We start from the raw sequence: 106,312 nt of genomic DNA on the forward strand, positions 1-106,312 counted from the left end.
CATAAGCTTTCAGTTGTTACATTCTCATTTTTATGTCTGATCTGAGCAATGGATCTTGGGACCTAGTTAGTTAAGGTAACATATGGTCAGCCTTGCAGCCCATGCTGGTTGCTGCCACATTTGAAGCCACTTTCTCTGAAGTGAGAACCAACTCATTTCCACCTTGGCAGACTTAGAAGTTTCCTTTCTGTGACCCAATGCTAAGGTGACTGGGGCTCATACAACACCGTCAGTATAAAAGTCACAAGGAAAACACATAATTCAGTTCCTACTAGTCATTTTGGAAAATATGTATACATTTTCTAAAACAAACATATTACATCCCAAGTCTTTTTTTTCTAGTCAGTTACAGTGAGTAATATTCCTGATAAAGCTAAGAAATATATTAAGATAATAGAAATGCTTGTAAGCTATTAAAACTACCTGTACGGGCTTCCCTGGTGGCGCAGTGGTTGAGAATCCGCCTGCCGATGCAGGAGACACGGGTTCGTGCCCTGGTCCGGGAAGATCCCACATGCCGCGGAGCAACTAAGCCCGTGAGCTATGGCCGCTAGGCCTGCGTGTCCGGAGCCTGTGCTCCGCAACGGGAGAGGCCACAACAGTGAGAGGCCCGCATACCGCAAAAAAAAAAACTACCTGTATGAGTTATGTATGGATGACTTATGTCCCTGACATGATATCTTTTCCTTTATTACTGTGAATACTAACCATTTGAGACTACTTTCTAAGAAAGAATAGTGACAGTACAAAGAGAGTAAAACATAATGGCAATTGTTAGTTCTTAGGAACGAAAAAAGAAAAAGCAGTATCATCCCTGAAAGTAAGCAGGAATGCTAGCTTTTCTTCTTACTCAACAGTCAGTCCTTCACACATTCATACCATGAAATATGAAATGAAAATTCACTACATCTCTAGTTTGCCACCCGTGGTTATGGCTAATACACAAACAGACAATAATAACATAAAGATAGAAAGTCTAAATTTCAACGATAGAACTTTTGTAAAGGCTGAATTATAATCACAAAATCACAGTTGTTTTTGTTACATAAAATAGTTTATATGTGGTAGGTTGAGGACACTCGAGAGTTTGGATTAGCTGACTGCAAATAATTTTAAAAATTAAATATTTGTATCTAGCATAAATAAATACATGTTTTATTAATGCCCTGTTGGAGTAAACTAAAAGTTTTAAAACATGGCAAGTGAATCGAAGGGGCAGCAGATAAAAACAAATGTTTAATATTCATGGTAAATATTGGTTTATTTCTCCTAGCTGTTGTAATGGGGACATGATAAGAAGCTGATGTCATCAGATAATGGAGTAACTCCTGAGGGATCTTTCTAAGAAAAGTAGGGTTTGGCAGCTGTTTGTAAATGGAAGCTATATTCCTTCCTTTTCTTTATAGTTTGTTTCAAAGAACTGTCTATTAAGACTTTTTATAAGGGGAAAGAGTTCGTAAGTTCTGTAAGTTTCACTTTCTGAAGAGAAAGTATGCTGATGATGTTATAAGTTCTTTGAGAGGCAAAGTTATGCTAGAACTTTTGCTATCTCCTAGCACAATTCTGAGTTTGTAGTAACAATTCAATAAATATTTACTGAATAGGACTGGATTATTTGTACAAATGTTAGCCAGTGAAATGAATCCAGATCTCTGAACTTTGTACAGAGGATGGGTTTGGATAAACTTGAAGATTTCTTCTAGGACTTTATAAAAGGGTGTTGATTTGGACAATTTTTTTAAACATCTTTATTGGAATATAATTGCTTTACAATGGTGTGTTAGTTTCTGCTTTATAACAAAGTGAATCAGCTATACATATACATATATCTCCTTCCTCTTGCTTCTCCCTCCACCCTCCTTATCCCACCCCTCTAGGTGGTCACAAAGCACTGAGCTGATCTCCCTGTGCTATGCTGCTGCTTCCCACTAGCTATCTATTTTACATTTGGTAGTATATATAAGTCCATGCCACTCTCTCACTTCGTCCCAGCATACCCATCCCCCGCCCTGTGTCCTCAAGTCCATTCTCTACATCTGAGTCTTATTCTTGTCCTGCGCCTAGGTACTTCATAACCATATTTTTTTTAGATTCCATATATATGTGTTAGTATACAGTATTTGTTTTTCTCTTTCTGACTTACTTCACTCTGTATGACAGACTCTAGGTCTATCCACATCACTACAAATAACTCAATTTCATTTCTTTTTATGGCTGAGTAATATTCCACTGTATATATGTACCACATCTTCTTTATCCATTCATCTGTCGATGGACACATAGGTTGCTTCCATGTCCTGCCTATTGTAAATAGAGCTGCAATGAACATTTTGGCACATGACTCTTTTTGAATTATGGTTTTCTCAGGGTGTATGACCAGTAGTGGGATTGCTGGGTCATTTGGTAGTTCTATTTTTAGTTTTCTAAGGAACCTCCATACTGTTGTCCATAGTGGCTGTATCAATTTACATTCCCACCAACAGTGTAAGAGGGTTGCCTTTTCTCTACATCCTCTCCAGCATTTATTGTTTGTAGATTTTTTGATGATGGCCATTCTGACTGGTGTGAGGTGATACCTCATGGTAGTTTGATTTGCATTTCTCTAATGATTAGTAATGTTGAGCATTCTTTCATGTGTTTGTTGGCAATCTGTATATCTTCTTTGGAGAAATATCTACTTATGTCTTCTGCCCATATTTGGACTCAGTTGTTTGTTTTTCTGATATTGAGTTGCATGAGCTGCTTGTAAATTTTGGAGTTTAATTCTTTGTCAGTTGCTTTATTTGCAAATATTTTCTCCCATTCTGAGGGTTGTCTTTTCGTCTCGTTTATGGTTTCCTTTGCTGTGCAAAAGCTTTTAAGTTTCATTAGGTCCCATTTGTTTATTTTTGTTTTTATTTCCATTCTCTAAGAGGTGGGTCAAAAAGGATCTTGCTGTGATTTATATCATAGAGTGTTCTGCCTATGTTTTCCTCTAAGAGTTTTATAGTGTCTGGCCTTACAGTTAGGTCTTTAATCCATTTTGAATTTATTGTTGTGTATGGTGTTAGGGAGTGTTTTAATTTCATTCTTCTTCATGTAGCTGTCCAGTTTTCCCAGCACCACTTATTGAAGAGGATGTCTTTTCTCCATTATATATTCTTGCCTTATTTATCAAGGATAAGGTGACCATATGTGCATGGGTTTATCTCTGGGTTTTCTATCCTGTTCTATTGATCTATATTTCTGTTTTTGTGCCAGTACCACACTGTGGTGATTACTGTAGGTTTGTAGTATAGTTTGAAGTCTGGGAGCCTGATTCCTCCAGCTCCGTTTTTCGTTCTCAAGATTGCTTTGGCTATTCAGGGTGTTTTGTGTTTCCATACAAATTGTGAAGTTTTTTGTTCTAGTTCTGTGAAAAATACCATTGGTAGTTTGATAGGGATTGCATTGAATCTGTAGATTGCTTTGGGTAGTATAGTCATTTTCACAATGTTGTTCTTCCAATCCAAGAACATGGCATATCTCTCCATCTGTATCATCTTTAATTTCTTTCATCAGTACCTTATAGTTTTCTGCCTACAGGTCTTTTGTCTCCTTAGTTTATACCTAGGTATTTTATTCTTTTTGTTGCAATGGCAAATGGGAGTGTTTCCTAATTTCTCTTTCAGATATTTCATCATTAGTATAGACGAATGCAAGAGATTTCTGAGCATTACATTTGTATCCTGCTACTTTACCAAATTCATTGATTAGCTCTAGTAGTTTTCTGGTAGCATCTTTAGGATTCTGTATGTACAGTATCGTGTCATCTGCAAACAGTGACAGCTTTACTTTTTCTTTTCTGATTTGGATTCCTTTTATTTCTTTTTCTTCTCTGATTTCTGTGGCTAAAACTTCCAAAACTATGTTGAATAATAGTGGTGAGAGTGGGCAACCTTGTCTTGTTCCTGATCTTAGTGGAAATGGTTTCAGTTTTTCACCATTGAGAATGATATTGGCTGTGGGTTTGTCATATATGGGCTTTATTATTTTGAGGTAAGTTCTCTCTATGCCTACTTTCTGGAGGGTTTTTATCATAAATCGGTGTTGAATTTTGTGAAAAGCTTTTTCTGCATCTATTGAGATGATCATATGGTTTTTATCCTTCAATTTGTTAATGTGGTGTATCATATTGATTGATTTGCATATATTGAAGAATCTTTGCATTCCTGGGATAAACCCCACTTGATCATGGTGTATGATCCTTATAATGTGCTGTTGGATTCTGTTTGCTAGTATTTTGTTGAGGATTTTTGCATCTATGTTCATCAGTGACATTGGCCTGTAGTTTTCTTTCTTTGTGACTTCTTTGACTGGTTTTGGTATCAGGGTGATGGTGGTTTCGTAGAGTGAGTTTGGGAGTGCTCCTCCGTCTGCTATATTTTGGAAGAGTTTGAGAAGGATAGGTGTTAGCTCTTCTCAAACTGTTTGATAAAATTTGCCTGTGAAGCCATCTGGTCCTGGGCTGTTCTTTGTTGGAAGATTTTTAATCACAGTCTCAATTTCAGTGCTTGTGATTTGTCTGTTTATATTTTCTATTTCTTCCTCGTTCAGTCTCAGAAGGTTGTGCTTTTCTAATAAGTTGTCCATTTCTTCCAGATTGTCCATTTTATTGACATAGAGTTTCTTGTAGTAATCTCTCATGATCCTTTGAATTTCTGCAGGGTCAGTTGTTACTTCTCCTTTTTCATTTCTAATTCTATTGATTTGAGTCTTCTCCCTTTTTTTCTTGATGAGACTAGCTAATGGTTTATCAATTTTGTTAATCTTCTCAAAGAAACAGCTTTTAGTGTTATTGATCTTCGCTATTGTTTCCTTCATTTTTTTTTCATTTATTTCTGATCTGATCTTTATGATTTCTTTCCTTCTGCTAACTTTAGTTTTTTTTTCTTCTTCTTCTTTCTCTAGTTCCTTTAGGTGTAAGGTTGGGTTGTTTATTTGAGATGTTTCTTGTTTGTTGAGGTAGGATTGTATTGCTATAAACTTCCCTCTTAGAACTGCTTCTGCTGCATCCCACAGGTTTGGGGTTGTTGTGTTTTCATTGTCATTTGTTTCTAGGTATTTTTTTATTTCCTTTTTGATTTGTTCAGTGATCTCTTGGTTATTAAGTAGTGTATTGTTTAGCCTTCATGTGTTTGTATTTTTTACAGATTTTTTCCTGTAATTGATATCTACTCTCATAGCGTTGTGGTTGGAAAAGATACTTGATATGATTTCAATTTTCTTACATTTACCAAGGCTTGTTTTGTGACCCAAGATATGATCTATCCTGGAGAATATTCCTTGAGCACTTGAGAAGAAAGTGTATTCTGTTGTTTTTGTATTGACTGTCCTATAAATATCAATTAAGTCCATCTTGCTTAATGTGTCACTTAAAGCTGTGTTTCCTTATTTATTTACATTTTGGATGATCTGTCCATTGGTGAAAATGAGGTGTTAAAGTCCTCTACTATGATTGTGTTACTGTCAATTTCCCCTTTTATGGCTGTTAGCATTTGCCTTATGTACTGAGGTGCTCCTATGTTGTATGCATAAATTTTACAATTGTTATATCTTCTTATTGGACTAATCCCTTGATCGTTATGCAGTGTCCTTCTTTGTCTCTTGTAATAGTCTTTATTTTAAAGTCTATTTTGTATGATATGAGAATTGCTACTCCAGCTTTCTTTTGATTTCCATTTGCATGGAATTTCTTTTTCCATCCCCTCACTTTCAGTCTATGTCTATGTCTTAGGCCAGTCTATGTCTTTTGGTTGGAGCATTTAATCCATTTAAATTTAAGGTAATTATCGATATGTATGTTCCTATTACCATTTTCTTAATTGTTTTGTGTTTGTTATTTTAGGTCTTTTCCTTCTCTTGTGTTTCCTGCCTAGAGAAGTTCCTTTAGCATTTGTGGTAAAGCTGGTTTGGTGGTGCTGAATTCTCTTAGTTTTGCTTATCTGTAAAGGGTTTAATTTCTCCATCAAATCTGAATGAGATCCTTGCTGGGTAGAGTAATCTTTGTTGTAGGGTTTTCCCTTTCATCACTTTAAATATGTCCTGCTGGTCCCTTCTGGTTTGCAGAGTTTCTGCTGAAAGATCAGCTGTTTAACCTTATGAGCATTCCCTCGTATGTTATTTCTTGTTTTTCCCTTGCTGCTTTTAATATTTTTTCTTTGTCGTTAATTTTTGACAGTTTGATTAATATGTGTCTTGGCGTGTTTCTCCTTGGATTTATCCTGTATGGGACTCTCTGTGTTTCCTGGACTTGATTAACTATTTCCTTTCCCATATTAGGGAATTTTTCAACTATAATCTCTTCAAATATTTTCTCATTCCCTTTCTTTTTCTCTTCTTCTTCTGGGACCCCTATAATTCGAATGTTGGTGCATTTAATGTTGTCCCAGAGGTCTCTGAGACTGTTCTCAATTCTTTTCATTCTTTTTTCTTTATTCTGCTCTGCAGTATTTATTTCCACTATTTTATCTTCCAGGTCACTTATCCGTTCTTCTGCCTCAGTTATTCTGCTATTGATTCCTTCTAGAGAATTTCTAATTTCATTTATTGTGTTGTTCATCATTTTTTGTTTGCTCTTTAGTTCTTCTAGGTCCTTGTTAAACATTTCTTGTATTTTTTCCATTCTATTTCCAAGATTTTAGATCATCTCTAGTATCATTACTCTGAATTTTTTTTCAGGTAGACTGCCTATTTTCTCTTCATTTGTTTGGTCTGGTGGGTTTTTACCTTGCTCCTTCATTTGCTGTGTGTTTCTCTGTCTTCTCATTTTGCTTAACTTACTGTGTTTGGGGTCTCCTTTTTGTAGGCTGCAGGTTCATAGTTCCCGTTGTTTTTGGTGTTTGTCCCCAGTGGCTAAGGTTGGTTCAATGGGTTGTGTAGGCTTCCTGGTGGAGGGGACTATTGCCTGTGTTCTGGTGGATGAGGCTGGATCTTGTCTTTCTGATGGGCAGGACTGCATCTGGTGGTGTGTTTGGGGGTGTCTGTGACCTTTTTTTATGATTTTAGGCAGTGTCTTGGCTAATGGGTGGTGTTGCGTTCCTGTCTTGCTAGTTGTTTGGCATAGGGTGTCCAGCACTGTAGCTTGCTGGTCGTTGAGTGGAGCTGGGTCTTAGCATTGAGACGGAGATCTCTGGGAGAGCTTTCGCCTTTGGATATTATGCGGTGCTGGGAGGTCTCTGGTGGAACCATGTCCTGAACTTTGCTCTCCCACCTCAGAGGCAGAAGCCTGACATCTGGCTAGGGCACCAAGACCCTGTCAGCCACACAGCTCAGAAGAAAAGGGAGAAAAGAAAGAAAGAAAGAAAGAAAGAAAGAAAGAAAGAAATAAAATAAAATAAAGTTATTAAACTAAAAATTAAAAAATAATTTTAAAAATTAAAAAAAGAAAAAATAAGAAGAGAGCAACGAAACCAAAAAAACAAATCCACCAATGATAACAAGCACTAAACACTATACTAAAAAAAAACAACAACAAACTAAACCAAAACAAAACAACAACAAAAAACCAGACAGAACCCTAGGACAAATGGTAAAAGCAAAGCTATACAGACAAAATCACACAAAGTAGCATACACATACACACTCACAAAAAGAGAAAAAGGAAAAAAAATATGTATATCATTGCTCCCAAAGTCCACCACCTCAATTTTGGGATGATTCGTTGTCTGTTCAGGTATTCCACAGATGCAGGGTACATCAAGTTGATTGTGGAGATTTAATCCGCTTCTCCTGAGGCTGCTGGGAGAGATTTCCATTTCTCTTCTTTGTTCGCACAGCTCCTGGGGTTCAGCTTTGGATTTGGACCTGCTTATGCCTGTAGGTCGCCTGAGGGCATCTGTTCTTTGTTCAGACAGGATGCAGTTAAAGGAGCAGCTGATTAGGGGGCTCTGGCTCAGTCAGGCCGGGGGGAGGGAGGGGTACGGATGTGGGGTGAGCCTGTGGCGGCAGAGGCCAGCATGACGTTGCAGCAGCCTGAGGCGTACCGTGTGTTCTCCCGGGGAAGTTCTCCCTGGATCACGGGACCCTGGCAGTGGCGGGCTGCACAGGCTCCTGGGAGGGGAGATGTGGAGAGTGACCTGTGCTTGCACAGAGGCTTCTTGGTGGCGGCAGCAGCAGCCTTAGTGTCTCATGCCCATCTCTGGGGGTCTGCGCTGGTAGCCGCGGCTCGCTCCCATCTCTGGAGCTCATTTAGGCAGTGCTCTGAAACCCCTCTCCTCGCGCACTCTGAAACAATGGTCTGTTGCCTCTTAGGCAGCTCCAGTCTTTTTCCCAGACTCCCTCCCGGCTAGCTCTGGCGCACTAGCCCCCTTCAGGCTGTCTTTATGCAGCCAACCCCAGTCCTCTCCCTGGGATAGGAACTCTGAAGCCCGAGCCTCAGTTCCTAGCCCCCGCCCACCCTGGCAGGTGAGCAGACAAGACTCTCGGGCTGGTGAGTGCTGGTCGGCACCGATCCTCCGTGTGGGAATCTCTCCGCTTTGCCCTCTGCACCCCTGTTACTGCGCTCTCCTCCGTGGCTCTGAAGCTTTCCCATGGCCCCCCTCTCCACCCCGTCTCTGCCAGTGAAGGGGCTTCCTAGCGTGTGGAAACCTTTCCTCCTTCACAGCTCCCTCCCAGAGTTGCAGGTCACTAAGTGTCTGTCTTTATTCTTTTGTCTCTGTTTTTTTCTTTTTTCTTTTGCCCTACCCAGGTACGTGGGGAGTTTCTTGCCTTTGGGGAGGTCTGAGGTCTTCTGCCAGCGTTCAGTAGGTGTTCTGTAGGAGCTGTTCCACATGTAGATGCATTTCTGATGTATTTGTGGGGGGAGGAAGGCAATCTCCACGTCTTACTCTTCCGCCATCTTGGAGGTCTCTCTCCATTTATATCTTGTATTTTTTAAAAACATGATCCTTACAATAGCCCTATAAGTCATACATCATTAAGCATGAGTTCAGAGAGGCTACTAGAAAATAGTAGGTTGCACATTCATGTCTTCTGACCCAAATCCACTGTCCCAGTCCCAGGGCTACACTCTGTCCAGCCGTGTTTCCTCCCTGACACTCCTTTCCTGATCACCTTTGAGTGTTCGGGAGATGAAGGACTCCTTGGAGTCGCTGGCAGAGCAGCAACCTCCAACGTGCTGAGTTATTGGCCCCTGTGACTCCAACGTCAAAACCCTGTTGAGGGGAAGAAGAGCCCCCCAGAAGGGCAGTTCTCCACACCGGCCTGCAGAACCCCCAGGACAGGCTGGGCAGAGAGGGGCACCACTGCCAAAACCTGCTTTCTCATTCAAATGCTCACGCTTGCTCCTGGATGGTTCTGTATCCAATCATATGGTGTACAAAGGCAAATGTGGGTACAGGATGTAAGCTGATGGCATGGGATGGAAATGATGTGATCTGGGTTTTCTTAGGGTTCTTCACTGTTGCTAGGAGGTTCCTGCTTCAGTGGTTCTCTCAGGAACTAAGGGCCTGTGCTGAGTTGTGCCACAGAAATTGTTGGCTGAGAGCTGGGTTGTTTCAGCAGTGAATGGGAGAGAAGATGGCAGCACCCATTTTTTTCTCTACCCCGCAGGTCAAACAAAAATCTGATTATTTTCCATTATCTACCCTCCTCTGCTTGGCCGTGTGCTTCAGAGAAGAGTCGCTCCAGGCACAGGGAAGGCATCTTGATTGCTTTAAACGAGTCATGGCTGACCCATAGCCTTGCCAATAATCCATGCATACATCAGTATGTGACAGGGTTCTAGCTAATGAATCATAACAGATAACCAGCTGAAAAACTTCTGGGAGAGGGTTCCTTGATCATAAGGGAGAGCCATAGGTGGGAAGAGTTTCTTCCTTCTCTAGAAGAAGTGATAACTGTACGTAGTGCCTGGATTTGCACAGTTTATCTTGTGAGTATGAGAAGATGTAGCCCAAGGACGTTAGTTGACACACTGTGTATATCAGAAGAGCAAGCTGGAAAAAGAACTGATGTCATTGCTGACTGGATAGATTGCTATTTTTGAACACACTGTTATGTGAAATTATATATCTACTTATATCATTATTGTTGTAGTACTTTGAGTTGAATTTTCTAGTTTGCATAGGATTGTCAGAATTAGCGCATAAAAATGTAGGATGCACAGTTAAATTTGAATTTCAGATAAATAATGAATAACTTTTTAGTATGTGTTTGTCCAATGTTATACTTGTCCCATGTAATATTTGGGACATCTTTATGCTGAAAAATTATTTGTTGTTGATCTGAAATGCAAATCTAAATGGGCATCCTGAATTGTATATTTGCCAACCTTAAGCTTGTAGTGAGTGAAGCCTACGTAATTCAGTGCTGAAAGGCTTTTCTCAGGTCTGACTGAGTATACTCTTTCAGAAGTAAAAGGTGAAAGTAGATTCTTCAGTCATAGTTTGAGTATACATATTTGAAATTCAGCCTCACATGCTCAAGAAGTAATAATAATTGCCTAGAATATTTTTATTCTTGAAGCTTGTCAGTGAATTCCCACCGAGATTTGAAATATTATTGTAATGCAGATTAACAGTGGAATCAGACCTATCTTAGAATCTCACTTTCTTTTCTTACTACCAGTATGGCCCTGGAGAAATCAACTCTCCGAGTCTCAGTATCCAACTGTGTTGTTATGAGGAATTAATAAGACAGTTTATGAGAAGCAGCTATTATGTCAGACAAAATACTTCTCAAAACATATTAGGTCTCTTTCCTGTATTGGTTATGAAGGACCGTTGCAGGTGTACTGTAAGGGTATTATACCAAGAAGCAATAGAAATTCAGTCATCCTACCAAATACCTATGCAGCTCCTTCCCTCTGCACAACTTGAACAGAATGAGTGCAATAAGATGTAGACAAATGAGCTGCCTCGTGGAGTGAAGAACTTGTATTACATTACTGCTTAGCTAGCTGAGTTTTGCTCCTGCCTGTAGGAATGACACACATGAGATTGCTGGTAAATAGTAGCTGCTATTGTTTTCTAAACTGAAAAGAAGAGTTTTGCCTTTTCTCGAAGGACAGGGACCCATCTTATTCTTAGTATCTTCAGCATGTGGCCACACACTCAAAGGTACTGAGTGAAGTATACATGGCCAGAGAACTGGGTTCCTACTTCACGGGCAATGAACAGACCATTCCGCCTTCCTAATGTGTTATTCTACATTCAAACTGTCATGCCCATTTTGGGATTTTTCTATCCTACCTTTGTACACAAAAACGTTATTCTCACAGAGAAAAATGTAGAGCCGACAGAATGACAGCTGTGATGTTGTCTTACTGTGCTTCTATGATCCTAGAGAAGAGAAGACTTGGAGAGGAGGGGCTAGCAGCTGCCTCAAGGAGTTGAAGGGCTGTCATATGGGAGAAGGATTGCTCATGTTGTGGATTCCAAAAGGCAGAAGAACTAGAGTCGAGTGGTACCAGTTATAGGGAGGTATGGTCAGGTTTAAGCTATTAAAACTACCCAGTTCTGCAATGCCTCAAATGTGGTGAGGTCTCCCCTGCTGAGATGTTGATCACAGACTTTGATATACCATTCTTCAGAAATATTAGAACAGTAACTGCAGCTCTGTTTTCTTCTTAACTTCTAACATAGGAATAATCCCAGGTATCAATTCACAGGTGAGGGATTTGAGCCAACTCAACCTGAAGAAACTCCTTTGCTAGTTTTAAGGCATCTGTAAAGTGTTAGTTGCAGTGGTTTTCAAACTTCGCTGCAGATTAGAATTACCCTGCAAACTTTGAAAAATCTGGATGCCCAGGCCACATCTGCAGAGATTCCAGTTTAATTGGCGTGGGTTATAGCCTGAGCATTAGGATTTGTCCAAAACTCCCTAAGTGGTTCTAATATACAGCAATTTTGAGAATCACTGAACTAGTTAGAGAGTATGATTGTGGATTTTAGCTTGGGATCTGATTTAACTAGAGGTGTAAATTAGCAACTTTTAAAACTTCTCTTGGCTCTGTATTCCTCATTTACTAAAAGCGGGCGGGCGTGGTGGTGGGAGATGTACTTCTAAAGCATCTTCCTCTGAAATTTTATTATTCTAGGGCCCTTCAAGGTTTATGAATTAAAAGGTACTTCACTGCTTTCTAGAAATAGAAGAGGATCTCCGTTCAGAGACCTGGGAATGATTTGCACTCTTTCTGGCAGTTTTAATGGCAGTCACAGACTGCCCTCAACGTGGGGATGTTTCTGTCACTCAGAGGAATGTGTGGCACCAACAGCGTTCAGATGGTGGGTGGTTTCAGCAGCCCTCTGCTTGTAACTGGCATACACCCTAGTCTGAGCAGTAACTGAGGATAAAAATGGGTTTCTTTGCTCTTCTCTATGACTCCAGAAGATACTCTGTTGCCAGAGGTAGTGTCATTTGATGGATGCCTGGACATTTTTCTTGGTATTTGGAGTTGATGGCTTTCGTGCTCTTTGGAGCTTGCTGCCTTACACACAGCTTAGTGACTTGCTTACCGAGACTCTTCCTCCCATAACCGAGGACACTACAGTTCTCTTTAGGTCTTAATTTTACTTCTCTCCAAATGAGAGTGTGTGTTTCTTCGTCACCCTGGTCTTGTAGCAACTGACTAGACAGGCGGTGATGGACGCAGGACTCCATTTTATCCACCCCACACCCCCCAGGAAATTTAAGGAGGACTCCTGTTATTAGGTTTTCTCAAAGATGTTGTTTATATTTTAAGCAATTCATATTTGTTAGTGAAGTTTTATTTGCCACACAATGCACACAGACATAATCAGAAATGTGGACTATCACAAGGCATAAAACATCAAAATTCGACCATATTTTATGTCTGAAATTTTTTACTTTCAAAAGGGAAGGTACTTTTAGAAGTATAGTCTCCTACTATTAATACTTCCTGAATTTTTTGTTAAAAAAATTCAAAACCCATTACCATATACACAATTCAAGATAAATTACCCAGTTAAAACTCAAACAATCCTATTGGGAGAAAATGTTTGAAACTTCGCATTACTTGTGAAAGAGTTAACCATGTTCTTCCTATTCTGGCCGTCAGATCTCCACATGTCTACCCTGGGGTGTAAGTAAGTGCTATTAGTGCACCGTGGAAGTGGGAAAGAACTGTTTTTATTTAATCAGGGAGGGCAACAAAGCAATAAGAAGGAGCACAGGGCACCATGTTAGTGACAAATCGCAGGAGGTGGTTCTAGAAAGGTTGTGAAAACTAGTTTCTCATTGCAGAAATCGGGTTGGGCCACTCCTTCACCCCCCTTCTCAAACACAAATATTTTCATATAATAAAAGCCTGTTCCCTATGGTTATAACCCAGCCTCCCCTCCTCCGACACCACCATTTTTAAGGGGCTTGCTGCGCGGACTTTTCCAAAGTCCCTAGGTTTTTTCTCCCTCTGGCCCTTGTAGAGGTGAGGCGTCCCTTCGGGGGCTCACGCCGCGTGAGGGGACCAGAAACACCCACTAGGATCCAACCCGGGCAGCCGGCGGCCCGAGCATGCGCTGAGAGTTCGTGCAGCTGGCCCTGGCTGCAGCCGCTGCCTCGTCCGGACTTGGCGAGGACTTGGGAGGGACAGCGGCGCGGGGAGGTGGCTTAGCAGAGACTTTCCAGCAACTGCTGCCCAGGACTTTTTTTTTTTTTTTCCCCCTTTTCCCAGGAGGCGGCGACGGCGGCGGCGGGGGGAGAGGAAGAGAAGGAAGCTTCTCCAGTTTGAGTCAATGCAGCCCTGCGGCTTTCCAGGAGGAGCGTCGTTGCCCCGATGAGCCCCCGCAGTGCGTCCCCGACTGTCCCCCGGCGGGATCGGGGCACGGAGCCCAGCGCCGACGGTGAGTGGCCGCGCGTCTCTCGTCCTTCCTGCCCGCTGTCCCGCCAGCCCGCCGGCGGCGGCTGCCCCCGGCGCTGTGTGCTAAACTACTTAAGAGTGCTGGCTTCGGGGCTCCCCGCCGCCGGCGCTTCCCCGCGCGCCCTGCCGGGGGCGCGCGCCCGGGTGGCGGGGCGGCTGACCGCGCTCGGCTTTGTGCTCCTCGGGCGGCGGGGAGAGCCGGGTCGCGGCCGGGGCCGGGGCCGGGGGAGGGGGACGTGAATGACTAACCCGGCGTCTGCACAGCTGCACCGGCCCTAATTCCCGTGCGCCCCTCCCCGCTCCCCGCCCCCGGCTAATCCATCATTCCGGGGCCCAAACATCATTTCTCGTGTTCTCCCGGAGAAACCCTAGTCGCCGGGCGGAATCCCAGCTCAGCGCTGCGCCCCCTCCAGTGCCCCGCGTTCACACCCGAGCTGCGGGATGGCGAAGGGGGTGCGGAGGTGGGGGGCCCAGGAACTGTCCCAGTGAGAGGGACACTCTCACCTTCGGTGTCGCCGGCGGCGTCTGTGACATCTCCGGGGTTGGGGGGGAGTGTGGTTTCCAACCTTCGGGACAGTTCCGAGCAGAGCTCTCCCCGAGGAGGGGCGTGGACTGAGGGAGGTTTTAAAGAGCGTCTCATCAGAATTCAGAGGACACCGCCGCGTGTCCCCTGAGAACCCGAGTTTACTGCGCGCCTTCATTCATCCGGGGAGACAATCTTTTCTCTTCCCAGCAGGTGTTATCTGAAGCCTGTTTGGAACTTTGGGGGAGTTTAGGTTACTATTATAACTTTAACAAATGATTTTCGATGAAGCGATGTCTCGAATGAACTAGGCTTCGGACCAGACCTGCATCCAGGGCAGAGGAGGGATGGGCTGGGGGTGAGGAGCGCGGTAGTGAGAAGTCCTCTGTTATCTCCCGCCCTCTGCAGATCTCTGCTGTTTTGCCCGTGGGGGTAGGATGTGGTGAAAGGATGGGGCTTCTCCCTCCCGGGGCTCACAATGGCCAGAGAAGATTCTGTGAAGTGTTTGCGCTGCCTGCTCTACGCGCTCAATCTGCTCTTTTGGGTAAGTCAAGCAGTCCACTGCACCAACAGGTGGGGACGGCTGGACTCGGTTTCCTATAGCCACCACATAATGCGCCAAAGGGCACGGCTAAGCATTAATTAATTACATGGGATCACACTCTCTATTTTTCAGAGAAGTAAATTTTGACCTTAAAATGCCTTTGATCTAGCTCAAGTTCCATTTGTAATTAGAAAAAAGAAATCCACCGCTGGATACTAGTGGCAGTAAAATTAGACTTGAAGTTAATCTGGGGATATAAATAAGTGCACGTGCTTGTGCTTGTAGATAAGAAAATTTTGACATACTACTTAGGGAACTGCTTGTTTTCAGGAATTTCAGATAACTGTGCAAGCCATAAATTGTTTCCTTACGCCATCCTATAAAATCTGGTGGGGGCAGAAGTCTTACTATGTTTCTGTAGGAATTCATACCCAGATATCCTATCAGAAGACTAAGTAGATTTTTCTGAGAGATTCCATATAGTCTGAAAAGGTGGTTTCCGTGTAACTATTTCTAAGTTGGCAAAGCTTTAAGGAATTTTGTGTATGCTTTGGGAAAATCCCATAACCATTTAAGGAAATAAAATACATAAAATTTAACAAGCTCATGGAAATCTTTATGCCCTATGAGTTAGTGACTTTTTATGCATTGCACCCAGGCATAAATTTTCATTAAGTGTTATTAATAATCACATTGTTATTTACAAAACTTTTGAGGAAACTGTAAATATTTAAACGTTGAATGTTGCTTCAAGAAGCTGTCCTGCTTAAGCAGTTTTTTTTTTTTTGCCAAATTTGTGTTCTATTAATAATTTATGTTCAAAATGTTCTGTTAGCATTTTTAATGACTAATTTATTTATTGGCTGCCTGGCTGGCATTTACCAGGTTTTTTTTGTAGGGTTATGACATGTGGTCTCTAGAGAATGACATTTTGGTTGAACTACTCCTTATGGATGGCTCCACTTTAAGGTGACAAATTAAGCCTTACTTTAGGAAGTAATCTGAAAGATATCTAAACTGGCAACTTTTTTTCTCAACATGAAATTTAAAGCATTGAGTTGTTATATTCACCACTTGGAAATATAAAATGCCTAACTGATCTTATTGCAGTTTTTAATTCTAAAAATGTACAAATTAAATGTACATTTAATTTAAATGTACAAACTTAATTTAATTAAGGTCATTAAATTATCTGCTTAGCTATAAGGTATTAAGATTTTGAACTTTGTTTCTTTAAAATGTGTGATAATTGTCACTTCTGTTTATTAGTTTTTCACTTTTCTACTTTACTGTTTTGTTTTTTGTTTTTTTGTGGTTCGCGGCCTCTCACTGTTGCGACCTCTCCCGTTGCGGAGCACAGGCTCCGGACGCGCAGGCTCAGCGGCCATGGTTCACGGGCCCAGCCGCTCCGCGGCATGTGGGATCTTCCCGGACCGGGGCACGAACCCGTGTCCCCTGCATCGACAGGCGGACTCTCAACCATTGCGCCACCAGGGAAGCCCTACTTTACTGTTATTAATTACAGAATCATCACATTTTTATAACTAAAAGGGGATTTAAGATGATCTGGTCAAACTTCCTTACTTTGGGAATGAGAAAACTAAGTGTAGGTTAGCGACTGGAAGCCAAAGGTCAGATGGCCCAATGGTGACTGTGCCCGGAGCAGAACTCAGCTTTCTTGCCCCTAGACAGTGCCTTTACATGGATGATTACTGTGTTCGAACCTTGGAATTACTAGGACTTTTTTTGTGCAACCTAGAATAATTGTTTTGGAAATCTTCTCAATAATTTGTATTATGTGTGTGTGTGGAGGGGAACCCAAATCACTTAACAAAAATATTACTCTTCTGAGTAACGACATTTGCTTAAAAATGCCCATTCCTTAAACTCCTCCAGGGCTCTTTGTGTCCCCAAAGAATGTAAAATGTTATTTCTTTGTTGTTATCCTGTACTTCAACATTCTCACTTTCTGTGTGTTCTGATTTATTAACATTGCTTCCCCCTCCCTCCAGCCCTCCTCTTCTCCAAATATCATCTCCCCGCCAACAAAGTAATCCAAGTTTACTGCCTACTCAGCATCCCTCTGTATTTTTCTTTCTTTCATACAAAGATGTATTTACTCATACCTGTCCACGTATACCCATTCATGTACATTCACGTAGACATTCATGATATTTTTTGTTAGGTTGTTTTTCTCATTTGGTTAGAGTTGCAGGAGTGGGATTGCCATGTCAGAGGATATGTAATGATGACAATAAAATAGCTAACATTTATGTAGTTCTTACAATGTTTGCCAGGCACATTTAGTGTCTCAGTTTCCTAGTCTGCAAAATAGGAATGGTAGTTCCTATTTTTTAGAGTATTTTAGAGTTGGGGGAATAGAGTCAATATATGTGAAGTGCTTGCACAGTGGCACTTAATAAGTGCTATCTATGTCGTAGCAGTAGCAATAGTAGCTGTAGTACCCGCAGCCGTTACTACTACTACAATAATGATGCTCACTAATAGTTTACTGTAATAAGTAGATTACCAGGAGATGGGTTGATGAGTCAGAGGAATCCTTGTAGTAGTAATAGTAGTAATGGTTATTGTTGTGATTAATACTGCTACTATTGCTAGCGGTCCTCCATTACTCTGACCCAGTAATCCTGTCCTGGGAATCTATCCCCTAGAAATAGAAGCACCGATATACCTCATTATATGTATATCATATACATATAATGTTGCTGCCATCTCATTGGTGTTATGAAACTTTTCAATTTTTACCAATCCAAAAGGTTTAAAGTGTTATTTCACTGTTACTTTATTCTTTACCTCCCCCACTATCAGTGAACTTGAGCATCACTTTATACAAACAAGTTTTTACGTTTTCTCGGTAGAATTTTTTTTTTTTTTTTTTTTTTTGCAGTACGCGGGCCTCTCACTGTTGTGGCCTCTCCCGTTGTGGAGCACAGGCTCCGGACGCGCAGGCTCAGTAGCCATGGCTCACGGGCCCAGCCGCTCTGCGGCATGTGGGATCTTCCCGGACCGGGGCACGACCCCCGTCCCCTACATCAGCGGGCGGACCCTCAACCACTGCGCCACCACGGAAGCCCTAGAATTTTATATACTCTTTTTTTATTCTTCTGTTCTTTTAAAGTGCCTGCCTTTCTTGTCTGGATTAAGGTTTCTTTTTCTTTGAGATTATTTTATACAATTAAACTATCCGTCAGGAGTCTTTTGGAATTGTATGAAATGTATATGCTAACTTTGGGGACACGGGTGTTATTCTTTCAATGTTAAAGCAATGTTTGCAGATCCTATATTTCCTTTCTTGTGCCTCACACATTCCTGGGCATCCTTACACTACTCTCTCATCTAATTCTGGAAAATGGCGGGTCGTGGTAAAGAGAAGTTACTCAGTGAAGCTCATTAACTTGCTAGTAAGTAGCAGAACAGGTTCAAAGTCCAATTTTTTTTTTCTCTAAGTGCGACAGAAGTTGTACTATTCGAAACAGTGCTGAATTTATTTGCAGCAGAGAAATTAACTTCTTCAGTAGGAAGGGATTAGCTGCCCACCTGCTCATTCCAAGTCCCCTAGAGCAGTGCTTCTCAAACCTCCACGTGCATACAGATCACGTGGGCATCTCGTTAAAATGCAAATTCTGATTCAGTATGTCTGGGGCTGGGCCTGAGAGTCTGCATTTCTCAAAAGCCCCTCTGTGACACTGTTGCTGCTGGTCTGAGTGCCCCATCTGGAGGAGCAAGGCTTTAGTCCTTGCTTTTAGTTCTCATTGGAATTAGAAGGAGAACAAACCAGCGTGGCGTGAACCTGAGCTCATCCTGAGTATGGAGAGGGCGACTGTACTGGCCTCTAGTTTTGTGGGATTGAGATACCTGCCCTCATTACCTACAGGATCCAAAGCTGTATCCTTTTACTGTTCTCCTAGCATCTGAAATAGACTTTTTCTTATCTATTTCTACTATACTGGTACCCTCTCCCCTTCTCTACCCAACAAAGATTTTAGGGAAAGAAAAATAAATCTTATTTGGAAAAACACTGAGGACCTATACAATTTTGTTTTTCTGTTCTGGGAGTTGAATATCAAACAGTGAATTTTTTTTTTTTTCAGTAAAAATGTGTATCTTGCATATTTAATTTTTTTTAAGTGGGAGGTATAGACCTGTCTAAGAGGAAACAATCCACAGAATATTCAAGATCACAGATGCACTGCATTCTTTCATTGCTGTGGATCTGGTCACCTTGATTTGCCATCTGTTGAAGTGGCTCTTTCACTTGTAAAGAAGCATTATCCCAGTTCAGCTCTACTGGGGCTGGCAGACAGATACTGGACCTTGGAGGTTTGTCATGAGTTTTATGGATTTGTAATGGGAAAAGGCACATGAGACACAGTGCACATGAGTAAACTTCCCTGAGAGCTCTTTGGAGACCATGATTCACATTCTGGTCACGATAGAGCAAGGAAATGGGTTATGTTTACTTCAAATGTATCACACTTTTACTTTTTAAATGCCATAGTATTTCATAAATGAAAGCTTTCCTTCATTTTAAAGACAACTTCTGTGGCTTTATGATGTGAATGTTGGCCATTCTTAGGTGATAATTTTCTGCTGTTGGAAAAATGGATACATATGGTTCTTTTTGGAAATTCCTGAAATTGGTGAACACTTAACATTCATCACGTTTGTTTATTATTTTCTAAAAGTATAATATCCCACCTGTAGTTTTAAACTCTTCTCTCACCAGCAGATAAGAGCCATTGTCTTTCACTTACCATTACCAAAGAGTAGCAAGAGAGAGGAACTACCCTTGACAAAATATGAAAAGAAGCTTATAAAAGAAAGCCTAAAAAGCAGACAGGAAATCTGGTTCACACTTTTGGGATGTATGCAAGCTAGATGAAGAAAACAGAAGACTCAATGTTCTATTTTTTTTCTTCAGTTTTCTGTAGTGAACCTTAGGCGCCTGACCCACATAGACCCTAAAGGATTCTTGGCAAGTGGGTATCTGCATTCACACAGCACTTATATACTCATGTTAAAATACTACTTTTTAAATTGATGCTCTCCCCCCGCCAACTTTGTACTATGAAAGGCATTCCAGTTTACTTTAACTCTTCCTAAGGAATAAAGGAGAGCCCTCCGAGAAATGTTAGTGCATTTTAAAAATAAACATTAAATAAGCTTTAGTCTCAGGGGCAAAGCTAATACAATTTTTTAAAATGCAATTGGCTCAGCTGAGCAAAGAGAGGCCACTGCATGCTCCTTAAGGAAGCATTTCGAGGAGAAGAAGGGTGTGGAGGCTTCCTTGGGGCCCAGCCCTGCTGCCAACTGGCCTCACAGGCCCCTCAGGCATCGTCCCCACTCAGAACAGTCACAGGCTGGGCCATTGGGCTGCACAGAAACTACGGCGTAGAATGAGGCCTTTCACCCTTCTTTTGCCTGCGTTGTCTATAGGGCGACCAGATCATTTACTGCGGAATCAGGACAATTTTGAGAGTGAAGTTATAAGGGGTTGTCTCTATTAACAATGATGACAGGACAACAGAGGCTTAAAGTGGAAGCATCCTGGGCAGAGCAGGATGTATGGTCACCCTGTCTGCAGGGCAACATGATCTATAAAAACTATTAGTCAGCACAGCTCCACGGTGCTATTGATTTATTCATCCCTAATTAGTAGATGTTCATGCTTAAATGATACCCACAAGGAATCTTCGGAACTTGTTTCACCCATCATTTACAGTGCCCGTGCTTTCAGGCAAATAGTCTGATCTGTTTGCTTTTTTTCTGCTGCTCCCAGCTCCCCCCGCAGCCCCCCAGAAGGGAAGCTGGTTGAGGCATGAACTAATTAAAAGGTGGATGGGAGCAGGCTTGGGAACTGAGACACACATGTTCCTGGGAAGTACTTGCCTTGGGCTGCCAGCCTCCAAATTATCAAAAATTGATTTACCTTTACATTTTAATAAATCACAATTGGAATCCTTTTGTTTTTAAGAAAAGAAGGGAATTTTAAAAGCATCTAGTTCAATTTTTCCATTTTCATCATGAGCAAAAAGAGTTTCTAAAAGTTTGAATTACTCGTCCAAGTTCTCTGTAGAGACAGAAATGTAACTAAGTTCCTGTTCTCTCTTCCACATTCTGCTCTTTGCTAACAGATTTGACCTAAAAAGAAAAGTTTAGGTGGCTGGCTTTAGACATCTGTCACCCTTGAGCAGAAATGATTAGTGTTACTGTCACCTTATATAAGACTATATATTATATATGCCAGACAGTTGAAGGATGTAAATGTCTATTTTTTGACTGCAACCTTACTTCCTGGAAACTGTAGGTATACATTTCATAATAAATTCTGATATAGGGAACAACTTGATTCTTGTCATTTTTTACATGATTAAATTCAAGCAGAACCAGAATATATCTGCAACACAGCAAATTTCATTTTTATAAATATTTGTGGAGAGCTAGCATTTTCTAAATGTTTTTTGCAAGACAGAAGGTGGCAGAGGTCCTGCCAAGTAGTATATTAAATATATTTCTCTAAAGTAATCTTTGTGTTATTTTATAAATATTTCCTTGAACTACAGATAATATTTTGCAATATTGGAGAAGATGTAAGGAGCTATAAACCTAGTTACATGTGATAACTACAATGTCTTAATAATTTAATCATCATGAATGACAGTTGAAGAATTATTTTATTTTTATTTGGAAAGTTAGTAGAAAATACCATTATTAGTAAGGAGTCCTGAATTGGTTGCATATTTGTCCTTCTAGATTTAATAACATTAGGATTAGTTACTGAAGTGACAAGGTGACTGAAGTGACTTCAGTGACTTCAGTGACTAAACTAAAATGAGACCTTGTCTCATTTTAGCTTAGTTTCTTGCTATAGCATGCACTGTATTTGTTGTTACTGTTATTTTCTCAACAGTAAGTAAAATCGCTCTTTGAGAATTGAACTGTTCTCAGCCATTTAATGCGGTTGGAAATAAGGTCATAATAAAAAGCAGTGTATTTTCAGAATTGCTTGTTTACTGTGAGATAAAGCTTTGTGTTGATATTAGTTATTTCTACTGATGTTCTGTGCACAGCTACAATGCTTCGGTGACTACAGTGAAAAAAACAGCGGGGCTAAGTAGAATGCAACATTTGTAGTTTAAAGGACTTTTGAGAACACTTAAGCCAGCTTCTGACCTGATACATAAATTTTTCATCATGTAATTCAGCAAGCGTCTCTCTATTGGAAAACTTCCAGTGATAGAAATCTCAGTTCTGCTTAAAGCACCTCCTAGTTTTGCTAAAGTTCTCCAATAGTAGCTTATCTGGCAAGTGGAAATCATCTTTCTTTAATTATTTTCACATTCATTCATCTAATATGTATCAGGTCTTACTACTGGGCCTGGTACTCTACTGTGAGATGGGGCTAGAGGCAGTGGTCTGTGTCCTCTAGTGGAATGAGATGGGTGGGTAAAAATAGGAGACGGTAGATAACTGGTCTGTGAAGTCTAGACAAGAGTGTTGACTCTGGGTAAGGAGGGAGCTGGGAGGAAAACTTTACATTCTAGCTGATGTTTGAGCTGGTCTTTAAGGATAAGGTTGCTCTGCCCATGATATGGAAAGGCTGGGGCAGGATTGCATTCCAAGCAAAGGGAACTGCATGGGCAAAGACATAGGTTTGGGAGGTCTGTGTAGTGCATATCAGAGAAGCACAAGCAGGGCTTTTGTCATCCAAGGACAGAAAGTGTGTGGGAAGGTGTTGGCAGGAAATAAGTTGAAGAGATAGGTCAAAGGATGACTGAAGAGGGCCTGTGTGTCCTGCTGTAGAGTTTAAACTTATTCTCTAAGAGAGAGTTGGGGGAAGTGGAAGTGAGAGATGGGGAGGAGCCAGAAGGGGCAGCTATTAGAGCTTTATAAGCAGAAGAGCTTGATCTGTGTTTTATAAAGCTAACTGAAGGGTGAATTTGAGGTGGAATCTGTGAGCTGGAGAGTTCTCTTATAAGGTGATTATCATTGCCTGGCAAGAGACTGAGGGCTTGAACTAGCCAGAGTGGCAGGAAAGGGGGAGGAATTTATCAGGTGTGTTGCAGGAACAATCCGTTGGACTTGAAAGCAATTAGATGTAGGACTGAGGAAGAGGGAGAGGTTCAGGCTGCTTGCCAAGGTGCCAGTGGATGTGACTGAAGCATTGATTATACCATTTACCGAGACAGGAAAAACAGTGGGAGAGACACACAGGTTTTGAGAAGAATGAAAATGAGTTCAGTTTTAGAGATGTCAAAAATAAGAATGGCTATGGAAGTCCAATAGATAGTTCTGTTCAGAGCGGCCTTTCCTGTCCATTTGTTAGACCTTCAAATATCTGAAGATTGCATTTATGAACGATTTAAGAGTTGTCTCCTAAACTGAGAAAGATTAAGAGAAAGGCCTGAGGTCAAAAGGAATAGGTAATAGGTATAAGATAGTAATAGGGAATGTGTGTAAGAATCCTACTCTTTTTTCATCCTGTGAATCCTCTATGAAGTTGGACTTGCTATTATAACATTTTATATGGGAGGAAACTGAAGCTTAGGAAAGATTAAATGACACACCCAAAGTCATATAGATGAAAAGGAGCAGAGCTGGAATTCAAATTCAAACCACGGTTTTTTGATTCAATGGCTTCTTATGGTCATTGTGGTCAAGACCATATGCCTTACAATGATCTCTAAGACCGTGTGTTCTGGCCCCTGCCCGGCTTTCATATTCTTGCCCCTTGCCAGTTTCCCTTCCTTGCACATATCATGCTGCCTTCCACCCTGGGACCTTTGCTGTTCTTTCTGCCTGGAATGTTCTTTTCAACCTCCCTTTCCCTAATGAACTTGATAATTATCTTTCAGATCTTAGCTGTCTGGAGAATTCCCCTTGACCCCATGGAATAGGTCAGTCACCCCAAAAGGATTTTTTTTAAAAAATTTTATTTATTTATTTGGCTGAGCTGGGTCTTAGTTGCAGCACGCGGGATCTTCATTGCATGTGTGGGATCTTCATTGTGGCATGTGGGATCTTTTAGTTGCGTCATCAGGGATCTAGTTCCCTGACCAGGGATAGAACCTGGGCCCCCTGCACTGGGAACATGGAGTCTTAGCCACTGGACCACTAGGGAAGTCCCCCCAAGGAAGTTCTTACAGCAACTTGTATCATTCCTTCCCAGTACTTATTACACTTTGCAGTTACACATTTGTGTCTCTGATGAGTTGAGTAACACTTGACTAACACGTGATCTCTTCACTTAGTAAATTTCATCATAGAATTGAGCTGGTGCCTGTTATTGCCGATCAGTATATATCTCTAGCACATTGCACAGTGCCTGACAAAGAGCAGCTGATCAATACATATTTTTTGAAAGAAAGAATAACTTCAGAACCCATGCTCTTAACTGTTCTACAGTACTAGAAATGTTTTGGAATGTGCCGTTTTCAAAAATGACATTTTTGTTATGAATGGAAGTACTGTGTATATAATGACAACCGCTGACACTATATTATGCAAAATGAAGAATCTGATAATTTATTGATAGCTGTCTTAGAGCTATGATATGGAAAATTGGCTAAACAGCCTGTAAGAAATTAAAGGATGGAGAAATCAAGATCAGTTATTCTTTCAAAGAATGATAAAGAGAGGGGAGAATTATTTATAACTGCAAAAGAATTAAGGTGATTAAATTAAATAGCACATTAGCAGACTTTCCTGTTCCCCTGAAACATATAAGGTATTTGAAGACCCACATATAGCCAAGTAGAGGGAGACCACTTAGCCTCAGATTTAATCAAGCAGTCCATGGTCCCCTGCTAGCTCTGTGTGTTGTAATAGGTACTGTGATTATTGAGGTTTGGTAAGATCAAAAGATCAGGAGACAGCTGCCATTGAAAAGATAGTCTGTTACACTCACAGATCCCAAGAGATAGAGTACAGGTCTCCTCATGGTGGGGTCCATTGCGAGGCAGGGAGAGAGGGAGATCGAGCAAGTGCTTTCATTGGGGCTTCTTCAAGGAGGGACTGGCAAGGCAGGATAAGTAGGTTTTGGCTAGTTTGAATAATTTCAGCAGCCTCTGTCCCTAGTTGTCTGGCATCTGGACCTTGCGGTGATTCAGGCAGGTGTAGAGTGGCCTGGAATGAGAGAGCTCAATAAAGGGGTGGTTGAGAGTGTAGGCTCTGGATTGGTTGGTTTGTATTTGAAAATGAAAACTGTGGGCCCTGAAAAGGACTTCTCGCAAGGGCGGGTGGAAGGTGGCCAAGGCCAGGTGACTCAGTCATATTATCAGTTTGTCCAGACCAAGGTGTGTCCAGCATAAGCATGTAGAACAGATGTTAAAGCATCAAGTTTACAGAAGCTAGAAGCATGTTTAATGCACTGTGGCTGATCCACTGGGTAACTTTTATGAGGTTTACAATCTGTTCTTCATTCCCAACAGGAATGAGGATAGTAATAAGTGGTCTAACTCTCCTCTGAACTGTGATCCCAGGGTTCTTTAACCTGTTTTAAGCCATTGAGCCCTGAGCCCTTGTTCAGCAAAGAAAGTAGTTCAGACATTCAGACTGAGCCTGACCACTACAGAGGACCTCCCCCTGCAACCCCACACCTCCCTTGTTTTAAGGAACCCTGCATGCTATGCACGTGCATCCCCTCGCTGTCTGGGGAATATAATGCTTGTTTCTAAACTTGGAAGGCAGTTAGTGACTAACCCTGAAGCTTCAAAGATGAAGGTCTGGATTTGAATCCAGCTCTGCCATTTAGAATCTGCAAGTCCTTGAACAGGTTACTTCACTTTTCCGTGCTTCATGTCACTTTTTACAGTCTGTCATTATCTGGTTTACATATTTATTCCTTGTGTTCTGTAAGAAGCTCCACAAAGGCTGAGATCTTGCTTCTTTTATGCATTGTTGGGTCTGTGACTCTAGCACAGACAGTACAAGGCGGATGGTTGGTGCTGAGTAAATACAGTAGTTCCCCTTATCCTCGGTTTCACTTTCTGTAGGTTCAGTTATCCACGGTCAACAGTGTTCCAAAAATATAAAATGGAAAATTCCAGAAATCAACAATTCGTAAGTTTTATATTGTGTGCGGTTCTGAGAAGCGTGATGAAATCTCCCACTGTCAGGCCCAGGATGTGAATCATCCCTTTGTCCACTGTATCCAAGGTGTAGATGCTACCCACTCATTATTATAGAAAAAAACAGTATATATAGAGTTTGGTACTCTCTAAGGTTTCAGGCATTCAGTGGGGTTATTGGAAAATATCCCCCTTGGATAAGTGGGGGATCTACTGTATTTGCAACTGGATGCGTGAATTTACTAGCTGCTTTTCCAGGCAGGTGGCCATGCTTCACTGTACAAGAGGTCACAGAGCTCCACGTGTTCTGCTGACCTAGGAGCCCTTATCCAGAAAGCATGTTTACAGCCACTCCTTGAGTCAGTAAAGACTCATTCCTATCTTGTATGTTCATTATTTCAGCATTTACAGAAAACCTGTAACATAATGGTAATCAATGTTCATTAAGATGCCAGAAATTATTAAAAATCAAATTAAGCTGAAATTCATTATACTGCACTTAAGAAGATAAGTATAAGCCACATTTGAGAAAAATTTCCATCAGAATAGGAAAGACCTTCAGAACTTAGGGTTAACCTTCAGCTTTCAGAAAAGCCTCCCAGGAAGACTCATTTTGAATGTGTTCTAGATAGTTGCTGTTTAAAAAAAATTTTTTTTAAAATTATGGACAATTAAAAACATACAGAAGTAGAAAGCACAGTATAATTAATCCCCAGTTACCAACACAGCCTCCACTTCTCACTTAACCCCCATGCATTGTGATTGTTTATTAAACCATTCAGCATGTACCTGTAAAAGCTAAGGATTCTTAAAAAAAGTAATACTATTGTCATATCAAAAATAATAAACAATAATTTATTTTATGATGTCAATATTTTTTATTTTATTTATTTTTTTATACAGCAAGTTCTTATTAGTCATCATTTTATAGATAACTATAAACTATTTTATAGATAACTATAACTATAACTATACATATCAATCTCCCAATTCATTCCACTACCCCCTCCCCCCCGCTTTTCCCCCTTGGTGGTGTCCATATGTTCGTTCTCAACATCTGTGTCTCTATTTCTGCCTTGCAAACCGGTTCATCTGTGCCATTTTTCTAGATTCCACGTATATGTGTTAATATACGATATTTGTTTTTCTCTTTCTGACTTACTTCACTCTGTATGACAGTCTCTAGGTCCATCCACGTCTCTACAAATGACCCAATTTTGTTCCTTTTTATGGCTGAGTAATATTCCATTGTATATATGTACCACATCTTCTTTATCCATTCATCTGTCAGTGGGCATTTAGGCTGCTTCCATGACCTGGCTATTGTAAATATTTTCAAATATTTTCAAATATCCAGTATTGCCAGTCTTCTCATAAATGGCTCTTTGTGGTTGGTTCATTTAAATCAGGATCCAAACCAAGATCCTGACATTGCCTTGGACAATCTCTTAAATCTCTTTTAATTTATAACAGTTTCTCCTTCCATTTTGTTCCACCTGCCAGCTTTTTAAATTGAAGAAACCAGATCATTTGTTCTGTAAAATTTCTTATATTCTCGATTTTGTTGATTGCATCTGCATGGTGACATTTAACAAGTTTAAATCTGTTTCCTGTATTTACTATAAACTGATAGAGCTGGAGGCTTGATTAGATTCAGGTTTGACTTTTTGGTTAAATTAACCTCAAAGGTATCTCTGAGTACTTCTGATTGCATCATATTGGGGACATTATTCTATCCGGTTGCCTCTTTTTATGATACTGATTGATCAGGGCATCTGGTATTTTACATCAACCTGATCTCTCCATTCTAAGAGTCCCCATCAGCCTTTCACTTAATGCAGTAGTTCTCAGCCCTTACTACCCATTAGAATATCTGTGGAGCCTTTACCCACTTTTGATGCCCAGGCCCCACTTCCAAGAATTGATTCAGGGTGGATCTGGGCTCAGTAATTTGTTTAAGGGTCCTGGTTGATTCTGATGTACAGACAGGACTGAGAGCCACTGACTTGATAATTTTGGCAGTCGTTGAGGATCTTTGCCAAGAGAGCCATTATTTCAGAAAAGATGATCAAATAGTGACATTCTGTCATGCTTTCTGTACTTATTAGCAGACATTCTTCCATTAAAAACTTTCATTAAGTCTTTGGTTCTTTAGTTCATATAGGAAACATTGCATAAATATTGGATTCTTGTCAGTTTTCTGAAGAATGAGTTGAATATCCAACATCCTCCAAAGCTGGTTAATGAGTTTTGTTTAACTATTATTGTGAATTCATAGACTTCAGCATATTGGATGTTTTAAACCGTTGCATTTATTATTATTATTATGACTATTATTTTCATGCTCAAATTGTTTAACTTCAGCCAATGGAAGTCCTTTGAAGTTAGCTCCTGTGACGTTTTTGGACAACATCAGTAGTATTTGATTGCTCCCTTGCTTTTACATATGATGTGTTTTAGGCTTATGTTGTACATTGGATAATTTAGTTGTTCTGTACAATTCCTGTCCTGAACTACTGTACCTAATAGTTCCGCTATCTGTACACTGTTTAGTGGCATTCTATTTAGTATCTATGACATGATTACAAAACAGAATGGCAGATATTTTTAGTAATAGTAAATTTCAACAGGTGGTAAATAGTAATTAGGAAAAAATATAATGATTATGTAAATAAAATCCTTTCTTTATTATTATGAGTCCTGAAGAGCATGGTGCATAAATCCTTTGTCACCAGTTTGTATTTTTTTTCCCCCCAGTTAATGTCCATCAGCGTGTTGGCAGTTTCCGCTTGGATGAGGGACTACCTAAATAACGTTCTGACTTTAACTGCAGAAACAAGGTAGGCTTTATAATTAATGATTGATTTCTTTCATCGGGGTTTCCTCATACACTAGTTTCTAAGTAACTTTGCCCTAGGCTGTTTAGATAGAATGCTCATCCACGATCGTTTGGAAAGATTTTCCTGCCCATGGCAACACTTGCATTTTCCAGCATCTCATTAAGGTGTGCCACTGGTTCTAGAGGACACTTCTGGTTATAGTGATACCACTCGCCTGTCCTTCTGACAGCGTGCCAGCCATGTCATATTTGTGTATAAAGGACGACACAGCTACTTTTCCTTAAGAAAATGATCGCCAACTTCTTCTTGCCTTCATATTCCTGAGCTAATGAAAACCAAACCCCAAATGTCATTTTCTTACCCAGTTTCAAGGATTGACCCACTAACATCTCAAGGGACAAATTACTTAACTTCTCTGAGCCTCAGTTTCTTCATCTCTGAACGGGGATTGTATTATATACCACTCTGAATTTTCCTAAGGGTTAACTGAGATACATTTCTATAAAGTCCTTAACACGATGGAGCTTAGTAAGCACTTTGTAACGGTCGGTTTTTGTTATCTTAATTATTACTCTTATGTTATGGCTCTAGTTAATAATTTTTTCATAGTCTTAGCAGAAAGCATCTTCCTCCCTTCCTTTTAATTCAGACCAATTTCCCTTCCAAAGCAGTGTTTCACGTCTTTGGGAAAGGTCAAGTGCACACTGCATTTGGAGTCCCAGACCAGAGAAGAGTAGGGAGAGTCTTCTCAGTTAATAAATGGTGAAAAGGGTTTCCCTGGTGGTGCGGTGGTTAAGAATTCGCCTGCCAGTGCAGGGGCACAGGTTCGAGCCCTGGTCCAGGAAGATCCCACATGCCACAGAGCAACTAAGCCTGTGCGCCGCAACCACGGAAGCCCGCACGCCTACAGCCCGTGCTCCACGACAAGAGAAGCCACCAAAATGAGAAACCCGTGCACCGCAACCAAGAGTAGTCCCTTCTCGCCGCAACTAGAGAAAGCCCGTGTGCAACAACAAAGACCCAATGCAGCCAAAAATAAATAAATAAATAAATAAATAAATTTATAAACGAAAAAGAAATAGTGTAAAGTCTCATGTGGTTTCCTCAGGTTAAGGCTTCAGAGCTAATATTAGATCGACTTTTTACTGACGACCCCTATCTAATATTTTAAATGACCTGAGGTAGGAAGGCTACCACTTGTATAAAAAACGAAACCAAACAAGACAAAAAGTAAAACAAGCAAGCAAATTGGTGATCGTTCAGTGATTTTGAAATAGAAATCCGGTCATCAGCTTTGAGGCCTGATGATTTAAAGGATTATTAACACAAGTCAGTTGTGTCTTGTACTATGTCTTGGGTGCATTTTGGTTATATTTTATTTATAATATGACATTATTGTTCTTCTTTCAGGGTAGAGGAGGCTGTCATCTTGACTTATTTTCCTGTGGTTCATCCAGTCATGATTGCTGTTTGCTGTTTCCTGATCATCGTGGGGATGTTAGGATACTGTGGAACAGTAAAAAGAAATCTCTTGCTTCTTGCATGGGTATGGTGTTTATATCTATTCTTTACTGTGGTTAAAAAGACCAACCAGTAATGTATTATTGGTTCATCAGTGCACAAGATTACATGCTTAGGGAACTGTGATAGCGGTTCCCTAATCTGTGGTCATTGTTCAACATCCTGTGAGAAGGGAAGCGTTCTTTCCATGAGAGACGATTGCAGTACAAGTATTTGCTGTACTCAGAAGTTGAGGTGTGGAAATATGTACACTATTTAATTATTTCACTCAGGCCATGTGTTGACATTTTCATTTGAAAGTACAAATTTTTTCTAGTGTCAGGGACCTTATTACCACTCCAACAGGCCCCTCGGGACTAGAACTGAGATGTCATAATGGAACTCTGTTTCTTTCTCTTTTCTTGTTTTAAGCAAACCCACCACTTAAACCCATGTGGAAATTCAGGTGGTGAGGTAGCAAACAGACATCATAATCCCGGCACTGCCTTTACATAGGTTAGTGGATATGAGTCTCAGTTTCTATAGTTTTAGTGTTTTGTTTTTCAAACAATTCTGGAACTGTTGGACTAAATTACTTCTTAAATTCCCTTCAGCACTCAAACTCTATGATTCCAAAATCTATGATTATGCCTTTAATTCAAAAATTAGCAAACCCTCTTTTAACATGAAAAACTTGAGTCAATTAAAAATAGTTTACATATAGATTTTTGAGGCTCATTGAGTGTATAAAATATTATATGTTAATGGCCCCAGGGGTTTGAGGCTGCTAACATGTAATTGCAGACATATCAGATTCCTAAAAAGTAATTCATTGAGTATATTCCTTTCTTTGCAGTAGTTCTCAATGGTATCTGTGCACTCATTTCTTGTAGGGAACTTAAAAGAAGGTTTTTTTAATGGTGTGCTGATAAGCTGCATATCTGAGCAGAAAAAAAGCCCTGATTTGTAGCATTTGAAGATTTCTGTGATGTAAATACTCCCAGCATGGTCAATTTCAGGCTACCAACTTGCCTTTACTGAATGCAGAGCTGGGGAGAGATGAGCACAGACTGACTCTCAGGAGAAAGCTCCCGCACGCCAGGGCTTGACTAGCTCCCGTCCCAAGCCCATTAAAACAGACTCTTAGTGTGAAGCTGAACTAAAGCTTTGCATTTCACAGGAACAGCCTGTGTTAATGTTATTACTTGGCTTCGTGGAGGATAATTCTTCAGGTCCATGATTGGAAAACAGAAAATGCTGCAGAAAATAAACCACTCTCAGAGAAAGGGGACATGCCCACTGCCTTACTTCTGTTCACTTTGGTATACAATGCTTTTGACTGTATTTTATTTATAATATGTTGTTAATTTTCTTCTCTCAGGGGAGAGGAGGTGGAAGGGTTTGGAACCTATGTTGCAATTCAAGAAATTTGGACAATAATTTAAACAAACTAAAGGACTTACTTTATATGAAACTTACAGTTTAAAGGATGGATAAGGTATTAAAACTCAAAAAAAAGAATCTCAGAATCCTTTTTAAAGCCACAATCTTCCAATGATGTCCTATGTATACAACCAATTTAAATATGGCTGCTGTTCTTCTTCCTCCTCCCAACTGGTATGATTCTGGATGGTCCCTGGACCGTGGAGGTGGGGTGGGGTAGGATAGCATATTTCATGGAACTTCAAAGACTTTTAGGAACATATTTTGAAAACCATTTACGCATTCCATTGGATTGCTTGAATGCAAGTACAACAATTTGACAAAGAACGAGGTAATTTGGGCTCTCCTTGGGGCAGGATGAGTCATAGAGACTTGTGCATGGGAGCTAGTTTGTGATGTTGGAAAGAACCTTGTGGTGCAAAGGTGACATGGAGGACTGAGGTTCTAAGGGCCAGAAACTTGTTCATTCATTCATTCTTCAAACATTGATGGAGAATATAGGCACTATTAGCCTTTGCCATCAGACCGGTGTATACACAGTGGATAGACAGACAATTTCACTATTGTCTGACAAGACCTCTAATAGGATTTACTCTGAGTACTGAGGCTAGAGAAGAGCTCCAAGCTCAGCCCCAAGGGGTCAGCCTCTCCTCCAGGAGGATGACTGGCGTAGATTGATACTGCTTTATCCCATCCCACCCCTTTTGGTGGATGTACTCTTTTCCACAAAGCAGCTTTTAGTGCATCACTGTTCCATGTGTCCCTGGCTGCCATCAGCTCTTGGTGGTTCCTTCCCGTTGGCTATCTGTGGCAGTTTGTTCCCCATTCCCATTGGGCGGCCTGTCTCCTCCTAGCAAGTTCCTAGATGTTACTCACTCTGTCTAAACCCAGCACAGCCTTTCCTTTGCTTGAAGAATGATTTATGGTCTCAGCTCCCAATTACCTGTTGCTCGTAACTGATCTGCATCTGATCTGTTTCTCAGGCAGTTTTTTCTCTGCCTTTCTTTCCATAGCCTCCTTCTCTAAACAGTTGTCAAATCCTGTAGGTTCTAGTTCTACAATCTCGGGATCCCGTGTCTTCTTTTCCTATTTGGAATGCCCAGGTTCAGGCTCTCCTGACTTTTTTTTTTTCCCCTTAATTTATTTTATTTATTTTTAAATTTTTGGCTACGTTGAGTCTTCGTTGCTGCGCTCAGGCTTTCTCTAGTTGCCGTGAGCGGGGGCTACTCTTCATTGCGGTGCACGGGCTTCTCATCGCGGTGGCTTCTCTTGTTGCAGAGCACGGGCTCTAGGCGCGCGGGCTTCAGCAGTTATGGCTCGCGGGCTCCAGAGCGCAGGCTCAGTAGTTGTTACACACGGGCTTATTTGCTCTGCGGCATGTGGGATCTTCCTGGACCAGGGATTGAACCCGTGTCCCTGGCACTGGCAGGAGGATTCTTAACCATTGTGCCACCAGGGAGGTCCCTCTTCTGACTTCTTGCTGAAACAGTGCAGAGGCCCCTAACTAAACTTCCTGCCTCCGTTGTCTCCTAATTTACCCCAAACCAGTGCTGCCGGTTAATACAATGCAACAGTGATCACATTACTCCTCTGTTCTGAAACTTGGAAAGACTTCTGGTTGGGTAATGACGTGTTTAGAGACACTTCAATCTTGCATCAAGCTCTTCTGCAATCAAACCTTCATCTGCCATTTTTAGCTTTCTTACCTACTTCATTTTCTGACTATTCTTTCCTGCTCTTATTCCTGCTGTCCCTTAGCTGGGAATTTCTTCTTAATGCTTTTGTTTCAGTACTACCAGCCCATTACAATTTGCCTGAAATACTACCTCCTGAAGTTGTAATAATGACAAAGATGATGATGCTAATCAAAGTAGTTAACGTTTCTCATGAGTTTACAAACTGTAATGCTTTCAGACTCGTAGAGGTTTAAATGAAATTTTTATGTGAAGGGCTTTACATTAATTAATCAATTTTGAGATAGATACTATTATTATTCCCATAATATAGATGCGGGAATGAAGCACAAGTTGACTCAGTGATTTGCCTGTTTTCATAGCTAGTAAATGGAGTTTATGGTATTCAGATCATCACAGTCTAGTTCGAACAACATGTTTGCAACAACTTCACTATTTTACTCTGTAATTGCTGCCTTTTCTTAAATGCTTAAATATCTTACTATTATTCAATTATTACTACTTAGTATATCTTAAGGATTAGGTATCTCACATTGTATAAAACATTTGCCCTATGATCTTTCATTTTAAACTCAACAACAATCATCTAAGATAGATGATTACAAATGAGGTTCAGAGAGGTTCAGTAATATGTCCAAGGTCACTCAGCTCTAGCAGGTAAAGCTTTGATTCAGACCTCTGTGATTCTCACTGCCAAGCCCATTCTCATTGGGCCTTTACCGATGTCTCCAACAGACATGTCTCAACCTTTGAAGTCCAGTGCATTTCTCCTATTATAATGTTCTCTTTTTTTATAACCAGCCCAAACTGCCAGACTACAAACAACTTGATAATATGAACCATTCATCTTGCCTATTGCTTTAATAACTTTTTATGAAATTGAGTAATAGGAAATTAGAACAGTGTGAGTAGAAGTGGCCAGCACATCAGATAGGGAGGATGGTGTCTAGAAGGCAGTGAAGAGGGTGAGATTTTAAGGGCTGTTACATAGGTTTGACAACAGTGGCCTGTTCAAGGGGTGAGCACTAACGCAGGATATGACAGGATGTTAGGTCTTTGGCAAATATTTGCAATGAAACTCACATGATTTCTTCCTTTGTGTCCTTTAGCTTTTTATCCTAATTTTTTTTTAAATTAGGAGGTTCCTTAATTTTGGATGTAAGTGTTTAAATGAGCCCAGTGCATTTGATCCAACTTGTCCATTTCCTTGTACTCAAAATTGGGCTCCACTTTTAAGACCTGTAAACCAGATTAGAGAAGAAAGCTTTTTTTTTTTTTTTTAAAAAAAAAAAAAAAAGACCACCAGTATCTCTGAGAGCTGCCACAGCTCTTGAATGACTACTAAGAAAAGGTCTGGCAACTGGGCTATGGTGCTGTTTAAGCAAAAGTCAAAATGCCATTATTCATCAGGCTGATAGAGAAAAAGTGAGAGAGGCTCAAAACAGATCTTTATAACCGACCTGCCTTCCCACGCTCACCCCTCCAAAAAAACAACTGCAGGCTAAGAGACCACCTGTAGGAAAACATTTCCGGTGAATCTTGGTCATGAAGTTGACCCTTTTATTGAATTATAGACGCAGATTGCTAAAACACCCTAATTTAAGTTTCCTAAATAAACTACGGGACATCCAATTAAACTTGTATTTCAGATAGAGGACAAATAATAGTTTCGTATAAGTTTGTCCCATGCAATATTTAGGATATACATCTACTAAAACATTATTTTTTATCTGAAACTCAGATTTAAATGAGCATCTTGTATTTTTATTTGCTGAATTTGGCAACCCTACTTTAACCAGATTGGTTCTTAATAAATATGAAACTGTCTCAGAACAGAAACTTTTATATACATGTAAGAGGATATTACAAGTAATTAAATTCTAATTATATTGGGAAAACAAGCCAAAATGAGTAGGAAGATAAGCTTGAATGTGCCATGACTTTCAAAGTAATTTCGGTAACAGAAATTCCTTTGCTCTTTACAAGAGAAATTGAAGCTAAATGGAAATCGGTTTCAAGTTTTAGATGGGTACTTCCCAAGGCTTTTAGCTGTAGACTAAATGAAATTCATTTGTTATTGCAATTCTACCTTGCTATTAACAGAGGCATTAGGAAAGCAGTGCCAGCTCAGGGGGAATGTAAACAGATTGAACAGACATGTTTACAATATCGACAACAGCTGAATGTCACCGTCAGGAGATTGTCATTTGTCAGAGTGTGATGCTAATATATGCTCAGCTGCCAGCAAACCACAACTTGTCAGGCACTGGTCAGAAATTAAGTTGCCTGCGCCTTACATGTTTATCAGTACCTTGTATTTAAAAGGGAAGGTTTTCTTTTTTTTTTTTTTTTTCACTTTTATTATCCCAGAGAATTTGCACATAGCTAGTGATTGTGTGGAAGCACTTTTAAAGCTTTCTTAAAATATCCAGTGGTTGAACCAGAGTTGAAATGATTCTCTTAAGAGAAATCTAGTACATTTTTAATGGCCATGGAGAAATTAACCATCCTCAGTTTTCTGTTATTTAAAATCATAATGCAAAATGGGAATATCGTTAAATAGTAGTTAATTTTCTACTGACTCTGTTTAAGTCTTTCTTTTAAGTAGTTATACATTTAATAATTATACAGCTCCTTATAACCCATTAAGTTAAAATTAAATTATTAAGTTAAATATCTTTATTATTTGCTGTTTATAGTTTTGGTTGATAGCCTAGCACCTTTATTTCTAAATCAAAGTCCATCATATCCCTGATTGCATGTTCAGCATCTACCCAGAGTTTCACTCTGTTTTCTCAGAAAATACTTATAGCAACTTTATATGGTTAGACTTATTTTACACCTGAGGGGAAGTAGGGTGTCTGAAGATACACACCTGCTAGCTGCTTTCATTAGCATTCAGATTCAATTTATGCTCCAAGTCTATACGTGTTTCATTCCAACACCCAATGACTGGAATACATTTAATTAATTACTGGCACTATTTCTATAAAACTTAAATATGCTTCATCTGTAATCCAAGGTATTCAGTAGTCATTCAACTTTTAAAAATATAATCTTTTAGGGCTTTCCCGGTGGCGCAGTGGTTGAGAATCCGCCTTCCGATGCAGGGGATACGGGTTCGTGCCCCGGTACGGGAAGATCCCACGTGCCGCGGAGCGGCTGGGCCCGTGAGCCATGGCCGCTGCGCCTGCGCGTCCGGATCCTGTGCCCCGCAACGGGAGAGGCCACAACAGTGAGAGGCCCGCGTACCACAAAAACAAAACAAAACAAACAAACAAAAAAATATATATATAATCTTTTAATGTCCTTATTAAGGAAGGAACTCTAAAAATTCGACCATCGTTCTCCCTTATCCTGTCCAAGAATCAAACAACTTCTCTTTCCTTTTCTGCCCTCTTTCCTTCCCCTCTCTTTCCTTTTTCCCTCTGTAAACATATACTGATTTCTCAGTCTGTGATAGACATGAAATACAAAGATGAAATTGGAGACTGCAAAGAAAATATCACAGCATGATACAGTATTAAGGTTATAAATAAATTAGTGTGGGAACCCTGAACAAGGAGCGGTTGGAGATTTCCTGTTGGTTTTGCAGGAGAGTCTTTATTTGAGCTGGATGTTGAAAAAGTGTAAGAGTTTTCTGGTGGAGGAGGGAAACCACATGAAGAGTATGTGCGAAGATACAGAAGAGTGAAAGAACATGGCAAGTTTAGGCAAAACTTAGAAGTTTCATGTGGCTATGGTGTCAGTGAAAAGCACATGAAGTCGTCCAACCACGAAGGTCTTTGCCGGAGAGTCTGATCTTATCCCTTGGACTATAGAGAGTCAATGGGTGTTTCCAGCGTTTAATGAAGTGATAACATTAAAGGCTGGAGGCATTGGGAAGGCTGGTTAGTGGAAGCCATGCATAGGGTCTAGACTAAGACTTTGGGGACTGAGTGGAAGGCAGGCAGCTGAATTCAGCAGACTTTGCTGAGATAGAATTTTTGCACATGATAGTAATGTTTGTATTACTTGACATGAGGAAACGGGGTATTATTCAATATTTATGCGTTCTTCATCTAATAGAAACATATCCCTTCAGTATATGCGTTTTATTTTGACATGTTAACTAGAATTCTTTTAGAACTGTAGCTTTAAAATTTAGTTGTTAAACTCACAAAAATTTCAAGCAGAGGAAACTGAAGATGATGTAGGCATTTCTGCATCCAGAGGCTCAGCTTGTACATCTTGGTTTTGTATGCACACAAAGCCCAGGACAGAGTTCCATTAACCTTTCTGTTTCTTAAGTGGTTGGTTTGACTGTCTCTAATTATACCCCAGAAAAGCACATAAGCAGATGTCTCTGAAAGGAAATGTCATGATATTCATGCCCTTAGTGGTGGGTCTTTGTGACAGGATCTTGAGTGTTCTTTGGACTTTTTGCTTACTTTAGGGTTTGAAGTATGAATGGCTCAAGGTTTTGTATTTCTGACTTTGGTATAATTTTGGTATACTCTGTCATGATAAGCATTTTAAGCTTTGTCATATATTGTTTCTTATTATATACATTTGTGATAGCTTTGGTTAAATATAAGCCATATAAATCTATACCCATTGATTTGGTGAATATCCCTAGTCTGTTCAGAGTTCAGTGACAGATATTTCTCTGGCAGCACGTGCTCTGAAAGGGTGATTCTGCTGTGGATGCTGGTTACAGGTTCAGCAAATGCTACCTTGAGGTTAATTCAGCAATTGTGTAGATTTTTGCTTTCACATCTGGGTCCAACATCTATTGACTTCCTTTGGCCAAGGTAAAACAGTAGCTATTCATTCAAAATCATATCGGTGTCTAGATGACTCAGGAAACAGAGTTAAATCAATAGACAAGCAAATGACACATGTAAAAGATGAGAGAATTAAGTCGTTTAAGCTATAATGAGGAAAGTAGCTTTCAGAAAACCTGTATAGAAAAATGATGTTGAATATTTACTTAATATGCAATATCTGATAAATTTGATGACTAAATAATAGCTTATGAATTAAAGTTTTTTTTCATGAAATTTCATAAATTAAAAACACCTACTTTTTCAGAATTGTGATCCATATATTTCCCCCTTTATTTGTAGAAGGGAGTTTTTGTTTTTTGGTTTTTTTTTTGGCCTTGCTGCGTGGCATGTGGGATCTTAGTTCCCTGACCAGGGATCGAACCTGTGCCCCCTGCAGTGGAAGCATGGAGTCTTAACCACTGGACCAACAGGGAAGTCCCCATTTCCCCCTTTATTCAGATAAAGGGTTATTACAGGCTCCAATTATGTGCTCAGTTAAGATGAATCTTCTCAGTTCACATGACAGAAACACTAATTTAAATTTTATTTAAAATGTATAAACACTGTAGTTGTATCACTTAGTATTCCTCTTAAGCACTACGTTTGAATTATTCGGAAATAAGTGATTATTCCTGAACTTTCTTTAGATTACCATTATTTTAGTTTTAAAACTTTAAAATTTGGAAACTACAAATTTCCGCAACACGATTACAACTATGAAGACATTTTAGAAACGTCTTTAAGAAAGTTGGAATTTTATTAGATGATACGTGCCAATGTAAGACTTGTTGCTAGCTAAGTAAAAATATGAATCTTTTCAGTGCCTCTTCTAGGAAACAAGCATTTAAAATAGTATAAATTTTCAGGTTCTGTGCAGGGTTTACACAGCCGAGTTGAAGACACGGACTGATAACTTTTAACAAAACTTGGAGAAGTTTGCCTTTTGTACTTAAAATATTTTAATTCTAAAAGTTCTCTTTTGTGTTATTAAAGTACTTTAAAAGAACTGTAAGGAACAATAGATAGCCTTGTTCTACCAAGAGCATTTAATAAAGGGACGTGAGGAATCATTTGAACTGAGATCTGAGGGGGAGGGCAGAATTTGGGTGGCTGGTGAGTCATGGGCAGGGGTGGGAGAAGGGCCTTTGCAGGGGAAGCAAGGGACTTTGAGGAACTGAAAGGCTAGTGGAGCGAGCAGTTGTGATAAGACTCAGAAGCTCATGGAGTGCTTGGCAAAGGGCATGTGTAGGTCATTGGATAGATGTGTGCCAGGCTTACAAGGCTGAGACTGGGCTGTGTGACCTAGGGCCGAATTACGGAGATGTCTTGAATAAATCTTGTGCGTCTACTCTGCAGTGTGACGTTTTGGGAGCTGCAGAGTGATGTGATATGCTCTTTTGCTACATAACCCGGAAGCAGTGTCTGTTCTTGCTTTCTTCTGGGCCTTTTTCTCATTTACCTGGGAGAAGATAGCTACCTGGTCCTGCCACTCTGGTCTAAGGGGGCTTCACATTTAGAGAACCCTTTCTAATGATGGAAGAGAGGATGGAAGACGTATTTTATTCTAACAATGTGCCTTTACTGATGAAGCAATAAAGGTTTTCAGGTGGGGCAGTCTAGCTAATGGTTTAGAATTTTTTTCCCAGATGTACATTGTAAACAAAATTTTATTAATCTGGATGTGTTTAATTCAGGTTTAATAGCCAAATTATAGTTAGTGAGCTAAAGTAGGCACCAGGAAACTGGGTGTGGGGCTAGGATGCCCTTAGGGAGGCCAGCCAGCCCAGGGCTCTTGTGGAATGGTTACAACAGTAGTTCTTTGGAATGCTGCCACAATTTCCCAGACTCAGGGGAAAAAAAAAACGTTCCATAAACAATTGACTAGTAGCAGAGGATTGTTGTAGAACTGCTTAACTTGTTTGAGAACAAACTTTTAAAGCATGTTAGAAGCACTTACCTACAGATAATGGATATGCTCCTTTCAAATCATCATTAATCTGTTTATAAAAGCAGGTCTTTAAGGATCTCTACTTTTCAGTATTCTTATAGCTAAAATATTTGCTGTAACAAGCATGCATTTCTTTAAAATGGATCTGAAATTCATGCTATTTAATTCAAATTGTTCCTTCTACCAATTAGACTGAATTACTGATGTTTGGGCAACTTTGGTGACAATTTAGTGATTTTATCATTATTCACATATGGTTTTCTTTCCCTGGACGTTAAGCATGACTGTGGATCGGCTTGTGTTCTTCTACTTTATTATTTTAAACAAGAAAATACATATTTTTGGTTCAGGAAGAAAGTGTTTTGGCTGGAATAGATTTATCAAGAAGAAAAATAAAAGAATAAACCTCTTCACTTATCATAAATATTTGTATTCGTGGATTTATAAAATTTAATGGAAACATTTCCCTTTAATACTCTTTTAACAAATAGGTTTGAGGTTTTTCTGAAGAAGGTACAAAGGTAAGTTAAATTGTATATCTTGTCTGAAAATAAAAGTAAAACAAAAGAAAGTGATTTAGAAGATACTTTCACAAATATAGTTAGAGAATGATTCAAAAGTTATTGCAGGGCTTCCCTGGTGGCGCAGCGGTTGAGAGTCTTGCCGATGCAGGGGACACGGGTTCGTGCCCCGGTCCGGGAGGATCCCACATGCCGCGGAGCGGCTGGGCCCGTGAGCCATGGCCGCTGAGCCTGTGCATCCGGAGCCTGTGCTCCGCAACGGGAGAGGCCACAACAGTGAGAGGCCCGCGTACCGCAAAAAAAAAAAAAAGTTATTGCAGATATTAAAGTATGAATTCCCTTTCTACCTAATAAAATCCTTTAAAATTTCCAATTTCCTAATCTGTTGTCTTGTAAATGATGTTGTCCTAAAGACGATGGTGGTAATGAACTCACGCTCCTCTTGTGTTTGTGAGGTATCTCGCCACGTTTGCGTCTGAGAGGCATGAGTTGGATCAGAATTGAGTCTGGTGTTCTTTGGCTGTGTTGCTTAGGATACTTCCTCTGTACTTCCCTGCCGAGGTTCTGGTGATGGGGACTCCTGTCTTGCATTCTGAGGAATAGCCCAGTAATACATAGAGACAACCTCTTCCGAGACCAGAAACACCCTGTAAATCTTTTGCATCGGGGCCGAGCATGCAGACTTTGGCTGACCTGGTTTACAAAGCAACGGAAGCTATATACATGGTGACCCGTCTAGCGTGTCCAGTTGCTTTATTGCCTCACCCTTAATGTGTTACCTATCACGATATACATCACTGACCCCGAGAACCCGTAGCCCCTGGCTAAGTCCCTCCGATTTTGGCATAATACGTTTCTCTGTCTCAGAGTTTGAACAGCGTGTGAAGCAAACGCTTATTAATTTGAACTTCACCAAAATCTTTGATCGAGAAACTAGCTCAACAAATTACCAGTGTAAATAAAATGGAAAAGGGGAGTAAATTAAGATACATTATTACAAAGATTCTTCTATGTATTTATTCAAATGTAAGCATGAACAAAGGACCACAGCATACCGATACCTTCTTACTTTAGCTCACCTTTCTGCATGGGCTCAGGAATGACAAGACTTTGTTTCTTCAAAAACTGGTTTATAGTTCTAGCTTTTTCTAAATTCGACTGAACTCATCTCATTTATGATTCTTAAAAGAAAGGAAATTTAATGCCGCCTTTTCTTGGAAAATTTTGTAAAGACACACAGAACATGGTGAATAATTGGCCTTCAGAAAGTACCAAGCCTGTGTCTGCTATGACATCGTTTTGAGACTTGGCTAAAACAGAGGCTTTGTGTGGATGTGTGTTCTAAGCACAAGTGCCTTTGGACTGTTAGTAGTTTAGTCCCGGTGGATTCTTAACAGAATGTCAGCCGTTCCATTATCTTGTACAAATATTTGGCACTGGAATTCTCTTATTTACTAACTTTAAGTAATATAATATTTTTAAACCTCCAATCACTGGGAAAGGAAAAATAAACAACTGACATAGAGATACTTAGCACTGAAAGCTTGCAGAGTTTAGCATTTGACAGGGTAGAGACTGGAGTTTATCATTTATCATTTAGTGAATGCAGGCCTTTCATCAAACCTTTTGTTTATTAAAAGAGTTGGTTATGTAGCATGTAGGTAGGAGTCAAAAGGCACCGTGTTTTTAAAATATTCAAATGTCCAGTAAAGTGTGTTATATTTTGAAATAGTTTTTATTTGTGGAGAGGTGAGTCTCAGGTTGTATTAATGTTCCAAGGTAAGCAAATCTGACTTTTGTGGTTTTAAATTATGTTGAATGTTACTTATGAAAAAACAATCTGAGTTTTTAGTTATGAATTAAGAGACTAGCAGATTAAAATAACTTTTACAGTGTTTATACTTCTCACCCAGTGAAATATATTCTCATTGAGGAGGTTCTGTGATATGTGGTTTATTACCTGCTTTGCTCGCACAGAGAAACTTATATATATAAGTGTTTCATGGAAGACATTACAGTTTTGTTTTAATGTAAAAATTCTTTTCCAGTTGGCATTTATACAGGAAAACAGTTTGGAGAATAACTGTTTTGTCTATTTATCATAGGTTGGATATAGGATTTTTTGTTTCCTTTAGATAATATATATCGCAGAGTCCTCTATCCATAAAACTGGATATGATGAGGATGTTTTATATCAATAGAACATAGTTCCTATTTAAAAAGCTCTTAGGAATTGAAAGTATCTTTTCCTATATTTCTCAACTGCTTATAAAGTTTAATATTCATAATAAATTGATTGGCTTTGTTAGGGCAGATTGCTTTCTTCTTTTCATTAGATTGATAGAAGTTAGAAAAGAAAAATTTTAAATAAATCTGTTTTCCCCAAAGTGAAAATTATTTGAAACATTTTGTACAAAACAAATATTACTTTCTTTGAAAGTTTATTAAATCAATTATTAACAGTACATAAGTAATATTTATTTCATTTATTAATGTTTTTATGAAAGTTCAATTTAATGAACTGTTAAGCACTCATTGGCTATATGACATTATATTTCATTATGAAAATTGTAAAATATGAATAAGAACAAAAGTCAATTTTACTATTAACTTTAAAAGAAGCTGATCTGACTGACTTAATGTAAGCTCAAAACATAAAAAGAAATGGAATTACTGAGATAAAGTGTCAAGGAATTTGATATAATAGTTAAAGCAGTATTTGTGCCTTTAATTATGCATTATTTGGAGGAGGGAAAAAGGAATTTTTTTTGCCATCCTTAAAAGTTTGATATTACTGGTAGTCTTTTTTTTTGTTTTTTTCCTACTGGAAAAGGTCAGAGATGGGAATGTAGGTGTTTTAATTCAAAGACCAGAAAGGGGGCTTCCCTGGTGGCGCAGTGGTTGAGAGCCCGCCTGCCGATGCAGGGGACGCGGGTTCGTGCCCCGGTCCGGGAAGATCCCGGACCGCAGAGCGGCTGGGCCTGTGAGCCATGGCCGCTGAGCCTGTGCTCTGCAACTGGAGAGGCTGCGGCAGTGAGAGGCCCGCGTACCGAAAAAAAAAAGACAAGAAAGGTTTTGTAAATACCCGTGTGAACATGTACTTGTATGCATTTGTGTTCAGTAGTGGGGGTGGTCTATAGATGATGGATCATGAGGTATTGCTAACACCACTGCCAACATCCATGATATAATATGTACTATGTGCCAGCCACTATTGTATGTGCTTTACATGTATTGGCTCATTAAATTCTCCCAACTGTACTATAAGGTTGCCACGATTGTTATCTCCACTTTATAGCTGAGGACACAGAGACACAGAAAGGTTAAGTGATTTGCCCAACTACGAAGTGGTAGAGCTGGGATCTGAATCCAGGATGCTTGACTCCAGGAAATGAGCTCTGAAAAACTTAGTGTTCTGTTGCCTCTCAATGTACCTAGCTCCATTTTCTCTTTTCAAAAATATAGCTAATGATATTTTTGTAATATGTTTTACGGAATAATTTATACAATGTATATCTATACCTTTGACATAATAAACGCACATACATACATTTGCACATACACATATATACCTATAAGAAGACTTGTTTTTTTACATACTTTTTATCTACTTTTAATTTTGTATACTCACAATACTTGATTATATATACAAACATGTGTGTTTCTTGAGCAAATAAACTAAATCCAAGCCTCCCTCCTTGAACGAAATTGCCCATGACATAGAGTTCTAAACTTCAAAATTTTGTGACTGAAGTGAATTCTCCAAGTTGGAAAATAATCCAGCTCACATTGATTTGAGCAGACTGCATGTGTGGTTTTATGAGCAATATTGCAGGAGACATTCAAATTTCCAAATAGGGTCTAGTGAAAGAGACCTCTGGGGGCGGGGGCTGGTCTGTAAATCACATTTAAGTATAAACTTTTTGTATTTTGTTACGGAATCCCTATTTTCAGCTAGTGAAGGTACATTTAGGAAAAGGATGACAGCACCTGAGCATAAGTTTCCAATTGCCACCCCCCTCCTTTATTCCCAATAACCATGAAGTGTAATTGGGCTACTTATAATTTTCAGCCTTTTTGAATAGGCTTTTCTGTGTAAAACATATAAAATCCTCCAGCTACCAGCGTCTTTCTCTTGATTGTCAAGTCTTCGGGGCAGGGCTATTGTTTGTTTTAATTTTATTTTTACTTTTATCAGAGTGCTTCATACACAAAATGTAGAGTAAATTTAATTCCAAAATACTTCTTATGAAAAATAATAGTCCTCCACCTTTATCATTTTCCACTGCTAAGAAAGAGGCAACTGCTTTCAATTTTTGTTTTTTGCAGATTCCCTTGGAATTTACTTCCATATCTCTAAATCACATATTTATCTAACTCTTCTCATTCTTTTAGTTTTAAGCCCTATCCATTGACGTCTGTGCAAGATGAGGAACTGGTATCTTTTCCTGCCCTCAGTGGCGCACCACCCCCCAGCCCCGCCCCATGCATACTTCCTGTCTCAGCTCCACACAGATATATTATCATTTGGGTTAGAACAGTGCTTACATGCTCATGACTATGTAAATGTTATTCACAGATGGGCCAGGTAAATTACCAGGTTTACTTTTTTCTTTCTGGAATAATACTTTGGGTTTTTTTTTGGGGGGGGGGAAATTCATAACTCTCCTTGTTTTCTATGTTTTTCTGTCTAAATCAACTCTAAACTTCCCCTGGTGTATGTTTTCTCTTCATATATTCAAATATTTGGGGTATTCTATCGATGATTTCTTTTTATTCTTTTAAGAAATCTCTCAGCACATTCTAGACCCACTCCAGTCTAGACTGCTGAAGCTGCTGCCGTCATGCGATATCCCCTTTACTACCATTCTGAGATTTCCTTTGCCTCCCTTTTGTTTTAGATCCCTTGTTTCCTGGAATCCAAGTCATTGTCCTACTCTGTTTAGTCTCTCATTTGAGGTAGCATATCTTCCAGTAGTTTCCTGAAAAACATACATAGGAAATACATTTTTTAAAAAGCCTGCATGCCTAAAAATGGCTTTAAATACCCTTACAGGTTAATTCCTTTTTTTAAAATTTTAATTTTGTTGGAGTATAGTTGATTTACAATGTGTTCGTTTCAGGTGTACAGCAAAGTGATTCAGTTCTATATATACACATATTCTATTCTTTTTCAGATTCTTTTCTCATACAGGTTATCACAGAATATTGAGTAGAGTTCCCTGTGCTATACAGTAAGTCCTTGTTGTTTATCTATCTTATATATAAGTAGTGTGTGTATGCTTTCTTCTGGTTTTGAATTTTATTGTATTTATTTATTATTTATACAGCAGGTTCTTATTAGTTCTCTATTTTATACATATTAGTGTATATATGTGTATGTTAATCTCAAGCTCCTGATTTATCCCTTCACCCCACGTTTCCCCTTTGGTAGCCATAAGCTTGTTTTCTATATCTGCAAGTCTGTTTCTGTTTTCTAAATAAGTTCATTTGTATCGTTTTTGAAAAATTAGATTATACATAGGAGTGATATCATACATATGTCTTTCTCTGTCTGACTTAACTTCACTTAGTAAGATAATCTCCAGGTCCATCCATGTTAATTCTAATGGCTATAGAATTATAGGTTGGAAATTATTTTTTTTCCTCAGAACTTTGAAGACATCCTCTTGCTGCCTTTAGCTTCCAATATTTTATTGAGAAATCCAATACTCTTTTGGTTTTGAAACTTTGAGGAAAAGGTATTTAAATATGAACTCCAATTCTGTTTCCTGTATTCTGCTTTATCCTCAACTATACCTAGTGTCCCCAGTCCTTAGACTCTGTGTTACCGTTTCCACCAAATAACCCCCTAACTTCTTTACTGGTAGGGGTGGGTAGTACCCAGCTACACAGTGTAGGGGAGGGGACCTGAGGGCTCTAACTTCTTCCTAAACAAGTTTTCAACAAATCATCCTCTTTTTAGCCCTACTTTCATCCACTTCTGCAAGTATCCAGGGCTTCCAGCACCTAAGCATTTGGAGGGACTCTGTATGTGAATCAGGTGGTTCCCTACTTTCTCCATTACTGATTAAGCATTCAGCTTTTGGGGGACTGCTGAGAAATTTGCTACTCATCTGTTTGTTTTGTACCTTCCCAAATATAATTGCTGTTGTCTTCTTTCCATTTTCCTTTATCTCTGGGTTTATGTCTTTTAAAATATCCCTTTATTGTTGTTTTAGTGAAGCTTCAACAGGGAGAAGGGATAAGGGCGTGTGTTTAATCTACTTTCTTTAGTGGGAAATCCTGGGGAGTGGGGGAGGTGTCAGGGAAGCAGCTCGTTTTTATAAATGAATGTTTCTTTCAGAAAAGACCTCCTGGAGATTTTATTCTTTTGTCTGTACACATATAATGAGATGAAATAATCTTTAATACGGGAAATGAATCCCCCTTATTTCTACTGGAGGATGCATTGACTTACAAGTCACCAAGGGTTAAATAGAAAGGTGAGATTTCATGCCTTCACCTTCCTCCTCAAATACATCCAGGGGACAAAGGGACTAGTTAAACTATGCCATTCTTGCCATTCTGTGGCCAACGCTTTATTTAAAATAACAGACGTATTGATTTCAGTATTTTTAAAAAAGAATTTGGTTTCCCACCCTCCACGCCCTTCCTGCCCTAGTTTCCTAATAAAGATCTTTTGAAAAATACCAGCTATTTTCTCACTGGACAGGGATTTTACTAAAGATTTTACCAAATAACTTGTGGGTTTAGAAGACTCTTTAGAGTGAGGGACACTAACAGTCTTTAGGAGGAAATGAACAGCTTTACCTGCTGTCATCCTCTAGTCATAGTTACATCCATTCAAGAAGTACTCACTGAGTACATGTTCTATGCCAGGCGGTATGTTAAGTATTTAAAACATAATATCTCTTGTACTCATGGAGTTTATATTCTAATAGATACTACGATATGGTTAATAGTGGCTACCCTTTAGGTAATGCTTCCTGTGGGACAGCACTCTACCTAGTTGAATCTTTAGTGCAACACTGCAAGGTAATGTTAACATTCTCATTTGACAGATGAGGAAATTGAGGCTTAGTAGTTTGCTTAAGGTCATCCAACTGCTATGTAAAGGAGCCAGAATCTGAAGCCAGGTCTCTTTTATTTCGTTCTTCCATTTGTATAGTTGAAAAAAGTCAACAAAGCAATTTCACCTACAGTGCTTTATCTAATCTTCTGTTATCTAAATCAGTGAGGACACTCATTTTTGAACTGAAAGGTAATTATTCTCACCTTGAGAGATTTGGTGAAAAAAAATCACTAATTAATTGCATCATTTTGAGGGTATATCTTAGTATCAGCTTGCCTTACTTGATGCAGTTTTTGCATGAACGTATGTTTAGTGATAAAACTTATTCATAGAACACAAATTTTAGTTTAATTACAGTAGAAGAACTTAGCTATTTTAAGAAAGTCTGTATCAATTAAGTTTTAAAGCAAATAAAATAGTTTGTTAATGCAAATAATTGCGTTCTAAGTCCCTTGTATAAACACACTTTCTCAGGCTTTATTTATTTAAAATGTTCAGTTGACAGTAGCTCAGGAAAGATGGGGAGAGTCTGCATATTGTTCCTTTTCTTTAACTATGTAAATTGTCTTATATGTTTAAAGGCACAGTGAACTATCACACTATAATCCTCCAGAAAGACACACAATAAAACAGAGAGGCAATATAGAACAGAAATGTGTAAGCAAAGTCAAGGGGAGTCAAATGTTAACAAGAAACTCAGAGCTCAAATTAGTCAGAGAAATTCAAGGAAATCTGAAATTGGTTTTTTCAGTTGGTAAGCTGATCATTATTTCCACTGACATTTATTAAATACCTGCTGTGTGACAGGTCCTGCTTCAGCACTGGGAATAAAATAATGTTTACAAACAAGATCCCTGCCAGTCAGAACCGATGGTCTGGCAGGTTAGTGAGCGCAGTGAATTGTGGGTGAGGCAGCCGACTGGTTTAAAAGCTGAAGCCTCTGAAGCTTGATATACAGGAGACGGAGATACCCTGACACACAAGGGGAAGGAGGAGGGTAAAATGGTAAAGAACAAGAGATGAGATACTGGAAAACAATGATGAAGAAGAAACTGTGGCACACTGCAGGGAATGAAGGTCAAATCCAGGAGGAAAGGGCAAGTCCCTATTGGATTGTATTTCACAAGCTAGTTCAGAATTGCATTTGTATAATGCTTTACAAATTCACAGTTTTAAATTTTCCAAAACAATTTCCCATGTGTCAAATCAGCCTTGATGATAACAGTGCAGGAGACTATTTTTATCTTCATCAGACAGATGAGCAAACTGAAGTCAGGGCAGTTTAATGATTTTCCAGAGATCACAGAGTGTGTTTCAGTCTGCTGACTCCAAATTCAGAGCTCTTCCCACTGTTCTAGGACAGCACTCATGGAGGAGAGGGGTGAGTTGCCCTGCAGACTAGCTTGGTACACACCATCTCAGCAAACCACGTGTGTTGGGAATGTAAGGACTTGACAGACACATACTGACATCATTAGGAGAGATATACACGTGTTTCAATAATGCTGAGGACAGCAGACAGTTTTGTAGTGAAATGTGATATGTATGTATCCTACCTGCCATAACAGAGCTCAATGGGAGTCGTTGCTTAACTCTTTGCTGGCTTTGTTTTATTTAAACTGTGTATTAACACCGCATTTTATAGAGGCCTCACCCAGATCCAGCTCTTAAACTAGCGACTGAGTGATTCTCTGTGCAGTGACCAACGTGAGGATTACTAGGTCTCAGAGCTCCACTGAAAAAGAAAATGTAGGCGTAAATGCAGTTGATCTGTGTGTCTTGTATTAAGGATAGAGTTGACAATTAAAGTTTTCCTTGGACTTAGACTGGATGTAGGAGGCTAATACAGTGACAACAAAGCAAAGACAGCTGACCAGGAAGCTGCAGCACCATCTGTAGAAAAATATTTTGTTTGAATTACATTTTAGATTTAATTTGCTCCAAGAAAGTTTTCTAATGTTGATGAAACTTGTATTTTCCATATCAGGGTCAAATAGATCTGTGCCCCGAGTATAAGTGGAGTAAAGACAGAGGAATTGTTTTATATGGCGAAACTTGTATCAAATAAGACCATCAAATCTGAAAGATGCATTTCCCCAGTTGAAATAGTGTCCAACTCAGATGGATCTTACCCCTTCTCTCCCGTGATTGATAATCTCAGTTTTGAGTTTGTGATGAAAAATTGTTTTAGATATATATGCTTTACATATACATCCCTGGAGATACTTAAGTTATGGTTTTGCTAGTCCATTGTAGAGCTCACTCTAGGAAGTCAAGGTGACATTATGCCTGAAGTTATTATATTGTTGTTTGGATCCACTAGCCTGGAGAGCCACTCAGGTATTGCAGGTATTGTGTACATCAGGGCACTTACCCTGTGCTGGGGGCCTTTCTGCGGTGTAGCACAGGCATTGTAAGCCAGTCAGTAACTCCAGTAGGCAAGAAGTGAGAGAAATGACTGAAATGGGATTTTAAAAGGATTCAAAGTCAATCCAGAAATCTGCATCGTTATCCCCAAGGCAAAGTCAGGGTGTGTCCTACCTTTTTCTACTAGTAGCACACATAATTCTCACCCATGTCCATGTTTCATGTTTAGAGACATCTTGCCTTTTCAGGCTGTTTTGGTTTTCATTGTAATCAGAAGTCAATTTTAAAAAGAATTTAGGTTGGCGATCTGAGAGAGCAAAAGTATCCCATAGTGTAACTTTTTTTTCTGGAGTCTCACTCTTTCCTAGGGTCTTAACAAAGATAAGAACATTTATCTAGCAAATAGTTATTGAACATTTTGGACTTTTTGTAACATAAGTTGCAGATATAAGTATTGTTCATGTCTAGACATCTCTTAAGTATTAAGGTGAACCTGGAGAAAAACTGACTTGTAGTACTGTGTTCACGAAATTTCTTCTAATTATTTTAAGGCTAAAATCTTCAAAGTAAGGCAATACTTGGAAACGAGATCTGAGTAGACTGAAGCTGACCAGGAGTACTACATATGCTGAAAGTAAAAGGGCTTGTAAAATGGGATCAGCTCGGCGCTTTGTGACCACCTAGAGGGGTGGGATAGGGATATTTGCTTTGCCATAAAGCAGAAACTAACACACCATTGTAAAGCAATTATACTCCAATAAAGATGTTAAAAAAAAATAGTTCACAGAAAACTTTTTGAAAATATACTTGGAAAAATATACATTTGTTCAGGTAACTACACATTTAGATTAAATAATAAAAGGATTATAAAAATGAAAAAAAAAGAATATTACTTTATCTTTTGTATCAAATTATAGTTTTTAAGCCATGTTTTTGTCTAAGAGATTTTATAGCCATATATTCTTTATTTTTTATATGAAGGAAGCATATTAAAACTAACAGTAATTTATACTTTTAAATCAGAAGGGATATATCATGGAAGTAGTAGAAAATCAGCTCAAATTTCTGTCTTTTTAATTTTTCCCTCCCCTTCTTTGGCAAAATTAGGAGCAAAGAAACGACATTCAAGTCTTGATGGCTCACAATCGTAAATCAGTCCATTTTTTCCCATTGCTACCATCCTAATTCAGCAATCTTTTATTTAGTTGCACTGATCACACCCTTGCTTTCCTACAGGTCATTTTCCACAAAACAGCCAGAATTTATGTTTTCATAATGTACATCACACCATGTCACTTGCTGATGAATTTCACATAGAATACACTCAGAATAAAATCCAAAAGCCTTTCTCTGGCCCACGAAGATCTGGCTCTTTGTACCTCTCAGTGTCATGTACTTCACCCACTGTCCCCATCCCACCCACTTCTGCATTTCCATTACCACTGAGTTCTTAGGTTAACTAGCTCACCTGATAGGTGGCCTTGGTCTTGATCTGTCCTCTTCCTGGACTGCTTTGCCACAAATCTTATCAGCTTTGCCTTCTCCTTGATGCTATTGAGTCAAGTTAAAGTTCACCTTCATAAGGAGGCCTTTCCTGATCACCCAGTCCAAGGCAGCTGCCAGTCTCTTTCCATTGTATCATTCTGCTTTTTTTTTAACTTTGATTTTTTAAATTTTTTATTGAAATAGAGTTGATTTACAGTGTTGTGTTAGTTTCAGGTGTACAGTAAAGTGATTCAGTTATATATGTATATATAGCTATCCTTTTTCAGATTCTTTTCCCTTATAGGTTATTACAAAATATTGAGTAGAGTTCCCTGTGCTATGTAGTAGGTCCTTGTTGGTTATCTATTTTATATATAGTAGTGTGTATATTTGAACCCCAAAGTCCTAATTTATCCCTCCCTCCCTCTCCCCTTTGGTAACCATATGTTTGTTTTCTATGTCTCTAAGTCTAGTTCTGTTCTGCAAATAAGTTCATTTGTATCATTTTGTTTTTTAGAATCCACATGTAAGCGTATGATATTTGTCTTTAGACAAATACTTCACTTCTGACTTACTTCACTTAGTATGATAATCTCTAGGTCCACCCATGTTGCTGCAGTTGTAATTATTTCATTCTTTTTTGTGGCTAATATTCCATTGTATGTATATATCACATCTTCTTTATCCATTGATCGGTCGATGGAAGTTTAGGTTACTTCCATGTCTTGGCTATTGTAAATAGTACTGCTATGAACATTGGGGTGCATGTATCTTTTCAAATTATGTGCCCAGGAGTGGGATTTCAGGATCATATGGCAACTCTATTTTTAGTTTTTGAAGGAAGCTCCATACCATTCTCCATAGTGGCTGTACCAATTTACATTCCCACAACAGTGTAGGAGGGTTCCTTTTTCTCCACACCTCATTCTGCTTTGTTTTCATATATTCTTATCTATTCATATATTATGTAGAAAAATTTTATTGAGCACCTACTTTGTGACAAGGAACACAGTAAATTTCTGTCCTTGAAAGAGCTATCATTCCAGTGAAGAGGAATAATCAATAATTATCACTACCTGATCCTCTCACCCTGACTGGCACCAGGATTCATGACACCAGTGGAGTTGTTTTAATTCTGCTGGAATTAGTGAACTTTCAGAGAGCCTCTTCTTTCTCACCCTTTTACCGTTTACTTCTGTAAAGTGACCTCCACCACTGGAGAAGTGGCAAGGAAGAGCACAAAGAACATGGCTTGCAGTGGTCACTTTAGGGCTCTAAAATGTATTATGCACGTTCTTGAGCAAGTCATATTGTGTACTTTTCACATTAATTTCCTCATTTGTAAAATGAGGTAGTCTTATCCATTGAGTGAATTAATTATGAGAGCATTTGATAAATGGAGCACTATCCAAACGACCCACTTAGGTGAGTATTGAATGGTGTCTGCCGACGTCTCAAGATTTGCTGAAATTTTTCCCATCTGCTCCCAAGGGAGGGAGCTTCTTGAATATGTGCCTCCGTTTTCTTGTCCTTTGAATAAACAACACTGAATAATATTTAGCTTGTCTCTGATGACCATATTTTACTTTGATTCTATCCTAACAGCATTCATTTTCTGTTCTTCTACAGTATTTTGGAAGTTTACTTGTCATTTTCTGTGTAGAACTGGCTTGTGGTGTTTGGACATATGAGCAGGAAATTATGGTGAGTTCAAAATGGAATATAACCACAATCTGAAACAATATTCGTTCAGCCTTTTAAATCAGATACTCTGGAGTTGTTAGGCACATGATTATTAATTTGAATGTTCATGCTCTCTGGTAACAATGAATATTCCCAATACTTCTGAAATGTAGCATTTTCTTTTCTGTGTCTAAAGCATAGTTCCAAAGCATAATTTGTAATTTTTCGTTTCCCCTGTTCCTATATATATCTTTAATTCCACAGATTGCTTAAACATGGATATAATAGACTAAAAATAATATATGATTTTACTGTCTTCTGAGAGTATAATAGGAAATATTCACATTTGCAACAGGACTTGAGAAAAGTTGAAAATCTACATGAAAACCTTGTAAAATGCTGACTGCAGCTGTACACTGATGGCTGGGAAACGTGTACCTTCTGTTTGCAGCAAGCCGAACCATCTTCCAAATTAAGAAGTGTGTGTTAGAGTGAAAGAGAATAAGAGTTTCTTAACCTTAAGATTTTACCAGTCATGTTCGGTATACCACTCACACTTCACCTCTGCTCTATTGGGCATTATTACTTATTTAATGTTTGCTCACTTCATTGGTGAAAATCGGTGCATTGATTATCAATGAGTCGATCACCTTTGCATGTCTGTGAAGTCTGGATGTTTTTGTGGTGGCAGGTCAGATTTTTCCACTGTGAGCTTCCTAGAGTACTTCTGTTTCAGGAAGATGATGTTTTTTTTCCCCCAACATGTAGTCTTTGGACTGTCTACAGCAGGAGTCCACCAGGGTGATTCTTTAAAATACACATTATAGGGTTCTAGGCCAGAGCTGCTAGATCGGAATAGAGGAAAAGTCAGGGACTGGGTATTTGCATTTGTGGCAAGTTCCCTAGGTCAGTCTTCAACATTTTAAAATTTAAGAGCTCTTAAGAAGCGAAGCAGATTTTTTTTTAATTTAATTTTATTTATTTTTTATACAGCAGGTTCTTATTAGTTATCTATTTTATACATATTAGTGTATATCTGTCAATCAAAATCTCCCAATTCATCACATCACCACCACCCACGAAGCAGATTCTTTTACATTTGTTTCTGAGAGGCATTTTGTCAGTTGTGTAAGAAAATTGAAGACATATCTGGTACTGATGCAGTTATTAAAGATTCTATGGTGAATCTGCTACTGTACTGTGACACTGTTTTGAATAGTAAGTGGTAATTACAGACTAGTGGGTACTCTACATACTTCAATTTACATGTAAACGATGCTTTGGCACTGCTACACAGCTGAACCCCTCTGAAAACACTCATGCTTTCAATGTGTGACAACTCTCAGTCAGAAGAGAGAATTTATGGTTATTTTTTTCTCTATTAAAAATTGAAAAGTCAGGGCAGGTTCTAACTAGTTTAATATAAAGTTAAACACTATCTTCAAAACGAAATCTCCTATTACAATAGGAATGCTCTTGTTGTCTTTGAGAATCATATTTTCACCCCATCCCTAGAAACTTGGTATATTAAAGGAATGAAAAAGTGATTGATTCCAGGGACTCAGTTTCAGTGTCTTATTACTTTTTTCTAATTTCAAAAAACACATGGATCTCCTTAACATTCAAGCAATGAGTAGTAAATTGTATTATTAATTCTTGATCTCCTTATCTCAGCTTTTGTGTTCTTTTTGGTGATTAAAAGGTTTTTAAAAATGAGTTTACTTTCTAGTGGATTTTAAACATGGCTTGAACAGTGTTTATATCATACTAATATTTGATAAATTTCCTAAATTATAACAAGTTTGAAATGAATTAATTTAAGGTATTTGAAAGGAAATATTTTGACTCTAATATAATTCTAAGTAACTTGAGGAAACAGAAAGGAATTGTTACTTTTTAGATACTTGCTTCTATTCTGTGAAGGAGTGATCTGCAAGTATATTTTTAGTATCACAGTGGTACTAGATGGGTGTACACTGCCGTGCCCGCTAAGGCATACATCACTGTTTTGCTTGTGTAAGTCTTCCACCATTAAGTCACCAGGATAAAACAAGGGATGTTTAAAAGTGAAATGTGGAAAGTAGTCCTTTAGGAAAGACGTTTGTCAGAATTTTTTTTTTTTATTGCCTTTGCACTAATAGGAGCGTGAATGAAAAGTGCCGTTAAAGTTTATGAGCTGCGAAATTTTGCAGAACCCAGCCTTTGCTTAGAATGGGCTTTGTGCTCTTCTCTGTTCCATGCAAGGAGCCAATACATGTGTGTTTTCCTTTATGGCCAGAGCACTGTATTTTGTGCCAGAACCTCAGTGACCGCCTGTGTTTCTTGCTATATTTGGTTTCAGATCAATTGTGGTCACAAGTGGGAAACAACTTATATTTATTTTGGAAAATAAATTAAAAAGAAGACTGTTCTAATAACCAAATCAAGAGATTGGGCATCAGGCAGCCTATTTTCCCATTATTTCTGTTTTTTGTGTACACGTTCACCTCCCATTCATCATTCCTTCTCTAGATGAAATCTGTCAATAATGTTAACTGTTTCAGATGATAAATTTCTAGAGAATTTATTTCACTTCTATTTATTTTAAGTTCAAAAGGATATGAGATAATAAGAATTTATAGTGAATAGCTTGAACTTTGGTTAGTTCTCTGCACTTTGTTGGAACCAGATGAACACACAAGTATACCCAGTCAGCCCATTATTTAGGGAATAAAGTTGTGTGCCCAGGTGTTGGGGTGTTTTCTTTTGTATTGTACATTTCCAAGTAATAAAAAAGAAAATTACCAAAGGAACAAAATGAAGACTTTCTGTGGCCAGGAATTTTTAAACTACTATTGATATTACTATTTTTAAAAATAAGATTTCAAAATAATATGAATCTTGAGTTAGTGTCAAATTTGCTTGACTTAGCCCAGTCGGTATTGCTCCATAGATCAGGTGTGGATGTCTGTCTAGTTTCCCAAGAGTTACTTTAATACCACACGTGTGGAAAGACTAGGATTTGTGTGACCCCATTTCTCCTGTAGCACTGTACATAACACATAGCATGGTATGCTGATTAGATTTCTTGCCAACTGTTGTGTTGTGTACCTGAAGCTCTGTTATGATTAAACACCGTTCAAGGACATAGTGTCACGTGCCTTGAGAGGCAGAGCACAGGAAAATGCTTTAATTTCAAAACAATTTTTCTAGAATTCTATCATGCCTCTAAAATCCAATTTTTGGAAAGTTTACAGACTTATTCTAGAGTGAGACTTGGCTTGAGGTGAACTCTTTCCCTTAATTCTTCTCCCTTTATTTTAGTACCATAATCTGCAGTCACTTCAAAGAACCATTTCATAGCATTACGAAATCAAATGAAAGGGTATTTTGCCGCAGGGATCACTTGTTATGAGGAGCTCTTCAGGTGTATCTATAGAACATATAGCTTACTGGTTTGTGATTTCCTTGAACTTGATATCGGCATTAAGTGATTTCGCATTATTTTGCTTAATATGAAGTACCTCCTCATTTAGTACAAAAATCTACCAGTAGAGATTGTTTGATAAGTATTTAATAACCCTGAGCTTAATTTAAGCCACAAACAAATACAAATTTAAGGTAGTGTTTGGCGATGGCAGTACATTCCAAGAAAGTGTGAGTATGTGGATGGGTCTATGAGTGATTCTGTTTGTGTGAATCTGTGAATGTATGTGTGTCTGAATGTGTCTGTTTGCACATTACGCTTGTTGATACTTTGTCTTTTCTATCTCTAGGTTCCAGTACAGTGGTCAGACATGGTCACTTTGAAAGCCAGAATGACAAATTATGGCTTACCGAGATACCGGTGGCTTACTCACGCTTGGAATTTTTTTCAGAGAGAGGTAAGTGCTACCTTTTCTGAGGTAGAGGGTATGGAATAAATGGCACACTTTCAAAACAAGTGTTCAAAGCTTTGGCTTTGGTCATTTTCCCTGTGCTGAAAAGTTAAGCCGATGATTCAGTTACCACTGGTGTAATTCTTTATTGAGAAATACTTTTAAGGAGCTCTATGCCCTGCTTTTCTTCCACTATTTCTGCTTCATTTCCCACGGTTCACATATATTTTAGAATCCTTTAAAAGCCCTTTTGCTAAGCTAAATTTTCCTTTTTTAATGAGAATTCCTTGATAATTACCCAAGCTCTATTTGAATGGAAAATTTTTCATGACTTTTAGAGCTATCTGTAATTTAAACATCATTTGAAAATTTAAAATGATGGGTCTCATTTGGAAATTAGGACTCAGTATATCATTAAAAGCATGAACTTTCTAGTCAGAAAGACCTTCATTCAAATTCTGGCTCTGCTGCTTACTATTATATGAGCTTCTGTAATTTACTTAACTTCCTTAAGCTTCAGTCTCCTCAACTATGAAACGGGGATAATAAAAGTACTTATCTCCTCCGGGTGTTGAGAAGATTAAATGGGATCATAAATTTGATCTCATTTAGCTTATGGTTATTAACAATAACATTACAAAGTGAAGTGTTTTTAGCTTTTCTCACCTACCTTCCATATAGCACTGCATCCCATTATCCTCTCAAACAGGGACTATATTTAGATGTTTAAAATCTGGTGACTTGAAGTTAACCATTGATTCAAACTAAGTTCTTCTCCCAAGCAGTTTCCTTGCGATTGGAGTGACATTCCCAGATGACCAAGTCTATCTCTTTCTTTTACTGGCATTTAAAGCTGGGCTCCAAAGCATTTGAGAATCAGGGTCTTGCACAATAGATGTCCTGCTCCCTGCTCAGTTACTCTGTCTTGGATACAGGCAGAGGTTCAAGTCCAGGATAATCTCCAAATCTGGCTCTTTGTGTTACAGTTGTTGAGATGGTGAAAATTATCATTGCAGCACAGATTTCCTGTTTATTTAACTGCTTCCTGACTTTGTTTGTTTACTCTTCATTTGTACTAAAAACAACGTGAAGGGAAAATAAGTGAAGCGTTAGGGAATTTATAATAAGCTGTGTTTAGCTACTGCCTGGAGTGGAAGCTTCCTAGAGCTCTTTATTTTCTGACAATTGTGATGTGGACCATGATAATCCAGGTTAAAAAACCAAATGAGTTTTTTTCTAATGGTACAAAGAGGGCACCACCCTAGGTAGACAATGTACAGCGCTACAAATGATAGCGCACATATTTTTAGATCTGTTGTATGGTAAGTTCCCTCCTTTACGTCGTAGGCTTATTTCACTCCAGAGGAGGTGGTGAAGACCTCCGGGCCTCCTGAAAGAGTTTTTAAAAGCCCCTTGTATTAGTTTGCTAGGGCTGCGGCCATAACAAAGTACCACAGGCTGGGTGGCTTAAACAACGGAAATTTATTTTCTCACAACTCTGGAGGCTGGAAGTCTGAGATCAAGGCGTCGGCAGGATTGCTTTTTTCCTGAGTCCTCTCTCCTGGGTTTGTAGACAGCCGAAGTTGTCTCCCCGTGTCTTCACATCATCTTCCCTCTATGTCTGTGTTTAAATTTCCCCTTCTTATAAGGGCATAGGTCAGATGGGATTAGGACCACCCTTATGACCTTATTTTAATTTAATTCCTTCTGTAAAGACCTTCTCCCCAAATATGGTCACATTCTGGAGGTTAGAACCTCACCATGAATTTTGGTGGTGGGGCAGAAGGACACAATTCAGCTAACCACCTTCTCCCCAAATAAATTGTAGAGCGACCTTGTCAGGCTGCAGTTTTCCTGACTCCTCATTTGGTGCAGTTCTGGGCATGTACTTCACTTTAGTGAACTCTCACTTAAGCCCTAGTGATGTTTATTTAATACCTTAAAAAAAAAACTGATGCTAAAAACTGTATTTATTGATTGATTCTAACAGAGGTTGGAGTATAGGCTTGAGAAGAAATAGGCTCCACCGCTGGCTGGTCTGCGATCTTGGCAATTTACTTGTCCTGTTCCTTAGAGCCTCAGGTTCTGCTTATGTAAAATGGTGGTGGAATTTTCCGGTTTCACAGCATGTTAGAAGAGTGGGCCCCATCTCACAAGTGGCTCTAAAAGAGGCAGCAAGACTCCAAGGAGATGTAGACCATAGTCATGTGTGGCTTAAGAATGGGTTTGCTTAAGGGAGTTTCCAGGAAAATTTTCAGTATCAATTCAGTATCTTCTGTTGATGAAGAAAAACAACCATGTAAAAAGCAACAATATCTCAGTGACTTATTAAAGTAAAAAAAGCATTTGGCACAGAACATGCTATGCATAAGTTATTTGGAAAAGTCATTTGTGTGGAGCACCTCACTTCCTGAGAAGGCCAGATAAATGGGCTGTTCTATTGTGGACAGAGTGAGGGTGTTCCAAGAACTGTCCTTCAGTCAACGACACAGAAAAACACATGACATTAGGAAATGAGAAGTAGGTTTCTTCTGCGTGCAAGGATTTAAAAAGACTGACTTGGAAAAGTAGTAGTTTATGATTTTTAGAAAGTGGTCACTTTACATGTATTTTTAATGGATACAATGACTTATGTAAAATACATGATGTTAACTTATGTTTGACTTAATTGGTGATGTTTGTGGTATATTTGTGGATTTTAGAACAAATTTATAAGAGGGAGATACTAAAATTATTTTTAAAGTTTCTTGGAAAACTTTAGTATTACTCATAGCATCAGTATTTCATCATTTATAGTACTCAAGATGATTTTTTTCTCTTTATTTATTTATATTTTATTATTATTATTTTTTAACATCTCTATTGGAGTATAATTGCTTTACAATGGTGTGTTAGTTTCTCCTTTACAACAAAGTGAATCAGTTATACATATACATATGTCCCCATATCCCCTCCCTCTTGCATCTCCCTCCTTCCCACCCTCCCTATCCCACCCCTCTAGGTGGTCACAAAGCACCAAGATGATCTCCCTGTGCTATGCGGCTTCTTCCCACTAGCTTTCTATTTTACGTTTGGTAGTGTATATATGTCCATGCCACTCTCTCACTTTGTCCCAGCTTACCCTTCCCCCTCCCTGTATCCTCAAGTCCATTCTCTAGTAGGTCTGTGTCTTTATTCCCGTCTCGCCCCTAGGTTCTTCATGACCATTTTTTCTTCTCTTTAAAAATTAGATATTTAAGCAAGTGAAAAAATGTAAAATCATTTTTTTGTATTTCCTTGTTTCATTTTACCTAAGAAGTTCAGAATTCTTTGAAGTTTATTTTACTTGAAATTTTGAAATGGTGGATTGTGATATTTTACAATACAGTGTTAATCCTGAACACAGGTTGATTTGTTGGGCTACATAATTTGCAAAGCCAGTCACTCCTGGCAAAATTCTTCTCCATGACTGCCCGTACATAACCCTTGTTTTTGACTATAACCACCCTCTACCCAAGGACAGAAAGTTTTCATAGTTAATTACTCTGAATCTAATCTACATATGTCCTTAAGCAGGGTTTCTAAACTTTGGCCAGAGGAGGTTTTTGTTAATAGTTGGTGAAATGAGACTAAAAAGAAACAAAGACAACATAGTTTGTCTTAAATCCAACTTTATTGACACTGAGGACACATCATTTCTTCTGAGAGTATGGTGATAGAATATGACAGTTTTTTTCAAGATTCTCACTCGGTTGAATAAAAATTTGTTGACCAAACCTATGTTTACATCTCAGAAATTTTTGGAAATTTACTGGTTAATGAATCGAGTTGGGTAATCTCTGTGATGTGGGCTGTTGGCCAAAAATCTTTCTGCAGAGATTGCGGAAACTTTTAATATAATATTTGAATTTGTTAAGCGATTAAGTTGGTAACTAGGCAATATGCAAATAGATTGATCAAATATTCCCTAGTAGCTAGAGGTTTAATTGTTAAATATAAGATTTCAGCTATTTGTTTTGTTAGTGTGTATTAACTTTGCTGCTATGTGATCACTTGTAGAGGATTTTACATTTGAGGGGAGGTAAGACTCAGTCATGCCTGATCTGTCTTCATGTGTTATGGGCATTATTGTTCAGAATTGTTCCATTATGGAGTCCTCTCTTACATTTCTGTTGTCAACATAAAATGTGCACATATCATTGGGTGATGACAGAAGTGACTTTAGCTCTGGGTGCAAATATTTAAGAAATCTAACGTTCAGTCTCCCATAAGTTAAGAAAATATTTTTGTTGTTTCTGAGCCTGACCAGTCATTCTTTTGCAGTTCAAGTGCTGTGGAGTTGTCTATTTCACCGACTGGCTGGAAATGACAGAAATGGACTGGCCCCCAGATTCCTGTTGTGTTAGGGAATTCCCAGGATGTTCCAAACAGGCCCACCAGGAAGATCTCAGTGACCTTTATCAAGAGGTAAGGCCATGTGTCATTAACTTATCATGGAAGTAAAGAATCAACAACATGCCAATGCAATTTTCCTCTTCTGTCTAAATATGAGGGACCCGAAAATTTTTTTCCTCTGTAATGTGGAGAAAGAGGACAAAGCTAAAAGTTAATATAAAAATCTGAGTACTAATCACATTTTAACAAAGTAAATTTGGAAAGACTAGGTTTTAGAATTAATTGGATTTTGAACTGTATCGTCTAGAACCAAGCTCTATTGTCACTTCCTAAGAGTGCTTTAAAAACAGACATGCAGAGTATGTGACTAACTCTGGACATTCAGAAAGACAAGGTTTGCAGTTCTTGAGCAGAATGTATATTTAGGGCTGCCATATAAACTAAAACATGGGGGCGGGGGTGTGGACAAAAAACCCCCCAAAACCAAAACCCCCCAAACCCTTCTACTCTCCAGAGAAAATGCTGTCCTCGACTCTTCAGGTCCCCCTGCTGGCTAATGATCAGTGATGTTAGTTTTAGCTGATTTAATGATAGATGCTCAGTGGGATTAAAGTCAGTTATCAAGTAGCTAAGAAACTTGCATATTTATGTTTTCCGGGAGAATTCATCAGAATCATCCGTTATTCCTTTGTTAGCAGAAGCTTTCCTATTCCTTCATTTTTAATGGTGATTTTCAAACTTTGTTAGCAGGGGAATCCTATTTTCAAATTAAAATCTAGAGCTACACCTTCCAGTATAGTAGCCAATAGCTACAAGTGGCTATTTCTTTTTTTTTTTTAATAAAGTATTTTTATTTATTTTATTTTTATTTTTTTGCGGTATGCGGGCCTCTCACTGCTGTGGCCTCTCCGGTTGCGGGGCACAGGCTCCGGACGCACAGGCTCAGCGGCCATGGTTCACGGGCCCAGCCGCTCCGCGGCACGTGGGATCCTCCCGGACCAGGGCACGAACCTGTGTCCCCTGCATCGGCAGGCGGACTCTCAACCACTGCGCTGCCAGGGAAGCCCAAAGTGGCTATTTCAATTAAAATAAAATAAAATAAAAATTGCATTTCCTCAGTTGCACTAGGCACATTTTAAGGGCTCAACAGCCACTTGGGACTAGCAGTTCCTGTGTAGGCGAACACAGATATAAGACAGTTCCATCTTTATAGAAGGTTTCATTGTAGTCTACAAACACACATCTGTTTTTCCCTAGAAATACTGTTATTGTTCAAAACATCTTTTAGGCTGTCTGCCAAAGTCAGCTGTAGAGATGCACGAAAATCAGTTTTATTAATTTATAGTGTAAATTAATGAATTTGAAAAAGATGCTGGATTACCCACACAAATGTTTCATTTCATTCATGTCTTAGAGATGAATAACTTTTGACTGTTAAAAGATTCATCTTAGAGGACAAGCCTTTGCCACATTTAAGGATACCCAAAATAAAGTGCTTTGGACTCCGAAGGCAGGCCACAAAGAGGAGTGCCAAATATCTTTAAGAGATTCAGAATTGTGTTGGTCTTTCTAGGGCAGGAAAGTACCACAAAGTGAGTAACTTGAACAACAGATATTTATTGTCTCACAGTTCTAAAGGCTATAAGTCAGCAAGGTTGGTGCCTTCTGAGACATATGAGGAAGAATCTATGCCTATGCCTCTCCCTCAGCTTCTGGTGGTTTGGTGGGAATCATTGGTGTTCCTTGGCTTGTAGAAGCATCACCCAGATCTCTGCCTTTGTCCTTACATGCCATTCTCCCTGTTTGCATCTGTCTCCAAATTTCCCTTTTTCATAAGGACACCAGTCCTATTAGACTAGGGGCCCACCCTTCTCCAGTATGACCTCATCTTAACTAATTATATCTGCAAGGATTCTACTTCCAAATAAGATCACATTCTGAGGTACTGGAGATTAGGTACTTAACATATGAATTTAGAGGGGATGAAATTTATCTCTTAACAAGAATTGTTGAAGCAACTGAATAACTCAGGTGTTTATTTTAAAAGATAATCAAAATACTTATAGTCATGCCTCACACTACTGGAAGGTATTGTGTTTGGATGTTATCATTTTAAACATATTATGCTTAGTAGCATTTTGGCTTTGAATGAAAAGGAATATACAAGATATTGTATATGAAACGAAGAATTATTGAGTCAGTGTCTCTGAGTTCCTCAGTGATTATGTTATATTTTTTTTTCTGAGTGAAAGGTAAATATTGGTTCGTGTCTGTAGTAGGGATGGTCACCTAACAAGTTCACCAGTTAAAGTCCTATTGATTTTATAAAACAGGAAATCAAGCTTAATATTTCTAAGATAATATTAGATGCAGATGTAATTGTGTATATTCAAATACATTATAACTTACCACTAGGTTTTAAAAAACAGATGATTACAGACAGACATTTATTTATTAAGATATAAGCCCCAAGGAGAGCCTCCTCCTGGGATAATAAACGATTTTGCAGAAAAATCCAAAACCAAAAAACCCCAGAGGATTACAGTATAGATGTAAGTGTAGACATGTGAATTGAAACCTATCCACTTTCCTCGTGTGAACTTAATCCGTTTGTTAGTTTTTAGGAGTGGCAAGTCAATATGGGGAATTATTGGGCTACATATATAATAATTTCTACTTTCTTTAGTGATTAACACTGGTAACATGATATAACCAATATTGATCCTGAGAATGACAAAACATGAATGAATTATCCATATCTTCCCACAAAGACTGAGTATGGACAGATTCACTTCAGTTTTATTATTTAGTTGAAAAGCAGTCAATTAAACATTTAATAAAATTTTTTTGTTTAAAACTGTAATTCACTTTTGCTAGTAGTGTTCATAATGAGACACTTTAATTTCCGGATGTCTATAATTGCTTGTTACATGAATTTTAAGATGAAAAGAAACCACACTACTGTGCAAGTGCAAATTGATGGCCCATATTATTTTAAAAGTTTTCTCATATTTTCATCAAAAGACTTTGAAACGCAAGCTGACATTATCAGTTACGAGATGTTCTTTAGACAGACTTCCAGCAGAGACAGAGGTTCATTATATCAGAGTAATCTGCTTTTGCATTTTATAATTAATAACAGATGCTGATATTGGTAACATAATGCATAATTATATGCATAGCTGACTTACAAAAGTGGATCACTTAGTAGCTTTATGGCAAAAGTACAATTAAATCCATCATTAAAACTAAGGCTTAGTTCCACTTTGCCCAGGAGAACATACGTTTCCTCATTGCAGTGTGCCCAGAGATCATCCACCTGAAAGATGAGGGGTGTGAAAGGGTGAACAAGTGAGGGACAGCTGTTGGTATTTGGGAAATTTATTCTGAAGTACTGAAAGGAGATATTTTAGAGGTCTTCAAACATTTCAAAGTTCATCATTCTGAACAGGAATTAGACTTATTCATTGTTGCGCCAAGGGCCAGAAGTTACAGGAAGGAAATTTTGAATCAATCGACGGAAGACCTTGCTCATCAAAATCCGTCCAGTTGTGAGAAAGGTTCTCTTGTAAAATCGTGAGTGTCTCATCACTAAAAATATTAAAGTCCAGGTCAGATAACTATGTCATTGGTGGGTAGAATGGATTTTTAAATTAAGAGTGAATCTGGACTAGATGAACTTCAAGGTCCCTTTTATCTTTCATATTCTGTAAGCTTAGAGATAAGAACTGACTTTCTTCCTGCAGTCTTTCTTCAGTAGTCTGAAATCAAGGAAATAAATCATTCTCAACCATCTGGTGGCCTGCATGGTCCCTGACCCATATGTCATATTTTATGACATATTTGAAATCTGTGAAAAACGACAGAGCGGAAATACAGCAACAATCGCACATTTTTAAAACATTTCCATCAGTGGTATTGTTGGGTTTGGCACACAGCTCCTCAAATATCCATAATGAGCTGTCCACTTGTATAAAAGTATAGATTTAAAAATCCACAGATAAAACTATCTCTGACCCTCAATTTGGTTCTATCCCATTCATTCATTCAAACAGTTTTGAGTACCTACTGGGTTCCAAGTGCTATTGTGAACGCTGAAGATACCATGGAAAAAGTTTCAGACAAAAACCTCTCCTCCGGTATAACTTATGTTTTAGTTAAGGATATAGACATTTAACAGGAAAAAAACAGCAATAAAAAATCATTTCAGGTCCGCCTGCCGATGCAGGGGACGCGGGTTCGTGCCCCGGTCCGGGAGGATCCCACGTGCCGCGGAGCGGCTGGGCCCGTGAGCCATGGCCGCTGAGCCTGCGCGTCCGGGAGCCTGTGCTCCGCAACGGGAGAGGCCACAACAGTGAGAGGCCCGCGAACCGCAAAAAAAAAAAAAAAAAAATCATTTCAGGTGGCGGTAAGCACTTTGAAGACTCTGAATAGGGTCATGTGCTAAAGAATGGCTTTATTGGTGAGGGAATTATTTAAGATAGGATGTTAGGAACAGGCTGTCTTAGGAGGTGATATTTGAACTGAGACCAGTTGGTGAGAAGGATCCAGCCATGCAAAGATCCATTGAAGAGTATTTTTTTAGCCTAAGGAACTGCAGTGTAAAAGCCCCCCTGGAGGTGGCCTGGACCAATGATTCCTGACTGCTTCCTACCCTGCAATTTGGGACTGTTTGTGTAACCACACTCTCTAAATAGTGGGTGTGAGACTTGGCTTCAGCAAAACCTCAGAGTTTAAGTTGGTAAAATACAGGACTTAGATGCGTCTCTTCCTTCTTTCACCTGCCGAGTTTTCCATCATATCAGTTACTAAAGTTCTAGACTTGATTGGAGAATAAGAAGAGAGAAAGAATAAAGAAGGCTGGTAGAAAAGAAGTTTTGGTAGAACAGGGAACTTCTAACCCCTTGCCCACAGACCTGTGTTCTTGGATGGGCTTCAAGAGAAAAGTGGTATTGTTGAAATTGTTTTTGATATTTTATATGCATTTTTCGGTGAGTAGGATCCATAGCTTTCATCAGCTTTTCTTGGGGCTCCATACCTAAAAGTGTGAAGAACCACAGTTGTAGGTAATAGTTACAGTGTTTGCTCTCAGATAGGAAACGAAGCAAAAACACCTCCTCAAAGAAACTGAAATGGCATTTTCCTCCTCTGTATGCCACCTCAAGAAAAATAAATGGATGTAAACAAGCTCACAACAGGCCCTACTTCAAATGGACCAACTCAAAATGTAAAACCAAGAGGGAGAGAGTCAAGTAAAATATACTTCCAAAACCACATTTCTTTGTTTTGTAGTTAGGAGAAAAACTACTGTTAAAAGAGATTGACTGCTTCTTCAGAATAGTTATTCACAGAGGTTATGTAAGGGCCAGACCGAAAGATGGTTTCTACGAAGCTGTGTGCCTTTGGGACACTTTTTCTTTGGACGCTTCGTCTTGATATGTTCCATGGCATATTGGGTTTGAATATCAAATACTCTTAATAATTTCCTTTGCAGCAAATGATTTTGCTCCACACCATTTCTGCCTCTTTAGAAGGTTGTTTATTTCTTTTCTGAGTAACAGAAAACCTCTACATACAAATAAAGAGATGGAAGAGGGCAGGGGTATGAAAGTGAAGGGGATGTGATCTTTCTGAGTCCTGACTTGCTGGCTGAAGAACCCAGATGGTGATGGTGTGTATAGGTCTCCGATGCTCGCAGATAGTAAATGGACATGCAGGGGTGCCCCCCCAGGTTAAAGCTGGGGGCAGCTCATGGTGACCCTGTGGGACGGCTTGTCTGAGGTTTTTATTCTCTCAGTTGTGTATTAACCTTTCTGTGAGCTGAGAGTTAAGAATTCAGCCCTCACCCAGATTGGAAGTCCTTCCTCACCCATCTCCTTTGCACGCTGCTGTCCTTGGCAAATGATATTTGTTTTATAATCCACGTACAGTTTTGGGGGGAAGTACCTCAGCCCTCAACACTTTTTATTAACACTCTTCCCCTGTCGACATCTTTGTTAGAATTAGAAAGGTGAGTCTGCTTTGACTAATAGAAACAACTTTTATAATTTTCACACACAACGTCTTACACATAGAAATATTATCTCAGCGCTTCAGAGCCAGAGGAAGAAACAGGGCAGAGTATTGTGGGTACAAAAGGACATGGTGGGGAAATGGGGGTGTGGCCTTATGGCAATCTCTACCTAGTTGTGGGATGGATTATTTTTCTCCCAGGGAATCCTGCTCTTAAGCTGCTAGTGAGATTCTTCTTGGGACCAAGTAACTTTGCACACCCCAAAGAAACAAAATTAGGGGCAAGTGTTGAAAGAGAAGCCCAAGGCAGGGAGCAAGAGGCAGCAGCTTAGGCCCCTGGTCAGGTACCATCCAGTTGCACTGATGTGAGTTTGATCACATCTGCACAGAAATGATCCTCACATCAGTGGCTAAAAGAAGAGGTAGGAATGAGATGATCTTGATTGGGACACAGAAAGGAGCCTGACACTGGGTAGGCAGTCCTTCATTGCCACTGTTAGCCAGTTGCAGAAATCATTTGGGTACGGGGCCCAAAAGGGCATTTCAGGCAGAGGCAATGGTGCAGGGTTAGAGCTGGAAGCAAGACAGCACAGCGGTAGCACTGGCATGAGGAGAGCTGGACAGGGCAGACGCTGGCTTATGAAGAGCCCTGTATATCCTGCTAATTGCACGCATCTTATCCTGAAGTCTGCGAGTGGTTGCCGAATGAAGCGACAGACAGGTTCACAAATTTGAGACATTGTTAGGAAAGTGAAACTGAGAAGAGAGTTGTCATGGGATTCTGATTGATTAATAAGGAAGCTCCATTCCCAGATAAACACACAAAGAATCTCCTGCCCAGATAGTGAAACATAGGCAGCTTTCAAGCCCAGTGGTTATTTAGATGGAATATACCTAAGAAGTTCCATTCTCAGGGTTCTTTTGTATAAAGGCAACGACCCTCCCTCGTGCCTCTCTGCTGACTTCATTAACTCCTCCGTAACTGCTGGCAGGGATCAAGGTGACTCGGACTTGGAGTGATATCTGTTTTATCATCTGAAGCCCTGTAGGAGGAGTTTGGTCTTGGTGGAGGGGAGATGAATCCCTTTTATATTCAAGCTTCACTTGATCTAATCAGGCCTCGAATTATTCTGCCAGTTTTGCTTCAGGTATACAAATGCCTTCTTCTTTTCTTTCATTCTCTTTCTCAGCATAGTTCAGGTGTGAGCTTCCTGTTACCTATTCAGTATTCAAACAACTTTTCCTCTTGTACTCTATTAGTAGAGACTTGCAAATTTTGCCTTTAGAAGGTACTGATATGAAAGCCATTATAATATTTTGACCTGAAAAAGTACTGCACAAAGTAACAATTTTAGATTTGTGCTTAAAAAATCATTAGGTTGGCACTGTGGAGCTGAGTTGAGGTGAGAATTGGGTCTTGACGGGGGGGAGGGGGGAAATCAGGTAGGAAACTATGGCGAGCTGCGTCTGACCAGCAGAATAACAGTCACCACACGCTAGATTCTTCTTGTATCACACTTTATTGGAGTACAGCTTGGTTATAGAAAGATGGAAGGAAGACGCCGCAGCCTAAACGGCAGCTGCCTATATAAGATTCGGGGTACTGTGCAAGTCTCTGACTGGTTCATATCGGAGGCATGGCCACGCGTCACCTTCGGACTGGTTACTGCTCCAAAACCTTGTTAGCATATTCCAACGCATGCGCACTGGCTACAGGATGGATGATTCAGCTTTTTCTATCCTGCTTTGCGGCAACGCTTTGCCGCGCCCCACAGGAAACTGTGCAGATAATTCATTGTGAGTGATTATAAGGGCTGGAATTCAGGTGTGCCACTGAGGAGGGCAAGGAGAAGATGAATATGAAAGATATTTAAGAGGGAGAATGAACTGAATGATGATTGGGGTGGGTGTGGGGCGTGAGTGACAGGGAAGGTGCAAGGACAAGGACACCTGACATTGACTTGGACCCTAGAGAGATGAGAAAGCTGTTCATTGAGGGGAGTGATAGGATTTGATTCGTTCCATTTTGAAAATGCTGGGTTTAAGGTTCCTGTCAAGTCCTCCATGTGCAGAAACCCAGCAGGAAGTATGAAGCTCAGGAGACAGAACTCAGCCAGAGATCTGGGTTTCGTGTGCACTGATTAGGAAAGTGCTAACTCCAGATACAACGGCTTGGATGAGGTAGGACTCTACTTCTCTCTCATGCACCACTCAGCTGGTCCAGGCTGCCAGGTAGCCCTGCTGCACAAGTTCCCCCAGGGACCCAGGGGTGAGATAGCGTCACCTTTTATGACACCTGTCTTCCAAAGACGACCCTGTTTTCCTGCAGTTCCAATCAATTGGGAGGAGGAGGAAGTAGGAAGGAGAAAGTCCAGTGCATGAAGCTCTGCCCTCAAGAGAATGTGAGCATTCTCTTGGCTCACATGGCTGTGCTTAGATGCAAGGGAGGCTGGGAAATGTGGTCTCTGGCTGGGAGGCTGTGTTCCCCTAGAAAATGCTACCTACCGTGAAGAGTAGAGAACAGCCTAGAGCAGGTGGGGGGACTGTCAGTTGACAGGTGTTATCAGTGTGTATGAGGCAATACATGCACAGGAGGAGGTAAGACCACACAAAGAGATGGTGTAAGGTATGCAGCAGAGGACAGAAGTTGGGAAATGGAAACCCATAAGGGCAGTGGAGAAGGCACCTATTGTAGGTAGAGAAGAAATGGAAAACAGTGTCCTGAAAGTCAAAGAAGGAGAAGATTCTAAGAATGAGTTTTCCTTAGAGAGGAAACGTGGTTCAGACGTTAAGGCTAGGTTCCAAAACTAGACTCTTTGGGTTAAACCTTCCCTCTACTCCTTATTAGCTGTGTGACCTCGGGCAAGTTTTAAATCTCTCTGTGCTTCATTTTTATTACCTGTAAAGTGAGGATAACCAGAGTACACATCTCAGGTTGTTTGGTGAGTGAATTAGCATGTTTTTACAACCCTTAGAATAGTGCGGGTTTGTAGTATCTACTACAGTAATAGCTGAGAGTTAAAGTAAATTAGGGATTGAAAAGTACACATTGAATTTTTCAAGTAGGAGACACGCACACAACTCTGTGAGCAAGCATTTTACATACATTACATCATTTCAGCCCTAAAACATTTCTGTGAAGGTACAGTATTATTATTTCCATTTTACAGATGAGAAATGTGAGGCACAAAGAGGCTCGGTGACCTAGTCCAATTTCATAGAGCTAGTAAGTGTCTCAACTCAGATCTATTTGATTCCAAAGCCCATACTTCAGTTAGGCACTAAAATTTCAAGATGTGGAGTTCACGGTGAGGAGCAAGCTGAGTGTTTATAGATTTTTTTTCACTTCTAAACCTCAATTTTCTTGTCTGTTAAATGAGATAATAATAGTACCTATCTCATTATGGTTTTATAAAAATAGATAGAGCTACTTAAGAAACCCTTAGCAAACCACTAGGCACATAATAAATACAAATCTTCAATGCATGGTGGTAGCTAATGACAATAACAGGAACTTATTAACATATTTATTCGAGTAAATAGAAAAATAAGTGATCTATGATTAGATTTTTAACTAACCAAATTGCCCTGAATGTTGCTAGTAATACAGGAAAATACACATTTTCTAGTTCTATTTGTGTTGGCTGAAGGTAGAATTTAGGTCAAGGTTTTGGGGACTTCATGTGGTTTCCCACTTAGCTTGTTTTCACACCTTCCCACTTCTTAAGGACAAATATTTAAGTGACAGAAGGACCCAGTGAGAGACGTCTGATGAGGGCTTTGTACATGTTCTGCGCAGTGAGGCAGGGAACCCCTGCCCCTGGACCCCACCTCCCTAGGGAGAATACCACCTTCTGAGTTTGCTGAAGCTAGTTTCTTTATAACCACATATCTTTGGTGAAAATGACAAATGTTCAATAAACACAGGCATTTAAACTTGAGGATTGTGCTTCTCTAATGGGGGACTTGTGAGGATTAAATGAGATGTGAGGGCCTGTTGTTTTTTGAGATACATGAAGACTTCTCTACTGCACTCCCTATGTATGGGTTTGGCTAACTTTACTCTTAAGAGAACAGAAAATCCTGTAGTGAATTTTATTACTTGCTGTTGAATTTTTTTTTTTAAGGAAGGATTTATTTCCCTGCAGAGCTTATGATTATCAGTGGAGAACTTTTGTTCCAACCTCTTTAAAGCTCATGAATTCATGAACTGCTATCACTCAGCTTTCAATTTTAAAATAAATAGGTCTGAATATTATATATTTGTGCCTGATAATTAACACAGTCATTTCAAACTTGGGAGTTATGTTTATTATGAAAAATCAATGACAGGAATATCAATACTGACATGTATTGGCACCTAGATTTTATTTACACTTTATCTTCATAAGCACATTAGAAGTCTGCCTAATTTTTTGATGTGGCTTGTGAATATTGAGTGCCGAAAAGCCACGGGGGTTCTTCTAATTTTAGAAACTCATTTTGGAGACAGATCAGAGAATAATTTCAAGTGTATAATTTCCTCAAGTGAAATGAAGCATCCTGACATGCCTTCAAATAGATTCCAGGAAATATGGGGTTTAGTGATTTTTCTCTGATAAAATGGTGGTGTTGTTATTTACAGTTGACCAGAATTTTTTTTTTTTTTTTTTTTTTTTTTTTTTGTGGTATGCGGGCCTCTCACTGCTGTGGCCTCTCCCGTTGCGGAGCACAGGCTCCGGACGCGCAGGCCTAGCGGCCATGGCTCACGGGCTTAGTTGCTCCGCGGCATGTGGGATCTTCCCGGACCAGGGCACGAACACGTGACCCCTGCATCGGCAGGCGGATTCTCAACCACTGCGCCACCAGGGAAGCCCTTGACCAGAATTTTAATATTGCAGCAAGTAAAGTGGACTAGCTAACTTGTCTTTTTCATACCTTTGAATTATCTGAGGTTATTAATGTGGCTTTATCTAGGAAGAAAACATATTCAGGATAAATCAACTCAGAGTATTTTATTTTGAGAAAAGCAAATAAATGCAATTCTGTTCCTTCCTATTTTGAATAAAAAAACCTTTGTGAAATGGAATGCAGTTTTGAACTCTGACATTTCTATTTCCCCTTTTGCCCCACTCAACAGAACTGTTTGTTTATGCAACTAAATATCTATGAACAGTACAATAGATTATAGAGACATATTTCCATTTTTTCTTCTCTAGACTTAGTGTCTTCCTTTTCAACAAAAACGTCCGAGTTTACACTGAAAAGTGTAAACCTTATGCATGATTATTTGACTGGCTCAGAATAAGCTCCCAACTTGTGTTCAGACTGAATTACTTCAAAGAGGGTAATGCAGAATGGACAGTAAACCCTGGAGCTGCTTCTATGAAGAATTTAAAGAGTGGCTGAGGCAGACAATTATTTTATACACAGAAATCTATAAAAATACTGTCTTCTCAGGAAGAGGAATATTCTTTTGGAAAGTTAATCCTTAACTTTAAGTAATTGTGTAAATAGTTCACTGTAATTCAACATACCTGCTATGCTGCAAGTTTCAACAATGCCTCCTATTAAATTGTGGGCCGTGTAGAGAGATTTGTGCTTTTATTTATATATTTATACTTTGTATCTGTTTTTATTAAAGGATTTAATGCAGCATACAACAAAAGGATACAATGGATGAATAACACAAACAAGTAGCATTGGATAAGATAAATAAGTACTCGTGATGTAATGTACAACATGATTAATATAATTAACGCCGCTGTGTGCTATATATGAAAGTTGTGAAGAGAGTAATCCTAAGGGTTCTCATCACAGGAAAAAATGTTTCCTCTTTTTCTTTTATGTTGTATCTATATGAGACGATGGATGCTTACTAAACTTATTGTGATAATCATCTCATGATCTATGTAAGTCAAATTATTATGCTGTACACCCTAAACTTATACAATGCTGTGTGTCAATTATAGCTCGATAAAACTGGAAGGGAAAGCTACATAAATAGCAATGGAAAGTCAGGATTAAGGAAAGAGTAGTTGGACATGCTTAATGTGCAGGCAAATGGGATAACTGTGGTTGACTTTCGTATTTGCCCCTGAGCTTTCTGAAAGCCCAGGTGAAATGACACATAATCACCTGCATCATTTTAATGTTTGGAGGGCAAGTATTCTAATTTTTCAAAGGGAGCAAAGTCCAAAACTATTTTTATCAAGTAGGATTTTATATCTACTACTCTAAGTTATCTAGGAAAATGTCTTCAATATTATTTTTCACAAATTTTATAGAGAAATTTCTTTATGGTGTTCTTCAGTAACATTAAAATACACTTGAGTGGAAAATCATATGCAAGGGCACAGGTTGACACATGCCAGCGTGGCAGAATTGGGTGGTCTGGTTTGACATTTGGATACAATTTAGAGTACCTAGAGACATCAACTGATTTCATTTATTTTAAATAGTCTGTAGATAACACCTCTTTCTGAGGAGTTCCTGAGAGAGCATAATAAAATATAATGTAATGAATTCTGCTAACAAACTTACTACTAAACTAAATACTAAAATTCTGTCTTCTTTGGGGGTTATCTTTGTAAACTAAATGTGGAAGTAATAGTACTGACTTGTTTATAAAAACTGAGGAGTCTAACTAGAACCTTTGCTTTGAATAAACGACCCTTGCCCGCCTCAACAGGGAGACAATCTTTGGGCCCAGTGACCTCTAAGGAGGCCAGGTCCTGAGTGTGACCAATATTGATACAATCCCATGTCCCCTCTTCTGGTGGCACTGAAAAGCTTTCTTCACTGGCATCCAAACCCATTCACAACAGCCTGGATGGTCTTAATATTTCACTGCATTTTCTAGTTTTTTAGAGTGCGAAATCAGTTTTATCTTCAAAGAAACATTGACAAAATCAACACCATCCAGAAAGAGATCGTCAGGATGCTGAAGTGTGTATATTTGGAAAACATAAAAGAGCTAGGAATATTCAGCCTAGGGAAGAGAGTGGTTAAAGGGAAAGTGATGACACTTCAAATATGGCTCGCTACCTTTTGGAAGACAAGTCACTTAAAAGCAGAATTAGGACTAGTGCATCCTTATTAGGAAGACAGTGTTCAACAGGGAAATGCTTGTTAAGAATTAGTGTTGTCCACGTGTGGAAAGGGCTGTCTAGTGAAGCAGGGAGTCCTTTTCTTTATAGTTTCTTTTTTTTTTTTTTTTTTTTTTTTGTGGTACGCAGGCCTCTCACTGTTGTGGCCTCTCCCGTTGTGGGGCACAGGCTCCAGACGCGCAGGCTCAGCGGCCATGGCTCACGGGCCCAGCCGCTCCGCGGCATGTGGGATCTTCCCGGACCAGGGCACGAACCCGTGTCCCCTGCATCGGCAGGCGGACTCTCAACCACTGCGCCACCAGGGAAGCCCAGGGAGTCCTTTTCTTTAGAAGAGCCTTTTTTTTTTTTGATGGCTTGTGTGTGTGTGTGTGTGTGTGTGTGTGTGTGTGTGCCATACATTTTTGTTTCTTTGCATGTGTTATAATTCTTGTTGTTGTGGATAACTGGACATTTAAATAATATAATGTGGCAACTTTGGAAATCAGATTCTCCCCCCTCCCCAAAGTTTGTTGTTTGTGATTGTTCATTAATTACTTTTCTGAACGAATTCTGTAAAGTCTGTACTCTCTGTCCTGTGTGGCCACTGAAATCTTGGCTCACTGAGCTTAGTGGTCACTTAATGAATGAACTGAAGTTTCCTTTAGATACCTGGAACCAGTAAGTCTCCCAGACTTTGCCAAGGGTGTACAGAGCCTCAGGGTTAGCCAGAAGTGAGATCTTAGGGCCTTTTTAGGTCTTTCTTGAGCTTGTGCACAGCCCTGGGCTTGAGCTGAGCTCTACTCACATGTGTAACTTTCTAGATCCCCACAAATACGTTAGAGCTCTGCCAAACCCCCTATGGATTTCACATTCTCCAGTTTTCCCTTTTAAACTTTTGACTAGCCCATTGTGTGCAACTGTTATCCACTACCTCAGGCAGCCTCAGTGTTGAACAGTTACCTCTAAATGCTTTTGACAAATATTCCCAGGGGAAAAGACTGTCGCCCTGGTTGAGCTGCAAGTCAAGTCAAATAAAGACAGCCTTGCAAGTGAGCTCTTCCAGGGAACCACCAGATAGGACAAATAATGACAATTCTCTGAAAATGGGGCTTTGAAGGAACTCCAACCCTATTCTGTTGCCTTTTGTGGCTGCCAGACCACAGGTTTTTACCATAATCGTCGCTGTTTATTTTCAAGGCTCCTGCAGAGCTGGGGAAGGGAGATGGCAGTCAGGCAAATTAAAATGCCACAAAACTTGCTGTTCTTACTGAGGTTCAGGTGCTTTTCTTGAATAAATGCACCCCAGATTGCTGCAAGTGTTTGGTTAATTTCCAGAGTTCTAAAAATGTTGATTCTTACAATTTTTGCTAGTGCTTTCATTGTTTATGTAGGGGAGAGACTATTCAGAGGTCATTTCTCTGCCAGCTTTGTGGATGGCACTGTAGAAGTGCTTTTTAGCCATATTTTTACAAGTTAGAAAGTTGAATTATTGACTTCCAAGTTCCCCTCCCACTCTAGAACATTCAGTGTTATCTAATATATCACATTCCCAAACTATCTTAGATGATATAATTTACTGTATCTTTTTTTTTCGGTAAATGTGATTGTTTAAAATAAAATTGAAAGAGACTTTACCTGATGCCAAAATATGAAACACAGTAGACTGTAGCTTAGTTATCAATCTCTGCTTTGTTTTAGTCACAGATTAAAAACAATATTACCTTTTCTGCACATTCAGCTTAGAGTGAATTAGTCTAAAGGGGTGGGAGATCTTATACCAATAGGAAGAACTATATGGGCAAAATTTAAGCACCAGGGACTACTGAAAAGGTAGAAATCAAACAATAATTGACTTATAGCATTTCACAGGGATGAATCATTAGCATATGTATTTCATGAGTAGTTTAGCTTTAATTGTGGAATTTATTCTTATTAATTACCAACATATTGGTATGCTCATGCTGATTCTTATCCATTAAAGAACCATCTTTGTAATAAATACTGAAAACATAGTTAAGGAATCAACTAAACAATGCAAAGCCATTTCATATCAATTTCTTTAAAGATGGATTTGATGATCTGGTGCTGCATGACTTAGCAATGATGTTAAATGATAAGTTAATATAAATTAATGTCCCAAATGTCTGAAGCTAAACCCTTTTAATTAAGTATTTTTGGTGTGTCTCTTTTCAAACTATGTGAAAGATTTCTCTGCTTCATGATGAGGCTCATGATCTATCATCTCAGTGGCAAAAATCATTTTGGATAGTTACATCACTGTCTTGAGAAACAGTGACCGCCACCTTGGCTCTTGTGGGCAAGGACTGTTTCATTAATACTCGGTGGCGACACAATACTGTGCTTTTGGTATTTTATACCCTAAAAAGGTGTTGTACTCCTTCTTGTCCATAGATTTTGCATCTCTTTTAATTTGTGCTTTCTAATCTTCTGTGGGCTGACGTACCAGTTACATCTGATTCCAACTGAGCTCTTACCATATATGAGATCACATTCTAAATGTTTAAATGTGCTTGTTCATTTAATTCTCCCAACATCCCAACAGGTAGGCACTATTATCATTCATGTTTTCACATGAGAAAACTGAAGCACAGAGAGATTAAGTAATATTCCCAAAGTCACATAGTTTATAAGTAGAGGAGGAGGGATCTGAATTCACAGTTCTGACTCTGCACGTCGTGATCTATATGGTGTTCTATAAGGATGCTTGTTGGAATTACGCATAAGCATAAGAGTGAATGGGCTCTGATAGACTGCCTGAGTGGAACTCTGAAAAATATTTGAACTTCGGAGATTGTGACATCTATTTTGGTTTCCCACTGTGTATGTGTGTGTGTGTGTGTGTGTGTGTGTGTGTGTGCGCGGGCACGCGCACCCATGCACACACGTGTGTATGTATTAAATAGGTATGAAGACCAAAGAAGTTATTTTATTAAACCAGTGTTAAGTAGTATTAATTATAAATATTTTAACTTCCTTTTTGGTGAAGTTGATGAAACTTTGCTAATGTTTTGCTGTTACTTTGCATTACATAGTATACCAAAAAAGGTAGTTATTGAAATGGGTCTGTGACTAATTCTACAATGATTTTTATTTCTTGAGAGTAATGGCTTATTAGGGTACACTTACTGATCAGTGTCTTTGGAAATCTAAGAATTACATATTATTCATTCCTCTCCTCCAGTATAATGCACAAATTAGCAACTGATTCAATAGTCTTGCTTTCCTTGATTTAGTTACTCATGGAATCTGCAGAATAAAACAAGGAGACGGTTATTTTAATAATGATCAATTTCCTTTTATTCATGTGGCTGCCTCAGCAGGGTAAGCACCGAGTCACTTTTACCCCAAACTCAGAATAAAAGCTTCAAAAAGTCGAGTTCTTGTTGGGAGATAATTTTCCATGGGTCTCTTGCATTTCTATGTGTCTTACAAGCAGAGACACTGGCTGCCTTTGTTCTGGACTGTCTTTTCAAGGATGTTTGCATAGAAAACAGCCTTGAAGATAGACAGTGTCTCCCTTCAGAGAAGAGGGCAGGTTTGTTTACTGTCTAGTATAATGAAGATAATGTCTCTCTCCAATATGAGGGGCAGGTGCACTTACTGCCCACTATAAAATATTAGGGTTCTCTGATCTTGGGGTTCCTTTTCCATAATGTAATCCTCTGTGTGTGCAGGCATCATGTTGCCCTTGGGACTTGAGGAACTGGCATGTACCCTGGCTATTGCTATTGCTATAAGTAATAAAGCCCTTTGTCTCTGTCTTCTGCAGCATCCATGAAACTGTGGCAGGTTAATTTGTTATCATCCAAATAGAGAAAAATCTCAGAATCTTCAAAGTTCATGAATTTTAGTATAATTTTAACTTTTTCCAGATTTTTCACTTTAATGTAGAATCAGCTTCCCTCCTGAAGGGTGAATTATCTTTTCTATGCTGTGAGCTCACTAGAGCCAGGGCAAGTAACCTATGCATAGGTCACCTAGTAGCTAGTTTATGACAATTGTTAGTCCCATTCTACCTTCTTTTCCTTGCTTCCTCCTGCCCCCCATTTTCCTCAGTCATGGCTCTTCTTTCTCTTACTTTTTTCCCCTCCTCTCCTCTTCTTTCAGAATTCTCTTCTATATCTACCATAGGCACTCCTTAGCCTGTGTACTTAAAACTAAGCACAAACAGAAACCTTTCTAATCTTTTGAAGTCAGCTGTCTCTAGCCTGAAGGGGAGCTAAAGATACCTTTCAAACCCCTACCTGGTAGACTTAAAACTTGGTGTCATGACAGAAATTCCCCCATGTGTATTTCTGCTACAGGCAATGGACAGAAGTGTGTGCACACGTGTGCAGTAGGAGGAAGGCAACAGATTGATGTCCACTCACTGGCAAGTTTCAGCAACAGACTGGGGAAACATTCTTCATCTTGGAGGAAAAATCTATGACCAAATGAGCTATAATCAAACAGTGAATACAAATAATAATAATAATGACACATTATTTTCAGAAGTTTCAGATCAGTCTGTATCAGGGGGTCAGCCATCTCTATGGCCTAAGCCCCAAATCTGGCCTACTGTCTTTTTATCTGTGAAGTTTCACTGGAACCCAGACACATCCATCCATTTACATACTGTCTATAGCTGTGTCCTGTTACAGCAGCAGAGACGAGTGATAGCAGTAGAGACCATGTGACCTGCAGAGCCTAAAAGATTTTCTGTCTGGCCCTTTACAAAAAGAAGTTTGCCAACCCCTGCTCTAGATGTTGTATTTTATACCAGTGGGTCTCAATTTCAGGTTGTGGGGAAGCCAGCAGAAGGAGTAGACTCTTCAGAATCACATGGGCAGGATTTTCAAAGAGTGCACACCTCGATCTCTCCTCCAGCTGTTCATAGGGGTTCCCTGTTGAGAGTCACTGTCTTCAAGTTTATAGCTCAAGTCGTTTGGTTCCACTAACTGATACAGATGACTTGCTTTTACTATTCGGACCCACTATAACACATCCAAAGTAACATTGACTGTGTTCTTTCTTTTACAGGGTTGTGGGAAGAAGATGTATTCTTTTTTGAGAGGAACCAAACAACTGCAGGTGCTCAGGTTTCTGGGGATCTCCATTGGAGTGACACAGATCCTGGCCATGATTCTCACCATTACTCTGCTCTGGGCACTCTACTATGATAGAAGGGAGCCTGGGACAGACCAAATGACGGCCCTGAAGAATGACACCACTCAGCACCTGCCTTGTCACTCAGTGGAACTGTTGAAACCAAGCCTGTCAAGGATCTTTGAACACACATCCATGGCAAACAGCTTCAACACACACTTTGAGATGGAGGAATTATAGAGACTGTCAAAGAAGGAAACCACAAATTTATTTTATTGGACTTGTGAATTTTTGAGCACACACTTAACTGTTTTCAGAAATGTGTAGAAATAAAAACGTTGCCATAAAAGGATACCCAAGCACATAATGTTTCAGCCTTTAAAAGAAAGTGGGAAAAGTATATATATTATAAGGCACCACCTGGACAATAGTTGATGCCCTTTATAATGCTGAGGACTGATCTAATACCCACTTTATAGCCTGTGTAAGATTTTTACTGGACACAGTTATGCTTTGAGGTTTATGCTTTGGCATAGTTCGACCAGCATTTCTGCATCCATGTAAACGAGCCATGCTATTGTGGGATTGGAGCTACAGTAAATTTGACTCACTTCCATAAGCTTGCTAGTATATAAAGTTCCAAATAACTGCTAACATAGGAAGTTAGACAGTACTAATGACTTTTATTACTTGGTGATATATTCTTTTGAGGGTAAATAGACTATACATAAGTACACTCTGAAGATTGGTGACTACCTAAACATGATTTTTGCTGGTTAATAAAAATATTCTTACTACTTACAAGAGCAAACTTAAACATTGTCTTAAACTGATCAGGGATATATGTGTATATGAGTCTGTGTTAAGTCTGTATAATTCAGTAGATTTCAGCTCTTATAACTTTAAGCATAACAATTGTGAAATGGATACATTCGTCCTGTATAGAAGCATTGTTTTTAACCTTTCCTGTTAATAGAGCTTTAAAATTCTGTCTTGGGTTTATATTACATACATAACTGTTAATTTAAATACTTAACCACTAATTTTGAAAAATGACTAGTGTGATACAAAGGAATCATTATAATTCAGAATGTAGTCTGGTCTCTAGGAAGTATTAACAAAAAAGTTTACATATAACTTAGTTCATTCAGCAAAGACCTGGATATTATCTTTCTGCCAAACTGAGACTCTTTTTGACACTAAACACTTTGTAAAGGAACTTATCTTTGCTTTCTCCAAACAAGAAGTGGCAGTCTCCAAGTCTCAATATAATTCTACAGAGAATAGTTTTCCTTTTCCCCAGCAAAACGTTGAGAGAATCATAAAAATAAGTGACAATTTAGCTAGAGATTTTCTTTGCCTTATTTCACTGATTAAGATACTATGGTGAATTACACAGATTATTAAATTTTTTATAAGAGTAAACTATATTTATTTGAAATGGGAAAAGTGCATTTTACTGTATTTTGTGTATTATGTTTATTTCTCAGAAAATGGAAAGAAAATTAAAATGTGTCAATAAATATTTTCTAGAGAGTAAAAATTTGTGTCTAATTTTTATACATGGTAAGCACTTTCACCATTCAAAAATATTAGCAAGGGGGAAAATATGAGAAGAAATGATTGAATAAAGTTATAATAACTATTTCCAAAATCCAAAAGTAATCTATAAGAGTATGTGCCTTCACTGAGAAATGACAAAGAGTGCCCATTTACATTTCAAGTTTGGTTTTTGAGCTAATTGATAATATAGCTGTCTGAAACAATATAAACATATGCCCATTTATGTCAAGTTATCTTCTCAATGTTTTCATATCCCAGTTTCTTAATTTTTGAAAGAAAATGAGTCTAAGGAATACAATATTTGACATCAACTGCTAGATTTCATCTCTTCCATACATTAAATAAAAATTGAGTATATAACTTGCTCAGTCAGAACCAAAAGCATCTCTTTTTCTAATTTCCTTAACAACTTAACTTCCCATAATTTCACCTAAAATGCCCAAGTAATTAAGACAGCTGTGAGCATTATTTGAATTACTTGGATAATTAGTCAAATTTGGCTGCTTCTCTTTTGATATATCTTATAGTCACAGAAAGAACAAACATATATTGTATTGAGCTCAGTAAAAAAAAAAAAAAAGCCCAACTTATAAATAATATCTACATTTTTAAAATTTTATTTTATATATTTATTTTTATACAGCAGATTCTTATTAGTTATCTATTTTATACATATTAGTGTATATATGTCAATCCCAATCTCCCAATTCATCCCTCCTCCCCCGCTTTCTCCCCTTGGTGTCCATACGTTTGTTCTCTACATCTGTGTCTCGATTTCTGCCTTGCAAACTGGTTCATCTGTACCATTTTTCTAGATTCCACATATACACGTTAAAATACAATATTTGTTTTTCTCTTTCTGACTTACTGCACTCTGTATGATAGTCTCTAGGTCCATCCACATCTCTACAAATGACCCAGTTTTTTTCCTTTTTATGGCTGAGTAATATTCCATTGCATATATGTACCACATCTTCTTTATCCATTAGTCTGTCGATGGGCATTTAGGTTGCTTCCATGACCTGACTATTGTAAATAGTGCTGCAATGAACATTGGGGTGGGTGTGTCTTTTTGAATTATGGTTTTCTCTGGGTATATGCCCAGTAGTGGGATTGCTGGGTTGTATGGTAGTTCTATTTTTAGTTTTTTGAGGAACCTCCATACTGTTCTCCATACTGACTGTATCAGTTTACATTCCCACCAACAGTGCAAGAGTGTTCTCTATTCTCCACACCCTCTCCAGCATTTGTTGTTTGTAGATTTTCTGGTGTTGCCCATAAATTTCTACATTTTTGATATATTACCTGACTTAATACTGTCTAAAATAGTCAACATTAATTTAGACAACCATCTCATACACTTATACGCTTGCTTAATGGGAACATATGACATTTATATAGCAGTGGAATACAAAGGCCTCTTATAGTATTAGTGCATCTGGAATAATAAAACTGCAAGGGACTTTAAAAAGTGTATTTAATATAGTAGAGTTGAGGGAATTCACTCTTTGGGTACATTGCAAACAAATAACTGTTTCTTTGCTATTTTTAAAAGCTTTCTTTTGTAAAAATCACCATTTCTTAAAGTAAGAAATTATTTTCAGACTGATGAAAATAATTGACTCAGTCAATTCAAAGGGCCTTGGAGATTCAGAGGTGACAACAGGAGATGGTGTTTGTCCTCTAGCACTGTAAAATCTGATTGAGAGAGACCCGTGCTATCCACCGATGAGATTAGTATAGGAACACCCAGAGTAGGAATATGAGATGGAGGACAGTAGAATGAAAGTAGCTACATCGAGGAGACCTGAGTCAGGAAGAGCTTAGCTAGCTTGTGCAGAATATTCCATGAGCCACTGACTCTGATGTTAAAAAGTTACATTATTTGGGGAGCAGGGCTTGTCATTCAATGTGGTTAGACAGAGCATAGAAGGCTTGAAGAGATACCGTGGGAAAGGCAATGAGTGAAATTTGGCTTTGGGGACTTTGTTCTGTAAATTCAATGGTGAGTCATAGAAGTATTTTCAGAAAGAGAAGTGATTTGTGTTTCTGAAATTTAACTGGATTAGCCAAGTGAGAGGCTGGGGGCAGGGGGACAGGTACATCCATTACACAGCTCTTCAGGGTGGGCCATCCATTGGCCAGTCTAGGTAAGGAGCGCTCTGGAGTTGCAGGACATTGGAGCTTCTGGAGGGTGACTGGCTAGATCGCTGTTGCTGTGGTCCAGGAGAGAGACGAATCCTCACCAGGGCAATGCAAGTCAAAAACATAGTGCAGAGCACAGATGAATCCACAAAAATTGACAGCAGATTGATCTTGGGGAGTGTGAGATGAGAAGCGAAAGAACTGAAATGTCTAGATTTTGTACCTGGGAAATTGGCAATGGCATTAACCTGGACAGAAGACTGGAGGGGGGAGTGGTTGTGTGGGAGGGTAATGAATTTGGTTTGGGACATGCTGGGTTGGACATGCCTGCACGACATGCAGACGGAGGTGTGTACAGGCGGCTGTAAATTCCAGTCTGGAGCTCAGGAGAGTTCATTGCCGAGCCTGAGAATTTTTATGCATTGCTTTCAGATCTCAGAAAGCCTGACAGAAAATGGGCTGAGAACCAGATCGTACATGAGGGGAATCTTAAGCAGCATGCTACAAGAGCTTCTTTTCGTCTCAACTCCCACGCTTGGAGGTGAGTCAAGGGAGGTAAAGAAAAGAGAAATGAATACACCACTGAAACTTCTGTGGTAGAAGGAGCCTCCTCCTTTAGAAAAAATACTGCCAACTGCCATGTTGCCTCACCCGACGCCCCTTCCTATCATCCCATGATTTACAAGTGGATTTGTCTTTCCTATTAACTGAGTTATCTTCTCATGTCCGAGCACCTCCTAGAACCATAATGGGAGAGTCTTTGCTATCATCTTGGAAGCTCATTTATTTTCTATTATAATGTGTGGTTACAACCATTCTTTATCTCTTGCATTCAGGGTGCCTACTAGGTGCCACAGCAGAGGGTGCTAGGTGTTTTCCACATTTTTTTCTATGTTCTTCACAACTTTTTTTTTGCAATCTATAGGCATAATTAACCTCATTTTACAAATGTAAAAGAGGGACTTGGAGAGACTGAGGAAGTATATTTAACTAGTAAGTGGGCTCAATCTTCCTCCCTCTCCGTTTTGTGATGTGGCATCTTCACCAGCCGGTGGGGAAGCTCAGCTCATGCCTTACATAGAAAAGCCAGATCCTCCCACATGTGAATCAATATTTCCAGGGCAAATTTGTCTCCAAATTCTGCTACTTCATCCCTCAAAATGAGTCTTTTGTCTATTAATTTCATTCTTCTCACTATTTCCCCAGAACAAGTCTAAACGATCTAAAGGTTTGTTTGAAGTCATAAATTGTTCTCCCTACCCCTTGTCTCCTCCTATTGATATATTTTGCACACACAGCCAACTTAAGGTCTTTAATCAATTTTATTGAGGATATATATATATATGTATATATATATATATATAACCTATTTTAAGTATTAGTTTTGACAAATATATATATATATATATATATATATACATATACACTCATAACCAAAACCACAATCAAGATATAGCACATTTCATCATCTCAAAAAGTTCCATCATGCCCCTTTGCTATAAATTCTTCCAATCCCCACCTCTAGGCCCAGGCAACACTGATCTGCTATATGTTACTCAAGTTAATTCTTGTAAAACACAATTTTTAGCAAGTCACTTCCTTACTCAGACTCTTCCAGGGGTTCCCTGTTTTAACTAAGACAGAGCTTCCCAATTTGTTAGTGTAGAAGTCATTTCTATAACACACCGGGTACATGAAGGTCAGAGGTGACTGGCAAGCCTAGGTCTTGCCTGGCTAAGGGAGGACTGCAGCAAAGCAATAGTTCAGCACACAGGGTTGGCTGTAATATACAGTAACTTACACAAAATAGAAGTGACTTTATATTTAATAAAACATACGTGTGTGAGTAGCCCAAGTCTTGGTTGCCTAAGGGTGTCAAGGACTCAGACTCCTCTCTGGCTACTTGGCTGTGCCACGGTGTTCTCCTTATTCACCTGGTCTCAGGTGACACACTTTACCTTCACAGTTCAGGCAGCAGGCTGGAGAAAAGTGGAAAGTGAAAGGGGAAGAGGCACGCCTCTTCCCTTTGAGGACATACCCAGAAGCATACACGGCTTTCATTCACAGTTCATAGATGGAGGGGTGGGTGGGAAATAGTCTTTGTTCCAGATACCCATGTAACCAGTTAAACCAGGAAATTTGATGACAATAGAAAGAGGGGAAAGTGGGTATTTGTGTCAGCTGGCAATCTCTGCTGCATTCCTAATCACCTGCAGGATAAAATCTTCCACTTGAACTTACTCTTCCAAACCTATCCCCTAAAACTTTTCCACTTGTCACCATACACCTCCAGATGAGCCAATCATGGTTCACTCATTGCCTCTATCATCCCACACATCCCGTGCCTCCTTGATTTTGCTTGCATTGTGGTGCTTCCCTGACATGCCTTCATCTCCACAAGTTTACCTTGCACTCAACCTTTTAGGTCCTAGCTCAGCAGCTACTTCCTATGTGAAGCTTTCCTCTACCACTTCACCCCACAGCAATCTGCCCTCCTCTGAGCTCAGTATTTATTTGTTGCTAGTTTGGTCCTTGCATTTTCTATTTTCTATTACTTTTCATTTATAGTATTCATATTTTATCTTTATACATCTGGTCTCTCTTGAGAGAAAATATTATGCCATTTCATATCCCACTCAGCATTTTGCATAAGCTTAGACAGTGTTTCTTATGTATGTTATTAATCTATTCACTGTGTATACAACAATATATGCATGAATTGTGAGTTGGTTAAATGAATCAAAAGCTATTGTCCAAAATGATTCCAAGAAGGAGGAACTGCTCTAAAGGAGGTCTTCTGTTCTTGAGTGAGATAGGACACTGGGTTATCAAAGGCTAAGTACTTTTTAGCTATAAATGGATGTAGATTGGATATGCAGAATGAATTTAGAGCTTGGCCAAGTCTTATAAATGTCTGAGTGAACTATTAAATTGTACCTGTGGCCTAATAATATAATAGTGTCTTAGATTTAGAAAATGCTTTTATGCCTATCCCGCAATCCTTGAACTTTTAAATCTACATTTGTTTAACCAGGAGTGTACAGAGTAAAAGCTGAGTACACCTCCCTGAAGAAATCTCTGGAGAGTTGGAGATTGGAGCAGAACATTACTAACGTTGCAATTTCCATGCAAATTCCAGGAAGTAACTTTAAAAAAATATGTGGTATCCAAAACTTTTTTGCTGAGTGGGTCAAAGTGTTTCATTTACCCTTCTCGTAATTCCAAGGAAGTCAGTTTTATAATAAAGGTAAGGTAAGTATGGATCAGCGATGTTAAGGAACACGCCCAGAATTATATTGGGTTGGCCAAAAAGTTCATCTGGGTAAGATGTTACGGAAAAACCTGAACTACATTTTTGGCCAACCCAATATAACCAGTAAGTGATATTGCTGAGATTTTAACAAGTTTGTTTAAATTCAGATTCCATGCTCTTAACTACTTTACAAGAGAGCTATTGTATTAACAAATTTCCTAAATTATTTTTAATTTCTTGGTCATGACATATTGTCAGTTTAATATATTGCTGAATTTTACTAACTTGTATTTCTTCTTGATTTTCTGTGTATATTCAAAAGCTATACTCATTTGTTTCGTATGTGTGTGACACATTCATTTTTTTAACATTTTAATTTATTTTTGGCTGCATTGGGTCTTCAATGCTGTGCGCAGACTTTCTTTAGTTGTGTCAAGCCAGGGCTACTCTTTGTTGTGGTGTGCGGGCTTCTCATTGCGGTGGCTTCTCTTGTTGCAGAGCACTAGCCTTAGCTCTCAGACTTCAGTAGTTGTGGCACGGGGACTCAGTAGTTGTGGCTTGCAGGCTCTAGAGCACAGGCTCAGCAGTTGTGGCACATGGGCTTAGTTGCTCCACAGCATGTGGGATATTCCTGGACCAGGGATCGAACCTGTGTCCCCTACATTGGCAGGTGGATTCTTAACCACTGTGCCACCAGGGAAGTCCTGACACATTCTTTGTTTGTTTGTTTGTTTTGTTTTGTTTGCGGTACGCGGGCCTCTCCCTGTTGTGGCCTCTCCCGTTGCGGAGCACAGGCTCCGGACGCGCAGGCTCAGAGGCCATGGCTCACGGGCCCAGCCGCTCCGCGGCATGTGGGACCTTCCCGGACAGGGGCACAAACCCGTGTCCCCTGTATCGGCAGGCAAACTCTCAACCACTGCAACACCAGGGAAGCCCAACACATTCTTTTTTGATAGATATTATCTAAAGGACAAGCTAGAGTCCTTTAAATGTATTTAATTAAAATCTTATTTTAGTTTAAAAATTTGGAAGGTATACACCCTGTCTTTGTTTCTCTAAGAAAAGAGATTCTTTAGTCTAACCCTATCAACATTAAGAGTGCAAAATAAAACTTCCACTTCCAGCCAAGATAGAATAACAGGGACAAATTTACCCTCCTGCCTGAAATACATAACAATAATGAAATATTTGAAACACAGTTTTTAAAACACTGGACATCAAGCAATAAAGTATAGTGATCTATAAGAGACTGGTAACAAATGAGGTGAGTCCTGTGGTTTTCCCAACTCGTTGCCTTGAGAGAGCTTCCAAGATGTGGTGAAAGAAGGGAGAATCTAAGTAGAGCCTAGAGAAGTCCATAATGAGAAAAGGTGGAGCTCAGAATACCAGGAGACCAGGGCAGTAAGAGTTTGGAGGACGGGGTGATGGAAGAGAGAGATGCACAAACAAAAAGCCCAATGGATATGTAGACTGTCCCCTTTGAGTGTTCAGAAGAGTACCGCTTAGCATATTCAAAAGAATTAGAGTAAATGATTCCTGGTGCCCACATAGGAATGGGAATTGTGCTGTTTCACCAGCAGACTAGAAAGCCTCGTAATTCACGGGGAAGTGGGTGGAGTACTCAGAAAGTCTCACCTCAGTAGTGGAGAATAATTAGCCTTCAAATAAATATGGCTCTACTGGCATCAAACGCACCAAAAAAGTAAGACCCTGGATTATCATATTGTTTGCACATAATATAACTACATCTAAAACAAAGCTCAAGAATATTTAAGGAAATATATACGTTTCCTTGCTGGAGCACTCAACAAGGGAACATTCATAAAATCTGATATCCAATCAAAGATTATCAGCTAAAAAGCAAGAAAATGTGACCCTTGAAGAAGAGAAAAACATAAATTGAAATAGATCCAGAATATATGTTAAAGTTAGCAAAGATATTAAAAGAATAATTATTGTGGTAGTCCATGTGTTAAAAAAATTATGTAGAGCTAGGGAAGATATTTAATAAAGACAGATTTATGGAGATGAAAACTATAAAGTGTGACATGAAAGATATGCTGGCTAGAACTAACAGCAGATTACCACTGCAGAAGAAAAGACTAATGCATTTCAAGACATAACAATATAAATTACACCAAAAGGAAGCCAGAGAGAGGAAAAAAAAATCATAAACAGTGAAAAGTGCATCATCGAGCTGTGACCAGTTCAAATGGTCTAACATATATGTAACTGGCATCTTCAAAGGAAAGGGGCAAAAGAAGGATTTGAAGAAATAATGTTAGAAAAATTCCCGAGTTTGATTTTAAAAGATCCAAGAATATCAAAGGACCGCAACCTTGATATTCAACCAAAACATGAAAAAAACTAGACCAAGGCACAATATAACCAATTTGCTCAAAATCAGTGATACATAGGAAATCTTGAAAGGAGCCAGAGGTAAACAGTCTTATGTAGAGAAGAACAAGCATCAGCATGACAGTCAAGTTCTTGACAAAACAATGTATGCAAGATGGCAGTGGAACAATATCTGGTGTTGAAAGAAAACATCATCAAACTAGAACTCTCTACCCATAAAAAATATCTTTTCAATGGTGATAAAATGAAGACTTTTTCAGACATACGAAAGCTGAAAAAATCCATTGCCAGAAGACCATACTACAAGAAATGTCAAAGGATAATAGAGGGCCTACTGCATGAATAAATATATAAGAATTTTTTCTTATTATACAAGGCAAGAAAAAGAAATAAAAGGAATCCAGACTCTCTTTATTTGCTGACCACATGATTGTAGAAAATCCAATGGAATCTACCAAAGAACTACTAGAACTAATAAGCAATTTTAGTAAGAATGCAAAATACAAAGTCAATATGAAAAATTAAATTGTTTTCTATATACTACATACAGAAATTGAAATTTAAAAGTACCATTTACAATTACATTAAAATACTAAAAGTTAAAGATATTTTGGAATAAAAAAAAATATGTGAAAGACCTATACATTGAAAACTATAAAACATTTCTGAGAGTAACTAAGGAATACCTAAGTAAATGAAGATATATAGCGTGTTCATGAATCAGAAGACTTATTATTGTTAAGATGATAATTTGCCCTCAGTTGATCTCTTGATTCAATACAATCTCCATTAATATCCTAGAAGTTGTTTTTGTAGAAATTAACAAGCTAATTCTCAAATTCATATGAAAATGCAAAAGAATTAAAATATTTTTATAAAGTTGAAACATAAGAACAAATTTCGAGGATGAATAATACTGGATTTCAAAAAATATTATAATGCTATCAAGACTATGTGGTACTCATGTCAAAACAGACGAATAGAGCAATGAAACAGAATGATAAGCCCAGAAATAAACCCTACATATAAGAACAACTAATTTCTGACAAAAGTGCAAAGGCAATTCAGTGGCAAAGTGCAAAGACAATTTAGTGGTAAAAGGATATTTCCTTTCAACAAATAGCACTGAAAAATTTAGATATCCATACAGAAAAACAAAAAAAACCTCCCCCTAACCCTGCAACTTTGTTCCATACCTCAGACCATGAACAGAAGTAATTCAAAATTGATCACAAACATAAGTATACAACGAAAACAATACTTCTAAAAGAAAATATAGAAAAAATTCATAACCCCAGATCAGGCAATTTCTTAGATATGGTACCAAAGCATATTCCTTTTCCTATTGTGTACCTATGGATATTCAAAACAATATCGGTAATAATCAAAAGAATTCTGAGTAAAAGAGGCCAAACTATAAATAGTGCATACTATGAGATTCAATTTATACAAACTCTAGAAAATGCAAATTAATCTATAGTGACAAAGGCAGATCAGTGGTTGCTTTTGAGAGGATATGGAGGGAGGGAATAAAAATGGGCATGAGGAAACTGTCATGGGGATGCTAGGAAATTTAGGAGGTGTCTTAAGCTCTGACACCCCATTTCCCATAGGCTAGGTCTCTACTGGCCTGTTTGGACTGTGGTTCACTTCTTACCTTTCTCCTACTTGAACTGGATGTTGTCAGTCCTGCCCAGAGTTTTGCTGACATTTTCTTTGTTAACCATTTGAGCAATTTATGAACCTTAGTGTCTAGTCATTAATAGTTTATTAGAACTTTGCATAATTTCTCCTGCTTTACTTCAAGGTAATTTTGCCTGGACAGAGCTGAATAAATCAAATGTTGAGCCTGCTCTTAAGCTTGGTCAGTTAGGACCTTGCAATGATTCAGCGACAAGCTAGGCAATCAGATGCAGTATCTCTTCCATTCCTCAGGGATTTCATTTTGCTCCAGCCCAGAACATCTCTATGGTGCTCTCAGAATATATTCTTTTTCTTATTCTTAAAAGAAGGTTTAACAAAAATAGGCCTATAAATAAAGATCTTTGATTGATCTAGTAAAGAAAGACAGAAAGCATCTGTTACTTACTGAGGAAGGAGAAAGTTCCCCCTGTTTTAGAATTCATGGTTTAAATGCTTGTCAAAGGTCAGGGTCCTGGAGCTCAAAGAGTTAAAGGGGAAAAAAATAGATGCATTTTCCAGAATTAAAAATTAAGCCTTGGGCTATTACCTTTTATATATTATGGACTAAGTGTGTGAGAATTTAACTGCCCCTGTGTTGTTAAGTTCTCCACACATGCATAGCTTAGAAATCTATTTCCCTCTGGAAAGCTGTGCTCTGGCAAAATTGAAGAAAATTGCTGTGATGAAGGTATAATGTGCTATTATTCGGCTTGAGGTTCAGTATGAATCAATCTGACAATCAGATGTCTAATGATGGTTCCTAATTTCCTTCTATTCTCTCCTTGTTTTCTTTGCAATTCATCTTCTCATTTTTCTCTTGCCAAGTTTGAGAACAATTCAATTCAATTTAGTGAGATCTATTGAACATCTGCTATGTAGAATAAGTTGTGCTGGACCCTGTGAAGATCAGAAAAACAAAATAAGTTATAATCTCTGCCTCAAGGAACGCACAGTTTAAGTGAGAGATAGGCAAATGGACATGGAATAGTTAACCAGTGCCTGGTACAGTTCCTGGCCAACTGAAGGTACTCATTAATGTGTGAATTGAATTAAAAACCCTGAAAAATAGTGTAAGGCTAAATGCAAAGTGTGTGGTACAGATATAGGATTTCAGAAATAGCAAGACATCACAGTAGGCTGAAGTTTTGGCACACCATGGAAAAATTGTACTTGTGGTGAGACAAATTTTAATGAGAAAAAAATGAGAAGGATATTTCAGGTTAGGGTCATTATAAGGAAATCAAAGTGATGGGTGTTAGCATCCTGTGTGTCCACAGCAGAGAGAAGCCCTTTATGACTGGAGAAGATAAAAACATAGAAGTAGGTTGGGGTCAGATAATGGAGGGACTTGTACAAATTTTGGACTGTATTCTGAAGATTCTGAGGACATGGAGAAACCCACATGGGTATTTATCAGCAGAGCCTTATTTTTGAAATCTGCATTTATATAGCACGGAGGATAGATGGAAAGAAAAGTACTCTGAAGGGTGGGAGAACTGAATGTAGAAATACAGCAACTGGGTAATGACATCTTGCAGTATTCTGTGCCTAGCATCGTTGAGAAAAAAGAAACCAGCCTTGGAAAGTAGAAAACAATGAAACTCACTAATTGTGAAGAAGAAATAAAATTTGACTTCCTGACATGCAAGTCAAAAATTCAGGAGAATACAGTCCCAGAGACAGAAGAGAAAACTCGAAGGTGGAACTGATGTAAAAAAGATTTTGTTTTGGATTCAAGTTTGAGATTGTCATGGCAAAGTAAGGATGATACAGGTTCTTAAAGGAGAAGCTCCAATTAGAGATAGATGTTTAATAGTGATGAGCTTAGAGCCTTGGAAACAGTTGGATTATCTTCTGTCAACCCAGCAGCGTCTCTGTTTCCTCATTCTCCTATGTTTCATAGGAAATAAGTCTGGAGATCATTCCTCAAAATTTCCTTCTTATATGGCTTCTGGGTCAGAAGGGTCAGTCTTCACTTATTCCTGTGGCAGCTGTAGTCTGACTTCTCACTGGTGGCCTCATTGCTGTGAGCAATCACTTCTAGGCTTCTGGCCACCTTCTGGCCTTACTTCTGCTTCCTCTAGCCCTCAAGTTGGGTATGCTTCTAATTCCGTGTCTTAAATCCTTTTCTACTCAAAATTTCTGGACTGGAGTCCTCTTTCCTCATAAATTCTGACACAAAAGCACGTTCTACGTGAGGAGATTATGAGCAATGACAGAGACTGAGCAGTATTTGTGTGTGTGTTGGAGAAGTACAACCAGTGAAAGACACAGAGAAGCAATGGTCAGGAAATTAGGAAAAAAATGAGCACATCTTGTAAGAGAGGTTACTTAAGGGAAAATTGTGAGGAGAGACGTGATTTTTTTTTTTTTAATCTGGTAAAGGGAGAAAATAAAGAAAAGAGATTGCACACTGAGAAAGTGGTGTCATATTTGTCAAGGTGAAGGACAACTTGCAGGAATTCAGTTTCCCTGTATTAGTATTCCCACACATTTAATTACAGGGTTAGTGAGAATGATATTACCAAAATAGCAGGCCAGCATAATGTTTCGTTGCACAAACAGATGATCAAGATCCCTGGAACTTGATTACCACAGAGAAGCCAGAGTCTTCAAAGCCCTGAATTAATAAATGGAATCTATAGTACTGCCCTGTCATATTAAAAACAAATTGCTTCTTTGGTCTTTACTAATTGGCCTAGAGAAAAAGCATTTAGCAGATTTAATATCAACATGCTATTAATCACATTTTGACCAACAGTGCAAGAGGCAACACTACTTGATTATAAAAGTCCACATAGGTCTACAAGATCCATGTGTCTTTGGCATAGACCGTGTAGGTGAATTAAATGGAGAGGACACTATCAAATTTGAGAGTGGCACTCATTTCTGACATATTATTGGTGATTTTTGAAGGGAGGGGGCTATTCCAACCACTGTCATTTGAGCCTTCCTGCTTTACAGCCTTTACTCCTTGGATCAAAGAGCTACAGTGGCTATATTTTCTGTTGTTGAAGCATGATTTACATTCAGAAGCTGCATAGGTAAGCACAGGTGCGTTCACACACCCACTTGGTCCACTGTGAGATGGACTCTGACTTTTGCATTCCTTTCTCTGTATTATAACCCATTTAATGTAGGCCACTGACTTCCGTAAGTCCCTCCTCTGAGTACTGGGCCACACTGATGCATAGGATCTCCCCAGATTAGTGTTAGCTCAGAGCCAGTTCAATAATCTCTGAAGAGTCTGGGATTCGTTTTTCCCCAGTGCACAGCCACACTAGTAAATGACTGCAGGTGCCTTTGGGAAACTCAAGGAAGAAGATTTACACAACTTTCTTGTGGTAGTGTGGCAAGGGGCATCCTTGAGGGAATCTGGTTCTCCCTTCATTATGGGGCCACATTTACAAACTGGCTCAAATCTGCGAACTGAGTGACAAATTGTGATTCTCCATGGTGTCAGTTAAAGACTCAGCTCACAAGAATTAAAGATGAAAAATGTTTTTCCTATATTATACAGTGTCCAAATATATTTGTTCTAGGAATACCAAAGATCTCTGTGGGTTAAGCAGAGATCAATTAGCCACTACCAAATATCTCTATGGGTTAAACTATTTTGATTACTGCCCTCTAAACCTGCTACCTATGTGGATCGTCACCTCCAGCTGTCCCTTAAGACTGTGAATCAGGGAGCCCCTTTCAAAGGGAGCATCTCTCAACATCATCACTGGCTTAAAGCACCCTGAGCTTTTTAGGATGTTGGTCCTTTCCTTACCAGTATATATCTCCATGCATCGGTAAATGTAGTATTTTCTGAACACTCCCTTGGACTAGACTTATTGGGTTGGTGAAAGGGACACACATGACAAATTCACTCCAAATTCCTGCCTCCCTAAGCATTTGAATGTGTCCATCTACAATATACCAAAGACATTCTGGCATCTCAACTTCATTTAATTTGTGTGTGTGTGTGTGTGTGTGTGTGTGTACATATATATATATATATATATATATATATGTAGAATATATATATATATACATATATATGTAGAAAAACTATTGATATGTAAAGGGACAGTGTAACTTACAAATCTCAGGTAAGGTTTGTGCCTGAAAAGGGAAGGAGGAAATTGGAATCTGAAATGCTTCACCTGTCATTTTAATGCTTCATTTCTTAAAAATATCTGAATCAAACCAGGCAAAACATTAACGTTTGTTGGGTCTTAGTGGTGAGAACACAAGTGTTTGTTTATTCTTCCTATTTTTCAGTGTTTTAAAAATATTTCATATTAAAAATATTCTAAAATCTCAAACAATCAAGATGAGGCCAATGGTTGGAAATAAACATGTTTGTAGCATAGATCACATCACAGGGGTTTTGGAAAAGTGATTCTTAAAATAAAGGCCCTTAAAAAGAAATGATTACCAAAAAATTAACTTCTAAGAAGACAAAGACAAAAATAGATGAAATTTATGTTCTACTTTAAAATTTTTTATGAAGAGATGCTAATTCTCCATGTTTCTTTGATTAGTTAGATGGATCACTCTTGCCATTATGATGGTTTTATTCATTCATTCTTGGAGATCAGCAGCCTCCCCTAGGAATGCCCTTTTCCTTTATATTAAAGGTTAGGAAAGGAAGAAACTAATAAAAAAGAAAAATGTAAGTCCAACGCCACAGTTATCTCAATAACCAAGCATGAGCACATATATTTTGCTTATACACATTTCATCTCAAAGTGTGGGTTTTATGTGTAAGTGGCCTTTAATACAATAATCTGCTTACCACTGACTGCTATGATTACTATGATTCTTTCTGATGATTTTAACAGAGAGAAATGGGAGTAGAAACTGATGCTGAAAACTCTAGTTAACCCGACTCGGAACCGAGAGCCCTTCCCTGAGATTTTCTGTGTCTTTAATTCGATAAAAAATAGTTCAGACCAAGAATTATCAAAGAGGAGAAAGAGCAAAGCTTCTAATAATCATTTATAAAAGAAAATTAGAAGAATAGCTGAATCAGGGGCATGAAGCTACGTGGAGACACTTCGGTAGAAATGTGTGCTTTAGAGTAAAATGTGCTGAGCTTATACAATATATGAACAATTTGAAAGAGGAACATTCAGGGTCACCTGAATAAATGTATTCTATCCTCAAACAAACCATTGACTTCTAATCAGCTATTTCTATCAACACACCACTAACAGAGAGAGTAGACAAGATCGTCCTAAAACCTTGTCATTTGAAAGGGCTTTGCACATATTTTATTTTATTTAACCCTCTCATCTCTCCGTGGGACGGGCAGAAGTTCATTTCAGAGATGTACACATTGAGGCGCAAAGGCTGGACACATTTGCCAGGTCTCACAGCCAGGTGGTGGTAGAGCCTGGGTTTCTGGGTTTTTCCTTTCGGTCTCCCCGACTCTTCATTCTCCTTACTCTTTCCGTGTTTTCTTGGTCTTGACCTTCCAATTTTAGGAAGATTGGGAAAAGTTTAAAGCAATTCCTTTTGGAAATCCTTTATGAAACACAGTATATTGACCCTATGGAGTTGTGTTTCATCACCAGAAATACTGATTCAGGCAGGTAGCACTTTGACCAAAAATAACTGAAGGAGGCAGATGTTGCCACACATGGATCCATGCCACAAGGGTTCAGTTCTGTGTGGATAAAAGATGCTATCAATTCTGGTCTCTCCAAAGACGCTTAGCAGGTATGATTTTTTTCTTCTCTTCAGAGTAAAGCAGTAAGAACAGTAGAGGGGAAGCTTATTACACACAGTTACACAGCATTTTCTGTCTTCTATGCAGAGGAATTAACTATTGTCTCCTAACATACTAAGCACAAAATTCAGTGGCTTAGTTACCAAAGGGGAAAGTGGGGGAGGGATAAATTAGGGGTTTGGGATTAACATATGCACACTACTACATACAAAATAGATAACCAAACAGGACCTACTATATAGCACAGGGAACTCTACTCAATATTTTGTAATAACCTATAAGGGAAAAGAATCTGAAAAAGAATGTATGTAAAACTGAATCACTTTGCAGAAACTAAAACAAGATTATAAATCAACTGTACCTCAATTTAAAAAAAAAGTAGTGGCTTAAAACAACAAATATTTATTTATTTATTAACAATTTATTTATGGCTGCGTTGGGTCTTTATTGCTGGGCTACTCTTCGATGCGGTACTCAGGCTTCTCATTGCGGTGGCTTCTCAGCACGGAGCACGGGCTCTAGGCATGCGGGCTTCAGTAGTTGTGGCCCACGGGCTTAGTTGCTCCACAGCATGTGGGATCTTCCCGGACCAGGGCTCGAACCCGTGTTCCCTGCATCAGCAGGCAGATTCTTAACCACTGCGCCACCAGGGAAGCCCAACAACAAATATTTATTATCTCACAATTTCGGAGAGCTGCTCAACTGGGTGGGTCTAGCTCAGGGTCTCTCATGAAGACATTGGATGACAAAGCAGTTATTTGGAGGTTCGACTGGGAACAAAGTATCTAATTCCAAGTAGGTTTACTTAAATGACTGGCCAGTTGAGACCAGCTGTCCACTGTACTCTCTATGTCGGTCACCTCACAGCACAGCAGCCAGCTTGCTTCAGGGCAAGTGATGTGAGAGAGAGTGAGAATGCGCTAGAAAACTCAGCCAAGATGAAACTCTCATCCTTCACGGAGACTTTCTTCTTCTTTCTTTGCTGCCCCTCCTTCTCTGTTTGCCTTCAATTGTTGGACAGTCCCCAGCTTTTTGCGGCACGCGGGCCTCTCACTGTTGTGGCATCTCCCTTGCGGAGCACAGGCTCCGGACGCGCAGGCTCAGCGGCCATGGCTCACGGGCCCAGCCGCTCCGCGGCAGGTGGGATCTTTCCGGACCGGGGCACGAACCCGTGTCCCCTGCATCGGCAGGCGGACTCCCAACCACTGCGCCACCAGGGAAGCCCCAGAGCTGTTCTTTACGTGCACGTTCACCTTCCCAACATCCTCTAGTAGCACGCTCCAAACTCTATCCCTATTCTCAAAATTCTTATATTTCTATCTTCAGCCCTGACCTCTCCTGGTAGTTCTGGTTTTAGATATCCAGCTTCTCCTTCGCATTTCCACAAGGATCACAAGAGTTTAAAATGTACCATGGCTAACAGAACTCTTGCTTTCAGAGTTCTCTCCCAGCCTCCCCGTTTTCAGTAAATCCACCCAGTTGTTTAAGCTTTTCCCCGTCTCATGTCTAATCCCTCAGCAAGTCCTGTAATCACTTTCTTCAGGGTCTTTCCTGAATCTACCACTTTCTCCATCTCCACTGTTCCCACTCTTGTCTGAGATAGCTCTCTTCTCATCTGGACCACTGCAGTCGCCTCCTAAGAGGTTTCCCTGCTTCTTCTCTGATCCTTGTAAGTATTCTCCGGAGTCCAGCCATGCATGGTGGTGTTTTGAAAATAAAATCAGTTCTTGTCAAGCGTGCATTTCAAACTCTTATAATGACTTGCTATTCCACTTAGTATGATAAACCCAAACTGCTTGCTCTGACTTAGAATTTTCTACATTTTCTTGTCGCTGCCTACTAGCCAGCCGCAAGGGTCTTCACCATACACAGTACATACACCATACACCATACACATACACAGGTATGTCAGCATACACTGTGGGCATCTGTATCTGTGTTTGTGTGTATATGTGTGTTTGTGTGCATGCTCTGTGGGTGTGTATAATGTATGTGTTTCTCGATATGTTAGCGTGTGTCTGGGAATGTGTCTTACTGTGTGTCTATGTACATGTATGTCTGTGTGTGTGTGCGCCTTCATGTGCATATGTGGTGTGTCTGGTGTACACAGGGCCATCTTGATTGATAGGCATATTAGGCAGAATAGACAGCTCCCCTGAGAAAACTCAGGGATCACAGATATCTTCTCGCTCAATATTAATATTTCTCTAGAGATGCATTAAGTTTAAGTGGTTTCTTTTCAATTGCAAATATCCTGAGAGTCGCATCTATCATATGTATCTTCTTGTGAGTTATAATTAATTAGACTGTATTCCACCCAGCACTTGCTGGCAACAGCCAGAGGTAAGACTGAGTGCAGGGGTCTCAGAAAAGGAGACCCAGGGACCCTTGGGTGGTGGGTGGGTGGTTTGCTGACTCCGGTGACATCTCCTGAAGTATCTCCCTGGATCACAGGGATTCCTTCTCATCTGTACAACTGGGCAACTCTGGGGAATGAAAGAGAGCACAGAGAAGGAATATAGAAAAAACAAAAAAACAAAAAAAACAACAATGAAAAAGTCAGTTGTTCCTAAATTTTGCTGCGTGCTATCCGTGCCTGGTGTGGTTTTGTGCTTCTGAGATTTTGGGGTGCCCTTCAGAAAGTCATTCCTCCTTTTATCCAGAACAATGAAAGGGCAAGCCTGTTCCCACGAGACACAGCAAATTCCTTGGGGTCCACACGAAGAGGACAGCAAGGGAGCATTTTCCGTCACTATTCCGTGTCTGTCACACGTGGGCACCCAGGGAAACGTTCAGAGAGGTGCCCGTTGGTGCCCCAGAGGAAGCCGTCCTGCTCCCATCCAGGGCCTTGTCCTTCTCCTGCACTCTGACGCCATGCTTCCCTTTCTTCACTCTTTACATGTCTCCTCTCTTTCCTGCAACTTCAACCTTTATTTTTCTATCTACTAGATATTTCTTACCAAGACTGGAACATGTATTATATCCACTTAAGCTGAGAAAATTTTAAAAACACCTCCTTTTCCCCCATATTCCTCTCAGAAATCTCTTCATCTCTGAGCTGTGCTTTGGAGCCAAGCAGTTCCAGAATGTTTTCTCCAGTTCCAGTCTCTCATGCAGTCTACGTTTTGCTCTCACCACGTCACATCATGTACTTTTGTTCAGTTCAGTGATGCCCACTATGGTGCTAGATCGCCCAAACTCTTTTCTCCTCTTACCTTCCTAGACATTCCAGCAGCATTCAGTGAGCTGAGCAGCCTTCTTTTCTTCTTGAAATCCTTCTACACTCAGCCGGCTTCCTCCTGTCTTGCAGTCTGCTCTCTCTAAGACTACTTTGTAGCTCCTCCTGGGTCATTCCAGGGATCCGTCTCTTATTCTACACTTTGTTCCATTCTCTTGAATTTAAATACCTCCTCTGTGATGCTGATTCCCCAGTGAATAACTCTGCAGTGAATCCTCTTTTGTGCTGTGTACTCCGATATCTCACTGCTTACTTAAAGACCAAAGAAAGAGATCCCTGGAGTTGTTCGGGCTTCAGAGTCAGAGTCAGAAAGCTGGGGTTCAATCCCAATCTCGCAACTTATTTGCTGTGTGACTCTGCGTAAGTTTGCGACAATTCTGTACCTCTGCTTTTTTGTCTATATATACTTTATAGGGCTTTTCTGATGATAAATAAATAAATACATTTAAAGCCCTTAAAAACTGTGCCTGGCATAGAGTAAACATTTAATAGTATTTACCAATTCTCCTTCTGACTGCTATTATTTCTCCTGTTCCTTACATGATTCATAACATGTTCAAAGCAAAACTCCTGACTGTCTCAGCAAATGATCCTTTCTTCCACTCAGCTACTTAAATCAGAAATTGACAGCTTTCTTAGAATTTTCTCATGCTGACACCAGTTATTTCCAAGTCTCCTTGACTTTTGTTTTTTAGATTTTTTTTTTTTTTGATGTGGGCCATTTTTTTTTAATCTTTATTGAATTTGTTACAATATTGCTTCTGTTTTATGCTTTCGTTTTTTGGCCTGGAGGCATGTGGGATCTTAGCTCCCCAACCAGGGATCAAACCCGCACCCCTGCATTGGAAGGCGAAGTCTTAACCACTGGACGACCAGCGAAGTCCCAGGTCTCTTTGACATGGACTCCAAAATGTTCCTTAAGTCGTCCAGTTCTCTCAGACACCACTCTAAATCAGCCACACCTCGTCTCTCACTTGAGTAACTGAAATGGGTTCCGAATTGGTCTTCCTGCTTCTTTCCTGCCCTCTTCTCCAAATGATTCTTCAGCACACAGCAACTAGTGTGATCTTTAAAAAGCACACATTGGGGCTTCCCTGGTGGCGCAGTGGTTGAGGGTCCACCTGCCGATGCAGGGGACACGGGTTCGTGCCCCCGTCCGGGAAGATCCCAAGTGCCGCGGGGTGGCTGGGCCTGTGAGCCATGGCCGCTGAGCCTGCGCGTCCGGAGCCTGTGCTCCGCAACGGGAGAGGCCACAACAGTGGGAGGCCCGCGTACCGCAAAATTCTTCATGATTTCCCATTGGATGGCGGACAAAATCCTTAAGTGGAAGGGCCTATAAATTCAGACATGTCTTCTGCCATGTCCACTTGCCAACCTGTGTTCACTACCCCTGTCACTCACTGTGGCTCATCCATACAGCTCTTCGAACGGGTTTTCAAATGTTTCAAGCGCTTTACTCTCTTGTGCATTTCAACTTTGCTTCTAGGGACTGCCTGGAATGTTCTTCTCCCATTTTGTGGATAATTCCCACTTCTCTCTTGTGAGCCCCAGTAGATATGTCCTCAAAGAGAACTTTTCTGGGGCTTCCCTGGTGGCGCGGTGGTTGAGAGTCCGCCTGCTGCTGCAGGGAATACGGGTTCGTGCCCCGGTCCGGAAAGATCCCACATGCCACAGAGCGGCTGGGCCCGTGAGCCATGGCCGCTGAGCCTGCGCGTCTGGAGTCTGTGCTCCGCAAACGGAGAGGCCACAACAGTGAGAGGCCTGCGTACCGCAAAAAAAAAAAAAAAAAAAAAAAAAAGAGAACTTTTCTGGACCTTGAATCTTCACAATTTGCAATTATATATTATCTGTGTCTTTATTTGCTTAATGATAGTCTTTTCAACTAGATGCAAACACTGTGATGGTGGGAATCGTATTTGTCTTGTCCGTTGTTTTATTTCAAGTGTCTAGCAGAGCAGTGCTTAATCAGTATCTGTTGAATTAATGAAGTGAATGAATGAACTGCTGCTGATGCAAGTACTTCTTCATTTCAGGGACGAAAATACAATGCAGAGATAAGCAAGTCACAAGCTGCTCCTAGATCTGTTGCCTTTAAGTGATGAAATCCAGAATTGTGTGTTACATGCAGATTTGATACTATTTAATTTTACTGTTAACAAAAGGAGAGACTCTGTTGGAGCGGGGACGGGGACATGCACAGGCTTTGTAGCCGACCTGGGTTTAGTTCCATCTTAATCATTCACTGGTGCTGTGGCCCAGGCCTAGTTAGTTTCCTTGCTTGGGAAATGGTTTTCCTAACTCCAACTCCAAAGCTGTTGCAGAGACGTGAAAGGAAGTGAATGGCTCATGTTGCCTGCTTCATGAATAAATATTAGCTGTCATTTTCACTGAAAGACCTTTATTTTGGCACTTAACTATGAAAGGGAAAGAAATAGGAACCAAGAATGATAAACTGTTGATTTCTTTAAAATACGCAGAAAAATTTCACTCCCGGACCATATAAAGGCCTGAAATAACAGGTAGTAGAAGGGAAAAATTAAAACCCATGAATTTTACTGAAATCAAAGAGATAGGTTCTCGGGCTTCCCTGGTGGCACAGTGGTTGAGAGTCCGCCTGACGATGCAGGGGATACGGGTTCGTGCCCCGGTCCGGGAAGATCCCACATGACGCAGAGCGGCTGGGCCCGTGAGCCATGGTCGCTGAGCCTGCGCGTCCGGAGCCTAAGATAGGTTCTTTACATTCCCAAGGCAAATGTATGTGTGCTTCCTAGGCTGGAATGTTCAGTGCGTATCTGGCTCTTCCTTCTGCAGGTCTCACATGCCTTTTCCTACAGGCCATTTCTTCAACACCATGTTAAGTATCCCCCAACTCCTCCCCACCCCACCATTGCATTGCTGATATGAGCACTTTATACTTTTTTCCTGGTATGTCGCTATGAGCTTAGGTTGCTTAATTATCTATATATGTCTGCCTATGTTGGGTGCAAGTCAATGAGTAGACTATAAATACTGAAAGGTAGCAGGACATGCCACCCCAAAATATGACTGTAAGAGTTTAGGACTTGCCACTCCAAGATATGCTACTTTGGTATATTGATTATTAGGCACTGTAGGCCCTTGAAATACAGCAAAGGCAGGGAGAGATGTTCTCTGAACTGCCCTTATCTGCATAAAGATAGAGCCTCCAAAAGCAACACAATTGTCATCATTTCTCCTCCCCGGGCATTTCTTCAACCAGGGGGGACTGACTCTTGTCACAGAAGAGGAGACTAGAAGTCTGCGCCACATCCAGACACACTTTGTCAAAAATGATCATCACTTCCATCTATTCTTCTAAGGGCCCATTTATCTTTCCTAAAAATCATCTACGGTCCCCTAAGAGGCCTACATCCCACTCCCTGCTTTTCCTATTAAGATGGTCTTTAATCCTGAATTCTAGGCCACCCAGGGGGTTTACTCATTTTCTCTGAGTATCTCACATATATACATGAGGTATACCGTTAAGAAAATTCTTTATTTTTCTTTGCTTGCTTTTCTCTTGTTAGTCTATGTTTTGTTACAAGGGGTCTCAGCCAAGAACTCAGAAGGGTAGAGGGAAATGATTTTTCCTCCCCTACAATACCAACAAGAACAGGATCTTGTCATTGTTTGCTCCCAGCACCTAACACGCTGCTTGGAACACACAATGTGCTCACAAAGAAAATGAATGAATAGAATGGCTACCTCTATAGCCTGACAGTCATTATGGCCCTTTGCAGAACTGTTTTTATCATAGCTGAAGTATAATACAAGAATCATTCCTTAAAAAACCCACTTCTTTGTTAGAAAATCTCTTATAATTTATATAATTTGAAGCTATGGCCATTAAACTATGCATTAAGGGGGCTTCACACAACTTTCTTGAGTTGCATCTTCACTGCTTAGTATTCAGGATGCATTAACATTCCCTTTGAGTGAGGGGACTTTTCTTCCTTCTCTGGGTGTGTCCACAGTTCTCCACATAGTGTCATATACAGTGACTAACGTGGACTGGAGTATGTGGGCATGTGTGTACATCTGTGAACCTTATAAATTACAAAGCCCAGAGAAAGCGGCTTAGCCCCTTGAAAAGTAGGAAGAATGAGGCAGGAGCTCATAGATACATTTTGAAAACAAGAATTTGAAGTTCTTAGTGTCCTTTTTAATTTCATGGTAATACAATAGAAGGATAGTTTGCTTTTCACAACCTCAATATCAGACATAATTACTTAAAGTTTAAAATAAATTTAGCTAAGAAATGAATTAAAAAATTTAAAAAACGTATCTGTTGCTTTACTTTAAAGTAACCTAAAAAGGGACAGATTCTCAATACATTTGCAAGTTAATAAGCAATGAGTTTCTCTTTTTCATGTGTATACTCAAAATCACTGCTATCTTATTTCTTCCCTGTTCTAGCTAACCTGCAGTTTCAGGCATTCTATGCATTGAAGCTTTAGAAAAAAGACAATGTTTTTGGTAATCCTAAGAATGCTTCTTTGATTGTTCTTTTCAGGAAGATTCATTTAAAAAGCCTAGACATTACTACTTTATAATTTCTACATTCAACAGAGAAAAAAACACCTGAAGAAACGATTACTGTCAAGAAAAAGTTTCCTTCCACATTTCATTAAAATACATCAGGTAGTAAAATAAATGGAACTCCACATTCTGCGTGTGTGTGTGTGTGTGTGTGTGTGTGTGTGTGTGTGTTTACTCTCTTCCTTCCACATTTTCTCTCCTGAGTTTTAACTGAGACATAAAAGATTTCATAAGAAAACCACTACATAAATTGATTAAAAATAGAAATGTATATACAAGAAATTTCCTAATAACATATTTTCACATTAATATTTTATATTACTTTACATGTTTCTATTATGAGAAATGCACTGGATGCTTAAGTTAACTTATTTGTTTGACTTTCCCTTATATTGTGAAAAACTTTGTTGAGGCTGTGCTCTAAAGTGTATTTTGGTCGTTGAATATATCTTTCTCTGTTATGAGAAGAAATAACATAATTTTTCTCTGTCAGGAGAAGGGAAGTACAGCTAATTAAAAATGAACGATAGTCACTCTGAAGTTTATTTGTATTTAACTTTTGACTATGGTCAGGGATTATTATAGAAACATATTTAATCAGAATCAGAGACACTCAGACACCATAAACTGAAGCATTTATAACCTCACTTTTTGACTTATGGCCTTAACATTATTCTCCTAAATTGAGTTTATTATAATCATTTTAGCATTCATTCTAAATTTCGGTTGAGATACTTATTATAACTTGAGGCTATAGATGATGGGGGAAATGTCTTGAATTAATTTCAAATAATCCTACAAAATTGATCATCTATATCTAATAGTATATAACTGCAGTGTAATTGAACTAAAGTCTCAGAATCTTTGCCAATGACCTGAATTCTAGGTAAGATAGCGAAAGAAGCTGACATGACGTTGAATTCTTCTGGTCTTTCAAACTCTATATCTTCCAAACCATATACAGTTTCAGGTTCCTTCAGTCACTCATGGCCCCATTTCTTTCTTAGTCTCTCATTAGTGAGTTCGTGCACACTTGGATGAATAAATGCATTTTGTTTTAGATACTAGTGGAGCCGTCTGATACTATATATATGTCTCCTTTTCAAAATATAGCTTGATTTTTATATTTGAGTTTACCTGCTATATATTCCTACTTTGGAAAAAACAGAAATGAGAATTTTCATCCTTCTGTAAGACAATTTGGAGAAATTTTACTATTTCATAGAAGCAAATTTTTATAATTTATCATTATGCTCAGTAGGATTTGAAAATGATAGGCCATGTGTAATATTAATATTTCTATACTTTTCTTTTTAATAATAATTGCACCTTACTTTTTCATGTAAAGAAAGTTTTGGAGACAACATTAATATTCCCAATGAGTAATATATTTACCTTTTGAGAAATAGGAAAGGAAAGATTGAAGTGGAAGGTAAAAAGAAATTATTAATAGGCCAGTGTTACTTTGGAACATAAAACATGCAAACGATGAAACCCAAAGCAGTTTTATGACAAACAGTTATATCCCAAGTACCATTTTAAAAGGTACATTAAATTTTCTACAGTTCCATATAAATCAAATGTCCGTGTTTACACCTTTCCTAAAGCTTTCTATTTTATTAGGAGAAAATAAAAGCTATCAACTACCTACAGAAAAAGTTTGGAATTGTTTGTGAGGATGGAAAAATCCCCAAATATTTTTAATCGTATCATATTAACTTGGAATACTGATTTATGCCATCACTTTGCCTATCTGAATATTTCTGTGCCTTATTTTATATGTGGTATTCAATGCCAATAGGTATTTTGTTATCGTCCTCCAGAAGTTTTGCCTGCAGGAATTTGAGGAAGATACGAAAGACAATGAAGGGTGGGAATTGTGTTTTTGACCTTAATTCTAAAATGTTCTGTTATTATAAGCCTCTAGGCTGTGGAATATGGGCCAATTAGGTGCTGCACATGTAACTACAGCCCTGATCAACAACCTTGAGAATTTTGGCAAGCCTTGTTCAAGAAGGG

The 106,312-nt window shown here is 39.2% G+C and overlaps 1 protein-coding gene across 4 annotated transcripts; it reads left to right on the forward strand.

Annotated features, from left to right (window-relative positions):
• Nucleotides 1-13,303: 13,303 nt before the first annotated feature.
• On the forward strand, nt 13,304-81,313 carry TSPAN12 (tetraspanin 12). 4 transcript variants are annotated; one of them, XM_059075071.2, is made up of 9 exons: nt 13,304-13,405; nt 13,652-13,820; nt 14,769-14,904; nt 28,752-28,834; nt 30,245-30,380; nt 53,305-53,379; nt 57,114-57,221; nt 61,518-61,661; nt 79,709-81,313. In XM_059075071.2, exons 3-9 carry the CDS (start codon nt 14,839-14,841, stop codon nt 80,012-80,014), a joined length of 918 nt encoding a protein of 305 aa, XP_058931054.1. In that variant the 5' UTR covers nt 13,304-13,405; nt 13,652-13,820; nt 14,769-14,838; the 3' UTR covers nt 80,015-81,313. The 4 variants fall into 4 exon arrangements, with proteins under 4 accessions (XP_058931054.1, XP_066898388.1, XP_058931055.1 ...); XM_067042287.1 differs by lacking the exon at nt 13,304-13,405 and having other exon boundaries at nt 13,502-13,820; XM_059075072.2 differs by lacking the exons at nt 13,304-13,405; nt 13,652-13,820 and adding an exon at nt 14,188-14,573.
• Nucleotides 81,314-106,312: the final 24,999 nt, after the last annotated feature.

The sequence above is a fragment of the Kogia breviceps genome, chromosome 9 (assembly GCF_026419965.1).
Source record: "Kogia breviceps isolate mKogBre1 chromosome 9, mKogBre1 haplotype 1, whole genome shotgun sequence".
Classification (NCBI taxonomy): Eukaryota; Metazoa; Chordata; class Mammalia; order Artiodactyla; family Physeteridae; genus Kogia; species Kogia breviceps.

Excerpts from the sequence above, each read along its gene's own strand:
- TSPAN12 (XM_059075071.2), top strand. The coding sequence starts at position 14,839 with ATGGCCAGAGAAGATTCTGTGAAGTGTTTGCGCTGCCTGCTCTACGCG. Across the intron at positions 14,905-28,751 it reads CGCTCAATCTGCTCTTTTGG|TTAATGTCCATCAGCGTGTT; the intron begins GTAAGTCAAGCA and ends TTTTCCCCCCAG. Across the intron at positions 30,381-53,304 it reads ATCTCTTGCTTCTTGCATGG|TATTTTGGAAGTTTACTTGT; the intron begins GTATGGTGTTTA and ends GTTCTTCTACAG.